This window comes from Cardiocondyla obscurior, linkage group LG10 (assembly GCF_019399895.1).
Source record: "Cardiocondyla obscurior isolate alpha-2009 linkage group LG10, Cobs3.1, whole genome shotgun sequence".
NCBI lineage: Eukaryota > Metazoa > Arthropoda > Insecta > Hymenoptera > Formicidae > Cardiocondyla > Cardiocondyla obscurior.
Window position 1 is genome coordinate 4,077,972 of NC_091873.1, and position 144,179 is coordinate 4,222,150.

Below are 144,179 nucleotides of genomic sequence, written 5' to 3' on the forward strand. Positions count from 1 at the left end.
AAGTGTTAGTGCTATCTGTAGTACTGGGTAAGTCGAGGATTTTTCTCTTGCACCAGGAATGGTCAGAGAGACTTCTGCGACTTCCCGGGTCTCCGGCGGTTTCCTTGGTTAGTTTCCGTCGCAAACCTTTTGTCCCCAAAGCGCCAAACCTGTAAATAAAGCAGAAGTATTTTTAAATTAAAACTAAATATCTCATAAGTGACACTTTTAGGTTAAAGTTATATTTTGACTATTTTCTCACTTTTAAATTAACTGAGGCTCTCGGGCAATCTAAAATCGATCCCTCACGATGGAGGAGGGTATTCTAATTAAATTCTAACGCATGACATATTTGAATTCACTCTGCAAAGTGTTAGTGCTATCTGTAGTACTGGGTAAGTCGAGGATTTTTCTCTTGCACCAGGAATGGTCAGAGAGACTTCTGCGACTTCCCCGGGTCTCCGGGCGGTTTCCTTGGTTAGTTTCCGTCGCAAACCTTTCGTCCCCAAAGCGCCAAACCTGTAAATAAAGCAGAAGTATTTTTAAATTAAAACTAAATATCTCATAAGTGACACTTTTAGATTAAAGTTATATTTTGACTATTTTCTCACTTTTAAATTAACTGAGGCTCTCGGGCAATCTAAAATCGATCCCTCACGATGGAGGAGGGTATTCTAATTAAATTCTAACGCATGACATATTTGAATTCACTCTGCAAAGTGTTAGTGCTATCTGGAGTACTGGGTAAGTCGAGGATTTTTCTCTTGCACCAGGAATGGTCAGAGAGACTTCTGCGACTTCCCCGGGTCTCCGGGCGGTTTCCTTGGTTAGTTTCCGTCGCAAACCTTTTGTCCCCAAAGCGCCAAACCTGTAAATAAAGCAGAAGTATTTTTAAATTAAAACTAAATATCTCATAAGTGACACTTTTAGATTAAAGTTATATTTTGACTATTTTCTCACTTTTAAATTAACTGAGGCTCTCGGGCAATCTAAAATCGATCCCTCACGATGGAGGAGGGTATTCTAATTAAATTCTAACGCATGACATATTTGAATTCACTCTGCAAAGTGTTAGTGCTATCTGTAGTACTGGGTAAGTCGAGGATTTTTCTCTTGCACCAGGAATGGTCAGAGAGACTTCTGCGACTTCCCCGGGTCTCCGGGCGGTTTCCTTGGTTAGTTTCCGTCGCAAACCTTTTGTCCCCAAAGCGCCAAACCTGTAAATAAAGCAGAAGTATTTTTAAATTAAAACTAAATATCTCATAAGTGACACTTTTAGATTAAAGTTATATTTTGACTATTTTCTCACTTTTAAATTAACTGAGGCTCTCGGGCAATCTAAAATCGATCCCTCACGATGGAGGAGGGTATTCTAATTAAATTCTAACGCATGACATATTTGAATTCACTCTGCAAAGTGTTAGTGCTATCTGTAGTACTGGGTAAGTCGAGGATTTTTCTCTTGCACCAGGAATGGTCAGAGAGACTTCTGCGACTTCCCCGGGTCTCCGGGCGGTTTCCTTGGTTAGTTTCCGTCGCAAACCTTTCGTCCCCAAAGCGCCAAACCTGTAAATAAAGCAGAAGTATTTTTAAATTAAAACTAAATATCTCATAAGTGACACTTTTAGATTAAAGTTATATTTTGACTATTTTCTCACTTTTTAATTAACTGAGGCTCTCGGGCAATCTAAAATCGATCCCTCACGATGGAGGAGGGTATTCTAATTAAATTCTAACGCATGACATATTTGAATTCACTCTGCAAAGTGTTAGTGCTATCTGGAGTACTGGGTAAGTCGAGGATTTTTCTCTTGCACCAGGAATGGTCAGAGAGACTTCTGCGACTTCCCCGGGTCTCCGGGCGGTTTCCTTGGTTAGTTTCCGTCGCAAACCTTTTGTCCCCAAAGCGCCAAACCTGTAAATAAAGCAGAAGTATTTTTAAATTAAAACTAAATATCTCATAAGTGACACTTTTAGGTTAAAGTTATATTTTGACTATTTTCTCACTTTTAAATTAACTGAGGCTCTCGGGCAATCTAAAATCGATCCCTCACGATGGAGGAGGGTATTCTAATTAAATTCTAACGCATGACATATTTGAATTCACTCTGCAAAGTGTTAGTGCTATCTGTAGTACTGGGTAAGTCGAGGATTTTTCTCTTGCACCAGGAATGGTCAGAGAGACTTCTGCGACTTCCCCGGGTCTCCGGACGGTTTCCTTGGTTAGTTTCCGTCGCAAACCTTTCGTCCCCAAAGCGCCAAACCTGTAAATAAAGCAGAAGTATTTTTAAATTAAAACTAAATATCTCATAAATCACACTTTTAGGTTAAAGTTATATTTTGACTATTTTCTCACTTTTAAATTAACTGAGGCTCTCGGGCAATCTAAAATCGATCCCTCACGATGGAGGAGGGTATTCTAATTAAATTCTAATGCATGACATATTTGAATTCACTCTGCAAAGTGTTAGTGCTATCTGTAGTACTGGGTAAGTCGAGGATTTTTCTCTTGCACCAGGAATGGTCAGAGAGACTTCTGCGACTTCCCCGGGTCTCCGGGCGGTTTCCTTGGTTAGTTTCCGTCGCAAACCTTTTGTCCCCAAAGCGCCAAACCTGTAAATAAAGCAGAAGTATTTTTAAATTAAAACTAAATATCTCATAAGTGACACTTTTAGGTTAAAGTTATATTTTGACTATTTTCTCACTTTTAAATTAACTGAGGCTCTCGGGCAATCTAAAATCGATCCCTCACGATGGAGGAGGGTATTCTAATTAAATTCTAACGCATGACATATTTGAATTCACTCTGCAAAGTGTTAGTGCTATCTGTAGTACTGGGTAAGTCGAGGATTTTTCTCTTGCACCAGGAATGGTCAGAGAGACTTCTGCGACTTCCCCGGGTCTCCGGACGGTTTCCTTGGTTAGTTTCCGTCGCAAACCTTTCGTCCCCAAAGCGCCAAACCTGTAAATAAAGCAGAAGTATTTTTAAATTAAAACTAAATATCTCATAAATCACACTTTTAGGTTAAAGTTATATTTTGACTATTTTCTCACTTTTAAATTAACTGAGGCTCTCGGGCAATCTAAAATCGATCCCTCACGATGGAGGAGGGTATTCTAATTAAATTCTAACGCATGACATATTTGAATTCACTCTGCAAAGTGTTAGTGCTATCTGTAGTACTGGGTAAGTCGAGGATTTTTCTCTTGCACCAGGAATGGTCAGAGAGACTTCTGCGACTTCCCCGGGTCTCCGGGCGGTTTCCTTGGTTAGTTTCCGTCGCACACCTTTCGTCCCCAAAGCGCCAAACCTGTAAATAAAGCAGAAGTATTTTTAAATTAAAACTAAATATCTCATAAGTGACACTTTTAGATTAAAGTTATATTTTGACTATTTTCTCACTTTTTAATTAACTGAGGCTCTCGGGCAATCTAAAATCGATCCCTCACGATGGAGGAGAATATTCTAATTAAATTCTAATGCATGACATATTTGAATTCACTCTGCAAAGTGTTAGTGCTATCTGGAGTACTGGGTAAGTCGAGGATTTTTCTCTTGCACCAGGAATGGTCAGAGAGACTTCTACGACTTCCCCGGGTCTCCGGGCGGTTTCCTTAGTTAGTTTCCGTCGCAAACCTTTTGTCCCCAAAGCGCCAAACCTGTAAATAAAGCAGAAGTATTTTTAAATTAAAACTAAATATCTCATAAGTGACACTTTTAGATTAAAGTTATATTTTGACTATTTTCTCACTTTTTAATTAACTGAGGCTCTCGGGCAATCTAAAATCGATCCCTCACGATGGAGGAGGGTATTCTAATTAAATTCTAATGCATGACATATTTGAATTCACTCTGCAAAGTGTTAGTGCTATCTGTAGTACTGGGTAAGTCGAGGATTTTTCTCTTGCACCAGGAATGGTCAGAGAGACTTCTGCGACTTCCCCGGGTCTCCGGGCGGTTTCCTTGGTTAGTTTCCGTCGCAAACCTTTTGTCCCCAAAGCGCCAAACCTGTAAATAAAGCAGAAGTATTTTTAAATTAAAACTAAATATCTCATAAGTGACACTTTTAGGTTAAAGTTATATTTTGACTATTTTCTCACTTTTAAATTAACTGAGGCTCTCGGGCAATCTAAAATCGATCCCTCACGATGGAGGAGGGTATTCTAATTAAATTCTAACGCATGACATATTTGAATTCACTCTGCAAAGTGTTAGTGCTATCTGTAGTACTGGGTAAGTCGAGGATTTTTCTCTTGCACCAGGAATGGTCAGAGAGACTTCTGCGACTTCCCCGGGTCTCCGGGCGGTTTCCTTGGTTAGTTTCCGTCGCAAACCTTTCGTCCCCAAAGCGCCAAACCTGTAAATAAAGCAGAAGTATTTTTAAATTAAAACTAAATATCTCATAAGTGACACTTTTAGATTAAAGTTATATTTTGACTATTTTCTCACTTTTAAATTAACTGAGGCTCTCGGGCAATCTAAAATCGATCCCTCACGATGGAGGAGGGTATTCTAATTAAATTCTAACGCATGACATATTTGAATTCACTCTGCAAAGTGTTAGTGCTATCTGGAGTACTGGGTAAGTCGAGGATTTTTCTCTTGCACCAGGAATGGTCAGAGAGACTTCTACGACTTCCCCGGGTCTCCGGGCGGTTTCCTTGGTTAGTTTCCGTCGCAAACCTTTTGTCCCCAAAGCGCCAAACCTGTAAATAAAGCAGAAGTATTTTTAAATTAAAACTAAATATCTCATAAATCACACTTTTAGGTTAAAGTTATATTTTGACTATTTTCTCACTTTTAAATTAACTGAGGCTCTCGGGCAATCTAAAATCGATCCCTCACGATGGAGGAGGGTATTCTAATTAAATTCTAACGCATGACATATTTGAATTCACTCTGCAAAGTGTTAGTGCTATCTGGAGTACTGGGTAAGTCGAGGATTTTTCTCTTGCACCAGGAATGGTCAGAGAGACTTCTACGACTTCCCCGGGTCTCCGGGCGGTTTCCTTGGTTAGTTTCCGTCGCAAACCTTTTGTCCCCAAAGCGCCAAACCTGTAAATAAAGCAGAAGTATTTTTAAATTAAAACTAAATATCTCATAAGTGACACTTTTAGGTTAAAGTTATATTTTGACTATTTTCTCACTTTTAAATTAACTGAGGCTCTCGGGCAATCTAAAATCGATCCCTCACGATGGAGGAGGGTATTCTAATTAAATTCTAACGCATGACATATTTGAATTCACTCTGCAAAGTGTTAGTGCTATCTGTAGTACTGGGTAAGTCGAGGATTTTTCTCTTGCACCAGGAATGGTCAGAGAGACTTCTGCAACTTCCCCGGGTCTCCGGGCGGTTTCCATGGTTAGTTTCCGTCGCAAACCTTTCGTCCCCAAAGCGCCAAACCTGTAAATAAAGCAGAAGTATTTTTAAATTAAAACTAAATATCTCATAAGTGACACTTTTAGATTAAAGTTATATTTTGACTATTTTCTCACTTTTAAATTAACTGAGGCTCTCGGGCAATCTAAAATCGATCCCTCACGATGGAGGAGGGTATTCTAATTAAATTCTAACGCATGACATATTTGAATTCACTCTGCAAAGTGTTAGTGCTATCTGGAGTACTGGGTAAGTCGAGGATTTTTCTCTTGCACCAGGAATGGTCAGAGAGACTTCTGCGACTTCCCCGGGTCTCCGGGCGGTTTCCTTGGTTAGTTTCCGTCGCAAACCTTTTGTCCCCAAAGCGCCAAACCTGTAAATAAAGCAGAAGTATTTTTAAATTAAAACTAAAAATCTCATAAGTGACACTTTTAGATTAAAGTTATATTTTGACTATTTTCTCACTTTTTAATTAACTGAGGCTCTCGGGCAATCTAAAATCGATCCCTCACAATGGAGGAGGGTATTCTAATTAAATTCTAACGCATGACATATTTGAATTCACTCTGCAAAGTGTTAGTGCTATCTGGAGTACTGGGTAAGTCGAGGATTTTTCTCTTGCACCAGGAATGGTCAGAGAGACTTCTGCGACTTCCCCGGGTCTCCGGGCGGTTTCCTTGGTTAGTTTCCGTCGCAAACCTTTTGTCCCCAAAGCGCCAAACCTGTAAATAAAGCAGAAGTATTTTTAAATTAAAACTAAATATCTCATAAGTGACACTTTTAGATTAAAGTTATATTTTGACTATTTTCTCACTTTTAAATTAACTGAGGCTCTCGGGCAATCTAAAATCGATCCCTCACGATGGAGGAGGGTATTCTAATTAAATTCTAACGCATGACATATTTAAATTCACTCTGCAAAGTGTTAGTGCTATCTGTAGTACTGGGTAAGTCGAGGATTTTTCTCTTGCACCAGGAATGGTCAGAGAGACTTCTGCGACTTCTCCGGGTCTCCGGGCGGTTTCGTTGGTTAGTTTCCGTCGCAAACCTTTTGTCCCCAAAGCGCCAAACCTGTAAATAAAGCAGAAGTATTTTTAAATTAAAACTAAAAATCTCATAAGTGACACTTTTAGATTAAAGTTATATTTTGACTTATTTCTCACTTTTTAATTAACTGAGGCTCTCGGGCAATCTAAAATCGATCCCTCACAATGGAGGAGGGTATTCTAATTAAATTCTAACGCATGACATATTTGAATTCACTCTGCAAAGTGTTAGTGCTATCTGGAGTACTGGGTAAGTCGAGGATTTTTCTCTTGCACCAGGAATGGTCAGAGAGACTTCTGCGACTTCCCCGGGTCTCCGGGCGGTTTCCTTGGTTAGTTTCCGTCGCAAACCTTTTGTCCCCAAAGCGCCAAACCTGTAAATAAAGCAGAAGTATTTTTAAATTAAAACTAAATATCTCATAAGTGACACTTTTAGATTAAAGTTATATTTTGACTATTTTCTCACTTTTTAATTAACTGAGGCTCTCGGGCAATCTAAAATCGATCAGTCACGATGGAGGAGGGTATTCTAATTAAATTCTAACGCATGACATATTTGAATTCACTCTGCAAAGTGTTAGTGCTATCTGGAGTACTGGGTAAGTCGAGGATTTTTCTCTTGCACCAGGAATGGTCAGAGAGACTTCTACGACTTCCCCGGGTCTCCGGGCGGTTTCCTTGGTTAGTTTCCGTCGCAAACCTTTTGTCCCCAAAGCGCCAAACCTGTAAATAAAGCAGAAGTATTTTTAAATTAAAACTAAATATCTCATAAGTGACACTTTTAGATTAAAGTTATATTTTGACTATTTTCTCACTTTTTAATTAACTGAGGCTCTCGGGCAATCTAAAATCGATCCCTCACGATGGAGGAGAATATTCTAATTAAATTCTAATGCATGACATATTTGAATTCACTCTGCAAAGTGTTAGTGCTATCTGTAGTACTGGGTAAGTCGAGGATTTTTCTCTTGCACCAGGAATGGTCAGAGAGACTTCTGCGACTTCCCGGGTCTCCGGCGGTTTCCTTGGTTAGTTTCCGTCGCAAACCTTTTGTCCCCAAAGCGCCAAACCTGTAAATAAAGCAGAAGTATTTTTAAATTAAAACTAAATATCTCATAAGTGACACTTTTAGGTTAAAGTTATATTTTGACTATTTTCTCACTTTTAAATTAACTGAGGCTCTCGGGCAATCTAAAATCGATCCCTCACGATGGAGGAGGGTATTCTAATTAAATTCTAACGCATGACATATTTGAATTCACTCTGCAAAGTGTTAGTGCTATCTGTAGTACTGGGTAAGTCGAGGATTTTTCTCTTGCACCAGGAATGGTCAGAGAGACTTCTGCAACTTCCCCGGGTCTCCGGGCGGTTTCCATGGTTAGTTTCCGTCGCAAACCTTTCGTCCCCAAAGCGCCAAACCTGTAAATAAAGCAGAAGTATTTTTAAATTAAAACTAAATATCTCATAAGTGACACTTTTAGATTAAAGTTATATTTTGACTATTTTCTCACTTTTTAATTAACTGAGGCTCTCGGGCAATCTAAAATCGATCCCTCACGATGGAGGAGGGTATTCTAATTAAATTCTAACGCATGACATATTTGAATTCACTCTGCAAAGTGTTAGTGCTATCTGGAGTACTGGGTAAGTCGAGGATTTTTCTCTTGCACCAGGAATGGTCAGAGAGACTTCTGCGACTTCCCCGGGTCTCCGGGCGGTTTCCTTGGTTAGTTTCCGTCGCAAACCTTTTGTCCCCAAAGCGCCAAACCTGTAAATAAAGCAGAAGTATTTTTAAATTAAAACTAAATATCTCATAAGTGACACTTTTAGGTTAAAGTTATATTTTGACTATTTTCTCACTTTTAAATTAACTGAGGCTCTCGGGCAATCTAAAATCGATCCTTCACGATGGAGGAGGGTATTCTAATTAAATTCTAATGCATGACATATTTGAATTCACTCTGCAAAGTGTTAGTGCTATCTGGAGTACTGGGTAAGTCGAGGATTTTTCTCTTGCACCAGGAATGGTCAGATGGACTTCTGCGACTTCCCCGGGTCTCCGGGCGGTTTCGTTGGTTAGTTTCCGTCGCGAACATTTCGTCCCCAAAGCGCCAAACCTGTACATAAAGCAGAAGTATTTTTAAATTAAAACTAAATATCTCATAAGTGACACTGAGGTTAAAGTTATATTTTGACTATTTTCTTACTTTTTAATTAACTGAGGCTCTCGGGCAATCTAAAATCGGTCACTTATGTTGGAGGAGGGTATTCTAATTAAATTCTAATGCATGACATACCTGAATTCACTCTGCAAAGTGTTAGTGCTATCTGGAGTACTGGGTAAGTCGAGGATTTTTTTCTTGCACCAAGAATGGTCAGAGAGACTTCTATGGCTTCCCCGACACTCCTGATGGTCTTGTTGGTTAGCTGCCGTCACGAATCTTTTGCCTACAAAGTTTAAAGCCTGTAAAACAAATAGAAATATTTGTTTTTCAGGCTTTAAACTTTAATCAATAACACATTCCTGTCACTTTTAAAACTGTTATAAAAATTAGTTTCCGTTGATGCACAGTCTTGGCACTTTGTGGGAATTAAAAAGACGGTTTAAATTTGTTAGAAAATCCAACCGGACACTCGAGGAAACAGTTGATCTCCCACAAACGAATAAAATAAGCAAATAATATTTCGCGTAAAATATTCACCAATGGAGACACAGCATTAATACTGGCATTCATGAAACGACTTGATTAATAAAATATTGTAAAAATTTTTAATAAATAGCATTAAATTGTTGTAAATTAACGTGCAAAATACGATTCAGTATGAAAACTTATAAATAACGCAAAAAACAAGCGTAAAATGTTACTCGATTAATTTCAATTAATAAAAACACAGCATTAGTACTGACATTCATGAAACGACTCGATTAATAAAATATTGTAAAAATACTAATTATATTTTAATAATTTGTTGTAAATTAACAAGCAGATTATGATTATTTACAAAAACTTATAAATAACGCAAAAAACAAACGTAAACTGTCATGCGATTAATATTTGCCAATATAAACACAGCATTAGCACTGACATTCATGAAACGATTTAAATAAAGTATCTCGCGACCCTGAAAAGCTAGGCTATTGAGTCTTAGGCGTTCTACGCGGGCTTCCAAGCCCTTCAAAACGCGTGGTTAATCAGATCCCTACGACGCCTGTGGACCGAGTTATTAACAATTAAAGTTTTTGCGAAAAATATGAAATTTCTCGCGACCCTAAAAAGCTAGGCTATTGAGTCTTTGGCGTTCGACGCGGGCTTCCAAGCCCTTCAAAACGCGTGGTTGATCAGATCCCTACGACGCCTGTGCACCGAGTTACTAACAATCAAAGTTTTTGCGGAAAATGTGAAATATGTCGCGATTTTGAAGAGCTAATATCTCGCGACCTAGAAGAGCTAGGTTAATGTTCTATGGGTCATTCGACGCGGATATTGAAGCCCTTTAAAACGCGTGGTTAAACATATTTTTGCGACGCCTGTGGACCGAGTTATTAAAGATCAAATTTTATCGGAAAATGTGAAATATGTCGCGATTTTGAAGAGCTAATATCTCGCGACTTAAAAGAGCTAGACTAATGGGGTATGCAGCTTTCGACGCGGATTTTGAACCCCTTCAAAACGCGTGGTTGAAGATATTTTTGCGACGGCCGTGGATCAAGTTATTAAAAATCAATTTTTTTTGTAAAATGTGAAATATCTTGCAACCTAGAAAAGCTAATATCTTGCGACCTAGAAGAGCTAGGTTAATAAGGTATGCGGCATTCGACGCGCATTTTAAAGTCCTTCAAAACGCGTTGTTGCAGATATTTTTGCGACGCCTGTGGATCGAGTTATTAACGATCAATTTTTTTTGGAAAATGTTAAATATCTCGCAACCTAAAAGAACTAATATCTGACGACCTAAAAGAGCTAGGTTAATGGGGTATGCGGCTTTCGACGCTGATTTTCAAGCTCTTTAAAACGCGTGGTTAAAAATATTTTTGCGACGCTTGTGGATCGAGTTATTAACGATCAATTTTTTTTGGAAAATGTTAAATATCTCGCGACTTAGAAAAGCAAATATTTGACGATCTAGAAGAGCTAGGTTAATAAGGTATGCGGCATTCGACGCGCATTTTAAAGTCCTTCAAAACGCGTTGTTGCAAATATTTTTGCGACGCCTGTGGATCGAGTTATTAAAAATCAATTTTTTTTGAAAAATGTCAAATATCTTTCAACATTCACCAGAAGCCGAGATATGACCAAAAAACAAAAACAAAATTTTTGAAATCTGGCAACGTTTCATTGTGCGGAACTGATAAAAAATTCATACGGGTCTATTTCGAGCTTTTTACTTACACCAGTAATCGAGATATGGCTAAAAAACAAAAAAAAATAATTTTAAAATCTAACTACGTAGCATTGTGCAAAACTTAAAGAAGATTGTTGTAACCCAAACCCCGTTACAACACGAAACATGACGCAGGGCATTTCGGCATAAGTATCTCGTAATTAAATAACCTCGGAGGATGCAAAATTAGCAAACCTCCTTAAGAAATTAAATAATAAGAAACAAAAAGAGAAACACGTGCGAGAACTTATTGCCGAAATCGCTAAGGTTGCATTCGCCGAACAACCGAAGTTCGGCATTGCAACCCAATGACGCCAAGGCCCTGCGTCACTATTAAATAACCGCGGACCGTCACGGACGGGGAGTCGCATCTGAGTCCGTGCCGTAAACTGAGAGCGTGAAGGCTCGTCTACAATGGCAGTAAGGGTAAGCTGTAAGGCTGTAAGGCTGTAGTGACTATAGTAGTATTAAAACAGCGCTGTCTACAATGGCTTCTAATAAACGTAAGGTAGGCCAATCAGAAAAAAGAAGGTATATTTTGAAATTTTTGAATGTGAAGTGATGTAAAGGTCACGTAGTTTGCGTTTTATATGTATATCGAAATGGATTTTAGAAAATTAGGATTATTAACTCTTTTTATATTGTTAAAGGCACAAAGTATTTTTCTACTTGTAGCCTCTCAGGTACAAAAAATAAAGAGAATAAGACGTTGGTGGGTCAGGCCGATCAATAGACGCAAAAGACAGGGATTCCTGTGCAATATATTTAATGAAATGTTATTGACAGATCATGAAGAATTTTTCTCTTACGTTCGGCTTTGGCCGGAACAATTTAATCATCTACTGCAATTAATAACTCCGTATTTAAGGAAACACAGCATTCGAAAATCTTTGTCAGTCAAAGCACGGCTAGCCATAACATTGTCGTAAGTAGCTTTAAATTATTGATAATATAATTTTATTTCATATTTTATTTAATTGCTTCTTTTCTTCTGTTCAGGTACCTTGCCCAAGGTGATACTGCGCACGATAAACATTTGGAATTTCGTATTGGAAAATCAACAGTACACAAAATTATACCAGAAGTATGTAACGCTATATGGCTTGCTCTTCAACCTATTGTTTTGCCCAAATTGAACGCTGAAAACTGGAAAAGAATAAGCGAAGACTTTTTTGTAAAATGGCAATTTCCAAATTGCATAGGGGCACTTGACGGTCGCCATATAGAAATACAAGCACCGCCATGCTCAGGATCTGAATTCTATAACTATAAAGGATATTTCAGTATTGTTCTCATGGCAATGTGTGATGCCAATCATAAGTTTACGTGGGTAGATATTGGTCAATTTGGTAAGTGTACTTTTTATTAAGCAATTAATGTCATCATTGAAAAATAAATATAATTTCTTTGCAGGTTCAATAAGTGATGGTGGCATATGGAGTCAAACAGATTTAGCAGCTGATTTAGAAACTAATAGAGCAAACCTACCAGAACCTACGCCTTTACCAAAAAGAGATGTTCCATTTCCTTATATTGCTGTGGCTGATGAAGCTTTTCCTCTAAAACCTTACTTAATGCGACCTTTCCCAAGAAGAGCAGACAAGATGACAAATAAGCAGTTAGTGTTCAACTATCGATTAGCACGGGCAAGATTGTGTATAGAGAATACTTTTGGTATTTTTTGTTCTCGATGGAGAATCTTACAGAGAAGGATGTCTTGCTCAGTAAAAACTGCAGAAATAATCTGTAAAGCACTTGTGTGTTTACACAATTTTGCTATGAGTGCTAATAACAGCGAAAACCGATATTGTCAGCCTGATTGGTGTGATATAGAAGACGAACAAGGCAGAATAATCGAAGGCCAATGGCGTACTGTAGGAGCTGGACAATTTTTTAAACAAATATCGAGAGTAGGAGCTAACAGAGCTGGAGCTTTTTCCATAGGATTAAGAAATTATCTCTCAGATTACTTTATGTCTCCTATCGGTAATGCTCAAGCACCTTGGCAACTTCAAAGAGCGTTAAAGGGAAGCAACATTAACCTACCTGCTTAATTATTTTTAAATGTATTCAATTATTATTCAAATTATAAAAATTATTGTAAGAAAATTCAAATATATGTTAACATTTATGTATATTGTTGCATGTATAAATGTTGTAAAAGACAAATATGTAGAACGCATATGTAGAACGCATTTTTAGGAACATAGTATATGAAAATAAAGACGCACTTAAAATAAATTGTACTATCGTAGCATTAAAACAAATTACTTTTAATTTAACTAAAAACTAATTGTACTTTAATTTTGATTGGTTTTACCATGAGTCAGCGAACAAAAGATATTTCACATATATAAATTTTTAAACATAAAAATACTTTAAATATGCATACTTCTAAAATATCGAAGTCAACAGTCAGTAGTTCTTAATTCTCTCAGTCTTTGGAAATAACGTAAACAAATGTAAAAACAAACTTAATCTTCTTAAAAAAAAACTTATGCAATATATTGCTTAATAGAAAATATGTCTCTTTGCACAAACAGGTTCTTTTTTTTTAAATATTATATATCTGTATTCCTAACTTTCTTATGTAATATGATTTTTTACTAATTGCATTATAGCAATTAAACAATCCAATTGATTATATTCAGGTACTTTTTGCAAGGCAAAACCTATTGAACTCAACATAGCTTTGTGGCCTGAGGCCACGAATACAACTTCAGACCCCGCGCCGCGACCACCACCGTTCGCCCAAATTAATCGCGCGGTCCCGTCCACGATTAAATTAAGCGCGGGCCGACCAGCCGCCCGCGGCGAGTAGCGCGGACTTTCACAACGAGCGACATGGGCCGCCCAACCGCCCACACCGCGCACCGCCACCCGACCGCTTGGGAGTGGGGGCCCTCACTCCCGGGCCCACGGGTATATAAGCCGCCTCGAGCGCAGACGAGGCACCTTATTCCGCGCTGGGGAGCACCCCAGCATCCGATTCTCCAGGTCTTGGGCGCTCCCAAGACTTCCTCGACCGGGCTCACCCGGCCTCTGAAACCGACTTCGCTATTGACGACTCGGGCGCTCCCGAGCCTCCCTTCGACCGGGCGCTCCCGGCCGTCCTCGACACCGACATCTCCGAGACTCGGGCGCTCCCGAGCCTTCCTTTGACCGGGCGCTCCCGGCCGTCCTCGACACCGACACCTCCGAGACTCGGGCGCTCCCGAGCCTTCCTTCGACCGGGCGCTCCCGGCCGTCCTCGACACCGACATCTCCGAGACTCGGGCGCTCCCGAGCCTTCCCTTGACCGGGCGCTCCCGGCCATCCTCGACACCGACATCTCCGAGACTCGGGCGCTCCCGAGCCTTCCTTTGACCGGGCGCTCCCGTCCATCCTCGACACCGACATCTCCGAGACTCGGGCGCTCCCGACTCTCTCTCGCATCTCCGCGCCAACACGGCCCTGGCATTCCGACGCACGATTGAATTAAGTCGCGGCGCCGCCGACTTGCGAACGCGAAACCTGTGCGTCCGACACGGCCCTCACGGCCTGGTTTGTAATCCGCGCCGCCGACTCGCGAACGCGAAACCTGTGCGTCCGACACGGCCCTCACGGCCTGGTTTGTAATCCGCGCCGCCGACTCGCGAACGCGAAACCTGTGCGTCCGACACGGCCCTCACGGCCTGGTTTGTAATCCGCGCCGCCGACTCGCGAACGCGAAGCCCGTGCGCCCGACACGGCCCGAGCGGCCCGTCCTGTAATCCTCGGAGTCCTGTATAACCGACGCGGTCTGTTACCTAGGATAAGACCGAAAGCGACCCGCACTAACAATCTCTGGGAATCCAGCTCACGGCAGATAGCCGTTTTCGTGACAGTTTATTCTTAAGTTCATTTCTGTATATATCTCTCTTTTCGTAGTTTAAGTGTATTATTTCAACTAAATATTTCTTTCCTTCTTTTGTTAATAAATTCTTTATTTTTCGATTAACCCAAGTCTCGGTTTTCTTTATACTCGTGCCCTGGCTTCCGACGAGCTCTCCGAACCGGAAATTACCGTGTTACAGCTTTTATGTCCGAAGAAAATAAAGATACAGATTCTGTAACTTGAGATGTAACAGGAACAGGTTGTGACGTAGCTAATAGTGCGTCTCCTACTTTATGTGCTAGCACATTTAAACTTTTCGACTGATCGAGTAGTGTTTTGTTAAAAAAATCAACATTTTGTTTTTTGCACTTAGCGAATGAATCAGGTTCTGGAACACATTTTTGGAAAGTATTTGATGTTGTTTTCTGCACTTGCTTTGCACTTGACATTGTCTTTCTACTATCCTTATCCTTCAAATATGATAAGCTATTTTCAGGTTGAGATAATAGTTTAGGTGATTCAGGTTGAGATAAATGTTTCCATTATATTTGAATACTCATTAACATCACCTAAAAAACCAAAAGTGAAAGAAAAGAAATAAAAACCTGTCTTTTATTTTATATAAAGAATAAAATAAAAAATAGAAGTTGAGAATTCAGATACTAACAATCAGATAGAATAAGTGATTCATTACACACGTACGGTGTAAGTAAAGAGGAACTTGAGGAAGTTGAGGGACAGCTTCTCTTATTGTTAGTATCACTACATAATACATCAGCTTCAGGTATTGACAGTTTTCTTTTGTAGTTAGATGATGTACTGAAACAAAAGAATTAAAAAAATAACAATGTACATCTCAACACTATTTAACACAAAATGAAAATAATTAGCACTCACTTTCGATGTTTTATTGTGTCAGCTAGAAACATTAAATCGTTATAAAGATCCCATTGAGGTGTATATATCTGATGGCTAGCTCCAGCACCTGATCGACCTTGAGACTGGATTACTTTTTTCCTTTCTTTCACAAACCGCTGTCGCAATTGAGCAAATCTATGTTCAACCTCAACACCTATGCATATAAGATTTATGATAAATTAATTATCTTATTAATCATATATATATATATATATATACATATATATATATATATACATATATATATATATATATATATATATATATATATATATATATATACAGGGTGTCCGAAATATTATTAGCAATATTAAAACTGTGGGTAGAAAGTTAGATTTGGAGACGAAAAGTCCTTTACGAATTTGTAAAATTCGTAACCATTATTGAAAAAAAAATTAATTTGTCTAGCGCAAGAGCGACAAGGAAGCTGCGCGTGAGTGAGCGCAACAGGCGAATGGTTAGGAATGGCGCCGTCGCCTGTCGCGCTCACTCACACGTGGCTTCCTTGTCGCTCTTGCGCTAGACAAATTAATTTTTTTTTCAATAATGGTTACAAATTTTACAAATTCGTAAAGGACTTTTCGTCTCCAAATCTGATTCTTTACCCACAGTTTTAATATTGCTAATAATATTTCGGACACCCTGTATATATATATATATATATATATATATATTTTTGTCGTTTGGTAGATACCAGTACCTTTTCGGAGACTTAACGGTACATATCAGGACATTTGGCTCTTACTAGGACCGACCCGGTATTTCTCACACATATAAAGTAACATGTGGGGTCCGGTACCCGTATATCTAAATACATGCAATGTATAATACCAGAACCGAAATTAAGTACATAGTGTGTATAATAAAAAGACCGGTACCAACATAAATAATATATGTAAAGTATAAAATAGGGACCGACATTAAATTTTAGTAAACTAAAGAGTTATTGCACTAGTTTTAGTATAAATAAAATTTTTGACCGGTCCAGTCAGATAAAATATTATGACCATACCACTCTTATAATGCAAAATACAAATAATGACGACACTCTCAACTAATATATCTATTCAGAAAAACATTTTAGCGTCAATATTACAAACTCATTTGATTACACTACGTTTTTAATTAAAACGACACCTCGAATGGTTTGGCAAGTTAATTCTTTAATCACGAATACGAAACTAGCGTAGATATTAACTTGTGCAGATTCAACTACGTGCTCAATCAAAGCATTGAAATTCCTGAAAGAGATATTTCAAGTTCTGTTTTCTGATATTAAATTCTACCAATACGAGGCAGACAATAAACTTCGTAAATTACATTACGATACAGTTTATAAGTTTTAAACGATGTAACGTCACAAACAAGGTCCATTATCTGCGACAAATTAGTAGAAATCAGGACCGGAAAACTGATCTTAATTAATCGGCTTTTTGAGTAATATCAACGCTGTAAATAAACACGTCGTTCGAAATACATGTATTAAGGCACACACTAAATTCGTATTCGCGACTAAAAAGTTAACTTGTCAAATGTTTCGAGATGTCATTTTGATTGTAAACGTAGTGTAACCGTATGAGCATGTAGTGTTGAAGCTAAAATGATTTCATAAAACGTTATATATGTTGAAAAGCTTGTGGCGATTTTAATTTTACATAGTAAAAATGATGTAGCCATGCAAGTCGCATATTTTTAGAATAATTGGAAAATATTTGTAAAATATTCAAAATCATATATAATCGGTACCGATATTTGTCGTTACATCTAAGTACAGAGTCCCAGTATGTGACGTTAGCACACAGTTTATAAATTAAATCATCAAGGTAACGTCACATTCTGGAACACGTTACTTAGATGTAACGTCAAATGTCGGTACCGGTCAAACGTGACTTAAATGCACTCATTTCTTGTAAAAATATACAATCTGCGTAAATACAACATTCTCATTATGTAAATCTCAAGCCGCCACGAGCTATTCAGCATACATAACGTTTAATACAAACATTTTACCGTCAACTCTACATGAACATACTGTTACACTTTGTTTCAATCAAAATGACAACTCAAAACGATTGGAAATTAAAATCTTTAGGACCGAAACAAAACTAGTGTATGCGTTAATTTGTGCACTCGCAACTACGTGCTCATTTACAGCATCGAGATTCCTGAAAAAGAAATTTAAAGTTTTGTTTTTCGGCCTTGATTTCTACCAATACGTCGCAGACAACGGACTTCGCATGTGACGTTACGACACAGTTTATAAGTTTTAAAACGATGTAACGTCACATGCGAGTTCCGTTATCTGCGACGTATTGATAGAAATCAGGACCGGAAAACTAATCTTAATTAATCGGCTTTTTGAGTAATATCAACGCTGTAAATAAGCACGTCGTTCGAAATACATGTATTAAGGCACACACTAAATTCGTATTCGCGACTAAAGAATTAACTTGTCAAATGTTTCGAGATGTCATTTTGATTGTAAACGTAGTGTAACCGTATGAGCATGTAGTGTTGAATCTAAAATGGTTCTATAAAACGTTATATATGCTGAAAAGCTTGTGGCGATTTTAATTTTACATAGTGAAAATGATGTAGTCATGCAAGTCGCAAATTTTAATAATAATCGGAAAATATTTGTAAAATATTTAAGTCATATTTAACCGGTACCGATATTTCTCGTTACATCTAAGTAAAGAGTCCCAATATGTGACATTAGCACACAGTTTATAAATTAAATCATCAAGGTAACGTCACATTCTGGAACACGTTACTTAGATGTAACGACAAATGTCGGTATCGGTCAAACGTGACTTAAATGCTCTCAGATCTTGTAAAAATATACGATCTGCGTGACTACAACATTTTCATTATGTAAATCTCAAGCCGTCACTAGCTATTCGGCATACATAATGTTTAATACAAATATTTTATCGTCAACTCTACATGAACATACTGTTACACTTTGTTTCAATCAAAATGACAACTCGAAACGATTAGAAATTAAAATCTTTAGGACCGAAACAAAACTAGTGTATGCGTTAATTTGTGCACTCGCAACTACAGTGGCTCAAGAAAGTCTACATACACACCATTAAAATTCATATAATTTATCATACTTAAAGTCGATTTTTCGAAAATTTGAAGCTGTTTTAAAAATCAAAGGAAGAGTTACCAAATATTAATTTATTGTTTTTAACTTAAAACAGCATTATTTATTAGTTTATATAAACTTTTGTGAGATTTTCGATAAACGTTATTTAAGTCTTTTGTTCATACATATATTTTTTTTTTTATTAAAATGTTTCATATGTTTACAGTATTAGTTTTTCATTATAAGGAATACCTTACTTTTGCTAATGTTTCCAAAAATAATTGTTTTAATGGTAAACTGCTGGTTTTTAATATGTATGTAGACTTTCGTGAGCCACTGTACGTGCTCATTTACAGCATCGAGATTCCTGAAAAGGAGGTTTAAGGTTTTGTTTTCCGGCCTTGATTTCTACCAATACGTCGCAGACAACGGACTTTGCATGTGACGTTACGACACAGTTTATAAGTTTTAAAACGATGTAACGTCACATGCGAGTTCCGTTATCTGCGACGTATTGATAGAAATCAGGACCGGACAACTAATCTTATTTAATCGGCTTTTTGAGTAATATCAACGCTGTAAATAAGTACGTAGTTCGAATTACACGTATTAAGGCACACATTTGATTCATATTCGTGACTAAAGAATTAACTTGTCAAACGTTTCGAGATGTCATTTTGATTGAAAACGTAGTGTAACCGTATGAGCATGTAGTGTTGAATCTAAAAGGATTCTATAAAACGTTATATATGCTGTAAAGCTGGTGGCAATTTAAATTGTACATAGTGAGAATGATGTAGTCATGCAAGTCGCATATTTTTAAAATAATCGGAAAATATTTGTAAAATATTTAAGTCATATTTAACCGGTATCGATATTTTTCGTTACATCTAAGTAAAGAGTCCCAATATGTGACATTAGCACACAGTTTATAAATTAAATCATCAACGTATAGTCACATTCTGGGACTTGTTACTTAGATGTAACGACAAATATCGGTACCGGTCAAATGTGACTTAAATGCTCTCAAATCTTGTAAAAATATACGATCTGCGTGACTACAACATTTTCATTATGTCAATCTCAAGCCGTCACGAGCTATTCGGCATACATAATGTTCAATACAAACATTTTACCGTCAACTCTACTTGAACATACTGTTACACTTTGTTTTAATCAAAATGACAACTCTAAACGATTAGAAATTAAAATTTTTTTAACCGAAACAAAACTAGTGTATGCGTTAATTTGTGCACTTGCAACTACGTGCTCATTTACAACATCGAGATTTTTGAAAAAGGGATTTCAAGTTTTGTTTTCTTGATTTCTACCAATACGTCGCAGACAACGGACTTCGCATGTGACGTTACGACACAGTTTATAATCTTTAATACGATGTAACGTCACATGCGAGTTCCGTTATTTGCGACGTATTGGTATAAATTAGGACCGGAAAATTAATTTTAAATTTACGGTTTAATAAATATTTTGACTTTAAAAATAAATTTTTGCTCAAATTTACACCATGAATCGATTTCATTTTTATTTAATGAGTATGATTTGTCCTTTACATATTAAAACAATATAATAAATATTTAAAATGTATTTTAGTCCCATTAAGTTACAATGTATAAAAATTTTATTTTTTAATATAATTTTGAATAAATTATGTACAAATTATAACTAATTATAAAATATAATGGTTATGGTCGTTTTAAATCTATGTATACTGCGTTTTACTACATGTATACGATGTTTGACGAGTTTTTAATACATTTTTTAATGGTACTCATAAGTAACACTAGATAAAAAAAATAAAATTTGTACATATAATTGTATTTTGATTATACATATAAAAAATTATTTAAAAACTTTCGTCTAGAAGTCGATGTATATCAATGTATATCAACGTATACAATATGTATACCGGTCCCGTTATGTACCGAACGACAAAAATATATATATATATATATATATAAACTCATATTTATTTAATAATAACTACATTTACAATTACCTGTCTTTTTCTTAGATAAATTTTCACCAATAGTGGTCCAAGCTAACCTTTTCACCTGAGTGTTACTGTAAAGTTTTTCATTTTTGTTATATAAAAAACGATTCGCTCTAACTATCGAAATTATTTCTTTGTCTAACTCTTCGCTTTCTGAAATATCATCCAGAAGGTTGCCGTCTTCGTCTTCTTCGTAAAACATTTTTCGTTTATACGTTATACATACAATACTAAAGGATAACCATGGGTACAAAACAATTAACATTCGCGCGATTTCCATCGCGTTTTTGATTGGTCGATTGTAAAGCTGTAAGACGTAAGAAATGAAAATAATTTATTTTGCTTACAACCTATGCTACACCGGAAATAAACCCTTTGCAATCGCGTTTACAACCTTACAGTCTTATTCTTACAGCCATTGTAGACGAGCCTTGAGGTAATCAAAGTTCGGTCGCGTGCCATGTAAGAGGAGACCTCGCGGAGCCGAGGACGCGTGACAACGCGAGGACGTGCGCCGAACCGACCAAAGGGAAACATAGGAAGATCGAAAAAAGTGTAAAAACGCAACTTAATAAAACTCTAATTATTTATTAAAAAACTACTACTTTTCGCCCTCCCTCACGGATCCCGAAGGACGGACCCCGTGCACCGGCCCCGGTGCAACAAGATGCATACGGGCTTATCCCGAGCTTTATATTTTTACCAGTAGCTGAAGTATGACTAAATTACAAAAAAAAAATATTTTTAATCTGGCAACGTAGCATTGTGCGAAGCTTAAAGAAGATGCATACGGGCCTATTCCGAGCTTTTTACTTTCACCAAGAACCATGATATGATTAAAAACTAAAAAAAATTTTTGAAAATTTAACAACGTAGCATTGTGCGGGGTTTAATCTGGCCACACACAATTTCCGTAACACTAATAGTAACAATAACGTAAAAATCTGCAAAACACACTATGTTTTGTAACGCAGTGTTGCCACGGTAACCATGGCGGACTTAAACTTTTATTGTGACTCTGAGTGCATGTGAAGATTAATATTAAAATTTTTTTTAATTATATTAATTTTGAGTGAGTACAAATATAAATAAGTAAGTATAATTTTATTATAGTTAAATAAATATTATAAATCTAAAGTAATAAAGAGATAAATTATTTAACATAAAAGTTTAATTTTTAAACTAAAAAGTGTAAAAATTTTTTTTAATTATGAATAATATGTTTTCATTACATATCCATTACTGGATGTTTGAATACATTTGTTTACGCAAAAGAAATTATACCAAACGTTGGATTAATAGGCGATGGTGGGTTTGAGGTATCAATCAAACTCGCAATCAGCAAGAAGACTTTAATGCTCTATTTCAAGAATTAAAGGATAGTACAGAAATGTTCTTTCGATACACAAGAATGATTTCGATGACACAATTCTGAAAGACTTATTTGCCATTTCGTCGACATATTTTGACGTCAGACAACCTCGCAATCTTATTGGCTGTCAGTAAAAACCGTAGCAGTAAAATTCCAACATATTGAAATTTTCGACTGCTACTGCTACTGTTACGGCCACGGTTACGGACGGCCAAACCAAGCAACGCGATTAGTCGAAAGCTTTACTGTTACTGTTACGGAAATTGTGTGTGGCCAGCTTTAAAGAAGATGCATACCGGTTTATCTCGAGCTTTCTACCTTCACCAGGAACCGAGATATGGCCAAAAAACAGAAAAAAGATTTTGGAAATCTGGCAACGTAGCATTGTACGGGGCTTATAGAAGATGTATACGAGCATATCCCGAGTTTTCTATTTTTACCAAGAGTTGAGATATGGCCGAAAAACAAAAAAAAGAAAATTTTGAAAATCTAACAATGTAGCATTGTGCGGGGCTTAAAGGATATGCATACGAATCTATCCCGAGTTTTCTACCCTCACCAGAAGCCGAGATATGGCCAAAAAACGAAAAAAAAGTTTTGGAAATTTAGCAACGTCGCATTGTGCGGGGCTTAAAGGGGACCCATCTGAACCTATCCCGAGCTTTCTACTTTTACCAGGAGCCGAGATATAGCCAAAAAACAGAAAAAAAAATTTTTAGTTTGACAACGTCGCATTGTGTAGGACCCAAAGAAACCAGTAGCAAATAAACACGGGTTCTACTCCGAGAGCGCCGAGGGGGGCGCAATGTCGGAGAGAAAACCGTGTTGTCAGTGCCCCTGTTTTCAGTGCACCTGTTATCGGTGCAGTTGTTATCATTACGCCTGTTATCGGTGCATCTGTTATCGATGCACTTGTTATCAGTGCACCTGTTATCAGGGCACTTGTTATCATGAGTGGAGTGGGAGGGGAAGGATCACTCATGTTTGTAAGAGAAGGGGTAACATATGTGTCACCAGGAGATGAAGGAAAGGGGTAACAATGCATCAGATGCAATGCGTCATGCGTTCTCCACGTACGTGTCGAGTTACGCGAACGTTATCATCTTGAAGGTAAGAGATGTGGTGATGAACTGCATGGAATGCTGTGAGAAGAATATAACACATTGCACGTCACTGTGAGTGTTATTCATTTCACGATTTTTTTTTTCTTTGTTTTCCGTGAATGGAGAGAATGCAACTTACGCACACCCAGAGTCCGATTTCTCTGCGTAGTGTGGGACTTGCCGTGAAGCAGCTATACCGCACTAAAAACTCCACCGCAAATGAATATTAACGACATGAGAAACGAAAATCGCGAATGCTACTCTTACGCGGTCTCAACGCGTACTGACAAAAAAACGCGGTCTCGAAATTTACTAACAAAAAACGCGGTCTCGGCACGTACTGACGAACACGTGTGAGGAGATAAGAAGTATCAGATCGCAGACCAGGCGTTGACACCTCATATCTCCTGATAAGAACACGCGTTCTCACACACACGCACGCACACAATCATTCAATTTTAATATTACCTTTTATACAGTTTTCTCCTCTTCTCCTTTTTCTCCTCCTGCTCCTCCTTCTCTCTCCTCCTCCCTCCTCCTTTTCTTCACTGCATATTATTAAAAAAAAAAAATGTTTGTATGAGAAGATGCAAAAGCGATGCATCTTATCATACACACACGCGCACACACGCACTCACATTTAATGTAGTTTGCGTCTCTTAGCCGCCTGATAGCTCTCTCTATTCGACGGGAGCGGTGTGGTAACAGTAGTCGTGCCTATGGACCCGGCGCACAGGTGAAGCGTAGTCATAATGATACGCTTCTTCCCGTACACCGGGTTATGTTGTAAAAAGTCCCACGACGCGGAACCTATGTCTTTGTTATGCGCGGGGCACCACGCGCCGTGCTCAGCGGGGTTGTGAACCCCAATTAGTGCTGGCGCAAACATTTAAGTAAAATAGCACGACAAACCGGAGCCCTGCACTTTTCGCACACTTCAACTTCTACTTTCATCGGCTCCATCGCGATAGTTGGAGATGTCAGAAGCTACTGACGGCTGTGGGCTCAAAGACAAAGGGCTAGTAAAAATATGTGGGGGTGATTCAGAGTCATAGCACATCCGAGAACGTAATGTAAGAAATTTTTTACCTCATGCGCAGGTAATGTAACCGTTCGAACAAGATCTATTGCGCAGATAATGTAACCGGTTGAAGAAGATCTGTTACATACAATTTTAGTCGATGACAAAGACGTGGTACGCCTAAGTAAAGTATTTCAGTATAAGTATATTTGTAACAAAAAAGCAGTACTAGTAATATGCTGAAAAAAGAGATACAATATAAAAGAAATTCTAATAATATAACGAAAGATATCTATCGTGCAGGTAATGCAATCATGCAATTAAAATCTGTTACATACCTTCATACAACGAGCATCCCAAGAACACAATGTAAGATTTTTTTTATTAATCACGTACCGATAGCAACTATAGAAGCCCGTGGCTTCTCGGAAGATAAGAGCGAGATGAAATAAAGTATAATAAAATAAAAGTATGTAACATATACAATTTTAATGAAATTATTGACAAAATACTGTATTTGACGCCTCAAAAACAATACGATCGATAACAAACGTAATGAGTTCGCAATCAATGAGCACACTTTTATCATAAATGTCATGTAACAATTTAATCGCATCACTTTTAGTGGTAATAGCATCACGTCGTAAACTAGATACGAAGTATTTAAATGTTTCACTAACAGCGTCTACAGTTTGTGATAGAGAAAAATAAACATGCTCAACGCAATGATTAATGTCGAATAGAAATAATAGAGTTTGCTGTTTTATATATAAGTGTACATCTCTTAACAATAATTTGATTACAGTGTCATTAGTAGTAATATTTACAATTGTTAAAGTTAAATCGCGAATGAACAGTGGTGGTGCCGCAGACGGTTATTGAACAATAAACTTAACGGCCTCACGTTTTTCCATCAACGCTGTCCACGTAGCATGCGGTAGCAGCATAGTATTTCCCTTGGTATCGCCAAGAAGTAATTGCACATGTGATACAAGTCCAGCGTTGATACCAATGTTCAAATACTTGTATGCAGTAGGCGTTAAAGCAAATCTTCTCCCCAGAATACGGTGTGTACACTACGGTGTGGCCAAACTAAATAAAAAAATACAATAAATGAATAAAAGAAAACACATATTTTTTTTATCACAATACAATATACAATACTTACTTCATGTTCCCGGCCAACGTGCTTGGTACTGGAGTGTAGAAATTCATGGTTGCAGCAGCAGTATCTTCGAGACAGTAGAGTCCGTGCATGAAAGTTCGCAAACTGGTAACGACACGTTGAGTATATGCGACTTTTATACTAAAATCCCCACCACAGTTACATGCGTCACTAATTTAAAAAAAGATATCATGAACTGAGGTCATCTCCTCATCAGTATTGTTGAGGCTTTTTACACATATATTACATGCAACCTGATCATGGGTGCATGTGCAACGTAGCAATTGGAACGCGGTAACAGCATCACAATTGTCAGGTAAATTTCGCGCAAAAGTCCAATGGTTTGGATTGCATAAAAAATTTCACCGCACAACCTATTACCAAGTGAAATGTTTATGGTAAAGCAGGGATCAAGCATTTGATATCGATCCAGAAATGTATCCACCCACGTATAACAGTTCACTGGATGATAGTAACTTATAAATGGAGGAAAGTCCAATCTGCGGCCGACACTACGTTGAATAACAAGTTTTAGACCAAGTATTAGATCGTCAACGGAGCAAAGTCTATGTCGTAACGCGGCTCTCTGACCAATCGCTAAGTCATTAAATTTACCCGATTGTATAAATGTTCGTAATTTCGATGACCTGAAGAAATCCGAAACATTATCACGTATGCCGCGAAGAAAACAAAGTTTGCGTTTCACTATATGCTGCGGCCACTCGCGATAACTGTAATGCATATCAATCGAAGATCGTCTCACAAACGGTTCACAGGTACCGCGGACACCTAGTTTACGATTTCGTAGGAAACGGGTGATGGATCCTTGAGGTTTAAGCGATGTAAAGTTTATATTTATCACTTTAAAAAGTTCGTCGGCTTCATCATCCTCATCGCTACGTCTATAAAACGAATTGTCCGCATATAGTAAAGAATCCATAGTTTTTGTATATCACAAACACATTTTTTATTGTAAAGCAGTGCAAACAGAACATATGTTGCACGGAAATATTAAATACATTGGTTTATTGCAATTAGAGTACAATCTGCTATATAACGCGTTGTGAGAATTGATCTCATGTCCATGAATAAGAGTCATAGGTCTTCCCAAATCAGAGAATGCGATCATACACTCCGTGCAAACGGCAATAGCTGCACTAGGTGTACAATAATACACGTATATTATGCAATACTTTGTGCTCGAAGTAAGTGCTCGAATATGCGCTGATTCCAGTTCTTGCAAAATATGAATTGTTAGATCGTCACTTTGGTCACTCGCGTAATTACTATCGTTAGGCAATGAAGAGGCGTCGGACTCTGACGATGTTTCAAGTACCACTTCAACAGATGAAGACGAAGATTCATCAGACCACTCCATTATAGTCGCAATAAAAGTATAATGGTTTACAAATTATCTAATAGAATTAATATAAAGAGACCTAACGTATTTATACTACTCCCACTACTGAGCATAGTATAAATTTTGTAAGTAGCGGGGGCTTTACAAATCGCAATACCTTATATGGAAACATCTTTTCTCGGGGTGAGATTGCAACATCATAGATGTGAACGTAAGAGCCCTCCACAATATCACAGCACGATTATCAAACACGTGGTAAAATGTAACAACGCAACGGTGAGATCATTTGACGCGTGCTAAAATGTAAAACACTGATATTCATTACCACAGATGTGCATTGAGGGCGAAGACAATAAACTCCCGCCAAATGCTAAAGAGGTAAAATTTTAGATTTGTCATAACAGGCTACAATGTATCTGTTTCTCAAGAGTGAGATTACAGCGATATAGATGTGAAACTGAAAGATTCAGTACGTGCTAAAATGTAAAAACATTGATATTAATTACCACAAATGTACGCTGAGAGCGCAGGCAATGAACTCCCTCCAAATGCTAAAGAGGTAAAATTTTAGATTTGTTATAACAGGCTACAATGTATCTGTTTCTCGAGAATGAGATCACAGCGATATAGATGTGAAATTGAGAGATTCAGTACGTGCTAAAATGTAAAAACATTGATATTCATTGTCACACATGTACGCTGAGAGCTCAAACATTTAAACTCACAACGCGTACTAAAGAGGTAAAATCTTAGATTTGTCATAACAGACTATGACAAATTCTTGTTCTCGAGACGAGATCACGGTGTCGAAGTAGTTACATATGATATCAATAACACACGTCAGTTCTCAAGATGAGATCAGAGGCGCGTGTTAAAACGAGTATACGATAAAGATATCTCTGTCAACACGGCATTGTCGAGAGAACAACGCGCTCTTATAAGAAACATATAAAAATCCATTATTGTCATGGCACACGTGGTGAATCGTTTTTGAAATGCATATGCGTCACGTTAGAGATATGAAAATAAAAACATTGACAAAATACTGCGATATAAAAGTATCAGAACATATGCGCGAAATTTTAGTATTCCTGTTGGAATCATAAAAAGCAGTATGGATTCTAGAGAGCGAGAGTTATTAGAGCAAGCTGTACGATTGACTTCACACGATGAGTTTAACGTATGGGAGCAACGGTGTTGCGAGTATATCGAGTCGTTGGAAGAACATGGGCGAAATAAAAGAGCGCGGTTATCAATTGGCGCACAACAATCATTGATTACTAATATCGCACGATGTGAAAATTTAAAATATGTAACACGACAACGATTCATTCATGAGGGTGCTGGATATAGTAGGCAAAAAGTTAAACTTAATGGCGTGAAATAGATTCTGTTTTTGAAAATCGTATAGTGACTGGTGCTGTTATCAACGTGAAACATATCGAGCGTCAGCAGTTCTTAGAAGATGCTGGAAAAATCGTGCTCAAACATGTGCGTTATGTTATGCGCAACATCATAATGTAAAAGTAAATGCAGTTTTTAATGGTGAATTTGTATCAGGTAATAAAACCGCAAACAAAAGCGTGCACACGAGAAACAGTGAACTTTTTAGCTCATCTGATTTAGAAGAGTGGTATGAGTCACGTGTCATGGAGCCTATTCTTGCCTCGCTGGATGAGTTTCAAGAACGAGATAGCGGATGGGCGTTATCGCGTATACATAATATGATTATAAATATTAATAAATATAATCCATTGCATGCGGAATGTTACATTCAATTATCGCAAAAAATAAAAATAAAAAAAGCGATAATAAATGTTCAATCAACGGATAATGCATGTTTTGCATGGTCAATTGTTGCTGCTTTACATCCAACTGAAAGACACATGGAACGAGAATCGTCATATCCACATTATTCTACAGTATTAAATCTAGAAGGTATAGAGTTTCCAGTAACACTGAAACAAATTAAAAAGTTTGAACAACTCAACAACATTTCAATCAACGTATATGGAATTGAAGAACAGAAAATTTTACCAATACGACTCACCGATATGAAGAAAGAGAGATACATTCATATGCTGTACGTGCAACATGACAATGATGATGTGGGACATTTTGCGCTGATAAAAAATCTTTCTCGCCTCTTAAGCATACAATTGAATAAAACGAAGAACAGAAAATATTTTTGTGATCGGTAAATATATATATATTTATATAAGTTATGGTTGAATTAGTTGTTCTCCAGATGTTTTTCAACATATATTTATTTAATCTTACAATTAATTAACAATATTAACTTTGTGATTCTATAAGCGGCGCCCCTTTTGGCTGGGCGCCTATTCAAAATGCCGAAGACCTTAGTCTTGTCGGCGTTCTCTATAGCTCAGGTGTGGTTCTGTAAGTGTGACCAGGATTGGTCCCCACTTGTCGTCTCCGGGGTACTTAATAGGGAAGATCTCAGCTCTCTGCGTTGCTTCGATGATCTCCGCTCCTTCAGTCTGAGTTGCTTTGCTGTTCTCTGCTCTATTGGTCTGCGTTGCTTGGTCGATCTCTGCTCCTTCTGTCTGTACCTCTGCTTCCACCTTAGGTGTTTCCGCCTGAACTGCGGCCTCAGCTGTGGATGCCTCGGCTGGACTTTCCTCCAGTTGAGTTCTCGGGATGTCAATCGGGATGAGTTTCCAAGGGAAAAATTCTACTCCTTTGTCGAGCCCTCTCTTCGGTAGGATGGTTACTTTTCCTCGGAAGTCCTCGATGCTTAGGATCTTAGGACGATTCTCCTTCTCGCTTTCCGGGGATGATGGTAAGAAAGCTGGAGTAATTATCCTCTTGGCCTTCTTCCCTCTCCGCACTCTTTTATAAGAGATTTTGCTCATCTGATTACAACACTTTTTGCCTCGGGTGCTTCCGTATGTTAGGCGCACACCTCGGCAGATTACAACACTTTTGGCCTTTGACCACTATTACCAGAGCGGATCATTAGCGACTTTGACCGGTCAACTGGTCCAGTATATGACCAGTTGGCTGGCCATTTTTACTATCGAGAATTGAATTTGCCTCCAATCCACCTGGCGGAGTGGAAGCAAACTCCCCTCGATGACAGCTCAAGCTGTCATAGTGAATAGGTTATGAAATTAACCTATACTGTAGCAGACGACGCATTATGCTGCGTTCACAAATGCGTCGACCGCTACAGGACCCCCTTGGTTGATTTAAAGTCCGGCTTGGAATCTGACGGTTAGCTTCTTCTTCCTCGTACTTTGTCTCAAGGATGATTGAGGTTCTACTTCTTCTTCTTCTTCATCGTCATTCAAGATAAAGGCTGGTTTGACTCGATCCATGCTGACAACTGTCTCCTTTCCTCTCTGCAATATCTTCAATGTTTTTCCGTAGTTTTTAATGACTTCAAACGGTCCTTCATATCTTGACTGCAAAGTGCCTGTCGGAATGTCCCTTCTTACAAATACTCGTTGTGCTTCTTGTAACCTTTTTGATACAAAAATCTGACTTTGTCCGTGTCTTCTAACTGTTGGTTTTAATTGAGTCATCGTGTTCTTTAATAACTCAATGAAATCTTCACTCGGTGCTCTTGGCTGTTGAATTTTGTCTCCTAACATTGGTCCTGGTAGCCTTAAGTTCTCTCCATAAGTCATCTCTGCTGGAGTCGCTCTTAAGTCTTCTTTAAATGCTGCTCTGATGCCAAGTAATACTGTTGGTAGAACATCGACCCAATCATGTGTTTCATGACACTTAATTGCTGCTTTCAATTGCCTGTGGAATCTTTCGACCATTCCGTTTGCTGCTGGATGATAAGCTGTTGTTCTAATATGTTTACTTCCTGTCAGCTTCGTCAATCTTCCAAAAATTTCAGACTCGAACTGCCTCCCTTGATCTGTCGTAATCTTCTCGGGAACTCCAAATCTCGTGATCCAACCATTAAAAATATTTCTTGCTATCGTTTCTGCTGTGATGTCTTCTACCGGAATTGCTTCTGCCCATCTCGTAAATCTGTCAATGATAGTGAGACAATACTTCTTATTCCGAGAGACTGGCAATGGTCCTACGATGTCCACATGAATATGTTGAAATCTGCCTGTTGGTATTGGAAAGGTCCCGATTGGAGTTTTAGTGTGCCTTGTTACCTTGTTCTTTTGACAAGAAATGCATGCCCTTGACCACTCGATACAATCTCTCCGAACATTTGGCCAAACGTAATTTTGTGTAACTAATTTGGTTGTTGTCCTTACTCCTGGGTGAGCTAATCCATGTAAGCTCGTAAATATTCTTCTCCTAAACCGAAGGCTTACGAATGGACGTTTCACTGCTGTTGTGTTGTCACAGTAGACTTCAATTTGAGTTCCAGGGACTTTCTCTTTTACAAGTTTCAATGAAGTATCTTCTTTCGTTAGGTACTCTTTTAATTCTTCATCTTCCTCTTGTGCTTTTGCAAGTTCTTCAATCGTAACTGTCTGTGATACAGCTTCAACTCTTGAGAGCGCATCAGCAACTGTGTTTTCCGACCCAGAAATATGTTGAATATTTGTCGAAAATTGTGCAATGTATTCTAGATGTCTTGTTTGCCTAGGCGATGTTTTTCCTGGATCTTGCGCAAATGCATATATGATTGGCTTATGGTCCGTGAAGATAGTGAACTCTCTGCTTTCCAACATATGCTTGAAATGCTTCACTGCTGCATAAATAGCATATAGTTCTCTGTCATACGGTGAATATTTTCTTTGCGCCATTGTCAACTTCTTGCTGAAAAACGCCAATGGTCTTCTTTCTCCTTCCTTCTCCTGCTGAAGAACTGCTCCAATGGCTATGTCTGACGCATCTGTTGTGAGTGTTAATGCAGCTTTCGGATCTGGATGCTCAAGAAGTGTAGCTTTTGCGAGACTCTCTTTGCAGCTCTTAAAAGCATCTTGTAGCTCTGTTGTCCAAACTATTTTTGCATTTTTACTCTTCTTTGGTCCTTTCAATACCTCATTCAATATTGCTTGTTCTTTCGCTGCTTCTGGAATGAATCTTCTATAAAAATTTATCATTCCCAGAAACTGTCGAAGTTGTTTCACCGTCTCAGGCTGCTTAAATTCTCTAATTGCTTCAATCTTGCTGGGAAGTGGTTGTGTTCCTTCTTGATCTACTTGATATCCAAGATAATTGACGCTCTGCCTTCCAAAGCTGCATTTCGCTGTGTTGATCCGAATGCCGTATTTCTTTAATCGATCAAAAACTTGCTGAAGATGTTCTTTGTGTTCTTTCTTGTCCATTGATGCTATTAAAATATCATCAATATAGGCGTGGCAGAAGTCTAAACCCCTGAGCACTTCATCGATATGCCTTTGAAAAGTTTGTGCTGCATTTCTAAGGCCGAATGGCATGAATTTGTATTCATACAATCCGAATGGAGTCGTAATTGCTGTTTTTGGAACATCCTCTGGTGCAATCGGAATTTGATTATACGCCTTTTCCAGATCCAAAGTTGAAAATATCTTCTTCCCATTCAAAGTTTGTGCAAAATCTTCAATATGTGGAATTGGATATCTGTCTGAAACTGTCCGATCATTCAACCTCCTGTAGTCTCCGCAAGGTCGCCATTTATTCTCTTTCTTAGGCACCATATGCAAAGGTGCTGCCCATGCGCTCTGTGAAGGTTGAATAATTCCCTCTTCCAGCAGTTGCTTGAATTCTTCCTTGGCCGCTTTTAATTTCTCCATCGCAAGTCGCCTCGGCCTACAATATTCTGGTTGCCCTGGAGTTATCTGGATATGATGCTGTACCAACGGTCTTTCTTTCGCTCTTGGTCTTGCTCCTACTAACTCAGGATAGTCCTTGAGTATTTTGTGATACTCATCGTCTTCTTTTATTGCCTTTATCGATATCATTGCAATCGCTTTGGTGTCGCCTTTCGCTCTCCATCCAGTTCGTCCATCAATGAGACACGCTTTCCTGATATCCGGAAGGAGATGATAATAAGCCAAAAAGTCTGATCCGATTATTGGTGTAGTCACATCTGCCACTACGAATTTCCAAGAAAGAACTCTTCTTAATCCAAAATCTGGTTGAAGATTGATCTCCCCATAAGTATGGATTGCCGTTCCATTCGCTGCGAATAATTCGTAGTCAGTTTTCTTGCTCCTACTGCATCGGCTTCTTGGGAACACGCTTATATCGCTTCCGGTGTCGATCAGAAATCGAATCTTGCTTCTTTTATCTTTGATGAAAAGGCGGCGTGGCTTAAGGCTGTCACCACTGGCCGCCATCAGTGATCGCCTTTCTCGTTTTCCTTCTTGAAGTTACAGGGCTGCTCACATTTCCTGGCTTTTTCTTTAAATCTTTTATGGAAAAAGCATATAGCTTCCCGATTGTTGCTTCTGAATTTGCTACGATTTCTTCCTCTTGAGAAATCTCTATCTCTGCTTCGGCTTCTCCAATTTAGTTTTGTTGAGAGTGCTGCTACTTGTCTTCTAAGTTTCTCTACAGCTTCCTCCAAGTTGGGCTCATTTTCTTTGAAATTCCTTTTTACTGCTGCTACTGTAGGAAGATTCCCGCTGACTTCCATAATTTTATCAGCTTGTTCAGCAACTTGCTCTAGAGGATCTCCATGCCTTGTTGCTAGAATAACCTGCATCTGGGTTGGAAGACGGCTGATCCAAAGCGTCCTTAAACGATCGTCTGCCATGTTTAATCCCGCAAGTGATTTAAGATGTCTCAGAAATTGTGTTGGTCTTCTATCGCCTAACTCTTCATGCTCCAACAATTGCCTCAATTTCTGCTCCTGCGACACTGCTAGTCTTTGTATCAGCGTTTTCTTGACGTTCTGATATCTTCCTTCAGCTGGTGGATCTCTGATCAGGTCCTTAATCTCCCTTGTATATTTTGTCTCTAACTGCGAGAGCGTGTATGCGTACTTAGTATTCTCTTGGGTGATTCCGCAAATGGTAAATTGACTCTCTAGTTGTGCAAACCACAACTCCGGTTCATCAGGAATCATCGGTGGCATCCTCATTGCGACTCGGTTAATCTGTGCTGGTTCCGTAGATTCTGTCACCCCTGATGTCCCTGAAGTTGCCATCTCCTCTTCGTCCTCGTCGGGGTCACCAGTTATGGTTGAATCAGTTGTTCTCCAGATGTTTTTCAACATATATTTATTTAATCTTACAATTAATTAACAATATTAACTTTGTGATTCTATAAGCGGCGCCCCTTTTGGCTGGGCGCCTATTCAAAATGCCGAAGACCTTAGTCTTGTCGGCGTTCTCTATAGCTCAGGTGTGGTTCTGTAAGTGTGACCAGGATTGGTCCCCACTTGTCGTCTCCGGGGTACTTAATAGGGAAGATCTCAGCTCTCTGCGTTGCTTCGATGATCTCCGCTCCTTCAGTCTGAGTTGCTTTGCTGTTCTCTGCTCTATTGGTCTGCGTTGCTTGGTCGATCTCTGCTCCTTCTGTCTGTACCTCTGCTTCCACCTTAGGTGTTTCCGCCTGAACTGCCGCCTCAGCTGTGGATGCCTCGGCTGGACTTTCCTCCAGTTGAGTTCTCGGGATGTCAATCGGGGTCCTGTAGCGGTCGACGCATTTGTGAACGCAGCATAATGCGTCGTCTGCTACAGTATAGGTTAATTTCATAACCTATTCACTATGACAGCTTGAGCTGTCATCGAGGGGAGTTTGCTTCCACTCCGCCAGGTGGATTGGAGGCAAATTCAATTCTCGATAGTAAAAATGGCCAGCCAACTGGTCATATACTGGACCAGTTGACCGGTCAAAGTCGCTAATGATCCGCTCTGGTAATAGTGGTCAAAGGCCAAAAGTGTTGTAATCTGCCGAGGTGTGCGCCTAACATACGGAAGCACCCGAGGCAAAAAGTGTTGTAATCAGATGAGCAAAATCTCTTATAAAAGAGTGCGGAGAGGGAAGAAGGCCAAGAGGATAATTACTCCAGCTTTCTTACCATCATCCCCGGAAAGCGAGAAGGAGAATCGTCCTAAGATCCTAAGCATCGAGGACTTCCGAGGAAAAGTAACCATCCTACCGAAGAGAGGGCTCGACAAAGGAGTAGAATTTTTCCCTTGGAAACTCATCCCGATTGACATCCCGAGAACTCAACTGGAGGAAAGTCCAGCCGAGGCATCCACAGCTGAGGCCGCAGTTCAGGCGGAAACACCTAAGGTGGAAGCAGAGGTACAGACAGAAGGAGCAGAGATCGACCAAGCAACGCAGACCAATAGAGCAGAGAACAGCAAAGCAACTCAGACTGAAGGAGCGGAGATCATCGAAGCAACGCAGAGAGCTGAGATCTTCCCTATTAAGTACCCCGGAGACGACAAGTGGGGACCAATCCTGGTCACACTTACAGAACCACACCTGAGCTATAGAGAACGCCGACAAGACTAAGGTCTTCGGCATTTTGAATAGGCGCCCAGCCAAAAGGGGCGCCGCTTATAGAATCACAAAGTTAATATTGTTAATTAATTGTAAGATTAAATAAATATATGTTGAAAAACATCTGGAGAACAACTGATTCAACCATAACTGGTCGAAAGGTTGGACGACTCACGCTTACCATCACGTGAAAAATTCTATAGTTCATTAACGGGTGAAACAGTATCTGAAAGCGATTACGCATACGCCGTTGATATCTGGTGTCGGTTCTTTATTCAATTGCTCGGAGAGTACAGTGATCTGTATTTGAAAACTGATGTCTTGTTGTTGGCCGATATATTTGAAAATTTTAGAGATAGTTGTATAACGAGTTATGGGCTTGACTCAGCGTATTATTATACATTACCTGGTTTTACGTGGGATGCAATGTTGAAACATACTGGCATTACATTTGAACTTCTTACAGATATTGATATGGTTATGTTCGTTGAACGCGGTATTCGAGGCAGCTTAAGTCAATGTTCAAATCGATATGCACACGCCAACAACAAGTACATGCAGTCGTATGATCAATCAAAACCATCATCGTATTTGATATACTATGTTAATAATTTGTACGGTTGGGCGATGTGCCAGCCATTGCCCTACGCGGATTTTCAATGGATTGATAACGCTAGTAATTTTGATATACTAAGCGTACCGCTTGATTCACCCGTTGGTTATTTTCTCGAGGTCGACTTAGAATATCCTCAAGGTTTACATGATGCACACACTGACCTACCGTTTTGTCCAACACGCGATAAGCCACCCGGTAAACGGCAGGAGAAGCTCCTTACAACGTTGAGCGATAAAAAACGTTACATCATTCATTATCGCAACGTGCAGCAATGTATGCGTCATGGTCTTTGCGTTACAAAAATACATCGCGTATTAAAATTTAAATAATCGTCATGGCTTCGCGCATATATTGAGTTTAACACAACATTTAGAACTGCAGCAACAAATAATTTTGAAAAGAATTTATATAAATTAATGAACAATGCGGTATTTTGCAAAACCATGGAAAATATACGCAATCACGTCGATGTAAAGCTCATAACACAATGAGAAGGTATATTCGGTGCTGAAGCGTTGATTGGGAAGCCAAATTTTCACAGTCGTAGCGTTTTTGCTGAAAATCTTGTGGCGATTGAAATGTGTAAACTCGAGATAAAATTTAATAAGCCGATTTATGTTGGTATTAGCATTCTTGACATATCCAAGACATGCTTATATGAATTTCATCACGAGTACATGCAACCATTGTATCACGATAAATGTAAAGTAATGTACACTGACACAGATAGTCTCATATATTATATCGAGTGTGATGACGTATATGAGACAATAAAACATGACAACAGATTCAATACGAGCGACTACGCACCCGACAATGTATATGATATTCCACTCGTCAATAAAAAAGTGCCCGGTTTGATGAAAAATGAGAACAATGGTGCGATTATGACCGAATTTATAGGACTTAGATCAAAAATGTACGCTTTACGAGTCGATGGTAAAAGTGATACGAAAACGATTAAAGGTGTAAAAAATAATATTGTAGCAAAGACGATAGCATTCGATGATTATGTGCGATGTTTGCGGGAGGAAATCGAAATGACTCGACAGCAGACGTGTATAAGATCGAAGTTGCATGAGGTGTATACCATACGCAAAAAGAAAATTGCTTTAAGTCCATACGATGATAAGCGATATATCGTACCCGATTCTACGAAAACTTTACCATTGGGACTGTCACGTCCTAATAAACGTAATAATTTAGTCCGTTTTTGAGTCAATTCATTTAAGAATTTTACCCGGGACCGGACAAGGATTGTAAAATTATTTCTTTATTTTTTTTTAATCGTCTGGACCGAAAAGATAGAGATTTCTATAAGTCACAAATCGCGGATCTGTTTTAGGAATATTATTAAAATTCGGATAATTGATCTGGAAATCAATCGGAATTAATTTATGCTTCGGTTTGATAAACTCAATGATTTGATTTAATTTCTGGATTAAGGAAGAGGGAATTTGTTTCGTTTCTAGAGCTCTTTTGACTTGGTATCGGAGTCGTTTTAGTTGAACTCGTTTACCGGCGCGTTTCTTCATTTAACAAAATTCCAAATTCTTAATTCATTTGTTTAGCGACGGCAGCAGAAAATCTCCAGAAATCTCTCTGCGCGCGCTCCATTAAGAAGCGACCAAACCGATCGCAACACTCTTTGTTCGCGAGGTTCTGCAGAAACACTTTCAAGGAGTATCACAAAATAATAACTAATAATATTTAAATTTAACTTCTTTTGATTTAAAAATCCGACACCAAAATCAAATTCAATCGAAATAAATATTGAAATTAAATTAACAAAAACAATTTATTTAAAATTAAATATTTACTTTAATTCCAAATCAAAATATCAATTCTCTTACAATTTCTCAATTGATCTCAGGTCTCAATCTCTCAAAATCTCTAGCTCAGTTTTCCAAATTCTCTCGCTCAATTATTCTTCGAGACTCGATCGGAGTCAAGCAAACTCTTTCTGACCATCAACCGTTTTACATTGGCCAAATGATAATGAATGTCACTTTTACTCTTAGCTTGATTATTCTTAACTCAACTAACTAACTCGCATTTCTTCGCACGCTCTTTTATATGGTGTGTATCCCCTTGTCCCCGCTAAAGACTTATTCAACCACCTCTTTTAAAATCAAGGAGGAAGGGTACTTTAAGATCGATAATTTCATATAGCTAATTAGTAACAGCTCTACCCGTTGATGTTTGATCGATAAAATCATATAGCTTATTCGCCTCGGTCCCCGATGGTAACCCCCTCGGTCCCACCTGGTGTCAGTCACTTATTGTTCTTTAAATAGAATTGGTTTTATATTTCGTTACATTCCAAAGTTTATTCCCACAGTTTATAATTTAAATATTAAATTTGTCAGCATGTGACAGGACATTATAAAATACAATTGTAACAAAAAAATGCTAGTATATTTTCTCAGTTTTATATACACTTATGTATTACATATAATAATGTATATGAATGTAAAATAAAAAAAACTGTATCTACTATACAACATTATTTTTATGTATCCATGAATTGTGAGAATTGTTAAATCTTAACCATTTTACAAAAACATTATTTCCTTTTTTTCGCAACACTTTTTCAATGAGATATACATCGGGATTTTTCACACGAAGTAACTCCTGTTCTTAAAATCCTCCAGCTATAGGTTTTCCAAGAGAATCCACCAGGTGATATGTTGCTGAGTTAGTTTGCAGCACTTTAACGATTTTAAATACTTTTGTGGTCCAGTTAGGCGTGTAACCTTTCTCAAATATCGTTTTGAATTTACTCACACGTACAGAATCGCCCACTTTAAATCGCGTTAGAGCTGCGATTTTTACACGACTGTACACCGTTGTTAAGAGTTTGTTTGCGATTGTCGGAGTAACATCAACAGGTCGCATTCCGATAGTTCGATGCTTTCGTGCATTGTAATTTGAAACGAGTTGGTGCAGCGAATCGATCCATTTATAGTTTCCATTGAGTGTAAACATCTTCCACATGTTATTTTTAAGCGTTCTATTAAACCATTTTACAACTGACCCTTTCATTGCAGAATACGTAGAATAGTGGTTAATATAATGTTTTTTCATGAGCTTCTGCATATTTGCATTGTAAAATTCTTTTTCTTTGTCAGTCTGTAAATTTTTTGGACATCTGTTGTAATCTGTAAATATCTTCACAATCGCCTTAGCAACTTCGCTACCACTCTTCGTCTTTAACGGAATAGTCCATGCATGTTTGCTTAACACATCGATAACGGTGAGAATATAGTGGTAGCTTTTGTTGACACGTATGTAAGGACGCATCTCGACGATATCAGCTTGCCACAGATCATCATATCCGCACACTATGACATGTCTTCGAGGAAAATTTTTTTTCGCTGGAGCATGCAATTTATTTACCAACTGCTTCTTTTCAAGACTTGATGTTGCAGACATTATTTATTATTCGATATTTGTTGTATAAATTTAGTTTTTTCAGTGGAGCGTGTTTTTAGCACATCCTGTACATTACGTTGTAATATTTCTATTTTTGTATTCAATTCCTTCAGTTGATCTTGTAATATGCATACGTTTTGTTGAACATATCGTTTATTGACTGCATCATCATCGTCTGAAGGTTCTGCAACATGCTTAATTTTGTATGACCTCGCATCATAATCAGTAGCTGTTACGCACAGAGCGTTATCACGCACGTAATTTCTAAGTAACACACTGCATCGATCATGCGAGTCCACACCGCGTCTTGTAAGCGATATTCCAAACTTGTTGATCGGCATTTCAGTACACACTGAATGAATCGTTGACATGTGTATTAATTTATGATAAGTCCTGCTTCGCGAAGTTCCTCGATAATAGATAGAATCTCGTTATCGTGAGCGTTATGACCAGCGCAACGCGATGCTTCAAGCAATCGAAGCCGATCGATAAGCTCATTTGGATCATCCCAATGAACGTAATCGATCCTGTTGTCGTTGACTGTCACAGTGCGTGGTATGCCTTGCCCAATTTTTTTATCTAGTAAAGAAGCAATTATACTCTTGTATTTGTAACCCTTGTTACTCTTTACCTGATTCTGCGCGTTGTAGTTACGTTTATGAGAGTTTGTTGCCAAGAGTATATTTTTATAGTTTTTTTTTATCAATATTGTTGTAAGTGCTCTCATCGGGAACTTTCATGAAAATTAATTCAAATAGACCGGGCGTCCCAGAATACATTTTACCATCTATGAATATATTATCATTCTTATTCACATCGATACGCTTGTTACCAATCATCGTGCCATCGTCACTGACATAAATTCCATACACATTATCTATGTTGACAGATTTCGTACCACTTAAAACAGCGCCTAAATACTTTTGTCCCAACGGTCCATACTGCGTTTAAAGAGCTGATACTTCTTCCGATGTATGCGTTGAACGTTGAACTGGTGTTATCAGCGATTTGTTTGTATGATAAAAAACATTGTCAATGATATGAACATGTGAAACATCATGTGCTACATTTCGTTGATGTTTACTCGTTGATGCCTCATTCAACGACGACGATGAGGTATGCGATCGTTTTGTCATCAATTTAAGTGGAGTTGATGTAGCGTTTAACCGTTTTTGTTTTGGTGTTGTTCCATATTCATCTTCAGATAATGATATCGGTTGAGTATGTAATCGTTTTACCGTCGATTTTATCGGAGGCGATGCTATTATCGGCGATAAGGCGTTTAACTAACGTTTCCGTTTGGATGGTGATCCGTGTTCATCATCATTATCATCATCACTCGATGTTGTTATCAATGATGAAACGTTTAATCGACGTTTGCGTTTTGACGATAATCCGTTTTCGTAATCAGATAGTGATATCGGAGACGCTGTAATTAGCCGTTTCTGTTTTGGTGTAGATTCATTTTTCAGTATAACTGATTCGACTTCAGTGTTTCCACCAGTATTTTCAACAATTTGTTTTAGAGGTGTGATGATAGGTTTAAAATGTCGCTCCAACGTGATATTCTCGTTCATTCTCCCCGTTTTGAGAGCTTGATACTTTTTGCAAATCGCATCACTCGTTTGAGCGATTTGCTTCACTATCTTCTCCCGATCTTTACGTTCAATTCTGTCCTTCATATCGAGATTGTTACAGCTTACTCGATGGACGTTTCAACGATGTCTGATTGTGTTAGGATAATGCAAACTCATTAAATCCCTTTCTATATCGGCCATTTAAAATCGCACTATCCTTGTCAATCGCTACAAATCCATACTGTTGTTGCCAACAGATATTACACAAATTACTGAATTCTGTAAAAGACATGTCAGTGTTTACATGTATAGCGGTATTTTTAATTTTTGCGTCAAAGCACAAGTCTCTTGCGCCGTTTCCCTCTAAGATAAGCCGCCGAACATTTGATCAAATCCACCAAACGAAGCCGAACCCGTCGATACCGATTGCGGCCGCGATAGCGCGATTATTTGAGTTTTCTGTCGGCTTCCCAAACCCGTTTCGAGTTTTCACGATAGTTTTCGGACTTAGCCGAACAAGGGCGATAAGAGGGCCCGTTCCGAACAAGTCACGATGAGTCAGTCTCTTCCGAGTCTTTGCAAAGCTCACTGGTCTCTACTCGCGCACATTCTGAATAAAATAAAGTTAAGATTCTTGAGTTACGGAAGGAGGCATTGAGGAGAATCTGTTCCTCCCCTCTCCACACCGCCCCTACACATGATCATGGTATACATGCTTCATATTTGTTCCATCCTGTTTGAATAAAATTATTAAATTCGTATTGTCGCGTATAAGATGCTTCGGTATCTTTGCATACGTCTGACATAGATAAAAACTGTCGACGTTTGCGTGTTGGCCCATCGCAAAATATTCTTTTACAACGTTTTGTTTATCACATGCCACATCATCAAAGATAAAGATTGAATTTGGAAGAGCATCGCTCGGTGGAATCATCACTATTATTAGAAAATGTATAATAACTTATTTCTTTTATTGGTGCTAATAACTTTTCAAGGTATTGATATTTTGGCTGTTGCAGTGATTTTGAATACACATAAATATTTTCAAATCGTAAACCGTGCGGACTTTCCAACAGACTTATCAGCACGTTCGTCTTACCACAGTTCGATGGGCCGCAAATGATACCTCGAATGGAACTTGGCAACATACTTCCATGCTTGCAAACTTTTTTTCCAGATGTTAATTTGTTATCTATATTGACCACCTTGATTGGTGGCGCTTGTCGCGCAACCGCATCATGCAACTCAATTGCGTGTTGCATAAACCGTGGTCTACCATCAATATAAAAAAAATGATGCATACGCTATCTAATTTATAGCGATGCTTACATTCAATACGGTCAGTATTCAAAATGTTCTTGCTCCTGTCGGACAACAGCAATATTTGCAGCTTAACCGCGGAACACCTACGATATATTCCAAAGATTCTTTTGTTACAACAGTTTTACCAACATATAGACTATCTGTGGGATAAACTTTCAGAACATTTAAGAGCTGATATGGAGATTCAACAATATCGCAGGTGTTTGAAGCATTATAATTTACCGAATCAACAAACACATATTGACGGTCCAGCACTATTGATAAAAAATTGTGCCGAATGTCAAAGAAATTTGGACGAGGTTTATTAAACAGTGTGATTAACTCACTTTTTTTTGAATTGCATATACCAGGCTATCGATTTTGTGGACCGGGAACTCGTTTAGACAAACGTCTCGCGAGGGAAGATCAAGGTATTAATCCGTTAGACGAAGTCTGTCGCGAACACGATATAGCTTATGCTCGTAGTAACAAACTCGCTGAACGACACGTGGCTGATAATATTCTCGCAAATAAAGCGCTACAACTTCATGCGAAAGATTCAAGTTTCGGAGAAAAAGCCGCTGCCACAATTGTTTGGGCTGCGATGAAGACTAAAACAAAACTTGGTATGAGTGTAGCGTAGCTTAATATTACATAATATAGAATAAAGAAAACTCAAAGGGGTAATAAATCACGGGGAACAAAAGATCGCTCGAACTCTTTGTGGCGTCTACGTAAACAGACTAAAAGACTGTCGCCATGATGACGGCATGCGATAATTGGGTAACAATAGCGCGGTAGGCGATAGCCACACGACGAATTTGACGCTGGCGACCATTGGTTTTTGGCATTTTATTGAAGACCAATCACGCGATTTTGACCGCCCACCAGGAACCATGCGACGAAGTCTCAAGGAAGGGAACTTCACTTGCTCACTAAGAGTCTATCGAAGAAGACGTGCTGTATTTTCAATAAAGATTTAACGAAATTATAACGTGCTGTTAAAACTTTACGTTATTTATACAAAACATTTTGGTGCCTCCTGTGAGGTTTGATTGACGACCTCACTATAAATTTCGATCGAGTCAGTGAATAATTGAGAAAGCAACCAATAGAACCGGCAAATTGGTCGGTGAATAAGTCGACGGACAATTTCCGAGAAGCTACAGACTAGCGAAAAAGGATTAGCGGCCTACAGAGATCCACGGTCATCGTCCTGGTAGGCAGAATATTCATCAGACTGGTTAAAAGACGGACGGGAAGTTCCGAGCACAATCGTCGAGACAATTTTGACACGGATCCGGACAAAGGCGAGACAAGGACCACGAGAAGGAAGTCAGCGGAATAAACACAATTCACCACCCGGACAATCATCAACGCAGATCAAAAATTTAAATTTATAAGCGGCGATTTATAAAACAAGTAAGAGCGTATCGTTCATTCATTAGTTGTTGCCTTTAAACACATCATGGCGGATCGGATTAAAATTCTTATACAAAAACGCACAGCATTAAAGACACAAATTACGACCATAACCAATTTAGTTGAAAAGAGTAAATTAGATCATACTAATTTAAAATTGCGTTTAACTCGCCTCACTGAATTGTATCACGCGTTTGAAGAACACCATAATGAATTGATGTTATTAGATTCGAATGATGAACATCAAACGGAATTCATAAATTTGCAAGAAAGATATTATGATATTGCTACCAAAATACATAATATACTATCTCCCGCGAGTACATCAAGTATAAGTAGCATTAATAATGATAGTCGATCGATAGAATCACCAATATTAAGATCTAATAAGGAACGTCGTGTAAAACTTCCTGAGACACCGTTACCGATCTTTCACGGAAAATATGAAGAATGGTTAACGTTTAAGAACAAATTTCGCGATTTAATTGACTCTCAATCAGATTTATCAGAATTAAGCAAATTAAATTATTTGAAAGCTTCATTAAAAGGCGAAGCGGCAAACAAAGTAAACATTTTTACGATTGACGGAACCAATTATTCCAAGGCATGGGAAATTTTAGAACGTGCGTACGGTGACAAACGCATCTTAGTTTCACGACATTTATCTTTGCTAAGAAACATGCCTAACGTGGATAAAGAAAATTCGAGCAATCTATCAAAACTCGCAGATGAAACCCAGCAACACATCGCATCATTAAATGCATTAGGCATATCTGTCGGTTCGGAGATGGTGGTCAATATTCTCGAATCTAAGCTGCCAAGAACAATTCTTGACAAATGGGAAACGTCTCTTGAACGAGATCAATTTCCTTCACTCGACGAATTCTATGAATTTTTATATAAAACAGCAGTGTGCGTATCAAAGCGCGAAAGAAATCAATTGACCGACTTAGAACGGAATAAGGGAGAACCCATGACAAAAAGAAGACGAATAAACAACTCTCATAACGCTTTCACAATAAATACGTCGCGTAATTGTATTGCTTGCAAGAATAAAATACATCCCTTATATGTATGTGATAAATTCCAAGCATTATCAGTACCCAAACGCATTGAATTAGTAAAACGGGCTAAGGTTTGTTTCAATTGTTTTCGATCGCATTTAGGATTGCCATGTAAATCTGGTAATTGTACGGTTTGTCACAAAAAACATAATACGCTTTTACACTTAAACCACCCGCTTGCGATAGAAAATTCCGAAAAATCCGAACCTAAAACTTCTGAAACAATCAAATCAGCATGACTCGCGTCCAAGGCGGTAAAAACAATGAATCTCGCAACATCATCTATTAATTTTACACCACAATTGATTACTAGCGCATTAGTATACGTACTTGATAAAAAACGCAAATTTATAAAATGTCGTGCATTGATGGATACATGCTTTACTACTAATTTTGTATCGCGATCTTTAGTAAAAAAATTAGATTCACATGTCAATGCACAATCAATTCCAGTTACCATGATCAATAACACAAGTTCAGTGTCCGAAGGTGTTGTACAAATTACTATACGCTCGATACACAACAATTTTCATAAAACATTAACTTGTCTTACTATCCCGACAATTACAGAAGCCATTCCATCAGATGTTTTTCCGCGAGATTCAATTACAATACCGCCAAATATTAAACTCGCCGATCCAGAATTCCATCTACCACGGTCGGTAGATTTATTAATTGGTTCGGGCGCGACTTTATCGATGTTATCTGTTGGACAAATTGATTTATCTAATGAAATTCACGATTTGTATCTCCAAAAGACTAGATTAGGATGGATCGTAGCCGGTAGTACAGAACCACGATCACCAAAGATGGCAGCATTATGCCATTTAAGTACATTAGAATCACAATTAATGAAATTTTGGAATATTGAGGAAGTTCTGTCTCAATTACCAAAGTCAACAGAAGAAATAAAGTGCGAGAACCATTTTATTGAAAATACCATTCGCGAAGATAGCGGTCGTTATACGGTCCGTCTTCCATTCCGCGCTCAGAATATTTCAATAGGCGATTCACGAACTGGTGCTATGAGACGTTTTTTAAATTTAGAACGTAAATTAGATCGAGATCCGGTATTAAAACAAGAATACACGCAAATTATCGGAGAGTATAAGACCTTAAATCACGCGTCAGAAATTACCACAACTAACGACGACGGTTTTTATTTGCCACATCACGCAGTGATTAAAGAAGGTAGTCATACTACTAAAATAAGAGTTGTCTTTGATGCATCCGCGAAATCGATTACAGGCATATCGTTAAATGATGTCCTTATGGTAGGTCCCACCATACAAGAAAAACTATTCATACATCTATTACGCTTTCGAACATACAATTACGTCATCACCGCCGACATAGAAAAAATGTATAGGCAAATATGGGTACACAAGGATGATCGCAAATATCAAAAATTTCTATGGCGCGAAAACGGAATAATAAAAACTTTGCAATTAAATACTCTTACATTTGGAATTTCTTCTTCTCCTTTTCTTGCTATTCGCACGGTACAAAAATTAGCAGAAGATGAAGAACACAATTTCCCTCGAGCCGCGAACGCGTTAAAAAATCATTTATACGTGGATGATTTGCTTACCGGTGCGAATTCTATAACTGAAATTTGGGATATTAGAGACGAAATAATAACGTTATTAGATCAAGGAGGATTTAACATTCGACAATGGGCATCAAACGATAGGCGAATAATCGATGATTTACCTGATAATGCTATACATGCCAATTTTACGATAACAAACGATAAATCACTAAGAACTCTGGGCGTTACATGGAACGCTCATAAAGACAAGATTTGTTACGTCACACAGACAATTGACGATACTAATAAGTTTACGAAGAGAAATATATTATCTCAAATTGCAAGGATTTATGATCCATTGGGATTGATGGGTCCCGTAGTCCTGTATGCCAAATGTATAATGCAAGACATTTGGAAATGTAGGACACACTGGGATGAATCAATACCACAAGCAATTTACACGAAATGGTTCGAATTTAGTAATCAGTTGAAAAATTTAAACGCAGTGTCATTTGATCGTAAATTATGGTTAAATAAATCTCGCGATATCCAAGTACATGGATTCTGCGATGCTAGCAATGCAGGATATGGCGCCTGTATTTATATACGATCTTTAGATACAGATAATCTGATTGAGAGTAATTTAGTATGTGCTAAATCACGGGTAGCCCCACTAAAGCCTATTACAATTCCGCGACTCGAACTATGTGGAGCATTGTTGTTAGCAAAATTATATCATGAAATAAAGGATGCATTGGGCATAACACCTAATCGTATAATTTTTTGGTGTGACTCAACTATTGTGTTACATTGGTTGAAAACATCTCCTCATGCGCTAAAGATCTATGTCGCAAATAGAGTCGCGGAATTACAAGATCTTACAAATGCTATTGAATGGCGACACGTAAAAACCGAGGAAAATCCGGCGGACGCGGTGTCTAGGGGACAATTACCATACACTTTCTTACAAAATAAATTATGGCGAACGGGACCATCATGGTTAAAGAAAGGCGAACAGTATTGGCCACACGAAAATCCAAGTATTCTTGAAATACCAGAATTAAAAGGAAATAGCTGTTTTTTGATAACATCTGTTGATATTAGTATGTTTGAAAAATATTCATCACATTCCAAATTATGTAGAATTATGGCTTATTGCCTCCGATGGCGAAAGGGTAATAATTATACGGGTCAATTAACTATAGAGGAGATAAAAAGGGCAGAAATTCAAATAATCAAGGCCATTCAAACCAATAAATTTCCGAATGAATTAAAGGAATTAAAAAATAACCAGACAATAAAATCAAATAGAATTATTAATTTAAGTCCGTTCTTAGATCAAGATGGTCTAATCCGAGTTGGAGGAAGGCTTCCTTCATCAAATCTAAATTTTCAACAAAAATATCCCATTCTATTACCGAGTAAAAATCATAATACCGACCAAATTATTCGCGAAATACATGAAACCCGTTACCATACGGGCATACAAACAACTTTATATCATTTGAGACAGAAATTTTGGGTATTAGACGGTCGAAATCAGGTCCGTAAAATAATACGTTCATGCACGCGTTGTTTCCGTTTTGATGCCGCGACAATGAAATATAAAATGGGCAATCTTCCTCCAGCTCGTATAAAAGAAGCAATACCGTTTGAAAATACAGGCGTCGATTTTTGCGGTCCCTTTTTCATAAAAGAAAAGAAATTTCGTAACCGCAATAAAATAAAGGCATATGTATGTGTATTCATTTGTATGGTTATAAAGGCAGTACATTTAGAAGTAGTAAATGATCTTTCGACCGACAGTTTTCTCGCTGCTCTTAGACGATTTGTAGCACGACGCGGAATTCCGAAACATATATATTCCGACAATGGAACTAATTTCGTGGGAGCTAACAATGAGTTAAAGGAAATCTATACGTTGCTTAATTCCGACAAACACAAGAATCTTGTTAACAATTATGCTAACAAGCATTATATAACATGGCATTTTATACCACCAATTGCGCCTCATTTCGGTGGACTTTGGGAGTCCACCGTAAAACAATTCAAACACCATTTCAAACGCGTTGTAGGTAATTGTTTACTTACATTTGAAGAATTAAGCACGTTTAGTACAGAAATAGAAGGAATTCTAAATTCACGCCCTATAACTACATTATCATCTGATCCGAACGATACGCTCGCTATAACTCCAGCACATTATTTAATCGGTAAACCATTAACAACTTTACCTGAAGAAAAATTACAATTGATTCCATCTAATCGATTATCAATTTGGCAACACATTTCCAAAATCCGACAGGATTTTTGGGCACGGTGGCATTTAGAGTACCTAAATGAACTACAACATCGTGCTAAATGAAAAATTAACGATCAAGAGCCGAAAATTGGAATGATCGTCCTTATTAAAGACAAGAATACACCTTGCATGCAATGGTCACTAGGCAAAATTATTAAATTGTATACTGGAGAAGACAACATTACCAGGACAGTTGACGTCAAAACATCTACTGGTATTGTAAAACGAACAACTCGGTGTTTATGTCCTTTACCTATCTGGGAGTAAACCACGTAAGTAAAGGACAACAATCGAATTGCGTTAAATTTTAAGATAAACTTTGATATGTGTTAATATTCTCTATTTAAAATAAGTTTGTTGTATCTTTCACATGTACAATAATAGACATAAGTTAATCTATAACCGTTTATCTGTTGATCGTTGCTCTCTCAACGGGGGGAGTATGTAGCGTAGCTTAATATTACATAATATAGAATAAAGAAAACTCAAAGGGGTAATAAATCACGGGGAACAAAAGATCGCTCGAACTCTTTGTGGCGTCTACGTAAACAGACTAAAAGACTGTCGCCATGATGACGGCATGCGATAATTGGGTAACAATAGCGCGGTAGGCGATAGCCACACGACGAATTTGACGCTGGCGACCATTGGTTTTTGGCATTTTATTGAAGACCAATCACGCGATTTTAAACCGCCCACCAGAAACCATGCGACGAAGTCTCAAGGAAGGGAACTTCACTTGCTCACTAAGAGTCTATCGAAGAAGACGTGCTGTATTTTCAATAAAGATTTAACGAAATTATAACGTGCTGTTAAAACTTTACGTTATTTATACAAAACAATGAGCTTACGCGATAAAAAGCAGAAGAATGCGAAAAAAACAGTGAAAAAGCGAGTACTCCCGATCGCAAAACGTGGTGGTGTTATACCGCTTCTACCATTACTAGGAGTGATCGGTTCGCTTGCTGGCGGTGCCGCAGGAATCGCCAAGGCTGTAAATGATAAGAAAACAATGCAACGTCAGCTTGAAGAGATGAAACGTCATAACCACGCCATGGAAGGTCGTGGAGTTTATCTAGCTCCATACAAACGCGACGGTGGTGTTATGAAAAAAAGTAAAACTGGAATTAGAGGAAAAAAAAACGTCGATGCGACGTTAAAAATTCCTAAAGGCACCACTACAGATATATTATTGCGACAGCTGGCAAAACGCATGCGCATTCCATATTTCAGAGGTGTTTTTATGCGTAACACATTACCAGCTAGAGGAGTATATCGCAACGAAAGCGGCATCGTGAATTTGGATAATACCGATGGATCTGGTACTCATTGGGTGGCATATGCTAAGAGAGGAAATCACGCTATGTATTTCGATAGCTTTGGAAATCTTTGACCGCCGCGGGAACTTGTACATTATCTAGGTAATGATACAACGCGAATCAAATATAATCGCTCATCATACCAGCGTTACGATCAAACCAACTGTGGACAATTATGTCTTCTTTTTCTACGAGCAGTTGACAAACATTTTAAGGATATGTATTAGGCTGTCTACAGTCAGTATCAAACATGTCGTTGACGTTCACGCTTTCGGGAAAGAATAGCATCCTGGCGGTGAGCTACTTTCCTCCAGTGGATTTAAGCGATGGTGACTATGAGCTTGGACTATCAGATTTTAAAACGTATTACACGATATCTAATGTAAACTCAACAAATAATAAGTTTTATTTTACTGATAATGACACGGAGATAATTATTCCTGACGGGTCGTACGAGCTGCATGACATTGCTACATATTTGCGGCGGGCACTCAAACAACATCGTTCCGTTAATGATGTAAAAAAAACTATAACACGCAACACTGATGATGATAATGATAACCCATTATTAATTTGAGCTAATAACTGTTACGTCTCCGACTCCGCGTCTCTTTTTTTTGAACATATATTAAAAAATTTAGTTAAGGGGAAAGGTAGACCGTAGTCCATTGCAATACAAAAGAAAACTTCAGAACCTTTCAAAAAGACAATTCATAAAACACTAACATATTCCGGGACAAGTTGTTGCGTGAAAGCATAAAAAACATGCAACAAATTGTAAACGGGCGCCAACGAAAATCAGACAAAAGAATTTGTCTAGACATAATACAAAAAATCAAAACCTAAGGGGCTCATAAATATTTCAACTCTGATAACCTGTCCATCATAGGAAAAGGAAAAATAACTTTTCTTTAAAAATGTAATTGTGCATAGATCCTGAGCTTTAGAAAAACCAAGGGCGCGAGAGGCCCGTAATTACCGGAGTATGTGGTGCAGACAAAGGCAATAAAGTCAGGTAACAATGCGTCGTACGGATGGTAGAAGTTTCCCCACCATCTCTCTTTAAAAATGATAATAAAATTCTGGAAGGCTCGGAAGGGATAACTCCTTAAAGCGGGGGTATTTCGTAGATATCTTATTCTTAAAAACCAATGGATCTCGGGAACTCCTCACCAAAATCTAGAAACTAAGGGCGAAAACTTAGAAGGTTAAGAAATAGAGAAGGGATGGGGTGCGAATGCACAATAATTTTAAGATAGGAAAAGTGAAGGAACAAGCTCCGCAAATGAAAGATTAGAATTTCAGAAAAGTGAAAATTCGGGAATAGTCCTTTCCTTTTGCGAGCTTATAAAATCTTGTGTTTTGGCGGAGCACGCTCTCTTGCATCTCAGCTACAGCCGCATAAGTTTTACTAAAATCAACGTGAGTGTTACTCAGTGCAAGATTGCAGAAGAATCATCGAGAAGATCTCCTAAAAGTAAGTCTCAACGTTTCATAATGTATTGTCGCGAAAATTGATTCCACTAAATGTATTGTTCAAATCAATGGTTCTTTAATTTCAATCAAAGAGAGAAGGGAATGTCCGAGTCGGAGTTCCGAAGTTTTGATTCTGTCCGTTTGTTTCTGTGGTCTATCGAATGTGTGAGAATGCCTGCTTCCGAATATCGGCTAGGATACGCTGTCGAATAACCAGCAATTTACGGTGGTTCGCGCCGCGAAATATTGCTGGAAGTTTGGCGACTATCCACGGCTAAAAAATCGGCAAGCGATTCTCGCCAAAGATGAACTACGAGGATTCATTCATTGACGGGTTAAAAGCTTTGGAAATCGTTGGTGACGAATCTCCTTCGCTCCTTTTTTTGTTAATCTTGTAAATTCTGTTCGAATAAAATTAAAATTAAATTATGAATTTTAGTGGAATCCAATAATAAAAAATCGATTAAGAAGAGCCGGGCGAGAAGGAATATTGAACAGTTATTGAATCTGAGGGAGTTGGTCCGCCGTTTCTTTATTCAATATCTGCTCGCGGCGGCGCCAAGCGAGGTGTTTGTTTCTCTTGCGCGCAACGAAGAGAAACCGTGGTCTCCACGTTCAGGCCCTCCGCCACCGTCGCCTATCCACGGAGACCCGGAGCCTTTATTCGGATATATCCCGCCCGAAGAAATTTCTAATATCCAACTCGAAACATCGGCCGGCGATCTAAATCTCTCAAGCCAGTCCACGGAGCCGGGATCGGAACAATTCCGCCCCACGACTCCATCGTATACTCCGAATTCATCCCTTATCTCCGAACCACGTTTTCCCGGAGGTAAGCCACGAGCCTGTTCCTCTCCTCTCTCACCGCCTCCTTTTCCGTTCGAACCCGAGGAAGCCGACTCTCTGGGCGAAGATGAATCCATCTCTCTCCCAAAAGTAGACTTCCCCGATTAACCTCCATCTCCAGTCCCGAGTATCGAGGTTCTCGAGGAGCATCCGGAACCGAGAGAGGTTATAGACTCTCTCCTGGAGCTCCTACGCAGGGTCTGTACTCCGTGGACAGATCCTGTTCCGGAAAGGGCCTTCTCCATCGGCCCTGACCATTTCGAGCCAGAAGAGATCAGGAGACAGGCAGCTCGTTCTGCTCCTGATTCTCATTTTTTTATATACTATCCCGGGGTGGAATTTCCTTTCCTGGCCCCGATGCGACTAATTGACTTGGTCTTCCCAAGATCCACAGTGAGGGTGGTAGAGATCGAAGAGATCACATTGGACTGAAGACGTTTATACATATCCATATACACATACACACACACATACACACATTTTGTAAATACTCTCGTTTCTTTGCAATGTTAAACTTATACTTATTTATCAGATTACAACCGTTCTCTTAGTACTTGATTTTTTCTGCTAGAACATTAACTTTATTTTTATAATTCAAACGAAACAGCTAAATAATAAAAATTGTTAATTCTGCCTGCTTTAACGATCGATTTTTTTTTTGTAATTTTAAACATCATGTTTAGTATTAAATTTGTTAATTTTATGTTATTAAAATTATGAGTTAATTATTTTATAACTACCCTAATTATTTTCCATAAGCGAATAATCACGCCTGGTTCTATCTCAGAGAATTAGGATTCATTTCCTTTCTTTAAAAAGGAACCACTTACGCGCTCAATCTGAATCCGAAATTCTAGAATATTTAATCTGCGCGTAAAATAGCGTGGATTCGAATCTCGAATCCCACGTATAATTCGGTGGTGCGTCAACTCCCTACCTTACCCACGAATACTTTTCCCGAGGATTTCCTTCAAATAACCATTTAAATAAAATATAATCCTCTTGACGTAACATACCACTGATTTTTGGAAGCTCGTCCGGGATCGTTTGAGCGTGGTTTTTCGCAAATGGATACTAGGGCAAAATCTGATAAGGCAGAAGTAGATAAAGCTTTTAAAGCAGCAGTTGTACAAGCGAGTAAACCGAAACAGATACAACCTCAGATACACACTTCGACACCCACTGTGGCTAAAAATCCACAACCTAAACAATCTAATCCTTTACAAACCATCATTGAAGGTGGATCTACTCCTCTGCCTGATATATCCAAAGTAACGGAGGAATCTACCATTAAATTAGACGAGACACGAATACCTCTGGCGCCAAAGCGATTGCAATCGTATTATAGTAAAATTGAACCCGCAGTAGAAGCTAAAAAAATGGCGAATACAAATCCATTCGCTACTCTAAAATACGCCGTTGAGGCGGTCCCTTTCTTTGACGGCAATAACATCTCTATAAATTACTTTATTGAGGGATGTGAGGAGGCAAAGAACATGTTGCCTGCTGAAGCCGAAGAGCAATTCACTAAAGTAATTAGAACGCGAATAACTGGTGAAGCTCGACGAACGATTCAAGGAATAGAATTTGATACCGTAGCTCAATTAACCAAATATTTAGAAAATATTTTCGGGCAAGATGTTTTTATCTTATTAACTATTAACTGATAGACGTTTTTGTCTATCAGTTACAAAGAGAGTTAGGAAGAATTTATCAGAAAAACGAGGATGATGTTATCACGTACGCTAACAGGGTACGACTTTTGGGAAACAGAATTATGGACGTGCATAAGAGAATGATAGACGATTACGAACAATTAACGGAAATTAGGAATTCCTTAGAAAAAGACGTGTGTAAATGCTTTATTCCTGGATTAAAAGCAGAGATCGAACAAAGAGTTAAAAGAGATCTTGTGCACGCGCGGTAGCGTGATCGCGACACGCGAAGCGCGGATGCAAGGGAAAAGGGGGTGCCGGTACGGCCAGAAGTGACCGCCGCGGGGTGATTCGTTCACGCACAAAGAAATTAAAGCCAGTATAATGATACGCACGACAATTTAATGGTCCACTAAAGTACAACGTTGAAACAGAACGTGGAATGGAAGAAAGAAAAGAACACACGTGACTGGCGCGTGCCCACGGCTCTGCACAAGGATGATGAAATAGCACGCACCGGAACGGACAATCTTGAAAGAACTCGTGATCTGCTGCAAATGCGCCCGACGGAAATCTTGAGGAGCGTTGAGCGTAAACGCCCCGCCGAATGCGGAAGATCTTGACCGCGAGGAACGGAGATTCGCGGGCAGCAGGAGTTCTTCGCGAACGCGTAGCACGTGTGCAGGCCGTGCCGAGACGCGGCACGCGTCGTAATACTAACCGTCACAATTAACGGACACTTAATTACGATACAGAGATCGCGCACAAGATCTGAGCCCAGTGGTCAGAGATCGGCGAACAATTATCGCACCGGCCTTTCGCGGAGCGTACAAAATGATACGGAGTAGTCGCGTTACAGAGCTGTAGTTTCAACGAGACGCGTACGGCTACTGAGCTGCGATCGGCAGGCGAGCAGGAATTTCGGCAGCTCGCGATCCGAAAATCGCCTTTTCGGAAAAGTCCGGGTGCGCCCGCATCACGCGGATGATGCATGTGAGGCGGCCCGGAGAATGCTCACCCGCCGGTCACGCTCGCTTATCGTGAAAATCGCGAACATCGCCGCCCCCTTGAAACGTCGTTTCAATTACAAGGGACTTGATAGTAATATCGATCAAATACGCACTTACAATTAAACTTAAGCTGGTCGCTGATCGCAACAGAATAGAACGACCAATCAAAACTACGGCGTATAAACTAAGATTTACAGTAGAGACGCAAGAACGATAAAGTACAAAGATGCGCTACAGAACATGTACAAATAAATCGCATGAATAAAAACTAGTAGCAAAAGGATTACATATATTTCGCAAAGAGAAATGGAAACGTCGCACGCAATACGCTTATGTACAATAGGACTAATAAAGCACTAAATTTCTGAGGAAGACTCGTTGCCTTTAACAGGTAAAACACAAAGTTTGGCAATAGGGCGCCGTAAAGTGGACGAGGCCGTTCGGATTGTGACAACACGGGTCAGGCCATCGGCCCCGGGATGAACCTGAATGATCCGTCCGAGCTCCCACTTGCAGGGGGGAAGAGAAGGGCTGCGCAGCAACACCAAACGGCCCACCTCAATATCGCTATGCACCTTTCTCCACTTGGATCGCTGCTGCAACGTGTTGACATAGTCGGTGGCCCAAAGACGCCAGAATCTTTCCGACATTTGTCGGACAAGTTGCCATCGTGAAAGACGGTTTTCCTCTAAATGAAGTAGGGAGGGTTCGGGTGGAGTCGTAAGGATTGATCCGACTAGAAAATGACTCGGAGTCAAAGCCTGACAATCATCATAAGTGTCGGAGAGAGGCGCGAGAGGACGAGAGTTGAGACACGCCTCGACTTGACATAACAATGTGGAAAATTCTTCCGCAGTGAGCGTATGAGCGCCAACAATGCGGTGTAAATGATATTTCACGCTCTTAATTCCGGCTTCCCACAGCCCCCCAAAATGCGGAGCGGAAGGGGGAATAAAATGCCAGGACACTTTGTCCTGGGCCGTATGGTTTAGAAAATCGGGATCACGAAGAGCCTCTCTAAATGCGACCGAAAGCTCTCGATCGGCACCGACGAAGTTGGTACCATTGTCAGAAAAGACAGAGTGTGGGAGTCCGCGTCGCGAACAGAAACGTGTAAAGGCCGCCAGGAACGCCGAGGAACCATAGTCGCTAACCAATTCCAAGTGAACAGCCCGAGTCGACAAGCACACAAACAGAGCTATATAGGCCTTCCGGGCTTTAATGCCACGGCCGGCTGAGGGACGCACCCGCACCGGGCCACCGTAGTCGAGACCGCACCACGTGAACGGCCTCGGTGGTGGTGTCACCCGCTCCGCGGGCAGGTTTCCCATGAGCTGGGAAGGTACAGTCGCGCGCTCGCGTACACAAGCGACGCAAGAATGAATGACGGCCTTGACCAAGGACCGGGCGCGTAAAATCCAGTAGGCTTGTCTGAGGGTGCTGAGCGTGAGCTGCAAGCCCCCGTGTAAAACGCGCAAATGAGTTTGCTGAATTAAGAGACGAACGAGATGATGTGACGACAACAGGATCGGATGTCGTACATCGTAAGACAGCGGCGCATGTCTCAAACGGCCGCCCACGCGAAGCAGATCGTCGCGATCTAGGAATGGATTAAAGGCAGCGAGAGGGCTACGGGAGGCAACCTTTCCCCTGGATTGCAGTGCATGAATATCCGAGGCAAATAAGTCCCGCTGAATTCGGCGAAGCCAGAACAGTCTGGCACTCGAAAGTTCCGTGGCAGATAAAGCGGTACCCAAAGGCCCATTCCCCGGCTCGTTACGGGCTTTATGACGACAGCAATCAATAAATCGTTGGAGATAGGCGGTCACGCGAATTAGCCGATTCCAGGAACCAAAACGCTCTGCAAGGTCCCACGGAGGAGGCGGCTCGGCAACGTGAAGAGCAGTCAACAGCTCCGCGTCCGGAGTCTCCGCGCGAAGGGACGCCGGCTCGCTAGGCCATGAGTCAGGATTGGAGACAAGCCAAGGTGGGCCCCGCCACCACAAGGGATGGTTAAGCAATTCTAAGCCCGCAATACCGCGCGACGCGCAATCCGCAGGGTTGTCCAATGTAGGCACGTGACGCCAAACCGCGTCAGAAAGATGTTCATGAATTTTCGCAACACGGTTCGCCACGAAGACGTCCTTGCGTGGCGGCTGAGAACGAATCCATTGGAGGACGATGGTCGAATCGGCCCAACACGTACACGGAACCGCCCCGAGCTCGAGGGCCGCGCGAACGAAAGTGATGAGACGTGCCAGTAGCAAAGAAGCCGAGAGCTCTAACCGCGGTATCGTAAGAGACTTGATGGGAGCGACTTTAGATTTTCCGGCGAGGAGCGTAACGATGCCCGTACCGTCGGGACGTGGTAGCCGCAGGTACACGGATGCAGCATATGCGCTATTTGACGCATCCGCAAAGCCGTGTAGTTCGGCAGAACAACCAGGAGAAGAGCCCGTCCAGCGCGGCAGCCGCAGCTGTTCTAAACAACTAAATTGAGAATGGAGAGCACTCCATTGTGAATAAATGGGGTCAGGAAGCGGAGAGTCCCATTCAGAGTTGAGGCGCCAAAGGGCCTGCATGAGAATCTTGACGGCGACTGTGACCGGCGTCACCAAACCGAGCGGGTCATACAACCGTGCAATAAAAGAAAGTACGGAACGTTTGGTATTCGGAGCCGTAGATGCGAGGCTAACCCGAAAGTGAAACGCGTCCGAAGATGGGGTCCACACCATGCCAAGGACTTTAACCGATGTATCCTGTGCGAGGAATTTGTCACACGCGAGCCCGTGGTCGCGGGGATCAATGTCGTCCAGCAGTTGCGAAGAATTGCTCGCCCACTTGCGCAGGGTAAACTGCCCGCACCGCAACAGCGAGATGAGCTGATCGCGTTTATGTTTCAACGGCGCAATTTCGTGATCGCCGAACAAGACGTCGTCGACGTAGATCTGTCGGCGTAGAATGGGAACCGCGAGAGGGTACCGTGGCCCATCGTCGTCCGCCAACTGTCGTAGTACGCGCAGCGCTAAGTATGGAGCACACGTCATGCCGTACGTGACCGTGAGGAGTTGATACTCCTGCAGAGACCCCGTGGCTTCCGGTTGCCACAATATACATTGGGAATCAACGTCGCGTTCATCTACCTTTATCTGTCGGAACATCTTCGCGATATCGGCGGTGTAGACGAAACGGAATTGTCGCCACTGCAAGAGAATTGCCGGAAGTTCCGTCTGCAATTTTGGCCCGGAATGCAAAATGTCGTTGAGCGACACTCCAGTGGTGGTGGCACTCGAAGCATTGAACACGACGCGAAGTTTGGTAGTAGCGCTATCAGTTTTAACGACGGGATGATGCGGAATATATACGCGACGCGAAGAATCGGAAGCGGGTAGAACCCGACGCATATGCCGCATCTCCTCATAGTCCTGGAGAAACTGCGCGTATTCTGATTGTAATTCCGGGCGACTTTTCATACGGCGCAGCAAGTGGCCAAGTTGCCTTGCTGCTATAGGGCGCGAATCCCCGAGCGCGCGCGGAATCGGAGAAATGAACGGCAGGCGTACAATGTAGCGACCGTCGCTATCGCGTGAGTGCGTGGTGAGGAAATGATCCTCGCATTGCGCGTCCCTAGGGTTCAGGTTCTGAATGGCGGGTATTTCCTCGACCTCCCAAAATTGGCGGAGAGACGCATCGAGATCGAGAAGCGGCGTGCAATGATGGGCAAGCAACTGAGGAGAGGGCAGCCGGTCGTCAGTTGCACGCAACGGACCCGATAATACCCAGCCTAAGGCCGTGTTTTGCGCTATAGGCTGTCCGGTTTGCCCTTTCCGAAGACCCTCTCGTAACAGGTCGCCGTACAAATCCGCTCCAATAATCAAATGAATGGGACCCGATTGTGTCGGATTGGGATCTGCCAATGTGAGACCCGTTAAATAAGACAGACTGCCCAATGGGACTGCACGTTTAGGAGCGTAAGCCGTGAGCGAATCAAGTATGAGCGCCGTCGCACCATATCCCGCGTCGCGCCGAAGCGGGGAAGAAATCTTGACGAAGATGGCCTGCCGTACGTGGCCAACTGAAGCGCCGCCGATAGCGGATATAGCAATGGGGCATCGTCGACGCTTTGCTCTAAGAATTTGCGCTACCGACTCCGAAATAAACGTAGCCTCGGAGCCCTGATCGAGCAGAGCACGAATGGTAACCGCGCGACCCAAATCCGACGTCACGGTAACTCGCGCCGTAGCGAGGAGTACGCTGCCGGGTGTTTGACACACGGATACATTTAAAGCGCTGTGGTGCACGGAAGCCGACGGCGCACCAGACGTCGCGGAAGTGGAAGCGGAGGTACTCGGAGGAAACGCAGTATCGTTCGGCGTTTCCGCGTCCGCATGCAACAATGTATGATGCCGATTTTGACAAGTACGACACGTATGCGCGCTGCGGCAATCAGCCAATGTATGCGACGGCGCGAGACAATTGGTACATCGTTTTAAACGTTTGACAGTATCCAACTGAGCCCTAGTCCTCTGCGCGAGAAACCGAGGACACGCACTCAAAAAATGCTTCGCTTTGCAGAGCGGACAGGCGTAAGAAGTCGCGGCGGCGTTGGCAACATGCACGCGGGTCGATCGCACGGAACGCTCCGGCTTTACGACGGCAACAGTCTTGGCTTCCTCCAACGCATGACAACGATTATGCAAAAATTCAATCAACTCCTTATAATTAGGAAGGTCGTCGGCGTCGCAGTTCCTGAGATTCCACGCCTTCCGCGAAGCGGGGTCCAAATTGCGCGTTAATAATTGTACTAGGAAATCACTCCACAATGACTTGGATGACCGATCCAACATACGTAAGGCTGAAACCGCCATTTCAACCTTGTCACACAAGATCTGAAGATCAGTCGCGGATTCCCGCTGCAACGCCGATAACCCGAACAGCGTGTCAAAGTGATGTTTCACGAGCCGCTTCCGACTATCGAATCGCTTGGCGAGCGTAGCCCAAGCGACCTGGAAATTATCGGCCGTAATAGAAAGATCGGATATACAACTGAACGCCGAACCGGTAACTGAGGAAGCCAAGTAATGCATACGAGCGAAATCGGAAAGAGCAGTATTTTTGATAACGAGCGCCGCAAACCGATCGCGAAATTGCTCCCATTCAGAAATATTACCGTCAAACGGTGGCAAGCTAATAGGAGGCATGTGAGTGAGCGCCAAGCTCGTCGCGTCGGCCTGGCTGCAAGTCGATTGCATCAGGGATTGAGACGTGGGAGGTGGTTCCACCCCCTCAAGCCACTCACTCAACGTATCCTTCGTGGACTGGTAGACCTCCTCCGTTACCTCGAAGTTTTGATCCCGGAAGTAGTCGATCTCCTCGCGTTCCACCTCGGTAGTGCCCTCCAAGAGACGGAGATGTCCCTCCTGGAATTGAGTCCAGTTCTCGTGCAGCGTGTCAAGCCGGCTCCTCAGCTTCGCCGCGGTGAAATTTGCCTTCCCCAGCTTACGTACGTTGTCCAACGCACGCGTGATCGATCGCTGAACAAACAGCTGCCTCGCAAGCAAGGCCTTCATGCCGATCTCACTCACTCGACACGTGAAGGAAAAACAGGTGCCAAATCACCCTGAACGGATCCGGCTCGAAGGACCAACAACAATGTGCACGCGCGGTAGCGTGATCGCGACACGCGAAGCGCGGATGCAAGGGAAAAGGGGGTGCCGGTACGGCCAGAAGTGACCGCCGCGGGGTGATTCGTTCACGCACAAAGAAATTAAAGCCAGTATAATGATACGCACGACAATTTAATGGTCCACTAAAGTACAACGTTGAAACAGAACGTGGAATGGAAGAAAGAAAAGAACACACGTGACTGGCGCGTGCCCACGGCTCTGCACAAGGATGATGAAATAGCACGCACCGGAACGGACAATCTTGAAAGAACTCGTGATCTGCTGCAAATGCGCCCGACGGAAATCTTGAGGAGCGTTGAGCGTAAACGCCCCGCCGAATGCGGAAGATCTTGACCGCGAGGAACGGAGATTCGCGGGCAGCAGGAGTTCTTCGCGAACGCGTAGCACGTGTGCAGGCCGTGCCGAGACGCGGCACGCGTCGTAATACTAACCGTCACAATTAACGGACACTTAATTACGATACAGAGATCGCGCACAAGATCTGAGCCCAGTGGTCAGAGATCGGCGAACAATTATCGCACCGGCCTTTCGCGGAGCGTACAAAATGATACGGAGTAGTCGCGTTACAGAGCTGTAGTTTCAACGAGACGCGTACGGCTACTGAGCTGCGATCGGCAGGCGAGCAGGAATTTCGGCAGCTCGCGATCCGAAAATCGCCTTTTCGGAAAAGTCCGGGTGCGCCCGCATCACGCGGATGATGCATGTGAGGCGGCCCGGAGAATGCTCACCCGCCGGTCACGCTCGCTTATCGTGAAAATCGCGAACAGATCTAAATGTGCATGAAACCGTTACAGACGCTTTAAACATTGAAAAAGAACTGCGTGAAATTACCGATTTGCGGCACGGTAAAAATTCCTCCACTTCTAAACCCTTGAATATCGATCGTCCTAGAGAAATTTGCCAGTTATGCCTCAAAGAAGGGCATGCTGCCTCAACTTGTAAGAAATTAGCTTCTCACACGGGTAATTATTTTAATATACCGAACGAAATTTTAATTTGTCAAATCTGCAAAAAACGTGGGCATAGTGCGGATAAATGCCGACAACGCGAAACAAATAATCGTCGATTTATTAATATAATACAGGAAAATAAATTAAATTGCCAGTTATGCAACAAGCCGGGACATAATGCAAAAAATTGTCGATTTAATAATAGTAACCAGAATAGGACAATGTTGATTTGCCAATGGTGCAAAAAATCGGGACACACCGCAAATAACTGCTGGAAAAAACAGCAGGAGTCTAGAATTACTGGGCAAAAACCGCGATCAGTGTGTCAAATCTGCGATGGATTCGGCCATTCAGCAAAAGAATGCCGAAATAATGCGAGGCAGAATAACTCTAAAGAAGCAGAGTACTGCCGTTATTGTAAAAAGGATGGCCACGTGTTAGAAAACTGCGAACTTAGAATTACTAACAATAAAAGGCGTGAAGCAATGAATGCGGGAAACGCCGGTGGCCCCTCCAAGGCGGGTGTGCAGCAGGGGTCCGGACGGATCTCACACCCTGTAGTATCAATCCGGAAATGAGTCAAAGAATAGAGCCTGAAATTCGGCCGGTTACTGTAAATTTAGATAGGCATAGTCACGTACCCACAATTCAAGTAAAACTAAACAATCAAAATCAAAACGCGACTTATATGTTAGACACCGGATCGGGTCCAAATATAATAAAAGAAAATTTAATCTCCGACAAATTAAAAATTGATTACGGGAAAATTTTAAGATTAAACGGTATAAATGATTATCCGGTATACACTCTCGGTAGAATAATAATGCCGCTATTTAAAAAACGGGTAATTTTTCATATAGTATCAAAAGATTTTCCCATTTCTCAAGCCGGAATATTAGGAAACGATTTCTTTAAACAAACAAATTCGCGAATAGACTATGCCGAAGGACATTTAGAAATATCGAGAGTAAGAATTTCGTTTTCGACCCCCGAAACAATAACCGTTCCACCGCAAACCGAATCTCTATTCTTTGTACGCATTTCTAATCCGGAAAATGAAATCGGATATGTACCGCGAATGAAAGTCATTTACGGTATTTATCTGGGAGATACCGTCGCCAAGAATAAAGACGGAAAGGCCTATCTGTATATAATAAGTACACTGAACGAACCTATTGAAGTTCAGGTACTTACAATACAGCTACAACCATTAAGTGAAATGCAGGCAGAAAACATCGAGGAGGACAATGAAGTATGGCAGACCGTTGAAATGTCACGAGACTCCGAGGCTAAACAAACCCATGACGGAGTAAATCACGATAGCAACGATCTCTGTCATCAGGACTTCATTGATGGAAAAATTCTTGAAGACAAAATCCAAGGAAAAAGTAAAATAAAAGAGAGAGATTAGAAGAAAACAAAAACTACACAAGAGAAAGATGCAAAAACATCGCCTGGTAGAAAATTAACCACGCGGGAGAAGGATGCAAAGACATCGCCTGGTGAGGACCTTAATAAATCCAATAAAGGGGGAAATTTCCAAACCCCGTCCAAAAATGAAAAATGTAAAAATTTACTTACCCAGAAAAAGGATGCCAGGACATCGCCGGGAAGTAAAATAAATAAAGAGGTAAATCTCCAAGCCTCATTAAAAGAATCTAAAATTTCCAGAAATTCTACTCTTGTCAATCGCGAGGAGGGAAATTTCCAAACCTCGCTGCGCGATATGACTTCCTCCAAATCCAAAAAGAATCCTTTAAAAACGATAAAAGAATTAAAATTTCCGCGAGTCAAAGAACCCGGAAATAATAAAGATACTTCCTCTCACATTACCTTCAAAGAATTAACGAAGAAGTTACATTTATACGATAAATGTAAAATTAATAATAATAAAAATAAATTAATAACAAATAAACCGTCTTCAAGAATATCAGCCTCCATGGAAGAACAATCGCAACAAATAATAGAAGAATCCACGATTACCCGTCCAGATAAAAGAGAAAGAAATGATCAAATTAGTGCGCAATGCTTAGCTATAATTAATGAGCAAGAAAATAAACGCCTTTCTGAAATAATGAAATTACTTCGTTTGGAACATGTAAGCGTTACTGAAAAGGAAAATGTAACGAATCTCATCAAAGGCAGCCAGGTTAGATTCCATATACCCGGAGAAAAGCTGACCTTCACTCAGGTACTGCAGCATCAGATACCCACAACAGATGACCAACCGATTAACACCAGGCAGTATCGATTCCCGCAAAAGCACAAGGAAAAAATAAATAAGCAGGTAGACGAACTGTTGAAAGGGAAAATTATTAAGCCTTCACAGTCGCCGTACAATACGCCTATATGGATCGTGCCAAAGAAGGACGACTCTCAAGGAAACAAGCGATGGAGAATGGTACTAGACTTTAGAAGCCTCAACGAAAAAACTATCGGAGACGCTTACCCATTGCCGAATATCGTCGACATACTGGATCAATTAGGCGGAGCACGATACTTTTCCGTCTGTGATCTAGCTTCCGGATTTTACTAAATAAAAATGGATCCGAAGGATAGCCATAAAACGTCTTTCACAACTCCGTTCGGGCATTATGAATTCGAAAGAATGCCCTTTGGATTAAATACCGCGCCCGCAACTTTCCAAAGATTAATGGATCTCGTATTAACAGGATTGCAGGGCCGCGAATTATTTGTATATATGGACGATATAGTCATATATGCAAAGACGTTAGAAGAACATGAAAGGAAATTCAATCTACTAATACAGCGGTTACGGGAAGCGAACCTGAAATTACAGCCGGATAAGTGTGAATTTTTGAAATTAAAAGTAACTTATCTCGGCCATGTAATTAGCAAAGACGGCTTGACACCAGATCCGAAAAAGCTGGAAGCTGTCAAATCATTTCCACGACCAAAAACGCCTAAAAATATTAAACAATTTTTAGGCTTGGCTGGATATTACCGGAGGTTCATACCGAGCTTCTCAAAATTAGCTAAACCATTAACCGCATTATTAAAAAATGACACAGCATTCGAATGGACTCCAAGCCAGGAAGAAGCATTCGAATCATTAAAACAAAAATTATGTGAAGAACCTGTATTACAGTATCCGGATTTCTCACAACCATTTATATTAACAACGGATGCCTCAGGACTAGCAGTAGGAGAAATCCTATCTCAGGGAAAAATTAATAAAGATCAGCCGGTAGCATATGCATCGCGCACGCTGACGGACAATGAAATAAAATACGATACCTACGAAAAAGAGGCACTAGCCATAGTATACTGTGTTAAGCATTTTCGACCATATCTATACGGCCGAAAATTCACTTTAGTCACAGATCATAAACCATTACTCTGGTTTAAGCACGCTCAAGATGCTAATATGCGCATACTTCGGTAGCGATTAAAATTAGCAGAATATGATTATGACGTGGTATATAAAGCCGGAAAAACTAACGTAAATGCAGATGCCTTATTCAGAAATCCGGTAGAAGAAACACAGTGCAATATAATAAATCCTGCGAAAAAATTAGATCCAAACAACCCGAAAGACGCCGAATTAATTGCACAGATGTTAGAGGAATCCGATAATGATAGTGAAGAAGACGACGATTACAAACTATATTTATCTGACAAAGAGGAATTAGAACAAGAAATTAATAAAAATGTATCAATTAAAAATGATTCAATACCAGTAGGGAATAAACACGGGTTCTAACCCAGGAGTGTTGAGGGAGGCGAGAGGACGGGAGAAAAAATCCACAATGAGAGGAGCGCGGGGAGAGGTAGCCGTAGGTGGGAAGAGACCTGGGTAAGGGGGGGGGCATCTATCATTCATTTATACCCCTCGCCACCCAGGTCTCTTCCCACCTACGGCTACCTCTCCCCGCGCTCCTCTCATCGTGGATTTTTTCCCCCGTCCCCTCGCCTTCTTCAACGCTTCTGAGTTAGAACCCGTGTTTATTCCCCCATCACAACACCCCGCGCTAGCAGCCACCGTCAATATATACAGGGTGTCCCAAAGTCATGTAGACAAACTTTGGAACTAGGTAGATCTCGTTAATTTAAGAAGAAAAGTTCTTTACTATTTTTTATTCCGAGTAATATTAAGCGAGATAATAATTATTGAAAATTATGTCTTTTGAGCGGAACTTACTGCCCCCCACCCCGCGCGGAGACGCTCTATCTATCGATAGTCCCCAATCCTTGCGTTCTCGATCATCGATAAGAAAAATGAAGGCGCGCGGGGCAAGACAGGCTGTTACGATCGGCCCGCCTAGATAAACTGGTCTAAACCAGGAATCAAAGAAAAACGACGACGCGTAACAATACAAAAAAAATTATCGATGATCAAGAAAGCATGGATTGGGGACTACCGACGGATAGAGCGTCTCCGCGTGATGTGAGGAGCAGTAAGATCCGCCCAAAAAACCTAATTTTCAATAATTTTTATCTCGCTTAATATTACTCAAAATAAAAAATGATAAAAAACTTTTCGTCTTAAAATAACGAGATCTACCTAGTTCCAAAGTTTGTCTACATGACTTTGGGACACCCTGAATATATACAGTCGGTCACAAAATGATTCGGACACTAGTAAATTTTGACTTTTAATATCTATATCATAAATATATTTACAAGGCAGAACGAAAATATACTACATAATGTTATGTTGCACTACAGAGAAAGTAATAACATAAAAAACTTTTTGTTATTATTTATTGTTTTTACGAAATAAAATAAAAACCAAAAAATGACACATTAAACTTAAGTTTATGTGTTTGGAAGTGACGGTAGAGTAAGAGTGTGGCGAAAAGTTAACGAACATTTGAATCCCAAAAATTTACAAGGAACTGTGAAACATGGAGGAGGTTCTGTGATGGTTTGGGGGTGTGTTTCCGCTTTTGGAGTAGGAGAATTAGTTTTTATAGATGGAATTCTCGATAAAAATAAATATTTAGATATTTTAAAAAACAATTTACAAAGAAGTGCTTCAAGTATGGGGATTGCGAATAGTTTTAAATTATATCAAGATAACGATCCAAAGCACAAATCAAGAATAGTGCAAGAGTATTTACTTTACAACTGTAAAAATATTTTACAACCACCTCCGCAATCGCCCGACCTAAATCCTATCGAAAATGTTTGGGACGAATTGGACCGTAGAGTTCGTAAAACCACTATAACGTCAACAGAAGAACTGAAGAGACGATTGAAAGAAGAATGGGAAAATATTAGCGTAGATTATTTAAAAAATTTGATTTCTACAGTACCCAAACGATTACAACACGTACTTAAACAAAATGGATACCCAACAAAATATTAAATTCTTGTTTATTTCAGTTTTATAATCATTATTGCAAAAGTGTCCGAATCATTTTGTGACATAAAATTTCGTCATTTTTTGGTTTTTATTTTATTTCGTAAAAACAATAAATAATAACAAAAGTTTTTATGTTATTACTTTCTCTGTAGTGCAACATAACATTATGTAGTATATTTTCGTTCTGCCTTGTAAATATATTTATGATATAGATATTAAAAGTCAAAATTTACTAGTGTCCGAATCATTTTGTGACCGACTGTATATATATATATATATATATATATATATATATATATATATATATATATATATATTGTCACGATAACTCTTTTATTCTCTCCTCCCGGAGGAGATGGTCGTGATCAAAAAGGGACGACCGTACACGGACGAAAAATTCGTGCACCGACGTGCCACGAGGGGTAGGGAGGGAGGAGGGGTCGCGGTACCTCGGCCGTATTCCGGCGCGGGACGGCGGAATCTCGCACGAACACGATTTTTGGGCGCCAGGCACGGGCTTCGCCGTGCCGATTTTTATCTCGGACTAGTTATCCGGTCCTCGACAATTCCTACCGAATTCGAATCGCCGTCACGCGCGGGGGCTAGCCCATTCGAACGGAGAGGGGCGGGGTATAGCACGCGGAATTCTCGGACAAACGGGAACGACGACACAAAATAAGGCGTACGCGAACACGACCATAAACAGAGGATCCGTTTATTATGTTCAACGGAACAAACAAATATATAAAAAAATTATAACAAAAATTAAAGTAAGCGCACGAGAGTGAAATCTTCTCGCGTCGGCTCTGGATGTTGTGATGCCGGCCACGCGTCTCCCCTACACGCGACGGGCCTCCACGGGACACCGCGGCACGAGAGAATTTACGCGAAAACTCGCCTGTCGCAAACGAGACCGCGTGATCACTTTTCCGACCTCGGCCGCTGCCGAGGGCTCTCCGTACGGACGCGACGGACGACAGCTTCCCATACGATCGAATCAATCAACGCAAGCGAATCATCCCGGTAGGTCTCGCGGGGCCCAGTCACCGGCCCTTGGACGCCCGTCGGCTGCCACTCACTAACGTTACGTCCTTGTCTCGCGACAAGGATTCTCCAAAATAATCTAACGGGCCCGCGTGCCCGTTGTAGGTGGCCGGGTATCGTCCAGAGCCGTGTCGGTTTCCCCGGGAGGCAGAGGGCTGTACAATATATAATAGTTCCGCAAAGCGGGTGGAAGATCTCACCGAATAAACACTCCCTGACTTCCGGAGACGTCCTCGCGTTCCCTCGCACTCTAGCTCTCTCTCTCGTTCTCGCTCTCGCTCTAGTCGTTCTCGCTCACTCCGGCTATCGCTCGCTAGGCCCTGTCGATCGCCCGTCTATACCGCCGGTCTATACGGAAGAGAGCGAGGACCGCGCGAATTTTCGGCACGAGGCCCGGCGCATCCCCACTCCCGCGTCTCGCGGATTTTTTCGCGCGCCACGCCGCCGATTTCCCGCGAGAGCCGCTGCCCTCACAGGGCCCTATTGATACTAATAGGTTGGCGCGAGCCTCGGATAAGCCGTTATCGCAACAATTCCCCCCGCAGGTAATTCTCGGCATTTGTGACGGCCGCGGGGAGCTGCAACGAAGCAGCGAGAGCCGCCACGTCACAACTCCCCCACGCCGAGTGAGAGCGTATCGGGGGGTCTTCCACCCGCAGCCCCCCCGACCTCCGGAGGACTGGGCTACGGGTCCCCGAAGCCTCTCGGAGTCACACGGCTTACTTCGTTCGAATTTCGATAGTCAGGGATCTCAAAAGAATATCTAGAACTCTCCGGTGTCATCACTCATTTATTAAGCTTGCCTCACATTTCTTAGGCAATATTCGCGGAAAAACCAAAAAGGCAAAAAAAAAATGAAACGTTAAAGCATACCACGAAGAGGAATAAAAAGAAACTAAAAATCGAACTCTTTAAATGCATCAAAAAAAAATTATGTTCATCGCACGCGTGCCAAAAAAAAAGAAGTTCCGCACCGGATTTGCGCAAACGAAATAACAAAACAAAGGAATAAAACAAAAAGATGAAACACAGCATCATTGAAAGAAAAATGGGTACCCGATGAGCGAACAACAAAAAAAAACTTAGTAAGCCTTCGAAAGAAAAAAAAATAAAGAAAAGAACAAACGAACAAACAAAAAAAAATTATTAGGCAGTCTCTGGTTGCTCTCGGTCCATTTCCTGTTCTGGTCCTGCGTTCTTCAGCCCGGCGTGGGTCCTTACTCAGGGTGCCGACGGGTCCCCGGAGAGCCTCCTCGACGTTTCGGGGCCTCGACTCCTACTTTCCCCTTTCCCGGTACGTAAGGGCCTTGTGCTCGCCATTCTTTCCCGCAGTTGGGGCAGTCCTTTACGGTGGCTCCAGGTCTGCCACAACGGTAGCAAAACTCCCGGTTCCGGGGTTGCGGGCAGTTGTGTAGGAAGTGACTCCGTGAGCCACAATTCCAGCAGCGCTCTCGCTGCGTTCCTGAGACCGATCGAGCCCGGTCCAGGGGCCTCGACACCTCCCTCTCCCCGGATCGTGATCGACGAGTCTCCTCCAGTTTCAGCTCTCGTAGCTCTCGCACCGGGGCCTCTATTTTCATTGCAGGTGTGGGCTCGTGGCCTCTCGGTTCTTCCCCACTGGGAACCTGTATCGCCCGGTCCCTTATTAACGGCGGCTTTCTGCTAAATCCCAATTGTACGGTGAAGTGTGGCACCATCAGTTCATGGGTTTGCGTGAACGTTTCCCGCCAGTAGGGGGTTGCTTGGATGGCCACTTCCTGTGTCTCCACGTAGGTTTGCGTCGAGGCCTCCGCCGTGATCGGCGCTAATCCATGCTCTCGCGCCTGTCCCGTGTGGCTCCAATGGTAGCGTAGTTCCTCCTCTATGGTTTCCCAAAATCCCGGGAGAACGTCCGCTGCACGGCAAGCATATCTCGCCCAGCCTTCTCCATCGCCACCGCCCCAGGCCATGACGAGGTACCGAGAGCCTTAGTTAGTAAAATCTTACGGATTCGGTGGAACATTATACATTTTCAAGTCCTTTACGTGTATCTTTCCTACGGAATTTCCTACTCGGTCCACAAGCTCGTAAACGACAGGCGACAAAACTTTTGCTATCGTAAACGGACCGTGAAATTTTCTTGCGAGCTTGGCTGCAATGTGTTGCGTGGCGGACGATAAAACGTGTTGTCTCTTAAGAACTTGATCACCGATTTTAAACCGACGATCTTTATGCCGAGCATTGTAATATCGCGCTTGCTTCTGTTGAGCCTCCTCTAAATTCTCAATAATCCATTCCCGTAAAAGTTGAATGCGCTCCATGCGCTCTTTCCATTTTTCGGGCTCTGTAGGCTCAACCTCTACGTTCGTCTCGGCTTTTCCGAGCCTAATTCCGACCGGTTGCGGTTCCCTCCCAAAATTAAGAAACGCGGGCGTAGCTTGCAGCGACTCGTGGTGTGCCGAATTATATGCGAAACGAAATTCATTAATGTGTACGTCCCATTTGCGGTGATCCCTCTCCAAATAAGCGGTAATCATGGTTTTTAAAACGCGATTAATTCTCTCTACTGGATTAGCTTGCGGATGATATGGCGGAACAGTTGAATGATAGAGGCCGTATTTGTCCGTTAATTCTTTAATATCTCGGTTATTAAATTCCGTGCCGTTATCCGTGAGCAGTACGCGCGGTGCGCCCCATCGAAAAATAATTAAATCTTCGATAGCTTCGCGGATTTTTGATCCTGTCGCTTTTCGGAGTGGTCGGCACTCAACCCATTTCGTGAAAAGATCTTGTAGGACGAGTAAATATGCGTGACCCGATTTACTGGTCGGTAACGGTCCCATAATATCCGCGGCGACCACGGTCCACGGGGCTTCGATAACGCGTCGTCCCATTAATCCGGCCGGTACGTCTTGTTCGACTTTTGTTTTCTGGCAAGTATCGCACCTACGCACGTAATTCACGATCGTTTTGTGCATGCGAGGCCAGTAGTATCGCGTCGCGACTCGACGATATGTTTTTTCAGTTCCGAGATGTCCAGCTTGCGGCGGATCATGATTTTCGCGAATAATGTCGATCCTATCTTTTTGCGGTACCACTAATTTCCACTGATCCAAGTCCGTCACGGCTTGCGATATTTCCGTGCGAGGTTTCCGAAAATATAATTCCCCGTCTGTGATTTGCCACCCGATGTGTTTTTGTGGCTCTGCCGTAACTTCCGCTCTCTTCGCGTCGTACCACTTGTCCGCATCGACCGCTACAGCACAGAGTTCTCCGTCTTTTTCCGGAATCCGCGAGAGTGCATCCGGTACGTGATGCATCGCGCCTTTATGATGTTCGACGACGTAGTCGTATTCTAACAGTTCTAAGGCCCATCGCGCTAGCCTCCCTGTCGGATTTTTCAAATTATGCAACCACCGGAGGCTACTGTGATCTGTGATTACCCGAAAAGAATATTCCTCTAAGTAGGGGCGAAATTTTTTTATGGCCCACACCACCGCGAGGCACTCCTGTTCTGTTGTGGAGTATCTCGTCTCCGCGTCCGATAATGCACGACTCGCGAAAGCTATTACCCGTTCTATACCGTCGATATCCTGTGTCAGTACGGCCCCGAGGCCCACGGAACTCGCGTCGGTCTGTAACACGAACGGTTCCGAAAAATCTGGACACGCGAGTGTAGGCGGGGTGGTAATCCGTTCTTTTACTAGCTCAAAAGCCGCCTTTTGAGCATCCCCCCAACCCCAAGAGTTGTTCTTCTTGAGAAGACGCGTTAACGGTTCGAGAACGGTCGCACACTGTGGAATAAAGCGCCGGTACCACGACGCCATACCGATAAAACGCCGTAATTGTTTAATATTTCGCGGCGGAGGGTAATTCCGAATGGCCTCCGTTTTATCCGGGTCGACTTTTAAACCGTCATTTTGCACTAAAAAACCAAGATATTTTACCTGCGAGCGGCAAAATTTACTTTTCTCGGGATTTATTGTAAGTCCCGCTTCACGAATCTTCGCGAAAACTTTCCCGAGCCACACTAAGTGATTTTCAAACGTTCTTGTGACGACCACGATGTCGTCCAGATATGCAAACGCGTGTGGTTCCATTTCCGGCCCGATTAATTTATCTAACAACCGTTGAAAAGTCGCAGGCGCACCCGTTAATCCATACGGCATTCTTGTAAAATGATATAATCCACGCCCGGGTACGGTAAACGCCGTAAGTTCGCGACTTTCTTTTTCGAGCGGAATTTGGAAATACGCCTGGCTCAAATCTATCGTTGAGATATAACGCGCGGCCCTCAATTTATCTAGAATCGCGTTCATGTATGGTAATGGATACGCGTCTTTCTTTGAAACACTGTTTAATTTCCGAAAATCTAAGCAGAATCGATAGCTACCGTTCGGTTTCTTAATCATTACTATCGGCGTCGACCACTCACTTTTTGACGGCTCTATTATTCCCGCTTCGAGCATTTTATCGACTTCCGCGTAAATAGCCTCTTGTATCTTAGGCGAAACCGGATAGTATCGCTGTTTTATCGGCGCGTTATTCCCGACGTCAATTTTGTGTTCCGCGAGCGTCGTGGCACCGGGCCTTTCCGGATCCCCCCGGATCTCGGAAGCCAAAAATTCGGCGAGCATCTTCCCTTCGTCGGGCGAGAGCTCGCTGAGACCGCAGCATATCGCGAAACCTGGATCCGCTCGCGCTTCTTTCCCCCGTCTCGGAGGAACCCATGCTGTTCGCCCACGCGAGTCAGCCGGAGACGCCGCGTTTCCCGATTTTCGGCGCGACTTCCCTGGAGTCGTCCGAATCTCGTAGCTCGGCTGTTTCCTTCCCAAGGAACGCCGTGGTTTCTCGAGCATGGGCGCCTCGCCCTGCTCAAAGCGATATTTTTCCGCGCCATTATTTGCGAAGTGCCATTCTCGCGTCGCGAAATCTATCACTAACCCGAATGCCGCCAAGAAATCCGTGCCTAATATGCACGGTAACGCCAATGACGATAACGAACAGACGCTCAATTGTCGCGTCTTGTCCCTCAAAGTTATCGGTATCGCGGCCTCCCCTTGGACGCTCGCGATTTGACCAGTGGCAGTGATCACTCGACTTTCGGTTTTTCCGCCAATTTTAATTCCGCGTGTTTCCAGCGCCCCCACGGCCTCCTCCCCGAGGAAGGTCCGGCTGGATCCCGAATCCAGTAGCGCCGAAAACTCACACGGGCCGAGGGAAACGCGAAGAAAATTTAATTGGGTTGAGTCCCGAGCTCCGAACGCGCTATACGCGAATTTGCGACCCCCGGTCGCGACAGAACTATCGAGGCTCTCACGAAGAGAGGTCGGATCGCCCCGCAATTCCGGCCTCTTTACGCGTTTCCCGAACAATCCGGGCAATCGCGCAACGTTACTTCCGCGCGTCCACATCGGTAACAATGCACGCGCGGCTTGGCCTTACATTCGCGCGCAAAATGACCGGCTTGCTGACAATTCCAGCATTGACCGATTAATGGGCGCGAAATCTTCTTCGAACCGGTCCCCGAAGTCGAAGGAACCGCTTCACTGGACCTACTCTCAGTCGTCCGCACCCGCTCCTTCCTCGGTGGTTGGGGCGGCCGTTTTTCCCGTGGGCGCGTTTCCGGAACGTTCACGGCCGCTACCGTATCGTAAGAGCGCGGTGTATCGCGTCGCGTCGTATTTTTCGGCGACCGATACGCTAAATCCGGAAATAAAGATTTATCGGGTGTCGGCGGAGCGCGATAACTTAACGCAGCCTTATGGCATCCTTCCGCCCGAGCGGCTAACAATTCGAGAGCCTCCAGGCTTTCCACCGAATCTCGCGGTATCATCGTTTGTAGCCGCGGTAACATTTGCCGATGCGCGTACCCGATTTTCTCTTCTTCGCTCCACGGCGGCGAGAGTCGATCAAAAAGTGACGTGAGACAGGTTAAATAGTCTCCGACGGACTCCTGTTCTCCCTGCGTACGTCGCATAATTTCGTCCCGAAACGCGAATTGGAAATCCGGATCTCCGAAACGTATCCGCCACGCATTCTTAAACGCGGCCCAATCCGTAAAACGCGTTCTTTTTGCGCGAAACCAATGCAACGCGACTCCCGACAAAAAGAAGGGCAGGCTCTTCAAAACGTCTGTATCAGATACCGCAATTAGCTCTCGGCCTTCCTCAATTCGTATGAGGAAGGTTTCCGCGTCTTCCCCGCGTGCCCCCGAGAATTTGAGGTTCCATTTCCGCATGGTGTTATATGCGGCGGCTGCGGACGTACTCGGCAACTCCGGCGAGCCCATACTGACCGGACTTCTCCGTTCCGTTCGCGGTTCCGCGCGAATTCGTCGCGCGGCAGTCTCAAAAGGGCTATCGGGGCGCCCTGCCCCGCCCGCGGGTACCTCAAGTTGTTCCGCGTCCGACATTTCGTTATTTCGCGATCTCCCGGCACTCGAGGCTCGACGCGACGTTGAAACTCTCCGCAACAATCTTAGCGCGAGAACAGAGTCGGATCCTTCGGTCGGCAAGCCAAGTCTTTCTAATTCCGCGACGAGATGTGGACAATCGGAAGCAAAAACCCAATCTTCGTCAGGACTCTCGGGGTGGCTCATACGGAATCACGCACCCCGAAACCACCGAAACGCGGATACTTATCGCTAGCCCACCCGAAAAATGACGTATAGAAAAGCAATAATCACACAAGTAAAGTAATTCAATTTCCGGCACACAGTTTTCGTACGCCGGAAGGCTCAACACAAGCAGAGCAATAATACAGCGCACTCGCTTCAATCAAATTAAAATATAACGCAGGAAAAACAAAACCATACATGCAACAAACTATCGCCAAATAAATTCAAATTATTAATACACCCGGTATATAGGGTGGTATGCGCGAGGCAACACAAAGCAGCGCGATAGTTATCAAAACAAAGCGCCGATCGTAAATACGGCTTGGAATCTTCCGTGACCGCGAGTCGAAAGCACGCGGCCGGCACACCAAATAATTATTTCTTTCGAAATTCCGAAACACGAAATCGCAAAGTTTCCGTCAGTCCGATGAATTTCCCATGTGGCCGCCCCACGTTGGGCGCCAAATTTTGTCACGATAACTCTTTTATTCTCTCCTCCCGGAGGAGAGTCGTGATCAAGGGACGACCGTACACGGACGAAAAATCCGTGCACCGACGTGCCACGAGGGGTAGGGAGGGAGGAGGGGTCGCGGTACCTCGGCCGTATTCCGGCGCGGGACGGCGGAATCTCGCACGAACACGATTTTTGGGCGCCAGGCACGGGCTTCGCCGTGCCGATTTTTATCTCGGACTAGTTATCCGGTCCTCGACAATTCCTACCGAATTCGAATCGCCGTCACGCGCGGGGGCTAGCCCATTCGAACGGAGAGGGGCGGGGTATAGCACGCGGAATTCTCGGACAAACGGGAACGACGACACAAAATAAGGCGTACGCGAACACGACCATAAACAGAGGATCCGTTTATTATGTTCAACGGAACAAACAAATATATAAAAAAATTATAACAAAAATTAAAGTAAGCGCACGAGAGTGAAATCTTCTCGCGTCGGCTCTGGATGTTGTGATGCCGGCCACGCGTCTCCCCTACACGCGACGGGCCTCCACGGGACACCGCGGCACGAGAGAATTTACGCGAAAACTCGCCTGTCGCAAACGAGACCGCGTGATCACTTTTCCGACCTCGGCCGCTGCCGAGGGCTCTCCGTACGGACGCGACGGACGACAGCTTCCCATACGATCGAATCAATCAACGCAAGCGAATCATCCCGGTAGGTCTCGCGGGGCCCAGTCACCGGCCCTTGGACGCCCGTCGGCTGCCACTCACTAACGTTACGTCCTTGTCTCGCGACAAGGATCCTCCAAAATAATCTAACGGGCCCGCGTGCCCGTTGTAGGTGGCCGGGTATCGTCCAGAGCCGTGTCGGTTTCCCCGGGAGGCAGAGGGCTGTACAATATATAATAGTTCCGCAAAGCGGGTGGAAGATCTCACCGAATAAACACTCCCTGACTTCCGGAGACGTCCTCGCGTTCCCTCGCACTCTAGCTCTCTCTCTCGTTCTCGCTCTCGCTCTAGTCGTTCTCGCTCACTCCGGCTATCGCTCGCTAGGCCCTGTCGATCGCCCGTCTATACCGCCGGTCTATACGGAAGAGAGCGAGGACCGCGCGAATTTTCGGCACGAGGCCCGGCGCATCCCCACTCCCGCGTCTCGCGGATTTTTTCGCGCGCCACGCCGCCGATTTCCCGCGAGAGCCGCTGCCCTCACAGGGCCCTATTGATACTAATAGGTTGGCGCGAGCCTCGGATAAGCCGTTATCGCAACAATTCCCCCCGCAGGTAATTCTCGGCATTTGTGACGGCCGCGGGGAGCTGCAACGAAGCAGCGAGAGCCGCCACGTCACAACTCCCCCACGCCGAGTGAGAGCGTATCGGGGGTCTTCCACCCGCAGCCCCCCCGACCTCCGGAGGACTGGGCTACGGGTCCCCGAAGCCTCTCGGAGTCACACGGCTTACTTCGTTCGAATTTCGATAGTCAGGGATCTCAAAAGAATATCTAGAACTCTCCGGTGTCATCACTCATTTATTAAGCTTGCCTCACATTTCTTAGGCAATATTCGCGGAAAAACCAAAAGGCAAAAAAAAATGAAACGTTAAAGCATACCACGAAGAGGAATAAAAAGAAACTAAAAATCGAACTCTTTAAATGCATCAAAAAAAAATTATGTTCATCGCACGCGTGCCAAAAAAAAAGAAGTTCCGCACCGGATTTGCGCAAACGAAATAACAAAACAAAGGAATAAAACAAAAAGATGAAACACAGCATCATTGAAAGAAAAATGGGTACCCGATGAGCGAACAACAAAAAAAAACTTAGTAAGCCTTCGAAAGAAAAAAAAATAAAGAAAAGAACAAACGAACAAACAAAAAAAAATTATTAGGCAGTCTCTGGTTGCTCTCGGTCCATTTCCTGTTCTGGTCCTGCGTTCTTCAGCCCGGCGTGGGTCCTTACTCAGGGTGCCGACGGGTCCCCGGAGAGCCTCCTCGACGTTTCGGGGCCTCGACTCCTACTTTCCCCTTTCCCGGTACGTAAGGGCCTTGTGCTCGCCATTCTTTCCCAGTTGGGGCAGTCCTTTACGGTGGCTCCAGGTCTGCCACAACGGTAGCAAAACTCCCGGTTCCGGGGTTGCGGGCAGTTGTGTAGGAAGTGACTCCGTGAGCCACAATTCCAGCAGCGCTCTCGCTGCGTTCCTGAGACCGATCGAGCCCGGTCCAGGGGCCTCGACACCTCCCTCTCCCCGGATCGTGATCGACGAGTCTCCTCCAGTTTCAGCTCTCGTAGCTCTCGCACCGGGGCCTCTATTTTCATTGCAGGTGTGGGCTCGTGGCCTCTCGGTTCTTCCCCACTGGGAACCTGTATCGCCCGGTCCCTTATTAACGGCGGCTTTCTGCTAAATCCCAATTGTACGGTGAAGTGTGGCACCATCAGTTCATGGGTTTGCGTGAACGTTTCCCGCCAGTAGGGGGTTGCTTGGATGGCCACTTCCTGTGTCTCCACGTAGGTTTGCGTCGAGGCCTCCGCCGTGATCGGCGCTAATCCATGCTCTCGCGCCTGTCCCGTGTGGCTCCAATGGTAGCGTAGTTCCTCCTCTATGGTTTCCCAAAATCCCGGGAGAACGTCCGCTGCACGGCAAGCATATCTCGCCCAGCCTTCTCCATCGCCACCGCCCCAGGCCATGACGAGGTACCGAGAGCCTTAGTTAGTAAAATCTTACGGATTCGGTGGAACATTATACATTTTCAAGTCCTTTACGTGTATCTTTCCTACGGAATTTCCTACTCGGTCCACAAGCTCGTAAACGACAGGCGACAAAACTTTTGCTATCGTAAACGGACCGTGAAATTTTCTTGCGAGCTTGGCTGCAATGTGTTGCGTGGCGGACGATAAAACGTGTTGTCTCTTAAGAACTTGATCACCGATTTTAAACCGACGATCTTTATGCCGAGCATTGTAATATCGCGCTTGCTTCTGTTGAGCCTCCTCTAAATTCTCAATAATCCATTCCCGTAAAAGTTGAATGCGCTCCATGCGCTCTTTCCATTTTTCGGGCTCTGTAGGCTCAACCTCTACGTTCGTCTCGGCTTTTCCGAGCCTAATTCCGACCGGTTGCGGTTCCCTCCCAAAATTAAGAAACGCGGGCGTAGCTTGCAGCGACTCGTGGTGTGCCGAATTATATGCGAAACGAAATTCATTAATGTGTACGTCCCATTTGCGGTGATCCCTCTCCAAATAAGCGGTAATCATGGTTTTTAAAACGCGATTAATTCTCTCTACTGGATTAGCTTGCGGATGATATGGCGGAACAGTTGAATGATAGAGGCCGTATTTGTCCGTTAATTCTTTAATATCTCGGTTATTAAATTCCGTGCCGTTATCCGTGAGCAGTACGCGCGGTGCGCCCCATCGAAAAATAATTAAATCTTCGATAGCTTCGCGGATTTTGGATCCTGTCGCTTTTCGGAGTGGTCGGCACTCAACCCATTTCGTGAAAAGATCTTGTAGGACGAGTAAATATGCGTGACCCGATTTACTGGTCGGTAACGGTCCCATAATATCCGCGGCGACCACGGTCCACGGGGCTTCGATAACGCGTCGTCCCATTAATCCGGCCGGTACGTCTTGTTCGACTTTTGTTTTCTGGCAAGTATCGCACCTACGCACGTAATTCACGATCGTTTTGTGCATGCGAGGCCAGTAGTATCGCGTCGCGACTCGACGATATGTTTTTTCAGTTCCGAGATGTCCAGCTTGCGGCGGATCATGATTTTCGCGAATAATGTCGATCCTATCTTTTTGCGGTACCACTAATTTCCACTGATCCAAGTCCGTCACGGCTTGCGATATTTCCGTGCGAGGTTTCCGAAAATATAATTCCCCGTCTGTGATTTGCCACCCGATGTGTTTTTGTGGCTCTGCCGTAACTTCCGCTCTCTTCGCGTCGTACCACTTGTCCGCATCGACCGCTACAGCACAGAGTTCTCCGTCTTTTTCCGGAATCCGCGAGAGTGCATCCGGTACGTGATGCATCGCGCCTTTATGATGTTCGACGACGTAGTCGTATTCTAACAGTTCTAAGGCCCATCGCGCTAGCCTCCCTGTCGGATTTTTCAAATTATGCAACCACCGGAGGCTACTGTGATCTGTGATTACCCGAAAAGAATATTCCTCTAAGTAGGGGCGAAATTTTTTTATGGCCCACACCACCGCGAGGCACTCCTGTTCTGTTGTGGAGTATCTCGTCTCCGCGTCCGATAATGCACGACTCGCGAAAGCTATTACCCGTTCTATACCGTCGATATCCTGTGTCAGTACGGCCCCGAGGCCCACGGAACTCGCGTCGGTCTGTAACACGAACGGTTCCGAAAAATCTGGACACGCGAGTGTAGGCGGGGTGGTAATCCGTTCTTTTACTAGCTCAAAAGCCGCCTTTTGAGCATCCCCCCAACCCCAAGAGTTGTTCTTCTTGAGAAGACGCGTTAACGGTTCGAGAACGGTCGCACACTGTGGAATAAAGCGCCGGTACCACGACGCCATACCGATAAAACGCCGTAATTGTTTAATATTTCGCGGCGGAGGGTAATTCCGAATGGCCTCCGTTTTATCCGGGTCGACTTTTAAACCGTCATTTTGCACTAAAAAACCAAGATATTTTACCTGCGAGCGGCAAAATTTACTTTTCTCGGGATTTATTGTAAGTCCCGCTTCACGAATCTTCGCGAAAACTTTCCCGAGCCACACTAAGTGATTTTCAAACGTTCTTGTGACGACCACGATGTCGTCCAGATATGCAAACGCGTGTGGTTCCATTTCCGGCCCGATTAATTTATCTAACAACCGTTGAAAAGTCGCAGGCGCACCCGTTAATCCATACGGCATTCTTGTAAAATGATATAATCCACGCCCGGGTACGGTAAACGCCGTAAGTTCGCGACTTTCTTTTTCGAGCGGAATTTGGAAATACGCCTGGCTCAAATCTATCGTTGAGATATAACGCGCGGCCCTCAATTTATCTAGAATCGCGTTCATGTATGGTAATGGATACGCGTCTTTCTTTGAAACACTGTTTAATTTCCGAAAATCTAAGCAGAATCGATAGCTACCGTTCGGTTTCTTAATCATTACTATCGGCGTCGACCACTCACTTTTTGACGGCTCTATTATTCCCGCTTCGAGCATTTTATCGACTTCCGCGTAAATAGCCTCTTGTATCTTAGGCGAAACCGGATAGTATCGCTGTTTTATCGGCGCGTTATTCCCGACGTCAATTTTGTGTTCCGCGAGCGTCGTGGCACCGGGCCTTTCCGGATCCCCCCGGATCTCGGAAGCCAAAAATTCGGCGAGCATCTTCCCTTCGTCGGGCGAGAGCTCGCTGAGACCGCAGCATATCGCGAAACCTGGATCCGCTCGCGCTTCTTTCCCCCGTCTCGGAGGAACCCATGCTGTTCGCCCACGCGAGTCAGCCGGAGACGCCGCGTTTCCCGATTTTCGGCGCGACTTCCCTGGAGTCGTCCGAATCTCGTAGCTCGGCTGTTTCCTTCCCAAGGAACGCCGTGGTTTCTCGAGCATGGGCGCCTCGCCCTGCTCAAAGCGATATTTTTCCGCGCCATTATTTGCGAAGTGCCATTCTCGCGTCGCGAAATCTATCACTAACCCGAATGCCGCCAAGAAATCCGTGCCTAATATGCACGGTAACGCCAATGACGATAACGAACAGACGCTCAATTGTCGCGTCTTGTCCCTCAAAGTTATCGGTATCGCGGCCTCCCCTTGGACGCTCGCGATTTGACCAGTGGCAGTGATCACTCGACTTTCGGTTTTTCCGCCAATTTTAATTCCGCGTGTTTCCAGCGCCCCCACGGCCTCCTCCCCGAGGAAGGTCCGGCTGGATCCCGAATCCAGTAGCGCCGAAAACTCACACGGGCCGAGGGAAACGCGAAGAAAATTTAATTGGGTTGAGTCCCGAGCTCCGAACGCGCTATACGCGAATTTGCGACCCCCGGTCGCGACAGAACTATCGAGGCTCTCACGAAGAGAGGTCGGATCGCCCCGCAATTCCGGCCTCTTTACGCGTTTCCCGAACAATCCGGGCAATCGCGCAACGTTACTTCCGCGCGTCCACATCGGTAACAATGCACGCGCGGCTTGGCCTTACATTCGCGCGCAAAATGACCGGCTTGCTGACAATTCCAGCATTGACCGATTAATGGGCGCGAAATCTTCTTCGAACCGGTCCCCGAAGTCGAAGGAACCGCTTCACTGGACCTACTCTCAGTCGTCCGCACCCGCTCCTTCCTCGGTGGTTGGGGCGGCCGTTTTTCCCGTGGGCGCGTTTCCGGAACGTTCACGGCCGCTACCGTATCGTAAGAGCGCGGTGTATCGCGTCGCGTCGTATTTTTCGGCGACCGATACGCTAAATCCGGAAATAAAGATTTATCGGGTGTCGGCGGAGCGCGATAACTTAACGCAGCCTTATGGCATCCTTCCGCCCGAGCGGCTAACAATTCGAGAGCCTCCAGGCTTTCCACCGAATCTCGCGGTATCATCGTTTGTAGCCGCGGTAACATTTGCCGATGCGCGTACCCGATTTTCTCTTCTTCGCTCCACGGCGGCGAGAGTCGATCAAAAAGTGACGTGAGACAGGTTAAATAGTCTCCGACGGACTCCTGTTCTCCCTGCGTACGTCGCATAATTTCGTCCCGAAACGCGAATTGGAAATCCGGATCTCCGAAACGTATCCGCCACGCATTCTTAAACGCGGCCCAATCCGTAAAACGCGTTCTTTTTGCGCGAAACCAATGCAACGCGACTCCCGACAAAAAGAAGGGCAGGCTCTTCAAAACGTCTGTATCAGATACCGCAATTAGCTCTCGGCCTTCCTCAATTCGTATGAGGAAGGTTTCCGCGTCTTCCCCGCGTGCCCCCGAGAATTTGAGGTTCCATTTCCGCATGGTGTTATATGCGGCGGCTGCGGACGTACTCGGCAACTCCGGCGAGCCCATACTGACCGGACTTCTCCGTTCCGTTCGCGGTTCCGCGCGAATTCGTCGCGCGGCAGTCTCAAAAGGGCTATCGGGGCGCCCTGCCCCGCCCGCGGGTACCTCAAGTTGTTCCGCGTCCGACATTTCGTTATTTCGCGATCTCCCGGCACTCGAGGCTCGACGCGACGTTGAAACTCTCCGCAACAATCTTAGCGCGAGAACAGAGTCGGATCCTTCGGTCGGCAAGCCAAGTCTTTCTAATTCCGCGACGAGATGTGGACAATCGGAAGCAAAAACCCAATCTTCGTCAGGACTCTCGGGGTGGCTCATACGGAATCACGCACCCCGAAACCACCGAAACGCGGATACTTATCGCTAGCCCACCCGAAAAATGACGTATAGAAAAGCAATAATCACACAAGTAAAGTAATTCAATTTCCGGCACACAGTTTTCGTACGCCGGAAGGCTCAACACAAGCAGAGCAATAATACAGCGCACTCGCTTCAATCAAATTAAAATATAACGCAGGAAAAACAAAACCATACATGCAACAAACTATCGCCAAATAAATTCAAATTATTAATACACCCGGTATATAGGGTGGTATGCGCGAGGCAACACAAAGCAGCGCGATAGTTATCAAAACAAAGCGCCGATCGTAAATACGGCTTGGAATCTTCCGTGACCGCGAGTCGAAAGCACGCGGCCGGCACACCAAATAATTATTTCTTTCGAAATTCCGAAACACGAAATCGCAAAGTTTCCGTCAGTCCGATGAATTTCCCATGTGGCCGCCCCACGTTGGGCGCCAAATTTTGTCACGATAACTCTTTTATTCTCTCCTCCCGGAGGAGAGAGTCGTGATCAAAAAGGGACGACCGTACACGGACGAAAAATCCGTGCACCGACGTGCCACGAGGGGTAGGGAGGGAGGAGGGGTCGCGGTACCTCGGCCGTATTCCGGCGCGGGACGGCGGAATCTCGCACGAACACGATTTTTGGGCGCCAGGCACGGGCTTCGCCGTGCCGATTTTTATCTCGGACTAGTTATCCGGTCCTCGACAATTCCTACCGAATTCGAATCGCCGTCACGCGCGGGGGCTAGCCCATTCGAACGGAGAGGGGCGGGGTATAGCACGCGGAATTCTCGGACAAACGGGAACGACGACACAAAATAAGGCGTACGCGAACACGACCATAAACAGAGGATCCGTTTATTATGTTCAACGGAACAAACAAATATATAAAAAAATTATAACAAAAATTAAAGTAAGCGCACGAGAGTGAAATCTTCTCGCGTCGGCTCTGGATGTTGTGATGCCGGCCACGCGTCTCCCCTACACGCGACGGGCCTCCACGGGACACCGCGGCACGAGAGAATTTACGCGAAAACTCGCCTGTCGCAAACGAGACCGCGTGATCACTTTTCCGACCTCGGCCGCTGCCGAGGGCTCTCCGTACGGACGCGACGGACGACAGCTTCCCATACGATCGAATCAATCAACGCAAGCGAATCATCCCGGTAGGTCTCGCGGGGCCCAGTCACCGGCCCTTGGACGCCCGTCGGCTGCCACTCACTAACGTTACGTCCTTGTCTCGCGACAAGGATCCTCCAAAATAATCTAACGGGCCCGCGTGCCCGTTGTAGGTGGCCGGGTATCGTCCAGAGCCGTGTCGGTTTCCCCGGGAGGCAGAGGGCTGTACAATATATAATAGTTCCGCAAAGCGGGTGGAAGATCTCACCGAATAAACACTCCCTGACTTCCGGAGACGTCCTCGCGTTCCCTCGCACTCTAGCTCTCTCTCTCGTTCTCGCTCTCGCTCTAGTCGTTCTCGCTCACTCCGGCTATCGCTCGCTAGGCCCTGTCGATCGCCCGTCTATACCGCCGGTCTATACGGAAGAGAGCGAGGACCGCGCGAATTTTCGGCACGAGGCCCGGCGCATCCCCACTCCCGCGTCTCGCGGATTTTTTCGCGCGCCACGCCGCCGATTTCCCGCGAGAGCCGCTGCCCTCACAGGGCCCTATTGATACTAATAGGTTGGCGCGAGCCTCGGATAAGCCGTTATCGCAACAATTCCCCCCGCAGGTAATTCTCGGCATTTGTGACGGCCGCGGGAGCTGCAACGAAGCAGCGAGGCCACGTCACAACTCCCCACGCCGAGTGAGAGCGTATCGGGGGTCTTCCACCCCAGCCCCCGACCTCCGGAGGTGGGCTACGGGTCCCCGAAGCCTCTCAGTCACACGGCTTACTTCGTTCGAATTTCGATAGTCAGGGATCTCAAAGAATATCTAGAACTCTCCGGTGTCATCACTCATTTATTAAGCTTGCCTCACATTTCTTAGGCAATATTCGCGGAAAAACCAAAAGGCAAAAAAAAATGAAACGTTAAAGCATACCACGAAGAGGAATAAAAAGAAACTAAAAATCGAACTCTTTAAATGCATCAAAAAAAAATTATGTTCATCGCACGCGTGCCAAAAAAAAAGAAGTTCCGCACCGGATTTGCGCAAACGAAATAACAAAACAAAGGAATAAAACAAAAAGATGAAACACAGCATCATTGAAAGAAAAATGGGTACCCGATGAGCGAACAACAAAAAAAAACTTAGTAAGCCTTCGAAAGAAAAAAAAATAAAGAAAAGAACAAACGAACAAACAAAAAAAAATTATTAGGCAGTCTCTGGTTGCTCTCGGTCCATTTCCTGTTCTGGTCCTGCGTTCTTCAGCCCGGCGTGGGTCCTTACTCAGGGTGCCGACGGGTCCCCGGAGAGCCTCCTCGACGTTTCGGGGCCTCGACTCCTACTTTCCCCTTTCCCGGTACGTAAGGGCCTTGTGCTCGCCATTCTTTCCCGCAGTTGGGGCAGTCCTTTACGGTGGCTCCAGGTCTGCCACAACGGTAGCAAAACTCCCGGTTCCGGGGTTGCGGGCAGTTGTGTAGGAAGTGACTCCGTGAGCCACAATTCCAGCAGCGCTCTCGCTGCGTTCCTGAGACCGATCGAGCCCGGTCCAGGGGCCTCGACACCTCCCTCTCCCCGGATCGTGATCGACGAGTCTCCTCCAGTTTCAGCTCTCGTAGCTCTCGCACCGGGGCCTCTATTTTCATTGCAGGTGTGGGCTCGTGGCCTCTCGGTTCTTCCCCACTGGGAACCTGTATCGCCCGGTCCCTTATTAACGGCGGCTTTCTGCTAAATCCCAATTGTACGGTGAAGTGTGGCACCATCAGTTCATGGGTTTGCGTGAACGTTTCCCGCCAGTAGGGGGTTGCTTGGATGGCCACTTCCTGTGTCTCCACGTAGGTTTGCGTCGAGGCCTCCGCCGTGATCGGCGCTAATCCATGCTCTCGCGCCTGTCCCGTGTGGCTCCAATGGTAGCGTAGTTCCTCCTCTATGGTTTCCCAAAATCCCGGGAGAACGTCCGCTGCACGGCAAGCATATCTCGCCCAGCCTTCTCCATCGCCACCGCCCCAGGCCATGACGAGGTACCGAGAGCCTTAGTTAGTAAAATCTTACGGATTCGGTGGAACATTATACATTTTCAAGTCCTTTACGTGTATCTTTCCTACGGAATTTCCTACTCGGTCCACAAGCTCGTAAACGACAGGCGACAAAACTTTTGCTATCGTAAACGGACCGTGAAATTTTCTTGCGAGCTTGGCTGCAATGTGTTGCGTGGCGGACGATAAAACGTGTTGTCTCTTAAGAACTTGATCACCGATTTTAAACCGACGATCTTTATGCCGAGCATTGTAATATCGCGCTTGCTTCTGTTGAGCCTCCTCTAAATTCTCAATAATCCATTCCCGTAAAAGTTGAATGCGCTCCATGCGCTCTTTCCATTTTTCGGGCTCTGTAGGCTCAACCTCTACGTTCGTCTCGGCTTTTCCGAGCCTAATTCCGACCGGTTGCGGTTCCCTCCCAAAATTAAGAAACGCGGGCGTAGCTTGCAGCGACTCGTGGTGTGCCGAATTATATGCGAAACGAAATTCATTAATGTGTACGTCCCATTTGCGGTGATCCCTCTCCAAATAAGCGGTAATCATGGTTTTTAAAACGCGATTAATTCTCTCTACTGGATTAGCTTGCGGATGATATGGCGGAACAGTTGAATGATAGAGGCCGTATTTGTCCGTTAATTCTTTAATATCTCGGTTATTAAATTCCGTGCCGTTATCCGTGAGCAGTACGCGCGGTGCGCCCCATCGAAAAATAATTAAATCTTCGATAGCTTCGCGGATTTTTGATCCTGTCGCTTTTCGGAGTGGTCGGCACTCAACCCATTTCGTGAAAAGATCTTGTAGGACGAGTAAATATGCGTGACCCGATTTACTGGTCGGTAACGGTCCCATAATATCCGCGGCGACCACGGTCCACGGGGCTTCGATAACGCGTCGTCCCATTAATCCGGCCGGTACGTCTTGTTCGACTTTTGTTTTCTGGCAAGTATCGCACCTACGCACGTAATTCACGATCGTTTTGTGCATGCGAGGCCAGTAGTATCGCGTCGCGACTCGACGATATGTTTTTTCAGTTCCGAGATGTCCAGCTTGCGGCGGATCATGATTTTCGCGAATAATGTCGATCCTATCTTTTTGCGGTACCACTAATTTCCACTGATCCAAGTCCGTCACGGCTTGCGATATTTCCGTGCGAGGTTTCCGAAAATATAATTCCCCGTCTGTGATTTGCCACCCGATGTGTTTTTGTGGCTCTGCCGTAACTTCCGCTCTCTTCGCGTCGTACCACTTGTCCGCATCGACCGCTACAGCACAGAGTTCTCCGTCTTTTCCGGAATCCGCGAGTGCATCCGGTACGTGATGCATCGCGCCTTTATGATGTTCGACGACGTAGTCGTATTCTAACAGTTCTAAGGCCCATCGCGCTAGCCTCCCTGTCGGATTTTTCAAATTATGCAACCACCGGAGGCTACTGTGATCTGTGATTACCCGAAAAGAATATTCCTCTAAGTAGGGGCGAAATTTTTTTATGGCCCACACCACCGCGAGGCACTCCTGTTCTGTTGTGGAGTATCTCGTCTCCGCGTCCGATAATGCACGACTCGCGAAAGCTATTACCCGTTCTATACCGTCGATATCCTGTGTCAGTACGGCCCCGAGGCCCACGGAACTCGCGTCGGTCTGTAACACGAACGGTTCCGAAAAATCTGGACACGCGAGTGTAGGCGGGGTGGTAATCCGTTCTTTTACTAGCTCAAAAGCCGCCTTTTGAGCATCCCCCCAACCCCAAGAGTTGTTCTTCTTGAGAAGACGCGTTAACGGTTCGAGAACGGTCGCACACTGTGGAATAAAGCGCCGGTACCACGACGCCATACCGATAAAACGCCGTAATTGTTTAATATTTCGCGGCGGAGGGTAATTCCGAATGGCCTCCGTTTTATCCGGGTCGACTTTTAAACCGTCATTTTGCACTAAAAAACCAAGATATTTTACCTGCGAGCGGCAAAATTTACTTTTCTCGGGATTTATTGTAAGTCCCGCTTCACGAATCTTCGCGAAAACTTTCCCGAGCCACACTAAGTGATTTTCAAACGTTCTTGTGACGACCACGATGTCGTCCAGATATGCAAACGCGTGTGGTTCCATTTCCGGCCCGATTAATTTATCTAACAACCGTTGAAAAGTCGCAGGCGCACCCGTTAATCCATACGGCATTCTTGTAAAATGATATAATCCACGCCCGGGTACGGTAAACGCCGTAAGTTCGCGACTTTCTTTTTCGAGCGGAATTTGGAAATACGCCTGGCTCAAATCTATCGTTGAGATATAACGCGCGGCCCTCAATTTATCTAGAATCGCGTTCATGTATGGTAATGGATACGCGTCTTTCTTTGAAACACTGTTTAATTTCCGAAAATCTAAGCAGAATCGATAGCTACCGTTCGGTTTCTTAATCATTACTATCGGCGTCGACCACTCACTTTTTGACGGCTCTATTATTCCCGCTTCGAGCATTTTATCGACTTCCGCGTAAATAGCCTCTTGTATCTTAGGCGAAACCGGATAGTATCGCTGTTTTATCGGCGCGTTATTCCCGACGTCAATTTTGTGTTCCGCGAGCGTCGTGGCTGGGCCTTTCCGGATCCCCGGATCTCGGAAGCCAAAATTCGGCGAGCATCTTCCCTTCGTCGGGCGAGAGCTCGCTGAGACCGCAGCATATCGCGAAACCTGGATCCGCTCGCGCTTCTTTCCCCCGTCTCGGAGGAACCCATGCTGTTCGCCCACGCGAGTCAGCCGGAGACGCCGCGTTTCCCGATTTTCGGCGCGACTTCCCTGGAGTCGTCCGAATCTCGTAGCTCGGCTGTTTCCTTCCCAAGGAACGCCGTGGTTTCTCGAGCATGGGCGCCTCGCCCTGCTCAAAGCGATATTTTTCCGCGCCATTATTTGCGAAGTGCCATTCTCGCGTCGCGAAATCTATCACTAACCCGAATGCCGCCAAGAAATCCGTGCCTAATATGCACGGTAACGCCAATGACGATAACGAACAGACGCTCAATTGTCGCGTCTTGTCCCTCAAAGTTATCGGTATCGCGGCCTCCCCTTGGACGCTCGCGATTTGACCAGTGGCAGTGATCACTCGACTTTCGGTTTTTCCGCCAATTTTAATTCCGCGTGTTTCCAGCGCCCCCACGGCCTCCTCCCCGAGGAAGGTCCGGCTGGATCCCGAATCCAGTAGCGCCGAAAACTCACACGGGCCGAGGGAAACGCGAAGAAAATTTAATTGGGTTGAGTCCCGAGCTCCGAACGCGCTATACGCGAATTTGCGACCCCCGGTCGCGACAGAACTATCGAGGCTCTCACGAAGAGAGGTCGGATCGCCCCGCAATTCCGGCCTCTTTACGCGTTTCCCGAACAATCCGGGCAATCGCGCAACGTTACTTCCGCGCGTCCACATCGGTAACAATGCACGCGCGGCTTGGCCTTACATTCGCGCGCAAAATGACCGGCTTGCTGACAATTCCAGCATTGACCGATTAATGGGCGCGAAATCTTCTTCGAACCGGTCCCCGAAGTCGAAGGAACCGCTTCACTGGACCTACTCTCAGTCGTCCGCACCCGCTCCTTCCGGAACGTTCACGGCCGCTACCGTATCGTAAGAGCGCGGTGTATCGCGTCGCGTCGTATTTTTCGGCGACCGATACGCTAAATCCGGAAATAAAGATTTATCGGGTGTCGGCGGAGCGCGATAACTTAACGCAGCCTTATGGCATCCTTCCGCCCGAGCGGCTAACAATTCGAGAGCCTCCAGGCTTTCCACCGAATCTCGCGGTATCATCGTTTGTAGCCGCGGTAACATTTGCCGATGCGCGTACCCGATTTTCTCTTCTTCGCTCCACGGCGGCGAGAGTCGATCAAAAAGTGACGTGAGACAGGTTAAATAGTCTCCGACGGACTCCTGTTCTCCCTGCGTACGTCGCATAATTTCGTCCCGAAACGCGAATTGGAAATCCGGATCTCCGAAACGTATCCGCCACGCATTCTTAAACGCGGCCCAATCCGTAAAACGCGTTCTTTTTGCGCGAAACCAATGCAACGCGACTCCCGACAAAAAGAAGGGCAGGCTCTTCAAAACGTCTGTATCAGATACCGCAATTAGCTCTCGGCCTTCCTCAATTCGTATGAGGAAGGTTTCCGCGTCTTCCCCGCGTGCCCCCGAGAATTTGAGGTTCCATTTCCGCATGGTGTTATATGCGGCGGCTGCGGACGTACTCGGCAACTCCGGCGAGCCCATACTGACCGGACTTCTCCGTTCCGTTCGCGGTTCCGCGCGAATTCGTCGCGCGGCAGTCTCAAAAGGGCTATCGGGGCGCCCTGCCCCGCCCGCGGGTACCTCAAGTTGTTCCGCGTCCGACATTTCGTTATTTCGCGATCTCCCGGCACTCGAGGCTCGACGCGACGTTGAAACTCTCCGCAACAATCTTAGCGCGAGAACAGAGTCGGATCCTTCGGTCGGCAAGCCAAGTCTTTCTAATTCCGCGACGAGATGTGGACAATCGGAAGCAAAAACCCAATCTTCGTCAGGACTCTCGGGGTGGCTCATACGGAATCACGCACCCCGAAACCACCGAAACGCGGATACTTATCGCTAGCCCACCCGAAAAATGACGTATAGAAAAGCAATAATCACACAAGTAAAGTAATTCAATTTCCGGCACACAGTTTTCGTACGCCGGAAGGCTCAACACAAGCAGAGCAATAATACAGCGCACTCGCTTCAATCAAATTAAAATATAACGCAGGAAAAACAAAACCATACATGCAACAAACTATCGCCAAATAAATTCAAATTATTAATACACCCGGTATATAGGGTGGTATGCGCGAGGCAACACAAAGCAGCGCGATAGTTATCAAAACAAAGCGCCGATCGTAAATACGGCTTGGAATCTTCCGTGACCGCGAGTCGAAAGCACGCGGCCGGCACACCAAATAATTATTTCTTTCGAAATTCCGAAACACGAAATCGCAAAGTTTCCGTCAGTCCGATGAATTTCCCATGTGGCCGCCCCACGTTGGGCGCCAAATTTTGTCACGATAACTCTTTTATTCTCTCCTCCCGGAGGAGAGTCGTGATCAAAGGGACGACCGTACACGGACGAAAAATCCGTGCACCGACGTGCCACGAGGGGTAGGGAGGGAGGAGGGGTCGCGGTACCTCGGCCGTATTCCGGCGCGGGACGGCGGAATCTCGCACGAACACGATTTTTGGGCGCCAGGCACGGGCTTCGCCGTGCCGATTTTTATCTCGGACTAGTTATCCGGTCCTCGACAATTCCTACCGAATTCGAATCGCCGTCACGCGCGGGGGCTAGCCCATTCGAACGGAGAGGGGCGGGGTATAGCACGCGGAATTCTCGGACAAACGGGAACGACGACACAAAATAAGGCGTACGCGAACACGACCATAAACAGAGGATCCGTTTATTATGTTCAACGGAACAAACAAATATATAAAAAAATTATAACAAAAATTAAAGTAAGCGCACGAGAGTGAAATCTTCTCGCGTCGGCTCTGGATGTTGTGATGCCGGCCACGCGTCTCCCCTACACGCGACGGGCCTCCACGGGACACCGCGGCACGAGAGAATTTACGCGAAAACTCGCCTGTCGCAAACGAGACCGCGTGATCCTTTTTCCGACCTCGGCCGCTGCCGAGGGCTCTCCGTACGGACGCGACGGACGACAGCTTCCCATACGATCGAATCAATCAACGCAAGCGAATCATCCCGGTAGGTCTCGCGGGGCCCAGTCACCGGCCCTTGGACGCCCGTCGGCTGCCACTCACTAACGTTACGTCCTTGTCTCGCGACAAGGATCCTCCAAAATAATCTAACGGGCCCGCGTGCCCGTTGTAGGTGGCCGGGTATCGTCCAGAGCCGTGTCGGTTTCCCCGGGAGGCAGAGGGCTGTACAATATATAATAGTTCCGCAAAGCGGGTGGAAGATCTCACCGAATAAACACTCCCTGACTTCCGGAGACGTCCTCGCGTTCCCTCGCACTCTAGCTCTCTCTCTCGTTCTCGCTCTCGCTCTAGTCGTTCTCGCTCACTCCGGCTATCGCTCGCTAGGCCCTGTCGATCGCCCGTCTATACCGCCGGTCTATACGGAAGAGAGCGAGGACCGCGCGAATTTTCGGCACGAGGCCCGGCGCATCCCCACTCCCGCGTCTCGCGGATTTTTTCGCGCGCCACGCCGCCGATTTCCCGCGAGAGCCGCTGCCCTCACAGGGCCCTATTGATACTAATAGGTTGGCGCGAGCCTCGGATAAGCCGTTATCGCAACAATTCCCCCCGCAGGTAATTCTCGGCATTTGTGACGGCCGCGGGGAGCTGCAACGAAGCAGCGAGAGCCGCCACGTCACAATATATACACATAGTGTTTCAGACATAACAAAGGATACTGGGAGGATAGATGGAATTGATTGAGACAAGTAGAAAAGTCCTGTACCATTTTGCAAAATTCTTAACCGTTATTGAGAAAAAAATTAAAATGTATAAATTGTATAAGCGTAAGAGCGACAAAGAAGCTACGCGTGAGTGAGCGCGACAGACGAATGGCTAGGAATGGCGCCGTCGCTTGTCACGCTCACTCACGCGTAGCTTCCTTGTCGCTCTTACGCCTATACAATTTGTACATTTTAATTTTTTTCTAAATAACGGTTGAAAATTTTGCAAAATGGTACAGGACTTTTCTACTTGTCTCAATTAGTTCTACTTATCCTCCCAGTATCCTTCGTTATGTCTGGGACACCCTGTATATTACCATTAAAAATTTCTCACTCTAATTCTTCTAAAATTCTACATAGTTTTCTTCCTTCTCCATTTATCTTTACATCCTTTGAACATCTTTTTTCTTCTTCCCCTTCTTCTGAGATATTATTTCTTATCCCTCCACCTTCTCTGTTCGTTCTTACATTAAAATTCCCCTCCACAATACTTCTCTCTCCTTTCTTTCTATCTTCCATCCAAACTATCAATTTTTCTATTATGTTTTCAAAATTTCCATTTATATACACTCCCGCTACATTCCACCATTCTCCATCCAAACAAATTCTCAATAATATTAACCCCTCCTCTTCACATATTATTAGCTCCTTATCTTTCTCCAGATCAAATTTCCAGCCCACCAACATACCCTCCTATTATTTTGTTAGGATATAATTTTATTTTTTCTTTCCACAATTTACCTTGAATAAAATTTGTTAATTTTGAAGATTCTTATAAAAAATTAATATTCTCTAACGTATGTTTCAACAATTTATTTTTTTCAAACAAATTTGTAAATTGAAGTCTTAAGGGCATAATAGTACCTTTGACGTGTTTTTCTTCATATGTAAAATTACCGTTTTTATGAACAGGAGCAAGCGTTATCAATTGTAAATTTTTGTTTCAATATAGTTTTCATTTTTTAACTATTTATATAAAAAATATTCAGTGTTTAAAAATTCAAAAGGATTTCTACAACTTGATATTAAACTGCAAAATTCATTATGTACAGAACTGTTTACTTGAATTTTATTATCAGCAAATGATTTCATGATATCTAACAATGGATTAATTAAAAACTTGTTGATATTATCTTGTACTTTAAAAACATTATTTCGTTAAAAATTATTATTGCTATAAAGAGTGCAAATAAATTCTGCAACAGACTTAGTCATTTTTTCAAGCAACTCTTTTATTTGAAATATATTATTCTCAATGTGTAATGTTTGTGTTTGATTAACATCGTGTAGCGTATAATCAGAATCAGAATATTTAGAAACTGAAGATGTAGTTTTAGAATGACTATTATCTGCATCAAATTCCATATTATTTTACGTTTTATTAAGAATACAATCTTTACTTTCTAATTTATTTGTATCATCTTCATTATCTATATGTTTACGGATCATGTGTTTTTTAAAGCTACTTAAATTTGAAAAAATTTAGAGACAATTTTTTTCGGAACATCTAAATGTCGACATTGTCTTTAAATTATGAGTATATTTAAAATGTAATATTAGTAAACATATAGTTGTAAAGTCTTTCTTACAAATATAACAAAACATTTTAATGTACCTTTTTTACACCCTTTGATGTGCGAGGAAGAGAGAAAGAGATGGCAAGACAGGAAGAGTTATATCTTAAAATGTTTGAAAACTGCCTTAAACAGTTGGATTAAGATTAAAATAAATTTTAATTTATTAAAGCAGTCACACAGAATTATTATAATTATCAATACATAATTATTTACCTTAATTCTCAAGTGAAATCTTTTATCTTATCAGATTCTTCTATCTTAAGCACTGAAGCACTCTATATCACGGATTGCAATACGTGAATGATTTTTGTGATTATCATCGTTGAGACAATAAATAAAATAATTAATAGTTTGTCGCTAAGCAACACGAACGCGACAGTCTAGATCAGTGCTCGGAATTAGTTGCACATTTCGGACCGATTTCGGAGACACCGCCTCCTTTCCCCACTACACTTGACGATCGGCCGGCCGAGTCGTCAAACCGCGCGCGCGACGCTGTTTCTCAGAAGCGTTTTGTTATCTAAGAAATAGACTGGGGTAAGAGATATATTTAATATCAATTATAATAGTTTTCCACATCACCTACGAGGTACTATTATTAATGCGTTTTTTTTTTAAGTGGTTTTCCCAGTAGGCCTATACGCATCAATAACAGTACCTCGTAGGTGATGTGGAAAATTATTATAATTGATATTAAATATATTCCTTACCCCAATCTATTTATTAGATAACAACGCTCCTGAGAAACAGCGTCGCGCGCGCGGTTTGACGACTCGGCCGGCCGATCGTCAAGTGTAGTAGAGAAAGGAGGTGGTGTCTCTGGAATCGGGCCGAAATGTGCAACTAATTCCGAGCACTGGTCTAGATCAATGTAATTAGAGTCGTAGTTTTGTTAAAACAAAACATTGCCTCAATAAATATTGTTATTAGTTAATGTACAGTTTTATTGCACACTAAAAACTATTGATTATATTTACAAAATTTGTTTATTATTATAAAATTTTACATTACTATAAATAAGTTTATTGTTTTTATTAACATGTTTATTAGATAAATAAAATTTTATAATGTTTTAATGATATTTTACATTAAATTATATTACATTTCGATTCGGTACATTAACAAACTGTGATTTGTTGTATTTATGAATTGAACTCTTAACTAATAACAAATATTTAATGCAATACACTTAGTATTAATTAAAAATTCATTGCATTAACAAATTTTAAATCAAGAAATGTTATTCATTGATGTTACAAACAACATTTTTTTCAGTGCTGTTACCGTTTTATGTTATATTTCCGAGACCGAATGCTCGAATTTAATAATTCAACATTAGTCTTTTGTATTTTATGAAATACTTTTGAAAAGTTTATTTTACATTTGTATTGTTTTACGTAACCGCAAGCGATGAGAAATACTTTGATTAATGTACTATTTATTGTTTTTTTATGTTAAATTTTTTTTTTGAAAGACAAATAGACTAAATTAATTTACACACTAACATTTTATTTTACGTGTTAACTTTGAATTTTTTTAATGCAAAATAATTAACGGAATTTAATTATTAAAATAGTTTGATTAAAGAGTTGACAATTGTTGAGCGAGGGTGTGGATCGAAATAATACAGATCGGTTAATTAAGTAGGGGAAAGTCCCCTAACGACAGACGGCATCTAGTGCCGGACACAACTGATATCTATTTATATTAGAAATATAATCAAGCCGTTACTATAGCGAAAATAGCGTGACGACAAAAAAAAGATGTACACGTAGTGACACGTCTCAATCTTGCACGGTAAGCGACGAAAAGCACCCGTTTTTTGTGTTAGAAGATTATGACCTATATGACGTAAACTTTAAGCGAGTAACACTTGCAAAAATTTTATTTTTAAATATTTGTATTTGGTATTTTTACGTGTCTTGGTAAGTACTCTTTCAATTACGTTAGTATTTTTATAAGTAAATATCAAATTTAAACGTGTATATTTTTTCTTTCGATAATTTATTGTCCCGTGGTACCGGACAAATAGTTGTTCCCTAATTAAGCGCGAATTGTAACAGTAAAATTTGAAACTAAAAAAGTACATTATATAATTAGTTACTTTACCGACAACAATAACAAGCGATAGTGTATAAAACGTATGTACATTGTCTGATATAATCAAAGTATCATTAAAAACTTGTTAGTTTTTTTTTATCTCGAATCACTGTGTGTGCAGTAATTGCTAGTACGGTAAGCTGCTTTTTTTCCTTATTTGTCTTTGCTTTGTCAATGCTTTGCAGTAGTTTCATCTTGTTGCTTGTCCAAGTACATTCGTGTGTTTATTTTACTAAGAAGTGAATCAAGATTTTAACAGTGTTTATTGAATTACTTTATCATCCAAATTATTATCATATTTTTAAATTTGTATACATTAATAATTATTACATCTAATAGCGTCATAATTGTTTCAAATTCTAATAACACTTGGAAAAAGTGCGCAATAAATAACTTTGATATCTATTACAAACCCGTAATACCATTGCATTTATATTTAGATAATACTTTAATATTTCTTGCAAAAAATTTATTAAACATTACGTATTCTAAGTATTTTTTACTATACATAAACAATATTAATTTTTTATATTAAATATTACCATTATTTGTATCAATTTTTGCAGTTTTTTTTGTTTTTTAAAATAATTTTTTTTCTTTAATTATAGATTTTTATGTAAGTAATTAAAACATTTTTTTAATAATAAATATTACAATAAAAATTAATAAAGTTAAAATCATAATATATTTTTTTAAACAGACATTAGTCAAGTCAATAGAAGTTTTTGTATGCCGTAAAATATACTTCTCAAGAACATATACAATTAAAGCACACGCTTTATATGAACCATTTACTAAAATTTTACATTTTTACTTAGCTTTTTTCTGTTTTAATTCTACGTCTTTTAAATATAATTTATATTATTTTTACTATTAAAATTAGTTTTGCTGTTAAATAGCCACTAATATTACGAAGTTTGCGACAATCAGTAAAGAAATTAACCAGAAAAAAACGAAAGTATTTTAGTTCCGAGATGTAAATTTTCTCGAAAATCCTTGAATAATGGTATCTCATGTCATTTTATATTTTTAACATTTGCAGATATTATTCAAAAAAGTTATCAGTTGGTTAGTAAAAATTATGAAATACAATTTATTACTTATTCAGTTTTTAATCTGTTTAATGGATTATAGAAAAAAAGGACTTATTTTGATTTTTGAATACGCTTCTAAAGTTTAATAGATTATTTTAGATACACACTGTATATTTATAAATATGTAAAATAGTAGATATAATAATAAATAATATAAATAATAACAAAATATTAATAGATAAAGTAAAATAGTAAAGTTGTTTTTTTAATCAATTTGTTTATCTTATATAAACCGGTTAAAAACCGGATAATTAATTGTATTATACAATTTTTACTAAATAACTGATAGTAACTTTCTTGAATAACATCTGTAAATATAAAATGACATCAGAGACAATTAGTCAAGGACTTTCGAGAAAATTTGCATCCCGGAACTATAATGCATTAAATTACACATTAATTACGACGATCACAGTTCAAATACAACGGCACTACATAAAACATTAATAAGATTCAATATTATCAAATAGCAATTTATTCACAGATTCATATCTAATTATTTTTAACCGATGTGGTTGGCAGCTTGTATTTTCTATGTAATTTTAATATGACACATCGCTTACTTTTGTTTCGTTGATTTTTAAATATTTCATAAACTATAACAGCGAGAATCGTGGAAGACTTCGTATCGCTTCAATATTGATTTCTCGATTGGTAATTGTGTAAAAAACATGGCATAAGTGCAGCTGTTTCTTATTATCTTATACACCATCGACTTTATATTATTGAATGTTGCTTCGGGCAAACATTTTAAATCTTTTTATTTCCAATTATTTCAATATCAAATAAACATTTTAATCTTCACCTTCTTTATCTATTTCGTTCTATTTCAATGGTCTACATCAGAACAAAGATAGCATTCTAAAGAACATAAAGATTTTAAAAATATTTGTATTAAAAAATTTGATCATAATTTACGGTTAAAAATATTAAAGATTACCATATTTTAATCGCTATCACTCAATATTATTTAATTAAAATGAAAAGATATTAATACAAAATTATTACTTTAAGTACAAAAAAACAGTATTAAAGAAGTTTAATACTTATTTGCGCTTGGTTATTGTTTTTAGCTATCACACATGTCTATAATGTAATTAAGAATAAAATTTATTAAAATTATTTGTAATTTTAGAATCTTGTATTTACAATTTATGTTTTATTACGTTACATTACACGTCTGACTGATATAACATTTATTAGTCAAAATTTTTTAGAATTTTATCTTATAAATTTTTTACAATTTCTATGTGAATTTTAAAATATATAACAATTTCCATATAATTTTATAATGTTTTTGGAAACTGTTCCAAAATTTTTTTTTAGAATCGATTTAAAACAATGTTCAAGAACACTAAAAAAGTTTACATTTTTCTCTTGGTTTTTTTTTATGTATGACAAATCTAAAATATATTAAGAATAACAAATTTTTTGTTTTACTATTAAAAAAAGTCCTTAAGAAAATAAAAACAATTGCATTATATTGCAACAAAGAATAAATATGACATTAACGCATTAATGTACACCATTTTTTTTTTATAATTAATCATGATTTCCCGTATCCTTTCTTTAGACATAATCTTACATGTTATGTACAACATATACTTTAAATTGTGTCGCTTTAAAAAAATTTTTTATTTTATTTTATCACTACTCATACCCATTAAAGAACTTGCTTTTTTAAATCAATTTTTAATATCCATTTATACAGGATGTTCCATTTTAAAGAATCCACTCAAATATCTCAGAATCACTGTATTATGTCGACAAATGTAACAGTTGTATGTTTTCAAGAAGGATACCGGGTAGTAACATTGACTTGGACTTTGAGGTTGAATTTGCAGACCATTTAAAGGTTAATTATAAAATCTTAAATAAAAATCACTGATTCTAATTTATCATAGAAAAGTATATAACATTTGTATTGTATATGCGTGGAGGAGAGGAGATAAAAAAAACAACGTGCTCAAGAGGCTTCTGGTTTACTACTGCTCGTCTTTATTACTGCTCGTCTTTATTATTGCTTAGACAAAAGAGGGTAACAAATATCTTTAATGATAAGAAGCATCTGATGCATCCTCTGACGCATCCCAGCTTAGCTTTCTGTCTATATGTTAATTTATGGCGCATATAACAATTTGTTTTAAACATTTTTCGGAAAAATGTCAAGGTCACCACCTAATGTCCTCTTCGAAAACATTCAACTTTTATATGAAAAATTTTTTGATATAATGCAATGTTTCTGAGATATTTAAATGAGTCCTTTAAAATGGAATACTATCAGGGTGTCCCAGTTGATGTAAAAAAGTTTTTAGTTGTAGGTTGGGTTTCCGAAAATTAGTAAAAAAGTCCTATACGGTTTTGTAAGTTAGGCGTAAATAACTGAGAAAATAATATTTAAAGATTTGACGCCCCCCGTACGAGCAAAAACGCGCCGTTCGAAGCTACCGAGACGTTGGTGGACCTAGAGGTGTGGCTTATTTTACTTTATTTACAAAGATTTGGGTAATCTATGAATCTCTGTAAATAAAGTGGTGGTGTGGCCCATCCCACTCTATTTACAGAGATTCATAGATTACCCATTTCTTTGTGAATAGAGTAAGATAAGCCACACCTCTAGGTCCACCAACGTCTCGGTAGCTTTGAACGGCGCGTTTTTCTTGCACGGGGGGCGTCAAATCTTTAAATATTGTTTACTCGGTTATTAACACTTAATTTACAAATCCGTATAGGACTTTTCTACTTATTTTCGGAAGCCCAACCTACAACTAAAAACTTTTTTACATTAACTGGGACACTTTGTATATCTATTTCTAATTTAATAATTTAATTTTTTAAACAAAATTATTGCAGAGAGTAATTATAATATGATCTTGACGCAAGACATCATGTTTTCAAAACAATCTTTGAGAAAATTAATCAACAGTTTAGTAATGAGTTTATCACATAGTATTTTTTGGTGTTTTCTATTTCTGCTTGTTATTTCGTTTTCAAAGTCTCAAGAAAATTCTGCGAACAGTCATGAACAAAGTGACAATTTGATGATGCTTCACGATCCTCTTGTAAGTTCTACGAAGCATCAAAATGACGAAGTTGAACCAATAATGTGCGATTCACGTGAAAGTTTGCGCAAGAATGACGATAAAATGCAATATGAGATCCAAAGTAATTCCACAAAGAATGGTAGCAAGACTGATGATTCGTTCTGGTACAAATTTCATGGAAATGTTAAAAAAAATTGCAAACAGAATAATAAAATGTTTATGGAATTCACAAACTCTACAGAAATTAATTCTATGCTGCAAGGAATTACAGATACTTTCGCAAAAAAAAGCAATTCCACATCAAACGTACATTACAAAAATGACAATATAGATGACTACAATAATACTACAACTGCCATTCTTTCAAATAAGGCATGTAACAGTATCACTTGCATTCAGCTTTGTTGTCCTCTTGGTGAAAATCTGAATAGACGGGGGACATGCGTTACTGGACAAAGTGTTTACTTCTTCCCAAGAGTATTTACATACAGGAACGATTCGAATAATAAAACGTTAAATGAATTATATTCAATAACCATCCGTGATCCATGTGTTATAAAAGGAATTGGACGCCGTCTACTTGATTCTAAAGAATACGTCTTTCTCCTCAATGGTTCTTTGTACCAAATTAACTCTGGTAAACTCATTTTACCGACGTGTTATTGCCTTGCCATCCTGTTACGGGACATTTATGATGTGATTGTATGCACTAATCAGACAAAACTTCCGACATATATATCTGCGTGTCATCTAGTATCTTTGCCGTTTTTGCTGTTCACATTCGTTGTGTATTCAATATTACCAGAACTTCAGAACATGCACGGATATACATTGCGAGCATATGTTGGTTCATTGTTTATCACGTATGCGATTATGTACTTTGGCCAACAATTTTCTGGACTAGCTGAATGGAGTTATTGCATTCCATTAGGTACAGCACGCATTAATTTACTATTACTGCAGAAATTTAAGACGAACAAATTTAAATTGGACTTCCATTTAATTTATCTTTGAAAGAAAAAGATTTGAGTTTTAATAATTTGATAATATCAAATAATCAATTATTTAATTTTTAATCAATAAATTTTTTTTGTCTTGTTTTTATTTCTTTATTTATTAAACAAAAAATTTTTATTATAATTATTGTTTATAAAAAAGAACTTTTGAGTTTGAAATAATATACTTAAGATTCACAAGAATTGATAAGATTGATTAATTGCACAATAAATTTTTTATAGATGATTCTAATTCTCTTTGTCTACAGTATATTATTTTCTTTGACCACAGCACACGTACACTCAATTTAATTGTTCCATTATTTCTACCTTAATTCTCTTTTAATCTTTTATTCGCACATCATACTTCTTTTTTTTTGTTGATTCTTAATCTCTAATTTACTTACTTATGTTAAATGGCAACACTTGGTCAATTAAGGATTATATTAATGTACACATGCATTTCAACACGCCTCCTTACATTAATATTATTCTTTTTTATATAATATTTGACAATAGAATTATATTCAAACAGTATTAACTTATAATAAAAAAATATATCTTAATTTAACTTTAACATATGTCTTAATTTTACAAAACTATTTTTAAGATTTGATTTAATAAATATATCTACAATATTTTTATTTAAATTTTTACCATCTTTATAATATCTTTGATTTTTTTCACATAAAACTTATGTATAAATTGGTAATGCATTTTTATGATTATACAGGGTGTCTCAGTTGATGTAAAAAAGTTTTTAGTTGTAGGTTGGGCTTTCGAAAATAAGTAGAAAAGTCCTATACGGTTTTGTAAGTTAGGCGTTAATAACCGAGAAAATAACATTTAAAGATTTGACGCCCCCCGTGTGAGCAAAAACGCGCCGTTTGAAGCTACCGAGCCGTTAGTGGACCTAGAAGTGTGGCTTATCTTACTCTATTTACAAAGAAATGGGTAATCTATGAATCTCTGTAAATAGAGTGGTGGTGTAGCCCATCCCACTCTATTTACAGAGATTCATAGATTATACATAGATACGCTTATGCCTATACATTTTATACATTTTAATTTTTTTCTCAATAACGGTTGAGAATTTTGCAAAATAATACAGAACTTTTCTACTTGTCTCAATTAGTTCTATTTATTTTTCCAGTGTCCTTTGTGATGTCTGGGACACACTGTATTTTGAGTTTTTAGTAAAATTTCCATATTTACTAATATTTGAAGCTTCGAAATTATCTTCATATGTTTTAATAAGATTTTCTAATTTAAATTCAAAGGTGGTAACACTTCTCGTTGTTAATTAGGTCGGACACAGGTCCAGCGAGCCGCGGAGGGCTAGGTCCGGCCGGGTGTCTTAGGAATCGCGGAATCAATTTACGCGTGTCGAGTCGTGTTGATTGACTATATACAAGATATTGCACCAGAGCGGTGCACGGGGTCCGTCCTCCGGGACCGTCGTGTTGGCAATCGAAGTATTTTGAATAAAGGACTCTTTTTTTGTTATAAAAGGTCGAAGTGTTTAATTTTCTCTTTGTGTTGTGTAGAATGTATTTGTCGCGAGTAGAGTTACGGGTCGTTAGCTCGTGACTCACTGACTTGCATGAGCTTCGGAGCTCGTACATTTTATATTATTTTTTTATGTCCTGTCAGCGTAATTGTAGAAGAAAGTGGCCGTGTGACCTACTGCCTTCTGCTGATATCGCGCGGTGTTGCAATTGCTGACGGGACAACATCGTAGGCTCAACGGATTCCAACAGTTTGGCAATCCGCTGACAAGGAAACCTCACAAAGCGGTAAATTAAAAAAAATCTGAAACTTTGCACACATTTAGGGGTCAATATTAAATGAATTTAAAAAATAATATTAGCTGCTAATATTCGGTTTTAAGGGATGAAACCACCCCTCAAAGTTAATATTGCCTTATACTTTTTTAAATATATCTCAAAAACTATTTAAAATATAAAAAATGTTTCATACAAAAGTTTTATGGTAACAATAGTTTTATTTAACTGCAGTAACAAAATTAAAGAAAAATTTTAAGAAATTTTTTTTGTTTAATTGTTATAAAATTTTTTATTTTATTTTATTACTAGAGCTAAATAGAACTATTTTTACCATAAAACTTTGGTATGAAACATTTTTTTATATCTTAATTACTTTTCGAGATATAGTTAAAGAAAATATAAAGCTGCTTGCGAATCTTCATGTAATTCCGTCTATATTCTTCGTGCGACCCGGTAAGCGTGTTACATTTTGCGGACACGTGAATAATTAATGATCGACGGCGACTCTGTACGAACATATGATGGTTCCCGCTTAGTTCGCGCTTTTTCGGATCTGTCGTTGCTAACCGCGATCCGTTCGATAGTCTTTAGTGATCGCTCGATATTCAAAGGAACCGCACGTGCGCTCGTATCACTTACTCCGTCGGAGTTCGTTCACTCCCTGCTTCGCAGGAAAGTTATTCTCGGCCGATTTTTCAGTAATCGGAAGTGTGTTTTGTCGGTTTCACTATACCGTTCATGGTATCTCTTTGTGCAATTTTGCGTGCACTCATCGCCATTGTAATCTCGACAATCTTTGAAGTGCGTGAATATCACGTGATCGACCGAGCTCCGCGTGCTCTCCGAGCAATCCATAATCCGCTTCAAAGTTCGCGCTCAAGATATCCGTTCCGCACGGACGTGCAAGGACTGCACGTTCCCCAAGATTGTCCGTCGCGACACGGGGTTGCACTTTGCCGGAGCTCAAGATATCGGTACGTTCTCTCGATCACGTGATCAGTAATATCACTATTTATGGCATAACTTTGCTATCGTATCTGTTTTCCGTTTAATAAAGCCGTCATTTTCAACCTTGAATCAAGTGCTTCATAATTATTTCTTTCGTGTCCGACTATTTTGACTCCGGTCCTTCTTTTTCACGGCGACGGTCAGCGCTGGCCGAAACCGACATTTCTACACTCCGCGTGCTCTGCGCGTGATCATTCACGCTTAAACAAAGTGTTGGTCCTTCGAGCCGGATTCGCGTGTCGCTCTTATAAATTCTTTTCTTTCGGCGTTAGGAGTGACGGTGTTTTTTCTTTCGCATTCTTTACTATGGTAGACTTAACCGCACAACAAGCAGTCGTGCAACGATCCATCGAGCGTGTTCTCACCAACTTTAAAAAAATCGGTCAGGCAAATTTGACCGCAGCAAAGGTGCGGAGCCGGTTTGCCTCTTTGCAAGATAACTGGCAGCAATTTCAAACCTTTCATCATCAACTCTTGGTGACAGTGACCACGGAAGAACAAAGTGAATTGGCATATTTTAAGAATAACCACTTTGAGATGGTCGAGGATATCTACCAGGAATCCCGGGACTTCATGACGGATATGCTGGAGCAATTGGAGCCGCCCTCAAGCCCGCGACTCCAATCCATCACTCGACCGGTATTTTGAACGACTCTAATAATAACAACGGTACTCGGTTGCCAATTATTCGTTTACCGCCATTTTCCGGAAAATATTCCGAATGGGAAACTTTTCGCGATCGTTTTTCGTCACTCGTTATACAGAATCCGTCGTTGAGCGATTTCGCGTGAATGCATTATCTTGCGTCATTTCTCAATGGCCCTGCGTTGGCCTGCGTTTCCGATATTCTGGTAACAGGAAATAATTTTGCGGTAGCGTGGGAAGTCATTACAAAGCGGTATGACGACAAGAAACGATTAATTCAAACACACTTCGATACCTTGTTCGATTTACCGTCGGTACAGAAGGAATCCGCAACCGATCTGCAAACTCTTATCGATAAAGTTCTATTGTCGGTATCAGCCTTGTGTATGTTGGGACGTTCTCCCATCGATTTATGGAATGACTTTCTTATACATTCGGTCGCACAAAAACTGGATCAAGCCTCCCGCCGGGCGTGGAATATAAAAGTGTGGGCATCCAAGGATCCGCCTCGATTTGACGATCTCGTAGTTTTTAATGCAACGGGGCCGCGCTCTTGAAGACGGCTCAGGAACGACGCCGACAAAGTCCACACGCAGCTCAAACACATCTCGCGTGCATGTCGCCACGGCCGGGATGCCAAAGCTCGCGTCTGCATGCCCGATGTGCAAGGCACGTCATTATTTAAGTGCATGCCCTAAATTTATAGCTCTCGATTCAAAAAAACGCGTTGAAACTGTTAAGCAATTCAATCGTTGCGTCAATTGCTTGAGCGCTTCACATTCGCTTTCCTCTTGCAATAGCAAATATTCATGCCGCACGTGCCAAAAGCGGCATCATTCGATGTTACATTTTACAACAGATTCTTCGGTTAAATCAACATCCGTCAAACCGTCCGAGCAGCCCTCGTGCTCTGAACACTCTCAAATAAATACTCTTTTCGCCGCAACCGCTCCGTGTGCTTTACGTCAGGTATTTCTCGCCACCGCGAGAGTCCAAGTACGCGCGTTATCCGGCCGTTCGGCAACTGTTCGAGCGCTTCTCGATCAAGGCTCCGAAGCCACCTTTATTTCAGATTCCATCGCGCAATTGTTAAGAGCCAAGCGGTCTCGCATGCCCGTCAATATTTCTTCGATCGGCGGTGTGAGTATTGGTCAAGTCCGACAATCAGTTACAATTCAAATTTCTGCCAATCGACCGAACGCGCCTTTCTTGATGGCAAACGCGCTAGTTCTTCATAATTTAACGTCGTATGCACCAAAGCAAGCCGTCGCGTTAACCGATTTGCCTCATCTTGACAACATTCCATGGGCAGATAATGATCCGTCTAGTTCCGATCGGATTGACGTAATAATCGGCGCGGATCTCTACGGCGATGTTATTCGCGTGGGCCAACTGTGGGCCCAGGATACCCTGTTCGGATGAGTTGTTTCCGGTCCCGTCTCTTCGTCCCCCGGTGAGCTACCTCCGTCCGCTGCGTTATCCGTGCATCATTGCACACCTCTTTCTCAGCTTGCGACAACTTTTGCCCGCTTCTGGGAAATTGAGGAGCTTCCACGCTCCATTCGGTTCTCAGGATAAACTTTGTGAAGATTAATTTTGTTCCAGTACTTCTCGCGACTCGCATGGTCGCTATATTGTTCGACTGCCTTTTACTTTGCGTCCTCCGTTGTCAATTGGTAAATCCCGTCAAATAGCCGAAAATCAATTTTCTCAATTAAAACGCCGCTTTGATTCCCAGAAGAAGTTGCATAGAGAGTATTCCGAATTCATATTTGAGTATGAACTCCTTGGTCACATGCGTCGCGCGCCGAAACCAACCGATAATGACCAATGCGTATATATTCCGCATCACCCAGTTTTTCGTAGCGAAAGCGCTACAACCCGTTTACGCGTTGTTTTCAATGCTTCAAGCTCGACCTCAAACGGAACTTCTCTTAATAATTTTCTTCATGCCGGGCCTAAGCTTCAGACTAATCTACCAGCTATATTGCTTCAATGGCGACAGTTCAAATACGTTTATTCAGCTGATATTGCCAAAATGTATCGGTAAATTTTGATCGACGAGCGCGATATTAATTATCAACGCATTTTATGGCAACCAACAGAGTCTGAATCCGTGAGCGAGTTTCAACTTCTCACCGTTACATACGGCATGAAATGTGCGCCATACCCCGCTTTACGCGTTCTTCAACGTCTTGCGGAGGAGAATGGATCAAAATTTCCACTCGCCATTCCCGTTCTTCGGAATCAAATCTATGTTGATGACGTGTTGTTTGGAGATCATGATATTTCTTCATTGAAGCAACGGCGTGATCATCTTGTTTCCTTGCTTCAATGCGGACAATTTCGATTGAGAAAATTAGCGAGTAACTCGTTTGCTCTATTAACTGATATTGACGCCAGCGATCACGGATTGGCCTGTAATAAGGCTCTCGCGATTGATAATGCGTTAAAGTTCTCGGTATCGTTTGGCGCCCTACTCAGGACGTGTTCTGTTTTCAGGTTGCTCTTGACGCGGAACCTCCTCGTACTAAACGGACTATTCTCTCCGTTCTCGCTCGAATTTACGATCCTCTTGGTTGGGCGACTCCCGCCACCGTAGCTGCAAAGATTCTTATGCAAAATCTCTGGTGTCTTCAAGTCGGATGGGATGGTGCTCTTCCGCCGGACGTTCTCGCACGATGGCAATTAATGTATTCGCAATTTCGGTGTTTAAATGACGTCAATATATCCCGATGGATCCACACGTCCCTCGACACCCGTGTGGAGCTTTACGGGTTTGCTGATGCCTCAACTCTCGCGTACGCCGCAGTCGTATATGCTCGTCTCGTTAACTCTCGAGGTGAGATTGTTGTTTCGTTTCTTGCCGAAAAATCTCGGGTTGCCCTATTGAAACCATTGACCGTACCCCGACTTGAACTTTCCGCCGCTCTTCTCCTGTCGCGTCTCTTAGTTTTCGTGAGAGATACCTTTACAATAGCGCCGTCATTTCTTATTTGTTGGAGCGATTTGACCATCGCTCTTACCTGGTTACGGTCACATCCCTCTCGATGGACTACTTTTGTTGCGAATCGAGTTGATCAAATTCAGGAACTTATTCCGGACGCCAGTTGGCGCTATATTCTTACTGAAGACAATCCTGCCGATTGTGCTTCGCGCGGGTTGACCGGTGAAGCGTTGTTAAAACATTTTCTCTGGTGGCGTGGTCCAACGTGGCTTGCCTCCAAATCGAGTGAGTGGCCTTCCGATGACGGAATCCCGTCTGTCGATCCTCTTGAGGAACGAAAAATCATTTCTGTGCACACATCATGTGTATCTCCACCGTGGGATCTTGCAGTCAGATACTTTTTGTGGTCTAAATTGATTCGCATCACTTCCTACATTTTAAAGTTTGTTACCGCTTGCCGTGCGCAAGGCAATTCTTGCTCTGGTCTCCAGTCTTGTAAGCTTGTCATATCTTCGCTGGAGTTTCATAACGCACGCGATTTTTGGCTTCGTCAAATTCAATCTGAATTGTTCACGGCTGACATTCATGCTCTTGATCGTGGTCAGTCGGTTGCTTCGAGTAGCCCTCTCGCGGCACTCGCACCCTTTCTTGACTCAGATAAAATTCTGCGTGTCGGTGGAAGATTGCGCCACGCGCCCGTTTTGTATAATGTACGTCATCCGATTTTGCTCGCGCCTCACTCCCTCGTGAGATTGCTTATTATACATACACACTTACGTATGCTTCACAGTGGGTTATAACTCACTCTTCACACGCTTCGTCAGGAATTTTGGGTGTTGCGTGCACGTATCTTTGTTAAGTCGGTAATTCACTTGTGCGTTACTTGCGTTAGAGAACGAGCTGCTCTTCCGACTCTATTGATGGGAGATCTTCCTGCTGAACGCGTCACACCGCCGTCTCACCCATTCAATTGGTGTGGGTTAGATTATGCAGGCCCATTTCAGGTTCGATCTTCGGGTGGCCGCGGCATTTCTTCTCATAAAGCCTACGTCGCTTTATTCATTTGTATGTTTACTCGCGCAATTCATCTCGAATTAGTGAATGACTATAGTTCCGCAGCTTTTCGCGCCGCATTTACTCGTTTTTGTTTTCGTCGAAGTCTTCCGCAAGCCGTTTATTCGGATAACGGCACGAATTTCGTCGGTGCTGAGAGGGAACTCGCCGCCGCCTATCGGGCAGCTGTCCGCGATCCCAAATTTCTTAATTTGACAGCCACTGATAGAATAGCTTGGCATTTTATTCCGCCGTTCGCTCCTCACTTTGAAGGACTGTGGGAGGCTGGCGTCCGCAGCATGAAGCATCATCTGCGTCGGGTGATCGGTTCATTGACGCTCACCGGGGAGGAATTTAACACATTACTTTGTCAGGTCAAGGCGTGCCTTAATTTACGGCTCATCGCTCCACTCTCCGATTCGTTAGACGACCTACGTTGCCTTACCCCAGGGTATTTTCTTGTGGGATCATCTCTGACCGTTCCTCCAGAACCCTCTATTCTTTCACTCTCTGAAAATCGTCTTTCCCGCTGGCAATTAGTGCGACGGTGCACGGAGCAACTTTAGAAATTATGGTTTAATGATTACATTAATACTATGCAACAGCGAGTCAAGTGGCGTAAAATGACTCCCTCAATCGAAATCGGCCAATTAGCCTTTCTGAGAAATTCTTCTTTCCCACCCTGTAAATGGGAACTCGGCCGAGTAACTCAAGTTTACCCCGGTTAATACGGTTTAACTCGCGTCGTCACAATCAAAACGGCTTCATCCTCTTTTGTGCGACCGATTACTACATTATGTCTGTTACCGATTCACAGTCAACCGGATACCGCTTAGTTCATAAGATGTTCTACTTGTACATTATATTAGTTTGTAAACAATCTTATTTCTTTATTAATTCAAGTGCGATTTATTGTAAAGCCTTCCGGGCTAAATTTTTTGCGTGGCCAGTTTCTTTCATATTTTACTCATGTTTATTATTTTGTTAAATCCGTTCGACTTATCATGTATAATCAATTTAATTTGCGAACAAGATTTGTTTCTTATTTCATTTATTTATTTCAATTTTGTTTTATGTAACTGCGACATATAATTTGACCGACGCTATTTTTTCAATTAATTTGTAACTCAACTGTATTGCGTTTTTGCCTTTTAATTTGCCTTGGCGGGCGGCTATTCGTCTTTTCGATCTTTCTTTTCGACTAAATTTAATTATCGCCGAATCATTGTCTAATTGCGGACGTCTTTGTTTTACATCCGACCCATGTGCATTTAACTTGTTGAAATTATATTTTAAGGCGGACGAAATGTTTGCGAATCTTCATGTAATTCCGTCTATATTCTTCGTGCGACCCGTTAAGCGTGTTACATTTTGCGGACACGTGAATAATTAATGATCGACGGCGATTCTGTACGAACATATGATGGTTCCCGCTTAGTTCGCGCTATTTCGGATCTGTCGTTGCTAACCGCGATCCGTTCGATAGTCTTTAGTGATCGCTCGATATTCAAAGGAACCGCACGTGCGCTCGTATCACTTACTCCGTCGGAGTTCGTTCACTCCCTGCTTCGCAGGAAAGTTATTCTCGGTCGATTTTTCAGTAATCAGAAGTGTGTTTTGTCGGTTTCACCATACCGTTCATGGTATCTCTTTGTGCAATTTTGCGTGCACTCATCGCCATTGTAATCTCGACAATCTTTGAAGTGCGTGAATATCACGTGATCGACCGAGCTCCGCGTGCTCTCCGAGCAATCCATAATCCGCTTCGAAGTTCGCGCTCAAGATATCCGTTCCGCACGGACGTGCAAGGACTGCACGTTCCCCAAGATTGTCCGTCGCGACACGGGGTTGCATTTTGCCGGAGCTCAAGATATCCGTACGTTCTCTCGATCACGTGATCAGTAATATCACTATTCATGGCATAACTCTGCTATCTTATCTGTTTTCCGTTTAATAAAGCCGTCATTTTCAACCTTGAATCAAGTGCTGCATAATTATTCCTTTCGTGTCCGACTATTGTGACTCCGGTCCTACTTTTTCACGGCGACGTTCAGCGCTGGCCGGAACCGGCATTTCTACACTCCGCGTGCTCCGCGCGTGATCATTCACGCTCAAACAAAAGCCGTCTTAATTTTTAAGGGTCATTTAATCTCTTAAAACCGAATATTAAATATATATATTTTTTTTATTTTTTTAATTTACCTAGTATCCATCTCTACATGTATAAAATGTTTCATCAAAATCTGAAATCTCGAATACGCAACGTTTTTTTGCGTCAGCAACGAAAAATTCTACAATACTCTGAAGTAAAAACTCCACGTTATAGTTTTATCTAAATAAAGTGTATGGGAAAAGGTTTCTGCCAATAAGGTGGGGCACTTTGTTACAAGGTTTGAATAACATTTTTTACAAATTTAATATCGATTACAGATTCTGATAATCCTACGTATTTAGCTGACGTTGAAGATTTTGTAACATTTCTTTGTTTTCCAAATTTCCAAAAAATTACATTACCGAAGTCTTATCATATAAAATATTCTGAGGTTGATTTTTTTATCTACTATATCCCTTGCAAAGTTGGCATCTACAAAAGAATTTTTTAATAGCAATATTGAATTAAGAAAATTAAGAAATTGTAGAAGCATATAATTTGTTGTGTATCTTTTAAGCAAACTTTATTAATATCTTCTGATACAGTTATCTGTTCGGGAGCTACAGAAGGACTGACTGCTCGTTTAAAGCAACTGATTTAGTTCCGCAGGGGGGAGGGGTGTTCTTATCTTATTGAATGGAATGTTGCACCGGGGCCGGTGCACGGGGTCCGTCCTTCGGGATCCGTGAGGGAGGGCGATAGATAGTATAGATTGCAATAAATACTTAGAACTTTATTTGATTTCGTTGTTACACTCCTTTCGATTCTCCTGCCTTTTCCTTTGGTCGGTTCGGCGCACGTCCCCGCGTTATTACGCGTCCTCGGCTCCGCGAGGTCTCCTCTTACACGGCACGCGACCGAACTATTATTACCTCATGATCTCGGTTTACAGCACGGACTCTGATGCGACTACTCGTCCGTGACGGTCAGCGGTTATTTAATAGTGACGCAGGGCCTTGGCGTCATCGGGTTGCAATGCCGAACTTCGGTTGTTCGGCGAATGCAACTCTAGCGATTTCGGCAATAAGTTCTCGCAAGTGTTTCTCTTTTTGTTTATTATTATTTAATTGCCTAAGGAGGTTTGCTGATATCGCATCCTCCGATGTTATTTAATTACGAGATACTTATGCCGAAATGCCCTGCGTCATGTTTCGTGTTGTAACGGGGTTTGGGTTACAACAGGAACTTGAACTTTTAATGTCTAATGCTCCGTCGGTAGAATGCTTAATTAAATTAAAGAAATCTACTTAATCTACGAAATACAATTATATTAAATGCTATATTTAACAATTTTTTCCCATTTAGTTTTATTTCTTTACCTGGGTATGAATCGAGCCGGAGAATGACTGGGGCGCGCCGATTTTCTAACCGCGGATGGAGGAGAGTGTCTAGCATGATTTTTAGGCGTGCTGGCGGTTGGAGAAGAGGAGTCAGAAGAAATACTTATGTATGATCGGGAGCTGTCCTCCGTGAGATTTTTTTGTTGGAGACAGGTCGGTGAATCGGCATTGTAAAAATGGGGCCTTCGTGGCTCTATAGATTGTTTCTTGTGGTGGAAAGGCGGTCTATTGCGAACCTTGCAAGGAAGTAGAGCAATTTCGAATTTGGTCTACATGTCGTTTAAAGAGCTTGTCCTGGAACTGTACGAGGTAGTGAAAATCCCCGAGACGGGAAGAGATTACGCCCGGTAACCACTTGTCTAGTCGGGGGTTTCCGAAGAAAAAGTAAATGAATTGATTAGGATGAAATTCGCGTATTGTTGGCACGGGTGGCATTATAAATTTGTGCGTAACTTTGGCATGGGTGGTTTCCGGTCGAACGAGGTCTAAGTTTGTTCTAATGGCTCGATTGAAAAATAATTGAGATGGTGTTTGTCCTGACGTTGCATGGGAAGCGATCCGGTATTGTTTAAGAAAGAGACATAAGTTATAATGTAGGGACGCTGAAGTGTAAGATAAGTTTTTTAGGGCGTCTTTGACTGATTGTACATAGCGTTCTGCTTGGCCGTTGGTTGAGGGGTGGTACGGTGCCGTTCTCTTATGGTATTTGATTTCGTTTTTCTTTAGAAACAGTTAAAATTCCGATGAAGAGAATTGGGGGCCGTTGTCGGTGACAACGGTAACCGGAGATCTTTATGTGGCAAAAATTTCTCCAAGAATTGCCGCTGTTGCTTCCGTAGTTGTTGAGTTCGTGATTTTTACTTCGAGCCACTTGCTATAGGCATCGACGATAATCAGGAGCATTTTTCCGGCAACCGGTCCCGCGTAGTCTAAGTGAACTCGCTCCTAAGATCTCTTCGAGTACTCCCAATGATGGGTTTTGATTTGAGGTGGACCGTGCGCGTTTCTAACGCAGTTAATACATTCTTTTGCCGTTTGTTCAATGTCGGCATCTATTTCAAGCCAGAAAACGAATGAACGTGCGATGCCTTTCATTTTTACGATGCCAAGATGCGCCATGTGCAGTTCTCTCAAAATGGAAACTCGAAGCGTAGTTGGAATGACTATGCGGTATTCGAATATTAGGCATCCGTTACTCAGAGAGTATAAAGCCTCCGGGGGTTTGAATTCCGGACAAGTAAGGAGTTGCTTTTTTTCTAGAATTTGCATAATCTTGCCCAGATGGGGGTCGCAGCAAGTTTCCCGTGCGATATCTTCTGCGTTAATTGGTAATTGTTGTATTTGGTGTAGGACAAAGCTGTCGAAGTCGTCCGTTGATGTTGTCTTCTTTTTAGCTAGCGAGAGTTGATGAAGAGACTGCAAAGTTGGTAGATGCATCTTGGAGCAATAATCGGCATTAGCATTGGCAAGAGTTGGTTTGAAGCACATTTAGCGGCACATTTAGCGAAAGCCTATAAATGTGCTATAAAAGTGGGTTCAGAGTTACTTTTTCGAAATAAAAGCGTACATCATAGACCTTAGAGATATGGACTGGCAATTGCCTATAGTATTTGTAAAGTAGCAGTGTCCGGAGGGGGTTAGAGAGAGAAACGTACTTTTTTTTCTACGAGTGTCCGGAAGTATACATTGCGCATGTCAGTTTTATGTAAGCTAGGTTAAGTTTAAAATATAATTTATCAAAAAATAAACGATTGACAAGTTTTACAAAAAATTTTATGGCGAGAAAAAATGTTCTAATTTATTAATTACTGTAAAAATAATAAAATATTTCAAAAATAGATATAAAAAATATCTATAATTTAAAATATGTATATGTATAAAATATATAATATTTTTTTTTTAATTTATAAGACTAAACACATTCACACGTTCACATTAAACAAATAAGTAGAATAAATAGCTATAAAAGTACAATATACTCAAATTAAACAATTTCTTTATTTGTAATCATCATCATCATCATCATCATCATCATCATCATATTATAAAAAACGCGTGAGACGCTTGAATTAGTTAAAACTCGATTCTATTGTTGCCGTTTAAAACTCGCGCTGATTGGTTCTCTCTTGCTTGGCTTGCTTCTCGCCAAGCGAGAGAAAATGTCAGACGTGTTATGACGTGTTATAGGTTATACATAATAAAACAATACATAATAATTAATTAATAACAGTGCTTAAAAATAGCTCTTGCAATTAAATAAATAAGATTTTTCTTTCTTTCTTGGGTTATTATTATTTTTACTGCAAGTATAGTAATTACTGCGTTCTTCTTTCTGATTATTTACGTCTTATTTACGTGTTTTCTCACTCATTTTCAGTGTGCATGTTGTTTGCTACGGCGACGGCAGCTAGCGTACAGTGATCCTGACGTGGTGTGCGTTGAGTTTCACAAGTATGAAATATTAAATATCAAATATTATTTCAATGGATTAAAATTTCTGAGATCTTCTACATCGTCATCTGATTTATCAAATTTATCAGATTTATTTCAATGGATTTATGAAATTATCCTCTACATCGTCATCTGATTTATCAGATTTATCTGATTCTGATTCGGATACAGAAATCAACACAATTTAGAAAGCTTCTTGAGTAACATGATGGAAGTAAACACATTTTTTATTCATTTTTAATGTTAGATTTAAAATTTAAATTATATCCTTTTATGCTTTAAAATAATCTACACTTGTAAATTGTTGATTAAACATTTAAATAATTATATTTTAGAAAAGAAAGCTACAGAAAACTGTTGAAGTTGCTATGCAGCCTAAAAAGAAAAAATCTGAGCATAAATTGAAAAGTGATAAGGATATATCTTTTGGTAATTTTCTACAGATACTGATAACTTAGATTTGTATAAATATTTGTCTGTTTTAATATGTTAAGTTTTACATTTTTTAGAGAACAGGTGTATGTAGATTGTTATATATTAGTGTACTAATTGCATTTTTTACTTAACAATATATTTTTATGTTATTATATTAATGTTAATATTTTATATTAATATAAATTAATATTAATATATTAATGTTTTTTAATATTATTTTATAGTAAAATTCAGAAGAACATTGAATCTAAAAAATTGCCAAAACATAACATACAAGATCATCAAAATAAGTATTCAAAAAAGAAATCTATAATACAAAGCCTGCTGAACGAATATAATAAGCAACCGGTGAAAGTTAAAGACAGTGTATCGAAACAATTATTAAATAGCCCTAAAGCACATGAAAAACAATTACAATATACTGCAAAAGAAAAACCAATTGACCAATATATCAAACAACCAGCAGAAATAGTCGAAAATAGTATATCAAGACAATTACTAAATAGTGCTAAAATATCTGAAAAACAGTTACAATATATCGATAAAGAAAAGCCATTAAACGAATATAACAAGCAAGAAGTGAAGAAAGTAGTTGAAAATAGTATATCGAGACAATTATTAATATATTTGTAGAAGTTGTGCTATTAATACGTGTCACCTTTGGTTTTTTTTTTTTTTTTTTTTTAATAATTGTCTCGATATACTATTTTCAACTACTTTCTTCACTTCTTGCTTGTTATATTCGTTTAATGGCTTTTCTTTATCGATATATTGTAACTGTTTTTCAGATATTTTAGCACTATTTAGTAATTGTCTTGATATACTATTTTCGACTATTTCTGCTGGTTGTTTGATATATTGGTCAATTGGTTTTTCTTTTGCAGTATATTGTAATTGTTTTTCATGTGCTTTAGGGCTATTTAATAATTGTTTCGATACACTGTCTTTAACTTTCACCGGTTGCTTATTATATTCGTTCAGCAGGCTTTGTATTATAGATTTCTTTTTTGAATACTTATTTTGATGATCTTGTATGTTATGTTTTGGCAATTTTTTAGATTCAATGTTCTTCTGAATTTTACTATAAAATAATATTAAAAAACATTAATATATTAATATTAATTTATATTAATATAAAATATTAACATTAATATAATAACATAAAAATATATTGTTAAGTAAAAAATGCAATTAGTACACTAATATATAACAATCTACATACACCTGTTCTCTAAAAAATGTAAAACTTAACATATTAAAACAGACAAATATTTATACAAATCTAAGTTATCAGTATCTGTAGAAAATTACCAAAAGATATATCCTTATCACTTTTCAATTTATGCTCAGATTTTTTCTTTTTAGGCTGCATAGCAACTTCAACAGTTTTCTGTAGCTTTCTTTTCTAAAATATAATTATTTAAATGTTTAATCAACAATTTACAAGTGTAGATTATTTTAAAGCATAAAAGGATATAATTTAAATTTTAAATCTAACATTAAAAATGAATAAAAAATGTGTTTACTTCCATCATGTTACTCAAGAAGCTTTCTAAATTGTGTTGATTTCTGTATCCGAATCAGAATCAGATAAATCTGATAAATCAGATGACGATGTAGAGGATAATTTCATAAATCCATTGAAATAAATCTGATAAATTTGATAAATCAGATGACGATGTAGAAGATCTCAGAAATTTTAATCCATTGAAATAATATTTGATATTTAATATTTCATACTTGTGAAACTCAACGCACACCACGTCAGGATCACTGTACGCTAGCTGCCGTCGCCGTAGCAAACAACATGCACACTGAAAATGAGTGAGAAAACACGTAAATAAGACGTAAATAATCAGAAAGAAGAACGCAGTAATTACTATACTTGCAGTAAAAATAATAATAACCCAAGAAAGAAAGAAAAATCTTATTTATTTAATTGCAAGAGCTATTTTTAAGCACTGTAATAGAATAAAAAGAAAAACAGCATACGTATTTTTTTTTTAATTTTTTAATGATATTTTTTAATGGTTTTTTTTCTTAAAAAAAATGAAAAATGAAACGAAACATTGCGCGCGCGCAGCGCGCGTCTGGTTTGTTCTAGTTAAATAAAATTAACATTGTTAATTTATGTCTCTTTTTCTGTTCCTTGTTATATGTATTACCTAAATGATGGAATCTGATATTAATATAATAGTCAGTTATACATACAACTAATTGTTTTTTGTGATTGTTAAATAGTTCCTGAGAAAGAATATGATCATTTAAATTGGTAAAAACATAAGGTAATACACGTTGTATTTCTTTATTAATAATTACAGGTTTTTTTTTTTAAAAAACTTTATTTTGATATTCTCTAATAATTTTTTCAGCCCATGTACAAATATAATTAACATCTTTTGATGGTATAATTAACCTGCCTCTATTTTTTTTAACTATTAATAAGTTTGTGCTATTATTTGTTTCTAATACTTTTGCGTATTGTACATGTTATTGTTTTTTTTATGTGTTTTATAACAAATCCAGCAATATAATTATTGACATCTTCAATAAATGTACTTAAAACTGGAATAGCAGATATGTAATCATAATCATTTAAAATATTTGCACTTAAATCAACATATTCATTATTATTAAAAGTATCAATAATAGTATTATGTTTCGAAATGGAATTAGCTGGTAATGTCGATGTCGTATCTAATATTGTGCAATTAGCATGTTCCGATTCTGTTACTTGATGATGTACTAACAACTTTTTATAAGCACTTTTAAATGCAACACTTTATGGATTACTATTTATTAAAATAATAAATGTAATCAAAGTAAATTTATAGTTTGGAATGATATAGGATACCCCAATATGATACTAATAAACAGTTCTTAAAAAAGTACGTGACTCTAATAGAAGTAGATATTAGTTACTAAGAATAATGATAAGAAAAAGACCCAGGGAAAGTTCCTTTATCCGACGGATAAAACATTGGCACAGCTAAGGCCTCAGTCTCTGGTGAAACGCGTCCGAATGCAGATGCTCATAAGTACTGTATCTAAATCATTTAACGATTCAGAATAATTATAAAGAAGTGCGTTGTATGTTACTCAACAAGTTGAATTAATAAAACAATAATCAATGTTAATTTTAACTATAAATTTATTAATTCCTTTTCATCAACCAAACCACGTATCTGATTAACACAACACTATTAAATTAAAAAGTTGGATTTGGGCACCACCCGCTACAACTTCTAATCGCGTAGAAAAAAAGTTCGAGATGATCTTGACTAAATTTATATGTTAAGAGGTACTTTAATTGAGAATTTGGTGGTTTTATGTAACTATCGAAGATTTCTACAACAGATAATACGCCAGTAATAAAACCCACAAAAGGGACGTATTTCCTACTCTTTATAATTAAATTGTTCTCTACATCGGTTATTCTTTTCAAATACTCTATTTCTGTAAAAATTTGAGAACGCCAAAAATTTTCGTTTGACCGTTGTAAAAGAGCTTTGTATCCTTTTCCAAGAGGATTTCTCGAATTTAAAAAATCAAATATTCAGTTAATACATCGAATGAAACGAATTGTACCTTCGCTTCTTTGAAACTGCGGTAAATGGAGAATCTGAGTACAAAATTTAATTGAATCGGCCACATTGCTGCTCAAAGTTTGAGCCGTTAAATAAACTTTTATTTTTACTTTATGATAATTTAAATGGACCTATTTTAGCTTATTTTCAGCCTTTAAACCTTCTTTTTCCTGTAATTTGGATAACTCTTGTATGAATTTCCACTCGATTGTATTCCCGTCACCATCTTTTAAAATTTTATATTCTCCAAGACAATTACGTATCAATTTGAGCATATGACACGCATCAAATATGACATGTACTTTTTGTTGTATAGAAGGATGCAAAAAGAAAAACTTGGTATTCTCCATGTCAAGATTAGCACCTAGCGCTCGTATAGTTGAAAAATGTTGTGGTGGATCATCTAACGTGATTGAAATAACATTAACATCGATATCATGTAGCTGGATCAAGCAATCAATCAATAGATCAGCATTAGTAGCCGAGTCAATGCCATTAATCAGGAAAAAACCAATAAGTATTTTCCATGAGCTATCTAGAGACATGACTATTAAAACTAAAGCATCTTTTACTAAAGGTAAAGTGTCATTCACTTCTGCTCCGTTACCAATATCTACATATCCTCTAACGGCAACAGATATATTTTGCAATTCCTTTTTAATAGAAATCTTATCTAGTATTAAACTGTAAATAATTTTTTTGTTATTCTTTCGTGCTTCCTTTACTTTCAACTTTAAAGCGTCAAAGCTCTTTGAGGTAAAACCAGGTTCACCATTAATCGAAGAATAACATGATCGTAAGGTACTTGAGTCTGGTAGAGCATGACAAAATTTTCTTTTCATGAAGTCATATGCCTTCGGGGAATAAAAATAAAGAGTCATAGCGAACGAACAAAGAGCTGCAGGATATTTTTTTCTGCTAATACCCAATCTAGGATTTCTACGCTGGCCTTTCTATGCTCTTTTTTTTTACTACCTTTTGTTCGTTATTAACATTCTTCTTATTTTTAATAAATCTTTGTAAAAGTTGCGTGATATCAAAATCAGCAATAGCATCCAAGCATGCAAGACCCGATTCCAGAATGGCCTTAGTTCTACGTAATTCACTTACAATGTCCTTCAATGTGCAAATCTTCCTTTTCAAACGACTAATATGTTGTTTTTGAATCTTGTTTATCTTATGCAGCAGTTTCAGTTTACTCATCGCAGAAAAAAGCTTACGTTTCATAGTTTTTGGCGACATCTCGTACGAATGATCGTGTGGGAAGAATTAATTTTCTTTGGAAGTTGATGTTTCCGGTGTATCATTAGATTTAAAAATTTCCGCTTCAGGGATGGAAGTTGTATCGATAATAGCAGGTGCTTGCATCTCAGAATCTCCATCAAAACTGCAAATTTATTATTTATTTATTAATTAATTTTTTTAATTAATTAATTTATTTTAATTAATTAATTTATTTATTGTAATTAATTTATTTATTTCTTACATTTGCGATGAAATATTTTCAGAATCCTGTACGCCATTAAATTTTTTATGTTTCGTAGCAGCTGGTAATGATTCCACTGACAAACGTTTTTTTAAAATTGTCATTTAATTTCACCTTTTTATCTTTTTAAAAAAAAAAATTTACGTAAAAATTATTATAAAGAATAAAACAAATTTTAAAACAAAAATTTATTTATGATAATATCTTATACACTGTACCTACAAATTTCTTGAATAGAGACGGAAGTGCACATTTTTTCAAACGTAGGTAATTTATATTACTTACAGTATAAAAGCAATCCTTATTAAAATGATCGCTGCAAAGAACGCTTTTATTATCTAGGGTACTGTTACGTCAGGTTTAGGAATAATTTTAATGGAAGGATTACCGGTTCTCAATGACTAGGAAATGGATCGAGAGCAGGTAAAGGGTAGAGAGAGAGAGACGCAACTACCAATTCTTGCGTGACGCGTGCGAGACAACGTCACGCGTATTAAGCGCTAGGAATGTATTAGAACGAGGAAAGATTTGAATTAGCGCGATTTTTGTTCTTTTGAGGGAAAGAATTTTACTTCTTGTTCCCAGGGAAAGAACCGGAGGTGTTTTTCGCAGTAAATGGAGCTAAAAAGGTTCATTAAAAGAAAATTTCAAAAATCTGTTTTAACGAGATTTAATTTAACATTCTTTATTATTATTATTATTATTATTTTTTAAAATTGATGTTAAATAGAGATGATACATTTAAAATTTATGATAATGATAAACCCAGAGACTTTAACTAAATTAAATAAACAACGCATTTTTTTATATTTTACAAAAGTGCGCGGGAAAAATAACATAAGAAAAGTTCAAAAGAAAATAGAAATATTTAATCGAGGTCGATCTCGATTATTTCCGAGATCCTGGCTGATGATCTCGGAAATACACGATCAATCAGCCTGATCGGAGCTAAAAAGGGGTGTTCCACCCCGGGATAAAATATGAGGACGTTCTGATCAGGAGATGCCCTGCTGGCCTCTCTCCTGATCTCCTCAGGATCAAAGGAATCAGGGCCTATCGTGAAGGCCCTTTCGGGGACGGAATCCGTCCACGGAGAGCAAGTCCTCCGGAGGAGCTCGAGGAGAGGATCTATGATCGCTCTGGGTTCCTCTTGCCCGCCGAGGAACTCCACGCTCGGGGCGGGGGGGGGGGAAGGCTCTGGGCCGTCAGACTCTTGCCAAAAGACGGTATCGTCATCAGCAATGGAGTCGACCTCCTCAGGCTCCCCAGGATGAGGAATCGGGGACGGAATTGGAGAGGAGCATGCTCTAGGTGCAGCTCCCGGAGAATGAATCGAGATGTCCGGAGAATAGGAAGGAGTCGTAGGGCGGAACTGCTCCAAATCAGGCTCTGACTCGGTCGCATTGACGCTATTTTTCGGCGTATCCGGAGAAGGGGGGAGTTCCCTAGGTTCTTCGTCGTTCAGAGGAACTTCTTCAGGAGCCGGCAAAGTCGGGGGAGCTGGGGGTTGAGGGGACCACGACCTCTCTCCTCTTCTTCGGGGAGGGTCGGTTCTTATCTCCCCTGGCGCCGCCGCGAATAAATATTGTATAAAGAAGGACCGGATAAGGCCCCTCAGATTCCGAATTTGCCGATTTCGGCGAGCCCGGCTTTTCTTTAAGGTTCTTAAGTTCGATGATTCCACTAAAAGGAGTTCATTTTAATGAATTAAATTAATAAATGAATCTTGGAGGAGAATATGGCTGGGCATCACGTCTCACAGCTCCTTTCGGATCTCTCCGCTGTCACCTCAAGTTTCTCTGGCTCCTCTAGCCGAATGGAGCCTTACTCAAGTCAAGGTTTTGATAGTCACCATTTACTGGCGGCATATCGCAACCCCCGACAAAAGGAAGCCCGCTAGATAGGTTGAGGCACCCGAAAAAACGAGAGGATTCGAGGGAGAGATAACGAAATAATTAAGCGTGAACGGCACCCTGACTATTCCCTCAATTTTCATTTTTTACATATATAAATATATGAATACAAATCAAATAAAACTATTTAGTGGAACCGTTCAAAGGAAAAAGGGGAATAAATAAATGATAGCACTTACTACTTGTTGTCTTCAAATTCACTCGGATGAGATCTCGAGATGGTTCTTTATTTCGCCCACACAAGATGATCACAAGCACTTAAAAAGTTTTTCTTTTAAGAATAACTGAGCAACTGAGCAAATTAGAGCAAATTAGATTTTTAGAACAGAATTGAGAGCGAGCGTCGTCGGGACGCTCGGTTTTATAAGCTCGGAAAAGGGGAGGACCAGCGCCAGATTCTAAGTCTTATCCGAATTTTGAATTCTATTCGTTAGGCTTATTCCTCCACTTTTCCGTCTTCACAATTATTGGTCGCCCTTCTTAATTTTCTAAGTTTTCGTCCTTAGTTTCTAATTTTTGGTGAGGAGTTCCCGATATCTATTGGTCCAGGAGAAAATGTTTACGAGCTCCCCTCTACATGGTTTTAGCCCTTCCAAGCTTCCAGATAACAGATTCGAAAAAGCTTTAGGTAACTCTTTTTTTTTTTACCGGCAGCGTGCAATTGCTGCCTGAGTTTTATAGTTTCCAGCCGCGTATCCCAATTTTTATTATTACAGGCTTTTTGCCTCCTTTTTCTAATCCCTAGGATCCGCGGCGAAATTTGATTTTACTGAATTGTTTTTCTTCCAGAATTTCCCTCGTGTTCCGCCAGACATTTATTATTAGTTTAAGATATTCCAAGTCCTTCCGAGCTATTAATGTTTTATGAATATTTTGACAAATCCTTTCGTTTCGATTTTTTTATATTCCACATCTGTTGCACAATTGTTTTTGGTTCCTTCTTTTATTTTATACATCTGGCGATTCAGGATATTCCGTCAGTTAGAATTATTTTTTCTGGAAACTTAGAACCGTCTCCTTTGGTCCCAATACATTCGGTATACCTTTTACTATCTACTTTATCTACCATGTGTCGGAAAAAGGAGATGTGGAGTTACAGGACGTAACACCCCCCGACTTAGACAAATGTTGGGGTAGGTTACACAACATTTGCATAGACAAAAAAAAATATCTCCTTTTTTCGACACTTCACATTTTTTATTTTATTCTATTGATTATTACGTAAATGAATCTTTTTGAATAAATGTATATATATATATATGATTATATTTTCGGGTATTTTTATGTATATTTAACATAATTTATTTTAAGTAATTTTTAGGAAAAGATTTTTTTTTTATTTTATTTTATAAGGTAACTACAGGGTAGGTTTTTATTTTTATTTTATTCCCTGCACGTGTTCGGTTAGTTTGCATGTGACGTGAAGGTTGGGACTTTCTCTTGATGGAAAGAGTTTTGAATGGTTCGATTTATGATTTCGAACATTCCTGGACCATCTTAGCTCGAGGGAGACCGTGCAGTATCTTTATTACTTACACGTTTGAATCTCGTTCCTCAATAGGTCCTTCAGGTACCTCGGTCAATTTCGTCAAACATGTGGAGGATAATTTTATTTATTCGTCCATAACCTTTTTGTAGCATTCCGCCGGCACGCGTCTGTTTCCCACCACTCTCCCTGAGTGGCGGTATTATTCCCTTTCTTTCCCCCTGCAGTCCCTTATGTTATTTTCAAAAATAAAAATATTTTTTTTTCAACTAGTCTATTTATTTTACGTCATTATATATATATATATATATATATATGTATATACTATAGATATTGATTTATATACTATTTTGCAAAATTTCATTATTGAGAATTATGTATATTATATAAGAGCGACAAGGATGCTTAGTGAGCGTGACAGGCGAATGGCTAGAAATTGTCACTCATTATATATTTATACATAAAATAAAATTTTTAATCATATCTAAGTATCCTTTGTTATGTACATATATATATATATATATATATTTATATATGTGTACAATATACTTATTATTTTTTTTTTTTTTTTCAAATATTTTATACTTAAGATTATTTGAAAAAGATTGATGCTTCTTAAAGGAAAGTAAGAGATACAGGAAAAGAGAAATAAAAGAAATTAAAAAATTTTTAGAATTCTAAGGAATGCTTATTTTTTTTTTTTTTTTTTTTAAAAGGTATAATTGATTACTATATACTTAATATTAAAGGCCTTAGCTTATTGACAAATGTAACGTGTGATTATGATTGCTTACAATTACGATTATATATGTAAAACTAAGGGAAAGAATAAAATAAGAAAATGATAATAATGATAACTTAAATTTTAATTTGGCTTGGGAACCGTATGCGACGCATTGTGGGTTTTTGCTCCACGTTATTCAGTCCCAATTTATAGTTAATTAGCACGCTTGTGCTTTTGTAGGCAGCCCCTGCAGCCTCCAAAATATTCGCCAAATTTCGGATTAATAGGTCTCCTTTCTTCCTGATGGAGAAATCTACTTCAGCGAATTCGCCCCAACAGGCCCGACGAATTGAAATCCGCCCCCACTGCTTCTCTATCAGTAGCCGGACTAGAGCGATGTCCCGCTCGGTCCACCCAGATGGGTCGGTGGGCTTGACGCCGTGTATCCCACATGGTACAGCTTGCCACGGCTGTTCCATGAATCGCTCTTCTAGGCGACAACAATCGAATTTTCGCCTATGGATTTTTCGCCCCCAATCTCGCAGATGGATCGTGACGTCGGTATGTGACGTTACCTCCGTCACGATCCCTCTCTGCCACCGTCCCTTCTCCTTGACGGCGACCAGCGTTCCCTCTTCTACGCAGTCCGGCGCTAGCGTGAGGTTTTTCCCTATGCGGGTCATCCGTAGCGTCAAGTACCTGAGGAGCTCGTTCAGCTCTCCCTCTCCGTTCTTGAGTTTCACCCAAAAGAAGGTCGGCGACTCAACTTCTAGTACCTGCACCTCAAGCGGAGAGCGGGTCAGCTGGTGCGTATCGATGTACGAAACAGTTGCCATTTTTTTTCTTCTTTCTTTCGTTCTTCTTTCTTTCTTCTTTCTTTCTTCTTTCTTCTTGCTCTAAAACAAAATGTTCCTTTAATAATAAAGAAAAGATATTCCAATTGTTGTTTAAAAGATTCTATAGAAATAAATTATAAAGAAAATGAAAGGTTGTTGCGTGTACGGAAATACACGAGGTAAATTCAGTCATGAAGGAAAATCTGTTGCATGTATGGAATTACATGTAATATGATCAAATTAAAGTTTTTTAGTGTCTTAGTTGTAGAGAATAAGTTGCATTCTCTCGGGCTGGAAGAAGAGGATAATGTCGTTCCTGTTCCTCCTCATGATTCATTTCAGGTTCTTCAATAGGAGGCAATTCATTTTTTTGTTGTTTTTCAATCTCTGGCTCAGGCATTTTCGGTGCGCTTGGTTTTTCATATTTTTGTCTCTTTTCTCCTAGGTGTAATAATAGTTGTGTTAGTGAGTCCCAGATGGCTCCGATTAAATACAGAGACCATCCGTATACCGTATGCAGTGCATACCCATGAACGAGAGTGTCGAGAATTAATTTAACTCCGCGAATGCACAGAAATATTCCTAGCATTCCGGCGCTGATATTTCCGAAAACCAAAAATTTACTCCACATTTTATTCCATGCGGAGGTTGCTACTTTCTCTATTGATGCCTCGTCCATGAGATTAGAAATTAATCCTCCATGTATCGTTGTAGGTTCTCCCATTACTCCCCTTGCTACTGTATTAAGTAGCGCAGGTCGTTCTGCGGGGAACATTATGTGATCTCTTAGATGTTCGAGATCTTTTTCACTGTAAATTCCGCTGGCTGCAAGTGATCCTGGATTTGTATAATGCCATGTTGGTTTAGTCATAGGCTTTATTGTGGTGGGGGGTAAGGTTCGTTCTGGTGTGGGTATCATTCGATACCATCCGTCATTTAAGAAATACATTGGAGGTATTACTCTATTGCATGAGATTTGAGTTCCGGTTCTGGTTAATATATGAGTTCGTGGTGATAAGAAATACGTTTCATTATTTTTAAGTACTGGCAATTCGGAATAACATTCTTTTATATGTTGAATTTTTACATCAACAGGTGTACATTTTATTATGTGTACAACTTCTCCGGAGATAACAGCCATATATCCAGGCCCTTTCATTATTTGATATGCAAATTCGTCAGGTGAATTTACTGCGATACTTAATGCATTTTTCAATACTTGTTGTTCTAAATTGCAGCGTTGTTTTAGTACGTCTCGATATAATGAATTCATTTGCGAGCGGATATGTTTTTCTACGTATACAAATTTTGAGTTTACATAAGTAAATATGTCTAAATTTTCGACGGATAATGGTCGCTTTTGTGCAAATGAATCTCCTTTCGTGGTTTCCAAAATTAATAATTTAGGATGCTCGGTTTTTGTCAAAGTATATCCACATAACGGTTCTTCTCCTGTCTTGGTTAATGCAAATGTTATATCATGCGTAGATAATGAATATACTACTTGCGGTTTTTCGTAGAGTGTATCGAGCATTCGGTTTGCATACCCTTCATATAAAATATCGTAGTTATTAAATTTGCAATAATCGGTCGGTAATGTTTGCCAGAATGTATAACCCCCATCGATATCGATGCAATTATTATCTGTATAAGTACATACAGTTCCTGATCTTAGGCGAATCTGATTCGCCTCCAAATTAATAGTAGCTTGATGAGTAATTAAAGTAATTGTTATTATGGCTTGTACAACAACATTGTCCCAGCTTCCGTAAGGGTCCGAATAATAACTGCCGGAACAATGTCCGTCGGTACTTGCAGTTCCTGCAAGCGTAATTGGTCGCATTACCGTTTGATTTACTTTTAATCCGTAAACGTGATTATATGTTGAGAATGAGAATGATCCTGTTGCGTGCATCTTTTTGCATTGATCGACTGTAGTCTCGAAAATATATTCGGCTTGCCCGTTGGCTACTGTTGAGATATGTGAGTGCATTCCGCAATGGTATACATTTCGATTTATTGAAATTTTACACTGTATTACAGGTATTCCCTCGAATTTAGATAATTGCAGCAGTTGTATGTAGGTTCGGTCTACCTGAGGCTGTGTTAACGGTATATTACAGTTTTCAACGTCCAGTAACGATAAGGTTGTGATATTTAAATTCGCCGATCCACAATCATAACCGATTATCCCGTATGTTTTTTTAGTAATATATGCTAAGATGACCGTGACAACAATCCATTTAAATCTCGAATCCATCTGAAAATATAATTTTTTTTTTATTCTCATCCGTTCGGTTTTATATATGATACTCGGAGTCTGTTTGGATGTACTACTTTCGTATTTTTCTTAATTCTTATTCTCACATTGTTTTTATTTAAGATTTCTAAAACTTCGTGGGGCCCTGTATATTGATTGCCAAATTTTCCTGGCTTTGGCCCTTTTAATAAAAATACATAGTCGCCGGGTTTAAAAATTTTCGGATTTATCTTCTTGTCGTAATGTTTTTTAGATTTTTCTTTTGCCTCAGTTACATTTCTGAAGGCATTAACTTGCAAATTATGGAGTTGTGTAACTAAACTTATCAAATAATCATCGTAATTGGCTAATTTTTCCTCCGGACCGAGTGGTTCGTCCGTCGGTACTCTGGCTATTTTCCCGAATACTAGTTCGTATGGTGTATGTCTTGTTGCTTCATGTACGCAAGTATTATAGTTGAACATGGCGAGTCCGACCCATTTGTCCCATTCCTTTTGTTCATTGGCGTATTGCTTTAAATATTCGCCAAGAGCGTGGTGAGACCTCTCTAACGAGCCGTTTGATTGCGGGTGAAATGCTGTGGTTCGGAATTTTCGTATTCTAAATATTTTCGCCACTTTCTTGATTAATTCACTCACGAAATTCCTTCCTTGATCGGTTAAAATTGCCTTTGGGGCGCCTAATACACAGATAAATCTGTCTACAAATACTTCGGCGATTGTTTCGGATGTCTGATTTTGTAATGGTACGCCCATGCAGAATTTTGTCAGCTGGTCTTGCATGGTCAGAATATATTCATTTCCTCTGTCTGTTCTTGGCAGAGGCCCTACAATGTCCATGGCAATTTTGTCAAAAGATGCTCCTGGTGTGTCAGTTATTAGCATGGGTTGTTTGGTTTTTACCCTGACTAATTTTTTTAACTGACACTGTAGACATTGCTGAATATATAATTGAACTTCCTGTTTTAAATTTTCCCAGTAGTATTTATGTTTAATTCTATTATATGTTTTATTTACTCCGCGATGCCCCCCCGTTGGTGAACAATGCATTTCTCCGATTATTGACGATCGGAGATCTCTGGGAGGATATTTTATTGCTCCGTTGCAAATTATTATTTTCGTAGGTGAGTTTAAGAAAATTATATGTAGCAAGTTTTTAATTTCGCCCCAAGGTACATTGTTTATTAGATCGGTTTTCGCAATACTAACTGTTTGCAAATTTAATTCGTCGGAGATTATTCGCAAATTTTTTATGGCTGTAGATATGTATCGCAAAGTTAAAGTTGGTCCTTCCCGGACTCCTTCGCTGATTGGTAAAATAATGTGATAATATTTCTTGTATTTTATCGGTTGCGCTTCCCCTAAAGCAAGCGTTTTAATTTTCGGTAATTCATTCCTCTCAAATAATTTTTGTGAACCAGAATCCAAAGGATTTCCTTCAATGTCAGTGAAGTATGTGATATTATCTTTCCGCAAGAATAATAAGTCGCGTGTTTCAATTATGTTGTTAGGTATATCTTGAATTTCCGTAACAACGGGTAAATTTCTATTTTCCTCTGTCTCACTCTCATCTTCACTTCCACTGTCGCTCTCTCTTTCCTTGTCAGATTCATCTACCTGCTCATCCTCCTTTTTGATTTCCTTGTCTTTTAATAGTTCTGTCCTTGCCTTTTTTGCTGTAAGGCTTCGTGTTTGTATTCGGTGTTCCTCTGGTGGTTCATGAATTAATGCTTTTTCCACAATCTCCTGTGATGGTTCATTTAATTCCTGTTCCGTAAATGGTATTGAATCATTTTTGCCTATTTCATTTTTATTAATTTCCTTTTCTATTTCTTCCTCATCAGATAAATATAATTTGTAATCGTCGTCTTCTTCACTGTCATTATCGGATTCTTCTAGCATTTGCGCGATTAATTCAGCATCTTTAGGATCGTTCGGATTTAATTTTTTCGTAGGCTTAATTATGTTGCATTGTTTTTCTTCTACAGGATTTCTTGACAATGCATCTGCGTTTACATTCGTTTTTCCGGCCTTGTATACTACATCGTAGTCATACTCGGCTAATTTTAATCGCCATCGTAATATGCGCATGTTTGCATCTTGCGCATTTTTGAACCAAAGCAATGGTTTATGATCCGTGACTAAAGTAAATTTCCGACCGTATAGGTATGGTCGAAAATGTTTCACACAATAGACTATTGCTAGTGCTTCTTTTTCGTACGTGTCGTATTTTACTTCGTTCTCCGTTAATGTTCGTGATGCATATGCCACGGGTTGATCTTTGTTTATTATTCCCTGTGACAAAATTCCTCCTACAGCTATTCCTGAGGCGTCCGTAGTTAAGATGAACGGTTGTGAAAAATCCGGATATTGTAATACGGGTTCTTCACATAATTTCTGCTTCAGCGATTCGAATGCTTCCTCTTGATTTGAAGTCCATTCAAATGCTGTGTCATTTTTTAATAAAGCGGTTAATGGTTTAGCCAGTTTTGAGAAATTAGGTATGAACCTGCGGTAATATCCCGCCAAACCCAGAAATTGTTTAATATTCTTAGGCGTTTTTGGTCGCGGAAATGATTTGACGGCTTCCAGCTTTTTCGGATCTGGCGTTACGCCGTCCTTGCTAATTACATGACCGAGATAAGTTACTTTTGATTTCAAAAATTCACACTTATCCGGCTGTAATTTCAGATTTGCCTCTCGCAACCGCTGTATTAATTGATTGAATTTTCGTTCGTGTTCTTCTAATGTTTTTGCATATATGACTATATCGTCCATATATACAAATAATTCTCGGCCCTGCAATCCCATTAACACGAGATCCATTAACCTCTGGAAAGTGGCAGGTGCGTTTTTTAATCCGAAGGGCATTCTTTCGAACTCATAATGCCCGAACGGAGTTGTGAAAGCCGTTTTATGGCTGTCCTTCGGATCCATTTTTATTTGATGGAATCCGGAAGCTAGATCACAGACGGAAAAATATTTAGCACCGCCTAATTGATCTAGTATGTCAACAATGTTGGGTAATGGATAAGCGTCTCCGATTGTCTTCTCATTGAGGCTTCTAAAATCCAGCACCATTCTCCATCGTTTATTTCCTTGTGAATCGTCCTTCTTTGGCACGATCCATATGGGCGTATTGTACGGTGACTGCGAAGGTTTTACTATTCCTCCTTTCAACAGTTCGTCCACCTGTTTATTTATTTCCTCTTTATGTTTTTGTGGAAAGCGATACTGCCGGGTGTTAATAGGTTGGTCATCCGTTGTGGGTATTTGGTGTTGCAGTACCTGAGTGAAGGTCAGCTTCTCTCCGGGTATATGAAATCTATCCTGGCTCTTTTTAATGAGATTTGTTACGTTCTCCTTTTCGGTGGCGCTTACATGTTCTAGGCGTAATAATTTCATTATCTCGGAAAGGCGCTTATTTTCCTGCTCATTTATTATGGCTAGGCATTGCGCACTAATTTTATCATTCCTTTTCTCTTTATCCAAACGGGAGATCGTAGATTCTTCTATTATTTGCTGAGACCGTTTTTCCATGGAGGTTGATATTCTTGAAGACGGTTTATTTATTGTTATTTTATTTTTATTATTATTAATTTTACATTTATCATATAAATGCAACTTCTTCGCTATTTCTTCGAAGGTAATGTGAGAGAGAGTATCTTCATTATTTCCGGGTTCTCTGACTCGCGGAAATTTTAATTCTTTCATTGTTTTCAATGGATCCATTCTAGAATTACTGGAGGAGGTCAGATCACGTAGTGAGGTTTGGAAATTTCCCTCCTCGTGATTGACAGGAGTTGAATCTTTGGAAATTTTAGATTCTATTTGTGAGGCTTGGAGATTTACCTCTTTATTTATTATATTTCCCGGCGATGTCCTGGCATCCTTCTCCTGGGCAATTAAATTTATATATTTTTCTTCTTTGGACGGGGTTTGGAAATTTCCCCCATTATTTATTTCATTAAGGTTCTTACCAGGCGATGTCTTCGCATCCTTCTCCTGTGTAATTTTTATTTTGTTTTTCTCTCTCTTTTTAATTTTCTTTTGGATTTGGTCTTCAAGAAGTTTTCCATCGATGAAGTCTTGATGACAGAGATCGCTGCTATCATGATTTTCTTCGTCATAGATTTTCTTGACTTCGGAGTCTCTTGACATTTCAACGGTCTGCCATTCTTTATTACACTTCTCGATGTTTCCTACCTGCATTTCACTTAACGGTAGTAATTGTATTGTAGGTACCTGAACTTCAATAGGTTCGCTCAGTGTACTTATTATGTTCAGATATGCCTTTCCGTCTTCATTGGTGGCGACGGTGTCTCCCAGATAAATACCGTGAACGACTTTCATTCGCGGTACATATCCGACCTCAATCTCTGGGTTTGAAATTCGTACAAAGAATAGAGATTCGCCCTGCGGTGGAACGGTAATTGTTTCAGGAGTAGAAAATGAAATTCTTTCTCCCGATATTTCTAAATGTCCTTCAGCATAGTCTATTCGCGAATTTGTTTGTTTGAAAAAATCATTACCCAATATTCCGGCTTGAGAAATCGGAAAATCTTTTGACACGATGTGAAAAATTACTTGTTTTTTAAATAACGGCATTATTACTCTTCCAAGAGTATACACCGGATAATCATTTATTCCGTTCAATCTCAAAATATTTCCGTAATCGATTTTTGATTTATTTGAAATTAAATTTTCTTTAATTATATTCGGGCCTGAACCTGTATCTAACATGAAAGTCGCGTCTTGATTTTGATTGTTTAACTTTACTTGAATCGTGGGTACATGACTATGCCTATCTAAATTTACCGTGACCGGGCGAATTTCGGGCTCCATTCTTTGACTTATTTCCGGAGAGTTACCACTGGGTGTGAGATTCGTCCGGACCCCTGCTGCACACCCATCTTTGAGGGGCCACTGGCGTTTCCCGCACTTATTGCTTCACGCCTTTTGTTATTAGCAATCCTTAGTTCGCAATTATCTAACGTGTGCCCTTCCTTTTTACAGTAGCGGCAGTGCTCTACCTCCTTAGAGCCGTTTTGCCTCGCATTATTTCGGCATTCTTTGGCCGAATGACCGAATCCTTCGCATATTTGACACGTTATTCGTGTTTTATGCTCAGTTGTTCTCGATTCCTGCTGTTTCCTCCAACAATTATTTGCGGTGTGCCCCGATTTGTCGCACCATTGACAGATTAATGTTGTTTTGACTTGATTGTTATTGTTACCGTTGCCATTATTAAATCTGCAATTTCTTGCATTGTGACCGGGTTTATTACAAATTTGACAATTGAATTTATTTTCTTGAATTAAGTTTATAAACCGGCGGTTATTAGTTTCGCGTAACCGACATTTTTCGGCACTATGTCCGCGTTTTTTACAGATTTGACAAATTAAAATCTCGTTTGGGGCATTTAAATGGTTTCCTGTTTGTATCGCTAATTTCCTACAGTTCGAGGCAACATGCCCTTCTTTGAGGCATAACTGGCAAATTTCTCGAGAACGATCTATATTCGATAACTTAGGGGTGGCTGAGACTTTACCGTGTCGTATTTCGGTAATTTCACGTAGCTCTCTTTCTATATTTAGAGCATCATTGACGGTTTCATGCACATCTAAATCCCTTTTTACCCTTTGTTCTATTTCTGCTTTTAACCCTCGTATAAAACTTTTGCATACATCTTTTTCTAAAGTGTTTCTAATTTCAACTAATTGCTCATAATCATCAATCATTCTTTTGTGCACGTCCATTATTCTGTTTCCCAGAAGTCTCACTCTGTTAGCATACGTGATTACGTCTTCTTCGTTTTTTTGGTATACTCTGCCCAATTCCCCCTGTAGTTGGTAAACATTTTTATCTTGGCCAAAAATGTTCTCCAAAAATCTGGTCAATTGAGCCACGGTATCAAATTCCCTTCCCTGGATCGTTCGTCGAGCTTCGCCTGTTATCCGCGTTCGAATTACTTTCGCGAATTGTTCCTCGGCCTCGGGAGGCAACATATTCTTTGCCTCCTCACATCCTTCCACAAAATAATTTATGGAGATGTTTTTGCCATCAAAGAAGGGAACCGCCTCTACCGCGTATTTTAATGTGGCGAACGGATTTGTATTCGCCATTTTCTTAGGTTCTACTACGGGTTCAACTTTGCTATAATACGCTTGTAGTCGCTTTGGCGCCAGGGGTATTCGGGTATCGTCTAATTTAATTGTAGATCCCTCCGTTACCTCGGATATATCAGGCAAAGGAGTAGATACGCTTTCAGTAATGGTTTGTAAAGGAATAGGTTGTTTAGGTTGTGGATTTTTGGACACAGTGGGTGTCGAAGTGTGTATCTGTGATTGTGTAGGTTTTGATTTACCCGCTTGTTCAACCGCTGCTTTATAAGCTTTATCTACTTCTTCTTTATCGGATTTTGCTCTGGTCTCCATTTGCGAAAACCACGCTCACTATCCCGGACGAGCCCCCAAAAATCGGTAGTATGTTACGTCAGGTTTAGGAATAATTTTAATGGAAGGATTACCGGTTCTCAATGACTAGGAAATGGATCGAGAGCAGGTAAAGGGTAGAGAGAGAGAGACGCAACTACCAATTCTTGCGTGACGCGTGCGAGACAACGTCACGCGTATTAAGCGCTAGGAATGTATTAGAACGAGGAAAGATTTGAATTAGCGCGATTTTTGTTCTTTTGAGGGAAAGAATTTTACTTCTTGTTCCCAGGGAAAGAACCGGAGGTGTTTTTCGCAGTAAATGGAGCTAAAAAGGTTCATTAAAAGAAAATTTCAAAAATCTGTTTTAACGAGATTTAATTTAACATTCTTTATTATTATTATTATTATTATTTTTTAAAATTGATGTTAAATAGAGATGATACATTTAAAATTTATGATAATGATAAACCCAGAGACTTTAACTAAATTAAATAAACAACGCATTTTTTTATATTTTACAAAAGTGCGCGGGAAAAATAACATAAGAAAAGTTCAAAAGAAAATAGAAATATTTAATCGAGGTCGATCTCGATTATTTCCGAGATCCTGGCTGATGATCTCGGAAATACACGATCAATCAGCCTGATCGGAGCTAAAAAGGGGTGTTCCACCCCGGGATAAAATATGAGGACGTTCTGATCAGGAGATGCCCTGCTGGCCTCTCTCCTGATCTCCTCAGGATCAAAGGAATCAGGGCCTATCGTGAAGGCCCTTTCGGGGACGGAATCCGTCCACGGAGAGCAAGTCCTCCGGAGGAGCTCGAGGAGAGGATCTATGATCGCTCTGGGTTCCTCTTGCCCGCCGAGGAACTCCACGCTCGGGGCGGGGGAGGGGGAAGGCTCTGGGCCGTCAGACTCTTGCCAAAAGACGGTATCGTCATCAGCAATGGAGTCGACCTCCTCAGTCTCCCCAGGATGAGGAATCGGGGACGGAATTGGAGAGGAGCATGCTCTAGGTGCAGCTCCCGGAGAATGAATCGAGATGTCCGGAGAATAGGAAGGAGTCGTAGGGCGGAACTGCTCCAAATCAGGCTCTGACTCGGTCGCATTGACGCTATTTTTCGGCGTATCCGGAGAAGGGGGGAGTTCCCTAGGTTCTTCGTCGTTCAGAGGAACTTCTTCAGGAGCCGGCGAAGTCGGGGGAGCTGGGGGTTGAGGGGACCACGACCTCTCTCCTCTTCTTCGGGGAGGGTCGGTTCTTATCTCCCCTGGCGCCGCCGCGAATAAATATTGTATAAAGAAGGACCGGATAAGGCCCCTCAGATTCCGAATTTGCCGATTTCGGCGAGCCCGGCTTTTCTTTAAGGTTCTTAAGTTCGATGATTCCACTAAAAGGAGTTCATTTTAATGAATTAAATTAATAAATGAATCTTGGAGGAGAATATGGCTGGGCATCACGTCTCACAGCTCCTTTCGGATCTCTCCGCTGTCACCTCAAGTTTCTCTGGCTCCTCTAGCCGAATGGAGCTTTACTCAAGTCAAGGTTTTGATAGTCACCATTTACTGGCGGCATATCGCAACCCCCGACAAAAGGAAGCCCGCTAGATAGGTTGAGGCACCCGAAAAAACGAGAGGATTCGAGGGAGAGATAACGAAATAATTAAGCGTGAACGGCACCCTGACTATTCCCTCAATTTTCATTTTTTACATATATAAATATATGAATACTAATCAAATAAAACTATTTAGTGGAACAGTTCAAAGGAAAAAGGGGAATAAATAAATGATAGCACTTACTACTTGTTGTCTTCAAATTCACTCGGATGAGATCTCGAGATGGTTCTTTATTTCGCCCACACAAGATGATCACAAGCACTTAAAAAGTTTTTTTCTTTTAAGAATAACTGAGCAACTGAGCAAATTAGAGCAAATTAGATTTTTAGAACAGAATTGAGAGCGAGCGTCGTCGGGACGCTCGGTTTTATAAGCTCGGAAAAGGGGAGGACCAGCGCCAGATTCTAAGTCTTATCCGAATTTTGAATTCTATTCGTTAGGCTTATTCCTCCACTTTTCCGTCTTCGCAATTATTGGTCGCCCTTCTTAATTTTCTAAGTTTTCGCCCTTAGTTTCTAATTTTTGGTGAGGAGTTCCCGATATCTATTGGTCCAGGAGAAAATGTTTATGAGCTCCCCTCTACATGGTTTTAGCCCTTCCAAGCTTCCAGATAACAGATTCGAAAAAGCTTTAGGTAACTTCTTTTTTTTTTTACCGGCAGCGTGCAATTGCTGCCTGAGTTTTATAGTTTCCAGCCGCGTATCCCAATTTTTATTATTACAGGCTTTTTGCCTCCTTTTTCTAATCCCTAGGATCCGCGGCGAAATTTGATTTTACTGAATTGTTTTTCTTCCAGAATTTCCCTCGTGTTCCGCCAGACATTTTATTGTTAGTTTAAGATATTCCAAGTCCTTCCGAGCTATTAATGTTTTATGAATATTTTGACAAATCCTTTCGTTTCGATTTTTTTTATATTCCACATCTGTTGCACAATTGTTTTTGGTTCCTTCTTTTATTTTATACATCTGGCGATTCAGGATATTCCGTCAGTTAGAATTATTTTTTCTGGAAACTTAGAACCGTCTCCTTTGGTCCCAATACATTCGGTATACCTTTTACTATCTACTTTATCTACCATGTGTCGGAAAAAGGAGATGTGGAGTTACAGGACGTAACAGTACATTCATGTAAATTTATCGATGCTAACCACTTCTTGAGTAATTCTGGATTTTCCAATGGAAATCTAGAATTATATATGTGGAAGAAAATTAAAAAACGTAGTATAGTACAAAAATTAAACATTTTTATATTTTTACTTACTGTGGCGGCCGAGATGACAATCCGGCAAATTGGCACTCGGCGCACCACGACATATGCAGCCCGGCGTACATGAACGTATGCCGGAAGGCCCGGAAGCTTGGTGGGAGAAAAGCTCCGGGCCCGACTGATAACAGCCGCGGCCACCATGCGTCGCGAAAGACGAAGAGCTTTCGCGAGAGTCAGATGCGATAAGGACCGCTATATAAGCGGCACCGATGGAGCTTGCGATATCGCCTTATCCGATAAGGAGATCGTTTTTGAATACGGTCGATAGTGCTCGAATAGACGCACACTTCACAGTATAAGAAGTAGTGCTCAGCCGACGCACATCGAACTGAGACGAGGCAGTATTCGTTGCCACGAAGCAGATCATAGACGCATGCCGTTACCACCAACGACGAAGAGTCAGAGTCCGGAGACAGAGACTCCACAGAAGCGGACTCGGAGAAGCCGCCGCAAGAAGCGGGCCACACTGATACCAGAGATCGTGCCTGACAGTCCTCCGTCGCCACCGGTCGAGGAAGCAAGAACACCGAAGATAGTATCGATAGAGGTCTTTCCGCCGCAGCAGCCACTGGCGGGAATATTACGGCCTCCAGGACTTAAGAAGCCGCCACGTCATACGCACTTCCAATTCCTGGAGTGGAAGCCTCCTCTGGCCAACTTTACGCCTCCACGATTAACGAGGCCACCAAGGATTTATCTCGCACCGGGCGACATACGTGTTTGGCGTTACACTAGTCCCCGGTGGAACCAAGTGGATCCGCTGCTCTCGCCTATCCCACCAACACCACCGGTGCGGATAGAGCGAGGAGTACAGTGCGGGCCAAGCACCACAGAGAGGGCTATACAACACGCCCCTGTGGTCACGGATAGTGGAGTCCAGTGCGATTCCTGGGCTACCACCTCATCTTCCGAAGCCGAGCCGCCGATACTACCAGGCGATGATAAGTGGGGTCCCATAAAGGTGACGCTCACCGCTCCACACATTTCTTACAGCGAAAGGCGGTTATAAAACGTTGTAAAGCGTTATTTTGTAAAAGCACCAGTGGGTGCGATTTAAACGATATCAAACATAATGTACATAGATCTGTAAATATACTTGTATATATAGAAAGAAGGCTGTAACGACCCTGCGTTTACGTATGCCGAATCGTCGGCTCGAATGCGGGACGCGCCCGTGCGCTCGTCGGTATTCCGGGATTCGGATAGATAGGGTCCGTAAATGCAGCGAGCCTGGTATTTAAATATATGAACAAAGGTTTATTAAATGAGTAAGCATAGAACGCGTATTTACAATATGTACACTAGGCGCGAAACGGCCGCGCGAGCGGCGATCGAGGTTTGAAAATAACGAGCGGAGCACGCGGTGTCGGCGTGTCCGCGACGCGCGAAGTTTCCTAGGGCCACGCGCCGTACGGCGGCACGTGCGAATGCGGTATGCCGGCGCGGGAATATATCGCAGATGTTCGCGTATTTCGCCGAAATCTCCTGTTATTTCGCGGTATCGCTGACGCGGGAATAGATCGCGGATGTATGCGTATTTTCGCCGAAACCCTTAGGTTTTTCGCGGCATCGCTTGGCGGTTTCGCGGAGACAGGAAGTGAAGCACCGGCTTGGTGTCGCGTACTCGAGAGCGCTCGAGCGAGACAGAGATCTCTCTACCCCGTGGTCGGCGACGGTGCGAGGGGAACTATTAATTCGTGCTCGGCGATTCCACGCGCCCGGTGGTCGAGGTCCGAGATGACTCGGAGGAGGCGGAGTGCGCTCTACCCCTCGAGCTGACCGTGCCGGTGCGTTGGAAGTCGTGAGCACAAGTTTAGGAACGAGCCCCAGGATCACCTGGTGGAAACAGAGAGCGCTCTACCCCCGGATCGGCTCTAGGATGTCGGAGATGCTGCTCGCAAGCGAGCGGATCGGAGACGGTCCCGCTGAGCTCCGGCATCGCGGTTTTATACAAAAAAACGAGGGCGCCGGGCTTGCGGGGCTCAGCGGGGGTACGGATGATCCTGCCGTGGCGCCGAGGATCTCGTGACGGCGCGATCGCGAAACGGTGGTCCTCGCCGTCGTTGGCGCGTTCGGTGGCGTTCGGCGGAATTCGGCTAAGCCCGTACGGGGACTTAGCCGCGAGACGATAGCGTAGCGCGTGCTATCGCCTATTCGATAAATATAATATACAAGTTTGGGGCGCACCGCGCCCGGGTCCCGCCAGCGGAGTTCTGCCGACGGCCGGCCGTTGTTCTGGCCGGGACGGTGCACTTCCTGGGTGCACCGTTACATCACCCCCTCCCCTCGAAGTGCCTGAATTTCGAGGCACTAATGCTGCTGCGATTTTTCTTTACAAGACCGTAATCGGCCCGCGTTGTCGAACCGTAGGTGCCATCGCCGATTCCCCAGTCGCGGTTTGTACTGCCGCGAAACATGGACGGCAAAATGCGGCACGTCCACCACGATGCCTGGCTCCACCTCGACCGGGATGGGGGGCGGCGGTATTGGGCCCATTACCCGAAGTGGCTCGAGTGTTGGTCGCGCGATGCTTGGCGTGACGATGGCCCGTTTCGGCGGCGGTGGCGGCGGCGGCGGCGGCTCCAGCATCCAGGCCCTTTTCCGCGCGTTGGTTGCGTCGGATCGCTGTATCAGCGTTCCCACGCGTGGTACTTGCGGCTTCGCTGTGGTACTGGTGACAGCCTGGTCTACTGCTGGGGTGGCTGGTACGTCCGTGGTCCCGTCTGCTGTTCCACGATAGACGGTCCGCCACTCTGTCCCGATAGCCGGCTCCGCGGGATCGTAACTCTCACTTAGCAACAAGTTAATTTCAGCTAATATATCTCGCTCCATGGCTGATTTACGACTGAATGATACGAAAGTCGTCGTCGTGAAGCTGCGAGGTTCGGTTATTATTGCTCTGTTTCGTTTGTTATTCCTCCCGGAGGTCGAGGCTGGGGAACGGTTCGGTTGGGCTGAGTTTTAAATCTTTCACGTGTATATGCCGATGCCATTTCCCGCGTTCGCTTCGTAAGTCCACGATTACTGGCGAGATGATCCGACGAACTTCAAGCGGTCCGATGAATTTCGGCGCGAGTTTTGCATTGAACGCGGCCGCCTTACTCGATAACGGGTGGTCGCGTTTCCAGACGATGTCGCCTAACTTCGGTTTCCATGCCCGGCGTCGGAGATTATAGTGGCGTTCTTGTCTCTGGAATGCTCGCGCTAATTGCACGCGTACGAAATCGAAAGCCTCCTCTAATTGTTTTTTTCGCTCGCTCGGAGGTATGGCTTTTCCCGGTGGTTCTTCTGGACGTCGGAGTTCGCGACCGTGTTCTAAAAATGCCGGCGTGTACCCGGTTGCTTCGCTGCTTGCTGTGTTAAATGCGAACTGGAGTTCGGGTAGAAACGCGTCCCAGGTACGATGTTTTTTATCGACGTATTGGGAGATCATCGTTTTCACGGTACGATTTGCCCGCTCTACCGGGTTACACTGGGGTGTATACGTGGGCGTAAGTCGGTGTCTGATGCCTAATTCTTTGAGCATTGCGGTTACTTTCTCGGCTTTAAATTGAGTGCCATTGTCTGACAGGATTTCTTCCGGGCATCCGTGCCTCAAAATAATCGTTTCCCGCAATCCTCGCTTAATTTCTTCCGCGGTGGCTCGACGTAATGCCCGCAGTTCGATCCACTTGGTAAATCGATCTTGCATTGTTAGTAACCAGACGTGCCCTTGCCGTGAGCGTGGCAGTGGCCCGATTAAATCTATCGCGATTTGTTGCCCGGGGCGGTCTATCGCAGTGCTATGAAGTATACCCGGTGGCTTGGTTTGTTCCACTTTATGCGCCAGACAATTTTCGCACTTCCGAACGTAATTCGCGACGTCTCTGAACATACCCGGCCAATAAAAATGTTGCGCGATTCGAGTTATCGTTTTAGCAATCCCGAGGTGCCCGGCGGTTGGCTCGTCATGGTATTGTTTTAATAACGCGAGTCGTTCGTCGGTGGGTACGCATTCTTTCCACTGACTATCGGCCGGTGTATCTTTAAAATCGAGTTTATGGAGCACATGTCGGTATAGCTTCCCGTTTTCGATCCGGAAGTCCGGTACTTCTTTCGGTTCCTCCCGTGTTTTTTGCCACATCTTTCGGTGCCATGCGCATTTCGGGCGGGTCATACTGTTAACGTGTGCTTGTCTCGAAAGGGCGTCCGCGACTCGATTTAATGAGCCCTTGCGATATCGTATTTCGAACGAATACTGCTGGAGTTCGAACGCCCAGCGTCCAAGTCGGCCGGCGGGTGATTCAAGTTTTTGAAGCCAGCGAAGGGATTGGTGGTCCGTGATAACGAGAAAATTATACCCCTCAAGGTACCCGCGCATTTTCCGGATTCCCCATACCACCGCTAAACATTCGAGTTCGGTCGCGCTGTAATTTCTCTCGGCATGGTTAAGTGTTCGGCTTGCATACGCTACCACCCGCTCCCCTTCTTCGAAATGCTGTGTTAGCACGGCCCCGAGACCGGTGTTACTAGCGTCGGTTTGTAAAATAAATTTCCGCGAAAAGTCGGGGCAGGCCAGAACCGGCGCGGTGGTGAGAGTTTCTTTAAGTTTGTCAAACGCGACTTGCTCCTCGTTTCCCCATTGCCACTTTGCGTTTTTCCGTGTTAGAGCGGTAAGCGGTGCGGCTACGGTCGCGAAATTTTGTATGAAACGCCTGTACCACGAGGCCATTCCCAGAAATTGCCGAATCTGTCGGACCGTTCGTGGTGCGGGCCATTTTGTGACTGCGGCCGTTTTTTCCGGGTCCGTTCGAATTCCCTCTCGATCTATAATATGGCCCAGGTATTTGATCGTGTTGACGCAAAACTTGCATTTCTCGCTATTTAGTTGTAACTTAGCCTCGCGTAATCGCCGAAAAACTTCGCTGAGCGTATTCAAATGTTCGTCCAAAGTCGCGTTGCATACGATAATGTCGTCTAAGTACACGAATACATTAGGTTCGAGCGCGGGTCCTAATACGGTGTCTAGCAATCTTTGAAACGTTGCCGGTGCGGAATGCAAGCCGAACGGCATAACCTTGAATTGCATTAACCCCCTTCCGGGCACGGTGAACGCGGTAATTGGTCGGCTCTCGATGGCCAGGGGCACCTGCCAATACCCGTTTTTAAGGTCCAGCGTTGAGAGAAATTTAGCGCCCCGCAGTTTGTCGAGTGTCGCATTAATCTGCGGCAAGGGATACGCGTCGCGCACGGTGACCTCGTTAACTCTGCGGAAGTCTATGCAGAATCTCTGTTTGCCGTCCTTCTTCTTTACCAAAACGATCGGCGAACTCCACCCGCTGTCGGAGGGCTCGATAATTCCGTCCGCGAGCATTTTTTCTACCTCTTTATCAATGATTCCTTGCATCGCGGGGTTACGCGGTCGGTATCTTTGTTTAATCGGTTCGTTGGTCGTGAGTTTAAGCCGATGCTCGAGTTTTTCGGTCGGGCCCTGGATATCTTGAAATTTTTCTAATTCCTGTTTTAGAAACGCGGTTAGCCGTTCGTTTTCGGTAGCGGTGGTATGGTCCGGTTGATCGGTGTTTTCGGTTGCCCCGGTATATGTCACGTGCGTTTCGGTTTCGGTTGGGGTGACGGCGGGGGGCGGGATGGAGAATCGCGCACGCGTCCATAAATCGACCCCGATAAGTACGGCGCTTTCCATGGTCGGTAATACTTGGACCGTATGAGACAATGAACGTCCCGCCATTTCGAGTGAGATTTCTATTTCCTCCGTGACTCCGGTGGTGGACCCGTCCGCAAGTCGCACCTGTCCCGCTGTTACTCGGCTCGTGAGTCCGGCGGTTTTCAGGCGTGTTGCGGTGTCCGCGTTAATGTACGAGGCCTCCGACCCGGTGTCTAGGAGAGCCTCAAATTCTAATCCGTGAATTCTAGCGGTCAGGTGCGGTCGCGGGAGGTATTTTATTCTGGGGACCGGGGCGCGGCCGCTGTTTCCCCGGCCCTGGCGGCGTTTCCCGTAGGATGGCATTCGCGTGTAAGAACGCCATCCTGGCCGCATTGCGAACAGAATTTTCTCGGGATACGTTTGCAATCAAAACGCGTGTGGCCGCGTTGTTTACATCGCCAGCAGCACTCGTTCCGATCGTAGGCTGCGGCGATGGTAGAGGCGGGGCGGGCGGGAACAATTCGCGGTTGGCGGTCCAAACTTTTTTCTATTTCCGCGGCCCTTCGCGCTAGTTCTGCTGGAGTACGTATTTTCTCGCCGTTTATGAAAGGACGGAGGCGCGGATCCATATTTTCTAATAGAATCTCGGTTTTTTCTTCTTCCGTGTAGCCCCCTGCCCGGCGCATAAGCGTAGTAATTTCGGTGGCAAATTTTCGGTACGGTTCGCCCGGCTTTTGAACTCGCGCGTCGATTTCTCGCTTCAATTTCGCACGATATCGGTATGGTAGAAATTGCTCGCGAAATTCTCGCTGGAAATCGGACCACGAGTCCCAGCCGGCGCGTTGATTTCTAAACCATTCTAAGGCCTCGCCCCGTAACAATTCCGGTAGCCCCCGCAACATGTGCTCGGCCCTAAATCCGTAAACCTCGGTAAGTTCGTCGATCCGTTCTAGGAAACCGGCCGGATCTCGCCCGTCAAAATGACACCCCCACTTGCGAATTTGATTCATTGTTTTCGCAATATCCTCGGTCGGCGCGGATTCGAGTGGATACACGGTGGTCGTGCGCGACGTACCCGGGAGGCTTAATGTCACGGGCGAGGTGGCTTGTGCGGCCGTTATCTCGATCAGCGGATTAGGCATTGGCTCGGTAGGTGTATTCGGCCGCGGGGAGAAATATGTGTCCGGATGATCTCTTACATAAATGCTAAGACGTTGTCGTAAATCGTCTATATTTCCTTCCGCGTCGATTTGCAATTCCTCCAGTTCGCTAATTAACTCTGCTTTAGATAACTTATATATCCAGGCTCGCGGCATGATCGGTTCGGTCTAGTGACCCTTAGGTCCCTGTTCGGGCGCCATGTAACGACCCTGCGTTTACGTATGCCGAATCGTCGGCTCGAATGCGGGACGCGCCCGTGCGCTCGTCGGTATTCCGGGATTCGGATAGATAGGGTCCGTAAATGCAGCGAGCCTGGTATTTAAATATATGAACAAAGGTTTATTAAATGAGTAAGCATAGAACGCGTATTTACAATATGTACACTAGGCGCGAAACGGCCGCGCGAGCGGCGATCGAGGTTTGAAAATAACGAGCGGAGCACGCGGTGTCGGCGTGTCCGCGACGCGCGAAGTTTCCTAGGGCCACGCGCCGTACGGCGGCACGTGCGAATGCGGTATGCCGGCGCGGGAATATATCGCAGATGTTCGCGTATTTCGCCGAAATCTCCTGTTATTTCGCGGTATCGCTGACGCGGGAATAGATCGCGGATGTATGCGTATTTTCGCCGAAACCCTTAGGTTTTTCGCGGCATCGCTTGGCGGTTTCGCGGAGACAGGAAGTGAAGCACCGGCTTGGTGTCGCGTACTCGAGAGCGCTCGAGCGAGACAGAGATCTCTCTACCCCGTGGTCGGCGACGGTGCGAGGGGAACTATTAATTCGTGCTCGGCGATTCCACGCGCCCGGTGGTCGAGGTCCGAGATGACTCGGAGGAGGCGGAGTGCGCTCTACCCCTCGAGCTGACCGTGCCGGTGCGTTGGAAGTCGTGAGCACAAGTTTAGGAACGAGCCCCAGGATCACCTGGTGGAAACAGAGAGCGCTCTACCCCCGGATCGGCTCTAGGATGTCGGAGATGCTGCTCGCAAGCGAGCGGATCGGAGACGGTCCCGCTGAGCTCCGGCATCGCGGTTTTATACAAAAAACGAGGGCGCCGGGCTTGCGGGGCTCAGCGGGGTTACGGATGATCCTGCCGTGGCGCCGAGGATCTCGTGACGGCGCGATCGCGAAACGGTGGTCCTCGCCGTCGTTGGCGCGTTCGGTGGCGTTCGGCGGAATTCGGCTAAGCCCGTACGGGGACTTAGCCGCGAGACGATAGCGTAGCGCGTGCTATCGCCTATTCGATAAATATAATATACAAGTTTGGGGCGCACCGCGCCCCGGGTCCCCGCCAGCGGAGTTCTGCCGACGGCCGGCCGTTGTTCTGGCCGGGACGGTGCACTTCCTGGGTGCACCGTTACAAGGCGTACATCTATAAACCAACGTTCTATCCTACCCAGCGAACTAAAATACCTAAACTTACGAATAAGTAATAATAATTAAAATGTTTCTTACTTTTAAAATGAAAGCCGTTTGTCTTCTCCTTTGGTTGCGTGACAATAAGCGCAAGTAC

The 144,179-nt window shown here is 41.8% G+C and overlaps 11 protein-coding genes across 11 annotated transcripts in view; 7 read left to right on the forward strand and 4 right to left on the reverse strand.

Moving 5' to 3' along the window:
• Window positions 1-11,204: 11,204 nt before the first annotated feature.
• LOC139106072 (uncharacterized) lies at window positions 11,205-13,665 on the forward strand. Its single transcript, XM_070662552.1, has 3 exons — window positions 11,205-11,714; window positions 11,789-12,138; window positions 12,203-13,665. The coding sequence occupies exons 1-3, from the start codon at window positions 11,380-11,382 to the stop codon at window positions 12,841-12,843; spliced, it is 1,326 nt and encodes a 441-aa protein (XP_070518653.1). The 5' UTR covers window positions 11,205-11,379; the 3' UTR covers window positions 12,844-13,665.
• A 14,424-nt stretch (window positions 13,666-28,089) lies between these two features.
• LOC139106192 (uncharacterized) lies at window positions 28,090-28,892 on the forward strand (the record flags this gene model as incomplete). The annotated part of the gene is made up of 1 exon (XM_070662755.1): window positions 28,090-28,892. A coding segment is annotated over one exon (801 nt), but the record flags the coding sequence as incomplete, so codon positions are not given.
• A 4,059-nt stretch (window positions 28,893-32,951) lies between these two features.
• LOC139106193 (uncharacterized) lies at window positions 32,952-33,833 on the reverse strand. Its single transcript, XM_070662756.1, has one exon. It carries the CDS (start codon window positions 33,831-33,833, stop codon window positions 32,952-32,954), a length of 882 nt encoding a protein of 293 aa, XP_070518857.1.
• A 9,636-nt stretch (window positions 33,834-43,469) lies between these two features.
• LOC139106194 (uncharacterized) lies at window positions 43,470-44,726 on the forward strand. Its single transcript, XM_070662757.1, has one exon. The coding sequence runs from the start codon at window positions 43,470-43,472 to the stop codon at window positions 44,724-44,726; it is 1,257 nt and encodes a 418-aa protein (XP_070518858.1).
• Window positions 44,727-44,945: 219 nt separating this feature from the next.
• LOC139106196 (uncharacterized) lies at window positions 44,946-48,383 on the forward strand. The gene has a single exon (XM_070662758.1). It carries the CDS (start codon window positions 44,946-44,948, stop codon window positions 48,381-48,383), a length of 3,438 nt encoding a protein of 1,145 aa, XP_070518859.1.
• Window positions 48,384-54,982: 6,599 nt separating this feature from the next.
• LOC139106197 (uncharacterized) lies at window positions 54,983-60,196 on the reverse strand. The gene has a single exon (XM_070662759.1). It carries the CDS (start codon window positions 60,194-60,196, stop codon window positions 54,983-54,985), a length of 5,214 nt encoding a protein of 1,737 aa, XP_070518860.1.
• A 1,288-nt stretch (window positions 60,197-61,484) lies between these two features.
• On the forward strand, window positions 61,485-61,841 carry LOC139106198 (uncharacterized). The gene has a single exon (XM_070662760.1). The coding sequence runs from the start codon at window positions 61,485-61,487 to the stop codon at window positions 61,839-61,841; it is 357 nt and encodes a 118-aa protein (XP_070518861.1).
• A 37,314-nt stretch (window positions 61,842-99,155) lies between these two features.
• LOC139106267 (G-protein coupled receptor Mth2-like) overlaps window positions 99,156-144,179 on the forward strand; it is a 147,025-nt gene continuing 102,001 nt past the window's right edge. The window contains exon 1 of the mRNA XM_070662873.1: window positions 99,156-100,378. Within this exon, the coding sequence (XP_070518974.1) occupies window positions 99,271-100,378 (1,108 nt within the window). The 5' untranslated portion in view covers window positions 99,156-99,270. The remainder of the gene's footprint in view (window positions 100,379-144,179) is intronic.
• On the forward strand, window positions 102,508-114,245 carry LOC139106269 (uncharacterized). The gene is made up of 2 exons (XM_070662876.1): window positions 102,508-114,039; window positions 114,161-114,245. Exon 1 carries the CDS (start codon window positions 106,499-106,501, stop codon window positions 107,627-107,629), a length of 1,131 nt encoding a protein of 376 aa, XP_070518977.1. The 5' UTR covers window positions 102,508-106,498; the 3' UTR covers window positions 107,630-114,039; window positions 114,161-114,245.
• LOC139106142 (uncharacterized) lies at window positions 117,227-124,292 on the reverse strand. The gene is made up of 4 exons (XM_070662705.1): window positions 124,156-124,292; window positions 119,534-119,679; window positions 119,334-119,409; window positions 117,227-119,117 (listed from the first exon to the last, which is right to left on the reverse strand). Exons 1-4 carry the CDS (start codon window positions 124,290-124,292, stop codon window positions 118,787-118,789), a joined length of 690 nt encoding a protein of 229 aa, XP_070518806.1. The 3' UTR covers window positions 117,227-118,786.
• On the reverse strand, window positions 124,521-126,552 carry LOC139106266 (uncharacterized). The gene has a single exon (XM_070662872.1). The coding sequence runs from the start codon at window positions 126,550-126,552 to the stop codon at window positions 124,543-124,545; it is 2,010 nt and encodes a 669-aa protein (XP_070518973.1). The 3' UTR covers window positions 124,521-124,542.

Bases quoted from the DNA above. Each gene is read 5' to 3' on its own strand.
- LOC139106269 (XM_070662876.1), top strand. From the start codon at position 106,499: ATGCAAAATCTCTGGTGTCTTCAAGTCGGATGGGATGGTGCTCTTCCG.
- LOC139106142 (XM_070662705.1), bottom strand. From the start codon at position 124,292: ATGGCAACTGTTTCGTACATCGATACGCACCAGCTGACCCGCTCTCCG. The intron at 119,680-124,155 runs GTACTTGACGCT...CTGACGTAACAG, and splicing joins GAGCTGAACGAGCTCCTCAG to TACCCTAGATAATAAAAGCG. The intron at 119,118-119,333 runs GTAAGAAATAAA...CAAAGAAAATTA, and splicing joins GAAAATATTTCATCGCAAAT to ATTCTTCCCACACGATCATT.
- LOC139106072 (XM_070662552.1), top strand. From the start codon at position 11,380: ATGTATATCGAAATGGATTTTAGAAAATTAGGATTATTAACTCTTTTT. The intron at 11,715-11,788 runs GTAAGTAGCTTT...TCTTCTGTTCAG, and splicing joins CGGCTAGCCATAACATTGTC to GTACCTTGCCCAAGGTGATA. The intron at 12,139-12,202 runs GTAAGTGTACTT...ATTTCTTTGCAG, and splicing joins GGTAGATATTGGTCAATTTG to GTTCAATAAGTGATGGTGGC.
- LOC139106266 (XM_070662872.1), bottom strand. From the start codon at position 126,552: ATGGATTCGAGATTTAAATGGATTGTTGTCACGGTCATCTTAGCATAT.
- LOC139106197 (XM_070662759.1), bottom strand. From the start codon at position 60,196: ATGAAGGCCTTGCTTGCGAGGCAGCTGTTTGTTCAGCGATCGATCACG.
- LOC139106196 (XM_070662758.1), top strand. From the start codon at position 44,946: ATGATCAATAACACAAGTTCAGTGTCCGAAGGTGTTGTACAAATTACT.
- LOC139106198 (XM_070662760.1), top strand. From the start codon at position 61,485: ATGTTGATTTGCCAATGGTGCAAAAAATCGGGACACACCGCAAATAAC.
- LOC139106194 (XM_070662757.1), top strand. From the start codon at position 43,470: ATGGCGGATCGGATTAAAATTCTTATACAAAAACGCACAGCATTAAAG.
- LOC139106193 (XM_070662756.1), bottom strand. From the start codon at position 33,833: ATGTTGAAAAACATCTGGAGAACAACTGATTCAACCATAACTGGTGAC.